The sequence below is a fragment of the Sphaeramia orbicularis genome, chromosome 11, assembly GCF_902148855.1.
Source record: "Sphaeramia orbicularis chromosome 11, fSphaOr1.1, whole genome shotgun sequence".
In the NCBI taxonomy this organism is placed as follows: domain Eukaryota; kingdom Metazoa; phylum Chordata; class Actinopteri; order Kurtiformes; family Apogonidae; genus Sphaeramia; species Sphaeramia orbicularis.
Genome location: NC_043967.1, coordinates 31,699,397 through 31,843,575, shown reverse-complemented (window position 1 = coordinate 31,843,575; position 144,179 = coordinate 31,699,397). Strand labels below are relative to the sequence as shown.

Here is a 144,179-nt window from a genome sequence, read left to right as displayed (position 1 = left end):
ATGTTAATTTTAGGATGACATTTAGGCCATATATTGCATATAATGCACCTTTTTGGTGTCTGCTTCATAGTTTCTTGTGGAAATGTGTTAGTGGGGCCAGGCAGGTGAAGAAATCTTTCCATTCTCTGTTCAGTTTGGTTTTCTAACTGCGACTGTGTCCAGGGTTGAAGCTTAGTAACACACATGGTCACATGATCAGGTCAATTAATATATGCCCTCTCAGATATTATATCCTGCATATTATGGGGGCTAAAGTAAAAAGACAGAAATATATGGGTGTCATCACGTCACAGACTTGGGTCTTCATCAGAGGCTGATCTATCTGAATGGAGTCCAAATGAAGAAGTCTCAGTCCCCTGAATAAAATACAATATTATGGTGAAAACTGTTGATTCCATTAATAATAAAATCACAATCCAATGACTTCTGTGATGGTTTTCCATGTCATATCCATATACTGAGAAATTGTGACACAACATGATAATATCTAACATCAATAAAATGATAATTTTGTGAGAAATGTGTTGTTTTGAGGTGTTATGAAGACCCATTTACTGCAATCATACAGTCTAACATTTCGGTGAGCCATAGACCAAACACATGCATTTTTACATCACTTTTCTTGTTTGTACACTTTTAACCCATAAGGACCCAGTGTGACTTTTGTGTCAGTTCCCAAATGATTTTTTTTCTCTCTATTTAACCTTTTCTAAGTGATTTATCACCATTTATTATAATATTGTTCTCTGGATTTTGCATTTTTTCCCAATGAAAATCATCTGTTTTCCTATGTTTAATTGACTGAGCATCTAGGTGTTCATAAAAGCTTAGTGTTAAGTCAAAGGTTATTATATTACTTTTTCAGTAAATTCTACCATTAACTGAACCTAAAAACAAGTGTCTCCATCCACTGTCATTGACCCAACTCCATGGGTTTTACTGGTGAATCAATGTTATAGAAGATGAGTGTTTCCACGCTCACTACGGAGCCTCTGAACATCCAAATGGGTCATATCTGATGACCATGAAAAGATGACAAACTGTATTTTACACCAATTATTTATATGTATTGATAGGATTAGTGAATCAACCATTTTATATTAGTAGATGCTTTTGATCGATGGTGGTGGACGGTCTTTATGGGTTAAACCAAAGAAAAAAAAAAATCCACTCTGCTATTTAATATTTAAAAGAATTGAACATAAGGATAATCCAGGTCAGATTGGAGTCTTAGTTCTTTAGTCCCAGTATCTTTGGTTTGTTGTTACTATTGTAGAGGAGCAGAACAAAGGCTATGATGAACTCTGGAGAGCATATGAGGATTTTCACAGATGAGGTCACCTGAGTCCTCTACAGACAAACCAGTCCACAGATTATTACCAGAGATTTAGGCAACCAAGACAGTCATTAACTTACAAATGGAATTCACTAACATCTCTGAAGAGTCTGCCAGCACAGAAGAGACTCATTAAGTTTTAATGTGAGCACACAGTCATGAATGAATCTCCTATAGTGCACATTTAAGCATGATTTCAGCCTGAGTCACACTAGACAATGAGGAACAGTGGTAAAAACAACTGCCATGATCTGAAGTTATCTCAAACTATAACTTCATGATTTGGCAAAATGCATATTATTCACCAGGCCTATTAGTAAAACAGTTAAAATAAAAAATACAAATAGGCTATTATGTCCAGTTTAATATGTCTTTAACCCATAAAGATTCTCTATAACCTCCTCAGAACCAGAAAAGTGAAGCTTTATTACATTAAACTATTCTCTTGATTGGAAACTTCAAAATGTAACAGTTTTTTCAGATACATTTTTAAAAAATATTTTTATCTATTTATTTATTTATTTTAATGGAATGTGCTTTGCAATGGACAGCATTTTTTAAATAAACTTTTGTCCCCTACAGAGGACAAAAATGCATTGCTGGGTCTCAGGAGGATGTTTAACTTTTCTTAAGTGATTTATTGCCATTTATGACATTATCTTCAGTATTTTGCATGTTTTTCAGGGAACATCAGGTATTTTGCTATATTTAATTTACTGATCATGTCTATGTTCATAAAAGCTCGGATTACAGCTGTATTAGTACAAATATGGCAGCCTGGGGGCAGAAAACAATCCAAACACACAATATTCTGCATTTGCTCTACAGTAGATTCGAGTTTGCAGAACAAATACAAAACTAAATCATGTGCTTTAAAAATCCTAAAATGCTTTGTATAGCATGTACAGCTGGATGCTAAAGCTCTGTGGGTTTGTCATCATGAATGACTCTTTCATTCAGCAAAAATACATTTAACACTTTTCTAAAGATCTTTCTCTGTGGTAAAAGCAGATGTTTTGTAAGGATATATTCACAGTAGTCACATAGACTTCTGCTTTGAAATGAGAAGCATCACTGCCAAGGTTAGTGTATTAACAAAATATTAGAAATAATCTCAATCCACACTCACATAAACTGGTCACAAAAGCTGTTAGAAGAAACAATAAAAATAAATTTAAAAAGAACCCAAAAACCTGTATTCAGCTCCATTTTTCTAAATTCTTATTGAAATATAGTTAACAGACATTTCAACATTCTGAGTTTTGTGAATCCTCAATTGCCAGAGTAGGTATTTTTGTGGACGTGGTTTAAGAATCAGACCTCACAGTGTTGTTTTCTTGTACATGACAAGGCTCTTTCTGGGCCATAATAAGCATTCAGTCTTTTTCACAGGTTATGTAATACCCCCCATGGATAGTAAACTGGCATGTAAGTACACAGTCAGTGGTTTGAAAGCCTGCATCAACAGTGAGACCCTTTAAAACATACCAGAGACATCAGAGGTGTCATGTTTCTGCTTTCTGGTGAACAAAACATCTTCTATATTGTAACTTCTCTCACTTTCATACCAACTTTATCACTCACTATCTCAGTCTCTCTTATGCACACACTTCTACACTCGTCCCATTCCCCAACGATTTCCCACAGGCCCTGGGAACTGAGAGTAAATCAAGGCAAAATTCCTCCAGTTCGACAATTCATTTGTCCACAGGCTTGTTAGGCAGGAAGAAGGAAGAGAGCGAGCGTGTGTCAATAAATCATCTGACGCCCAGCTATATTTATGCCCACAGCAATGAGTTTAACAAGGAGAGCAGTCCTTGAAGCAATATCCTAAGTGGCACTTCATCCCTGTCTCCTTCTACCACCACCCTCCCCACCCGGCCCCCCTTCCCTTCCCCTTCCCCCTTCTCCTTCCCCACCACATCCCTCAGGAGCTTTCTGATTGTGAAGTGGCAGAAGAAGACGCCTCAACAGCACAGACAGAGGACTAGAACAGGCCCAGACACCCGCTGCTGCCTACTCTCGGCTAAAATTATCCCATGAGCTAGAGATTTGGAGAACTTCATTTCCTTGTTCATAATTAAACTCCTCAACCTTAATCTGACCCAGTCATTCTCCTACTGGAGCCGAGCTGGGGCTTCCTGCGGTGCTTATTGAGCCCTACTTATTACAGGGATCAGAATCCATCCTCCACTTCAGCTGCCAAGTGTGGGTCACCCTATTCAATTATTTTTGCCATTCATAGCATAAGCGATGATAGATCCTAGAGATTGTGCAGTCTAGCTCTTTCACATTTCTGGTGAAGAGCGAACACCGGGTTCAGGAAATGTGACTGGAGAGGTGAGAGGATTAATTCTTAACAGTCTCCACCATGCACATTTTTTCAGCTCATTTAGTAATTACAGAAGCCATTAAACAAAGCACCTTGCATGTTTTTTCCCCCTTGCACTGTGCTTATATTTCCACTAGGTGGCAGTCATGAACTAGCCCTCTGCTACCCCTCTGTCTTTCCCACACTCTCCCACCCACCACCACCTCTACTGCTGCTACTGCTGCTGCTGCTTTAATTACTGGTATAAAAGGGGGAGCTGTTTGTCCTGTTTGCTCCTCACAGACAATCTCCATTCCTTAGATTGAGATAGGCGCTCTTGTTTGCCGTCAAAGCAGATTCCAAATCAAGAATAGCCCAGATAAATAATTAAAAGAGGAGCTTATTCCTGTTAAACAGCACTGAAAATAGCAGCTGCCCCTTTTCTTCTAACCTTCCTAGCCAATTATCATTTCTTTCAAAGATATCTTTTTACGAAGAATGAAAGAAAATGAGGAAAACCAAACATATCTCTGCTCATTTGAATACTTCCAAATATCTTCTCAACACTCCATCACCTCATTGGATTCATTAATTTTACAGTTAAAGCAAGGGTCTCATAATGTCAACTCCGAGTTGACCGCTGGCTGCTACACCTCATGACCTGTGCGAGACAACATCTGAGGCGAAGAGGGGCATGTAGGCACTTCTAACAGCTGTGACAGAGAGATAGCCCGGAAGTGTGGCTGACACTGTGGCAGTATTGGCAAATTTGTCAGTGTCAGCTCTGGTCCCTCAGCATCGCTTTAATATCACTGAGAAAGAGTGTGATCCGTTTAAGTTAACCCTACAACAGTGTGGGAAGGGAAACAATGGTAGAAACTAGAACTGCAGAAGATAGTTTCAGCAAGTCACATCCAAACCACATCAGAAAAATAGCAATACAGTTTGATTTTCATGATCATTTTGCAAACTCTCCTAGATGTATGAATGATTATATAGGATGACTTCATAAAAGATGGAATATGAGTTTGTTATATCAGCCCTTTATCACAATTTTTTTCCTAACCCTAACCATATTGCTTTGTGCCTCACCATTGTTTCAGTATAGATAAAATAAAACAAGTCAGAATTTCCAAGATTCTCATTAATAAATTCAACTGGAACGCCCCCTGAAGTCAGATTTCCAATATCATCAACCTTGTTCTGTGCATCAACAGTAGTGAAAGCTGTAGGACATTATTAATTAACATGTCTCTGCTTTCCCTTAAGTGTTATATAACATAAAATAGGAGTTCAACGAGATGAATTTGAGATTTTCTTTGTCTTCGCCCAACTTGTCCAACTGTAGGTTATTACAGTATCTTACAAAGACCTTGTAGTTTTCTGTTATTGCTAAAAATGGCTGACCTAGCTATAACTGGTGCTGTTGCTAGTTTTCTGATTTGTTTTTTCCATCTAAAATATCGGAATTCAGAGGTAAATACAAAGCAGGGGCCTAGGTTTGTTACTGTAACTTTAATAATTGGTTGATTTTCACATAACTTTGCTATTTGAGTCTTCACCGCAATGTTTTTCTAATCTGAGCCAAGTGTATCTTGTGCTGCATCAATTTTATGTTTGCAAAATTGTGCACATATGCCATTTAGGGATTGATTGTTTTGTATTAGGCATAAAAGAGTGTTGATTGCCTTGTCAGAGAAATTATGAGACTGAGCAATGAACTGCTGAAAAACACTGAAAATGTACAAATGGTTGCTAAACAAAAAGCAACGGTAAATGTGGACTAGGAACAGATTCTCTCTCTACAATACCTTCACAATGACCTAACTTCCTCTAAAATCATTTCAGAATAGTTCTCACATCATTCACCTGCCCTGGTATTTGGTGGATTAAAACCAATTCTGCCATTAAAGGACAGTTTGCACTTCAGCAACAAAATATACAGTTTGAGCATCAAAATGTCATTGAAAAAATGTGCCCTAAAAACATTGCAGTGACATGCATTATCAAGTAACACATATGCACTTCAACAAAAACTGGAAATATACAAGAAACAGAATGAGAAACATCCATCAAAAGGAAGATTTTGTTGTAAAAAGTAAAGTAACATCCACTGCGTAGGATTATTTTTGGCTAGTGAGAGGATGACATGACCAAAATCATGTACTTATTCCACAGTGCCTTCATGGTGTGTCAACCGGTGTAATTTCATCCGTCTAGTCTTGGCTGCTTTTGAGGGAGCTGCATGATATATATACACACATACACACGAAAAAAATCCAATTCAGTTTTAATTTTCTGTGACATATACAATGCTCTAAAATACCATTATCTTCATCAGAGGCTCAGATTGTAAGTAATGCTGAAGAATGGCAGTTCCTTTGAGTGCAAACCACCATGCTTTCTTGAAGTTTAATGCTACAACTGGTTTCAAGGCACCACTCACAAAAGCAGGTGAGTGGTGTGACTGCTGTTCTGAAGTGATTTTGGAGGGAACTACGGTTATTTAATGCACCGGTTTACTCACCATGAAGGCACAGTCACCAAGGCAGCAGTTTTTGTCAATATTACCTTTTCTATAGCCAAAATAACTCTTTACAGTTGATGTTGCTTTTTTTTTTTCCTTTCACAAACCAAATCTTGGAGAGATTTATGTTTAGGGAGATTTAGTCCACAATATGTAGAGCATAAAAGATATTCAAATGTCAGCTTTTCCACTATCATGCAGCCCTAGTTTCAACACACCAGACACAAAAGCAGGTGAATACTGTGAATGCTGTTCTGAATTGATTTTGGATGGAAATAAGGCTGTTTAATACACAGGTTGACTCACCATGAAGGCACTGTGGACAAAGAGCGTGATGTTATTCAACAAATAATTCCATACAGTTGACCTTTATTTATCTTCCATCTCTACTTTTGGTATTTTTTTTCTTTCGTTCCTCGCTTATTTTCCAGTCATGGGTTGAGTTTCTTTGCCTTATGTGGTATTGCAGATGATTACCTGTGCATTTGTGATCAAGAAAGGATGGTTTGCGGTCAAAAAAAGTCTTGAGATTAAAAAGTGTAACAAATGGATGACGATTCCAATGTTTTTCTGGTTTTTTTTTTTAACATCATAAGTTTCTTATAATACAAAACAGCATATTGAAATCAGCTTTTTTCCAGTTTTGTGCATCCCCAAAAGCAACAGCAGCCAGATGATCAGCTCTGTTCCCATTGTTGTGCTCCCTTTAGAAAGCTGATTTAGTGTGAGCCCAGAAGTGTGTCTTGTGCCGGGCTACATGATTTGAGCCAGGGTGGAGAATGGGATACAAGCTCAGCCCCATACAAAAGCCCCGTGCTAGGGGTCGCAGTGGTGAGCTTCTGACCTCTCCCTCTCAATGGGTTATTGTGTCGGCCCCGTGGATCGGAGGGTAAAACAATCCATATAGGTTTAACAGGCATGAAGCCGGACGGATAAAGCTGGGAGACGCTCCCAGAAGGGAAAGTTGTCGTCCAAGCCAAAAAGGCCTTGCCCTCAGCGCACCGAGAGGTCAAGGGCAACGGGGGGTCACGGACGTGCAGACAGGATATGGGTTGAAGCACCTGAAAGGGGAAGATTGTCACATGTAAAGTTTCTAACTGTAGTTCAATGAATTCTTTTGAATATATTCTGAAATTGATTTACTTTACTTGTTCTGAATATCCTATATGAATGGCACGGAATGGCCAGTGTTCAGCATGCAACAACCCAGAACAGAGGATTAGCATGCTATGACCTGCTTTATAGTCAACACAAACAATAGCCTCTCTTTGTTTTTCATTCGTCCTCTCTTCACTTGGTCATCTTTTATGTTTTATGCATCACCATACACGCATCCCTAGAGTATTCTCTCAACAAGTAAAATGAAGATGTTATAGTCAGTGTGTTTATGTCAATTTGGTCACTATGCTTTTTTTGTAACCCACTTTTTTTTTTTTTTTTAGTGACTGTGGTCTAAAAAAATCAATCTCCAGCTGAATTCTAGGATTAGGCCCTCGTCAAATTAATTCAGTTTTACCGGGGCTACCGAACAGATGGCTGTTTTATTCAGGACTCAGGCTAGTTTTGTTGCCTGGCAATCTCCAGCCAAACCAAATCAAAGACCATAAACTGTCACTTAGGGGGCAGTGGAATCTGGTTTTGCACACAATCTGACTGCAAACGCATCAGTCATATTTCAACCGCAACACTACTCAGGCAGAACCTGGATGGAAATTAATTGAGGGTTAAGATGCAGAGCTGATAAAGAGCTGCTTGTTTCTGAGTCACTGTCTGGGGAAAAAAAAATAAAGCAAAATAAAGGGTTGGACACAGGAAAACAAGCTATAATTCAAGCTATTGGAATGCTTTACTGGACTGAATAGACATACAGGCCTGAAGGGGTATGATTGGAATGTAATGGAGTATTTATTTTCATCTTAAATACTTTATTTACATTTCTATAAATGATGAATAGAATAGTTATATTTATATGCCAGCTGAAGGACATATTGGCTTTGAGATGGCACTTGAGATATGATTCATATTTATTTTCACGTATATTGCACAAATAGTCAAAATAAAAGTACATTAAGTGTGTAGATGAAAGTGTTTTTTTGTCGATGTAGTTGCACAGGAGCTGCTCATTGGTTCTCAGTTCACACTAATGCAGTGTGGATTGAAGTATCGGTTACGAGGGCATTGTCAAGTGAATTGATATTTCTCTATTCTAATATGTGTGAGTCATTATTTTATTATGTGATTACAGTGTTCATTATGGCCAGCAAACTTACTGTGCCCTATAATGGAACATGAACTCTAATGTGGGTGCTGTGGGCCTTGCTTGTTTTATAGGGCTTTTCCACTCTCTCTCCCCGTTCTAAGGCAGTGTCTCTCTACCTCTCTCGCTCATTGAGTCAAGGCGGGAGTTTACAGGAACAGCAGGCAGGCAAGGGCCTTGTCACACCGCGGAGCAACACTGGAATGTATTGTATGCGTTAGAAAGACAGGACAGCTGGGGCAAAATAGTACCCCAAGTTCCTTAAACCTAACCTGCGGGCGTCAAAAAGGCTTACATTTACTATCCCGTCACACAAACATCAGAACGAAATATGATGTTTTGATTTACGTGGCGTACCGGGCGAACACTTTGTCATTTGGTGCTGTAAAACAAGAGTCACATACACGCACACACAAGTGAACCGCGGAGGAATCTTTAAGGTTGCCAGTGAGTGCTTCGGCGTTGAAAGCACACACAGTAAATTGAGGCTCCGGTTCGTTGGAAAACCCGGACTGGATTTTGATTTTATCTAACGAAAAAACAGCTTTTAAAGGTCTGAAAATGAAATAAAAGAGTAAAACATCGTCCTGCAACGCCACAAAAATATGTTATACCGAAGCGTACGTGTGAAACAGTCGATAGTTGAGCAGTTTTTATGTAATGTGTGTGTGTGTGCTAATGAAGTGGCTGTGTGTTGGAGGGAACGGTTGCTGTACTATGACCTCTATCTAGACTTGACAATCTTTAGCTCAACAGCGTGAGCGCCAGACAGCAGCAACACAGGGAGTGAACTGGTTTTACTGGTGCCCACTTAACTGGGACATCCCTGAAACAAGAATAGCACTTAGAACGTCCACAAAGTAGAAAACAGATATAATACAGGTTGATGCTCTAATGGTAAATTTACCTTCAATCACACTGCAAGCTCTGCACCATTAAATAACCATGGCAGACATGTTGAAATTCTTTGATAAAGTTAGTAAAACAGTCACCATATGCTATTCTTTCTAATCTGAGGATATGTAAAACGTTTATTATTAATGTTTATAGAGGATGAGATCACAAAATGGCCCTACATTTTGCAGATTCTAATGAAACTTGCCTATTTCTGCACCATCAGCATACATGTTGAAATCCTTTGAAAACGTTACTAAAACAGTAAACCTATTAAATTCCTCCCAGTCCGACCATATGAATACATGTCAATATGAATGTTCAGAGAACTGATAGTTAGATTTTATAATGGTAAACATACCTGTTATCACACTGCTAGCTCTGCACCAGTAGCGCAAACATTCAAATCATTCGACAAAGTTAATAAACAAAACACTATATGAAATTCATCCCTGTCATGATGTAGATAATTGTCTTTATGAATGTACATAGAGAATTAGAACACAAAATGTCCACCAGAAACACTACGAGTTGATTTTCTAATGGTTAATTTGCCTGTTATGACACTACTAGCTTAGCATCAATAGCACACATTGAAATCCTTCGACAGTCAACATATAAAATTCCCCCCAGTCCTAATATATGAACTATTGTCAGTAAGAATATCCATAGAGGATTAGAGCACTACACGTTGACCAGAAATACAACAAAGTTGATTTTGTTTTGGCAAATTCACCTGTTATTGCACTGCTAGCTGTTATGACACTACTAGCTTAGCATCAATAGCACACATTGAAATCCTTCAACAAACAGTCAACATTTAAAATTCCCCCCAGTCCTAATATATTAATTATTATCATCCGTAAGAATATCCATAGAGGATTAGAGCACTACATGTTGACCAGAAATACTACAAAGTTGATTTTTTTTTTTTGGCATATTCATCCGTTATCACACTGCTAGCTCTGCACCAGTAGCACAAACATTCAAATCATTCAACAACTTAATAAAACAAACATTATATGAAATTTCTCCCTGTCCTGATGTAGATAATTGTCTTTATGAATATACATAGAGAATTAGAACACAAAATATCCACCAGAAACACTACGAGTTGATTTTCTAATGGTTAATTTGCCTGTTATGATACTACTAGCTTAGCATCAATAGCACACATAGAAATCCTTCGACAAACAGTCAACATATAAAATTCCCCCCAGTCCTAATATATGAATTATTGTCAGTAAGAATATCTATAGAGGATTAGAGCACTACATGTTGACCAGAAATACTACAAAGTTGATTTTGTTTTGGCAAATTCACCTGTTATCACACTGCTAGCTTAGCACCATTGGTACATGCATGTTGAAAATCCTTTGAAAAAGTTAATAAATTACCAAATGGAATTCCTCCGGTCCTTACAGATGTATCAAGGTTAACATTAATGTTGATAGAGAAGTAGATCACAAAAGTTTCAGTGGAAACATTTCTAGAGAATTACACAACCCTGACTTGTGGGACTGTCAGTTTTAATGTTAATAAATTGAACTTTGCCACAATTCTATAGTTTTACAAAGTGTGTTCACATTTGATTATATCATCCCCTCACAGATACCAGAATATATCTACATAACTATTACAGCCTATAACCTTTTCTATACTAAATGGTCCATATTGTGGCTTACTCAGTCACTTTATGTACAGTTATTTTTAGCCTAATTCTTTTATAACTTATTTTAATGTCTACTTTTCCTTTACTTTTTTTATGCATTTCTCTTTTTTCAGTAATTCTTTTCAGCTTTGCCTTTCAATTGGTTGTTATTTTGCTTGGGATTCTTATTAAATTTTCAACTTTAACCTCATCATGCACAAGCTGTTAGTCATTCTTTTGGATCATGTTATGAACAAGTTTATAAGGGCACTAAAGCTGCATCTCATGCTCAAGCACATAACAAACACAGCCAGTTTGGCTGAAGAGCATGTTGAAGGCCAGGTCTGTGTGACCACAGACATGTTTAGATCTACAGTATCAGGACGGCGGCCCTCGTCTTGTACAATCTCTGCAGTCTGTCTGCCCTGGAATGCCGCCACTGACAGCGATTCTTCTCTGAAACAACAGGGAATTATTTGGAAAGGGGTGGCAAAATCAACACACCGTCTGTCGATTATCCCCCCGCTATTCTGGGCCCTTTTGGCTGTGATGTGTGTTCAGAGCATCAAAGGCCTGCGAGATGTGTCGGCCTAAAGGGAGGCGATGCACAGTTTAATCAAGCATTTGGGTGCCTCTGTTTTTAGTGTCATGTGCCACTGATTCAAAGAAATGACATTAAGAAAAACATTCAGGAAAAATCACCCCCTTTGGAGTCAAGAGACTTGTGAATTCACATGTGCACGCTTTTTTAAACTACTATGTATGGAGGTGCATTTGGTAGAAATGCAACCAAGAATGTTTTTAGCGCACTTGAAAGACTTAGCTACATCAAATAGAAAAGACTTCTCACCCACAGAATACAAAATAGGAGAGATCATTTCTGTTACCTGAACCAGAAACTGACATTATATAGCAGACCTCTATTTTGGCAACCTCTTTCAGTGATATGTTTAACTGAATGAAAATATAAAAGGATATTGGTCAGGTGACATGGTTGAATAGGGAGAAATCTTAGAAAGGGACATGACATCCTGTCCAGTGTCAGAATGGAGGCACATATCACTTTTATTTTTGTAGGTCGCTTTGTATTTTACCCCTCATCATGACCTTGTCCTATGTCTAACCAAGTTTTCTTTTAATATTTAAACCTTACAGTAATTTTTATCACTGTAACCAATGATTTATGGTGGATTTATGATAGTTCTTAGCAATAGAGAGTATATAAGTAGTGGATAGAGGAACCATAATATGATCCATTTTGAAACTACTGCCATTTTGTAGCCAGTAGTTTGCAAACTTGCTTTCAACAAGTGGGGTTTTGGAGGTGAAAGTGTCCATATTTGGGCAATAAAAAGTAGAGCACTGCTATTCAAGTGGTCATAGTTTAGCTAATGCTTAATGCTAACTTACTGACTAAAGTTTTTAACATCATTAAAGATAACTAAATCATTTTTACCATCTTGTCAGTGGAACCTATTAACCACAACTACGTCAGAGCTGTCAGGAAAAAAGGTTTTATTATATGAAAAAGATATTTGAAAAGCTTGACTCAGCAGAGAAGTGAGTTATAATGGAGCAGTAATTTAGAGATCGACCACCAGATCCCTTAAAAGCTGGTACAAATAAAATGAATGAGACTGGAATGACTGCAGGAAAAAAATGAGTGATTCAGTATTTCTGGAGACATGTACATCTATGGGAGCCTTTTTTGTGCCAACCCCAGCAACCATCAGTGATATTACAAGTTTAAGATACTTTTGTATTGGCTTCATTTTAAGCTAAGGTCCTCGCCCCTTGGTTCTATCCAAGACGTAACAACTGTGACTTGAAAAGGAAGCCAGTGAGGAAGTTAAAATGTAATATTGGCTCATAGATGCTGGCTTCAAAAGTCCTGGCTCCATACTTCTTCCTGCAAATACTATGTTGATTTTTCCCAGGAATCATTGTGGCTTCATTTACTTTTTTGTACTGTGGTGTTATGTGGTCTTTGGTTGACGGTTGAGTTGGACTTACATAGCTTTTTTTTTTTCTTTTTAATGAATTAAATGTGTTTTTTTCCAATGATTTTGTTATGTAAATGTTTGAGAAGTTTACTGATTTCCAATGTCAGTGAGTTAGCATTTAGCATCAGCTGGTGCTTTCATAGCTCTGCCCTTTAAATAAAATCACACCTGCTTCCAAAAAAAAACCAAGTAAAACTCAAACAGCTGGATTTGAAATGGTTGGCATCACAGTGGCTCTGTCGTCTTTTATGTTTTACAATTTATAGTTTTTATTTTAGGCCTATATGTGACCTTTTCCCTAAGCTTAACCAAGGTGTTTGGTCCATTAGCTGTGTCATTATCAAAGCATGGAACAACAATGGAGTGTTCTTCAAAGTTGCGATTGCTGTATTGTGTTAGTAAATTTAGCTCTCTTTAGGATGTATTGTTTAAAGAAATAGCCTAGAGACAGAAAATTTCATTTATCAGTTTCTAGTCGGACTAGTATTAGCAATCAATGTCACTCTGATTCACTGTCTTGAATTTGATAAGAGATCTGTGTTGTGCCTGCTGTTTTGATCTGAACTCCATCACTCTGCTACAGGGCCTGTGTGTCTCTGCTTGGCCTGATAATACCCTTTCTCTACCCGGGTCCTTTTCTTGACTGTCACGTCTGGTTGACACAAAGTACTGCCACACGGATGGGGGTTCACCCCTCCTCCTTGAAAGCCCAGCTGTCAGTGGTTACATAATAGCAGAGCCTTGTTGGGCTCGCCGGATGGCTTTGTGCGCCTGTCACTGAATGTGATTGTGGGTAAGATTAAGCGGTGGGTGAGAAGCCACAGTTAAGGGGTTCCTACCTGGTCTCCAGCAGAGACGACAGAACAAACAGAATCAGAGGTTTGGAGAGCTCTTTAATGTGGCACTGCTAGAATCTTATCCCCCTTTCACACCACACATTGTGTTGATGAACAGTATTTCTTGCTTACATGCTTGATGTTTTATGTATTGCTTGAGTAAAGACCTCCAAGGGAGAATCTCAAACTGCATGGGCTGCCCAAAAACTGAGCATCCAGGGGTGACAACTGAACAAACAGAAAATACAATTGTTGCCATTGCACATTTCTGCAAATCTTAGATACATGTAATCTATATGAAGTGCTTGCATAAATGTTATAGTGTTTTATCCATCACAATTGCCACCTTCCTCAAAAGGCAGGAGGAGGTCAGGGTGGCATCATGGCTCCTATATGTTATTAAGTTTTGGCAATAGCAGTGCTTTGAATTAGAGGTATAGTCAGGGCAATATTGTGTTTTGGCTTAGAAGTTTATAAATACAATTTGAGTCATTTTATTGCAAGGAAACTTTATCTGTTTAACCAAACACTGGAATGTTTTCTAACCTTGACCAAATGCTGTCTGCATAAACCTATTGGCTTCTTGCATATGAACATAAATTTATCTCTTATAATAAAACTGACAAAATACTTTCACATCAATATAATTCCTGCCTAAACTTGACCATAAAAATGATAAAATATGTACATATCAATGCAATTTCCACCCTGACCTCACTAGAAACACCACATTACATGAATTTAAATCTGCAATACAATTCCTCTGCACACATTGAAAAACCAAAGGCTGTGTTAACTTTCTAGCCCATAGCTATAATCAATAACTGCTTATGACACATCATGTAATGAATTCACCCAAAAGCAAAAAATTTAAAATCACAACCAATACAGTCAGGACAAGGCCACGCACGTGATTCCAGTAAACATGATTTAATAATAACTGTGTTATTGAGCTTGAAACCATAAAAATCATGGAGAGTGGGTGTTCAGGGTATGGGGGGAGGAAGGGTGTTTCCCATTTATGGTAGAGAGACTTGATTTCCCCAGGGCTTGTGTTAATTCAGTGTATTATAGCGCTGTTTACCCAAAGAGGGGGCAGGAGCTGCTTCAATAGGGGGTCCTCCTGGAGAAGTTTGTTCCACAGTGATGGTCCACTCGGCCCAAGGCCAATGATTTCTGCAACTGGACTGATTCCCTTTCAAAGGCTTCACTGAACGGTCCATCTACAGACTAACAGGCATCCCCTTGGGCAGCTGGATGCCGTTTTCCATCTCCTTCCTCCTCTCCGTTCCCTTCCTCGTCTCCCTCTTCCTTGCCAGTCCAGACCAGCTTTTTCCTCTCTCCCCCTTGCTCATAACAGAGAGCCAAGCCTTACATTAAATCTGTGTTTCTGCATAACCGGCCTTGTATGTTTTCTTTTTTTTCCTCTCAGTCTGCTGGGCCCTCTCCTCTGTCTCTCTCTCTTCTTTCTCTTGCAGCGAAAATAGCGCAAGCCAAGCCTTGCTATGAGCGCCTTCTGCACAACTTGAATTCTTTCAACACAACAGCAAATAAACAGTGTTGCAAAAAAAGGGGAGACTGTAGAGCACAGCGGTGCCATTTAAAGCTGTGGCTATGGAAACCCCTCTGTCTTCCCTCTTAATATGTGTTTACGTTGCTGTGTTTGACTGACAGATAAAGGCACACATGGGGGAAGCGCCTCCTTTAAAATGCATTGTCCCGCTCCTCCTCCCTCTTTTTTATTTTCTCTTAAAATAGGCCCCTCATGCAGGTTCAAACAAGCCAGAATAAATTACTTTTTGCTATTTTTGCCCTTTTTCCCTACTGTCTTGATTTGCACAGTCGCAGGGCAGAAATTGCTCTCTTTGGTGCCTGAAATTAAACATTGCTATTGTCCCTGACTATGTTCCTAGAGCTCTTTTATTGTAACAGTCTCAGTGAGGATTGCGTATGTGGCGCCTGCTCCTATCAAACAAGGGATATCAAAACCTTATGGAGAGGTATCAGGCCAAATTCTCCAGTTAGGTTAATATTAAAGATACTGTCACATTAAAGTTTGTATTAGAGTACATGCTGTCTATTAAATTTTGAATTATTTGTGTCATTGTGTGGCAGGAAATACACAATATTTTAGGAACTCTATATGGGAAAATGTTGCAGTTATCTATTGATGTCTGATTATATTTAATGCATCAAAGCCAGTCACCAGACAAAAATATCAGAACTGTCATCTGTATATCAACGTTATGGTGTTTCTAACCAACCCAGTTTCCATAACTTTGTAGAATTTCTTCATGTATCACAGATTCACAAACTCCAGGACTCTGCCAGACCCCAGCGTAGGCAGGTTTTTGTTTAGGCAATAACACTGCTCTACAATTTATTAGAAAATATCTGCTTCAGACATTGACTGTGCTAAATCTTTCTTACTTTAATAAAATGAATCAGAAAACAAATTACAAAAGTGCTGGTGAACTCATGTTTTCACTATATTTGATGATGCATTATTACACATAAATGTTGGTTTATTTACATTTATGCAATGGATTCATAAATGTTCCACTAGAAAGAACCTGAAAAATGAATGTACTGCAATATGCAGACACTATTTTGAGGTAGATCTGGTAGCTCTGAGACAAACATTCCTTTTGAATAAAACCCGTTCTCTCATTAATTCTTAGAATTTCACATTTTGGCCCAAGACTGTATCTTAGAAACTACAACCAACTAGCACTTTTGACTTAATTTTTCTTTATTTGTGACTCAAATTTGGTAAAGTTTAACTACTTTTATTCTGGAAGCATTTTACTTTTAGACCAGTGTCATGGCACTTTGTTTGGGAATAGGGAAAGATTGTGGTTTGGTTTACTCAAATATAACCATAAAAATCATTTAGTTCTTGTAAATTAATGTAATATCTGCCTGAACCTAACCATAAACATCCTAAAGTACTTAAAATGGACTTTCTACAATTGGTAACCATAAATATTGTAAAATGCTAACTGTAATTTCTGTCTGACCATGAAATTGAAAAGTACAGCACAATTTCTCTAAATACCTGACCATAAAATACAAGAGTATCAATAGAATTTTTGATTTTGAAAAGTGTCATGAGTTGTTAAACTATATGTATTTTGTAAACCTTGACATTGTATATGTCTGTCCCTTATTTGCAGAAACAGCAGTAACAGGTGATTGCGCTGAAGGCATACAGAGGATAAAGAGGCTGTAGAATATCCTGTTATGTCCATAATATTTTGCACCTTATGTTTACCTCTTGATCCTCATTCTCACACCTCTTCTCACACCGAGACTGAAAGGTTTTTAATGAATCACTTTCAGTTCGTAATGCTTCTGTAACCTAATGCTAAGTTGTATTTGGGCCAGTTGTCTGGAGGAGACAAGCCATACTACAGAGACACATGCCAAACAAAACCCTTGGTTGGCACTATGATGTGGGCATCATGCCTTTGCCAGCCTTCACTCTGTAGGGCCGATGCCAACCTTTTATAAATGCCCTATTTGGCAAGAGCATGTGCCCAGCAGTGTCTCTTAAGGTTCTGGTTCAAATACCCTCTTCAAATGTGAACCTGATCCAAGTCCTAAATGATCCAAATGATGCGTTCCAAATTGTAAGCTCTCATATCATATTCAGAGGAAACCGTGGATTAGGCTATGTTTTATCAACTCGACTGGCAACAGATGGAGGAGAACTGGGAAGTCATATGCACAGCCTCGTTTGACTTTATTGTCAAACATTTTGTTTGTTAATCTCAGAAACCTCCTCCGTTACCAGGCATGGCAGCTGCAACACATCAGCGTTCATGGTTTATTTTCTTGGTATTCAGCAAGAGGTGTGTCACTAGAATTAAGGCAAATGGGCAATTACAGCTGAATGTCCTCTCTTTCATCTGCATTTCAATGCAAAGATTTGAGATCTGTCCCCGGGCCAGTGCTCCAGCCCTGTCTTTACCCTATAGTCCCACAGCCCTCAGGCCAATTATCAGCCTGGATTGAACACTTTCTGCCCCCTGAAAGCCTTGCAGTCCCCTATCTTGCAGACTCCCCACAGAGCCAAGATAAAGTTTTGTTTTCACAGTTGACTGGTGGGTGGTGCATGACTCAGTTACTCCCCACCCGCCATCCTAGCATGGATGCAAAAGGTCAAGCCTGAAGTGTACATGGGAGCAAGTCCCATGATAACAGAGGGGTCCCTTGATTGTCATCATGTATACAGGTGTCTTGACGTGGGATATCAGCTGGTCAGCCTTTCCATCAAACCATCTGTTTTGTTGGTAATTAGAATTTGTTTTCAGTAAAGTGGAAAAATTCTTGTGTCTCCACTGTAGAAATGATAGACGTGAGTGCAACCACTGTGACGTCACCAATTGGTTTTTGGTCTGTTGTTTTAAAGCCTGAATTTTGTTTGTTTGCCGGGGACATTTATTAAGTAAATGACAATAAAACAGGAAACCTCAGGAAACATTTTCAAGTTGTTAATGTACCTTATTAATCAGTACTACAATAGAGCTGTCTGGCAGGAAAATAAACAAAAACATTTTATTAAATAAGCACAAACTGCAACAGTCTGATTCAAGCTAAGACATTCATAACTCAAAGTCCAGATGGCAAGAATTTTATGATCAGAGAAATACTTTACAAAAGTACCACCTTTGCACATACCAGAGGAATCAGACCAGAATGACTACTGGAAAAAAAAGAGCTTTAAAGGTCTATGGAGCCTGGCTTTTTTGAGGTTGGTGTCTCGTGACTGTCAGTTAGATAATTCCACATTGGCCTCAATTTCTAGCTACGTAGTTTGGCTTTGGGTTTCCATTATTGAGCCATCTACCTAACCAACCCACGTTTCGACTAGTTTTGAGTAGGGCTATTGTAAATCATGGATGCCCCATCAATAGAGGGTGTTGTAAAACACCCAACGAATCATAATAACATTTAGAGAGCTTTTCTGTGTGTCTGTGGAATCTATAGTCCTTCAGGTTTGTTCTAGTTTCTCATTACTTCATCTTATGTTTGATTGGAACCAGCCTTGGTCATGTCTTTGAGTAGTTTGGCTTACAGCTTATTCAGGCTTGTTCTTTTCACCACTAAATCCACCAAATTGCCACAAAGCACTGGGTTTCATCAGCAGACCACTACAGTTTTTTTTCTGTCAGTCTTCTCCATCACTGTTGTCTTCCCCACCGTCTCTTTCCAACCACAATGGTTCACACTTAAGGTCAGGGGAAAACCCTCTTATTTTTGGTTCCAGCTGGAAACCAACCTATTGGGTTCTGAACCAATTTATTTTTGGTCAAAATGTTCCAACTCGTTCAAAATTAAGTAGCTGCATGAACCAGAACTCCATTCTATGTTGGTGGAGATAGGTTACTGTGGGAAGGTGGGATAAGGCCTGATGTAGCTGAAAACAAGATAAAAAGTATGGTGTACAAATAATCACACACCTGGAACTTGTCCATCTTCAAATAATTCCAACTGCATAGGGATGTGATGTGAATGAAAAACTGTAAGGACAACCCCCCTAAAATATAAAGTATGGTTTGCTAAGTTGTCCAAACTGGAAAACAGAGCTTGAATTCGGTACATCGTTCAATATCTTTAACATGGAGGAAGCAAGAAGTGTTATCTTTGATAGTCATGATGGTTTGGCCCATAACCTAAAAAAGGTATTTCAAAAATAGTCTGAAAAAATATCAGCAAAATCTGACAATTTTAGTCTGGAATATGGAGTTATGAAGTTAAATGGAACCCTGTGTTTAGCCCCGTTCACACAGTCTCTTGCTGTTTCAATACCAACTCTTCCATCTATCTCACATCAAACTACTATGCTAATGCATTCCCCTTTTTTTTCAATTTCACTTCATCGTTGCCCTTTGTAAGTTAAGGCACTCATGCTTGAAACAGCACAAACATCAGCCCCCATAAGAGGGAAGAGTTCAGGCACGACAGAAGGCGTATCTGTAAACAATAGGCTAAAAGAGTGGGACAAGAAAATGATTCAGTTGGTAACAGCTGAAATACATCCAATTTCAATATATGAGAAGATTGGTCTCTTGAGCATCTCAGGGCCCAGAGAGTGAATTACATCAGCCGTTTTTCAATATAATGCCTTGTATCAACACACTGATATTACACACAGAAAATGGTTTCTCCATAAAATGCTCCTTTGGTTTCTATTTTCTGCGCTGGATAAGTAAAGCTGCTTGCCATTCGTTTTTTTCACATCCATTCAGTCGCGTCCAATTCATCTTCTCAGTCTGCCACAGTTCATATTGATATATGCTCAGGGGCTGTTCTGTAACAGGTAACTTAATCACTCCGTCTTCAACATGTCAATTTCGTCATCTCTCTGCCAGCCCACTCTGTTGTTCATCATGTCTGCATTACATTCACCTCAATACTAATGCTGGTCCCCTGGCTGCCACCATTGATTGCAAACCTATGGCTTCACAGGCACTAATTCAAACATGCATATTTGGTTCAATTATAGTTTTAAATATTCATAGCCTAGCTCTATCTTTCTATCTTGAATGGACTGCATGAGTGGAATTTAAAGTTATCTAAACATAAAGAGGAGGCCACGACCAAAGACCAAAATGCATTTTCCTCCTCACCTAAAAAAATGAATTAATTATTTGATGAAAAGGGTTGTGAAGTAGAAAAAGTGAGTTGTATAAAGTTATGACTACATCTCTTTGAATTGCTTGTGAATACTGGGGATGAAATAAGTTGTCAGGGGATAAAAGTATAGACATGTTATTACAATCGCATTTTAAAATAGTCCAATACAGAATCACTACAATAATATGAAATGTTATACAGTACCACATGCAGGTCCTTTTAAAATACATGGAAAAATGTTTTCACCAGTCATGTGACTAGATGCCATCTCAGTAGCAAAGATCATAGCCAAGTCAACCAAAATAACATCCACCTGTATGTATTAACATTCATAAAGTTGGTGTCACAGCAATCTGCTCATTGTTTTCAGCAAATTATCAGCTTGATTAGGTTTTACCATAGACTATATATAATTAGTGGGTGGTCACCCACGAGTTTCTGAATTGATGTTTTGAAGCAAGTATTTTGCAACTTGACTGTCACAATGTTGCCTTTTTGGAATCAGAAGTGACTATATGTGGACAAAAGGGGCAGGACTGCAGGAGTACAAGAGGATTAGCTAATGCTAGGGCAAGCTAATGCTAACTGCTAATTTACTGGGGAAAAAAAAGCTCTGAAATTCCAACTCTGCAAGCAAGCTGTCGCATACACCTGTCAATAAAAGCCTGAGATCGCATCGAAAATACATATTACGGGTGCCAAATAAAATTAATGTCACTTGTGCAAAAAAAAATAATGACTTTTAGAGATGAATTCTGTCTGCGTTTACGTGACCCAACACCAGCAGCTATCAGTGGTATAATAACTTCAAGCTACTTCTTTAGCGTCATTTTGGAGCTGAGGTCCTTGCCCCTCAGTTTCTCTTCATTTTCACCAAATTATCCAAATGTGGTCACTTCTAGGTTCAAAGATGGCAAACGCCAGCCTTCAAAGCCTTAGCCTACAAACTAATGAGTAATGTAACAGAGGCTATGTCCTTATTGTTAGCATAGAGACGACCAGAGCCAGGGATAGCTTTCTAGCTGATGGTAACAAACACGATTTTCCGCAGTGAAAAGGCTGGTGAGAAGGGCTAGTTAGCAGGTCTTTATTCTATGGACTTGTCAGTTTACTTCCTGTTACTTGTGCTGTAAGTGGTGAAAAGTTCCTTTCTCATTTTTGGTTGGACCTCAGTGACTTTCATTTCTTTTAAACAGTCTATGGCATTTTATATTTTACAGTTAAAATGTCAACTGGTTTTTAATATGGAACCCTGGATACACACATACAGTATATAAATATTGTAAAATGTAGTGGAATGTTATATTTTTTGTTTTAAATCAGAAACTACATTTTGTTTTTGATGAGCCTTGGTTATGTGTTCCTCTGTATGATCCCAGTTTGGTGTTTTTCTCCACTTTATTTTTGCCCACTACACTCCCTTCACTTTATTTGCGGAGATGGGGCTGTTTGTCATTTGTGGAGAAGCACACATACCGAGCTCCGTGACCCACAATGGAGCAGTTCCCAGTATGCTCTCTGTGATGAGTTCCCTCACCACTGAGATGATCCCCCTCACGGTTTCTTTTCATCCCCACTGAGAGCAGAGTAAGTACTTCTCTGTCCTTGCGGGGTGGACACCGTAATTTTGAGTGCTCTTAACCTTGCCTGGCTTTGTTGGGATCAGGGTTCCTTCTTTCACTTCACTTGAACACACTGTGAGAAATGGAGTGTTTAGAATTCATCGTTTGGTGCAGGTGTGATTGTACGGACTTCATGAATTCAAAGACTTTCAGAGAAACGTTCAGGAAAATGGCCCCCTACCAAATTATCACCTCACAGAAAAAGCACAGATAAAAGTACTCCAGTGTAACCTGAATATGTCCTATCAGCTTTGATTTGAAAGCTTGTCATGGGGCAGTGGGTCCCCCAGTCTATTTGCACCTAAGGAGCTGAGAGGATTTCACTGCTTGGTAGAGAATAATACAAGGAGAGAGGAGCATCTGATTGAATGCCCTTTAGGCAGTGGGTGAGCCTCATAAAAAAGAGTTTGATCCCATTTGATCAAATCAGGTAAGAACAATGGCTGAAAGATTAATCTAAAGCAGCATCGCATAAGTAGGCAGAATAATTCCACAAATGCTTTTTAATATCCTCTCAGCCACCAAAGCTGTACATTTAGATTAAATGTATGCTGAGTATACTTGGAAACTAATATAGCTTTGCAAAAATACAACTCCTATGTTGAAGTTTAACAACAGTAAAGCTACTAATCTAGTTTGGTTGAATAAAACTGTTAAAGCTGCTGGTAAAAAGTAACAGCAGAATCAGCTTTATTGGCCAACTTTGTGCACAAAAACATCAGCAAGTTTGACTCTGGTTTATCCCTCACGCTCATGTGCTATAGAATAAACATAACTTCTCAATTGACTGTGCAAAAAAAGACAAACTCAGAAAAGTACACTGTTCCCCATATAGTTGGAAAAATTTTGTTGTCCTCTTTTTAGTCCTATTTCTACACATTATTAATCACCTTTGACCAGGTTTAGTGATTACATACTGAGACCCAGTTCCACTTTATCTATCAGGAATAAATCACATTGTCACAATCATTTCATGAGAAGAAGTAAAAAATATTTTACTGTAACTTTATGGGCAATAGTGTACATGTGACAAGTCCTGACCTTGCTGCTCAGTGTAACTGATTGCAAGCTAGTGTCGCTAGTGTTACTCATGTTTAGTTTTCCAAAAGAGATAAAAACCAGAGTCACATATGATTGCAACTAAAAACCCTAATCAACTAGAAGCACTCGGAGAGCGCAGACCTCCGCCAAGGCTGATCAGTGGACCCCCCCACCCAGGGTTTGTTTGTCTGCCTGTCTGTCTGTTTGTTTGTCTGTCCGTTAGTGTGCAACATAACTCAAAAAGTTATGGACAGATTTGGATGAAATTTTCAGGGTTTGTTGGAAATGGGATAAGGAAGAAATGATTAAATTTTGGTGGTGATCGGGGGGGGGGGGGCCCACGGGGGGGGGGCCACTGATCAGCCTTGGCGGAGGTCTGCGCTCTCCGAGTGCTTTGCAGACCTCCGCCAAGGCTGATCAGTGGCCCCCCCAGTGGGCCCCCCCACCCCCGATCACCACCAAAATTTAATCATTTCTTCCTTATCCCATTTCCAACAAACCCTGAAAATTTCATCCAAATCTGTCCATAACTTTTTGAGTTATGTTGCACACTAACGGACAGACAAACAAACAAACAAACAAACAAACTAACAAACAAACAAACCCTGGCAAAAACATAACCTCCTTGGCGGAGGTAACAATGGGGTGGTGTTTTTTTTTGTTTTTTTTTACTTTCAGAGCAGATCGACTTGTTTATATGAGCCGTAAGCAGTTTATTAAAGTTCTAATGTCACAGGTCTTTTTGTTTTGTCTCAAAATTCACTTACCATGGGTGTCGTTAGTCCTGGGCATTCGGGGCTTAAGCGCTAGATGTTTTAGCAGTAGCCCTGGGTGTCTGAGCACACCGTTTTGCTTTTTTTTAAGTATATGAGTAAATACATGTTCACTTCATCATTGGTGCCTGCAACCATTCATCCATACGGCCTGTACTGAGTGAAATTTGAGAGAGAGCAAGAGAGATGTATGGGACAGAGAACAGGATGAGGGGCGACTTCTCAAACCGTCTTAGCAACTTAATTTTTAAAAAGTGACTAGCGACAAATCTAGCGACTTTTTCTGTGCTACTGGTGGCTTTTATGGTGTTTTGGACTGTGACGTACTGTAACTGATCTCCATAATCCTAAAGCGGTGTCACAGTGCCCCCCCCCCCCCCCTTAAGTCCTCACGACGCCCCTGGTACTTACCATTGCTTTAAAGTTCACAAGCAGCATTTTTTTTCTTAAGTTTGTTAAACTGGATGAAGTCCATATATGTCATCTCACCTGTTCTTAGATTTGAATCCACAGTCTTTACAGGCTACATAACCTCAGTTTGCATAGCCCACATGTAATATGCCTGTTTGTGGAGGTTTTTTTTTGGAGATGATCACAAGTAAGGATGTAACAATTACCTATATAATGATAAACTGCAGTAAAATTGCCAACGGTTGGTATTACCATTTAAATTCTAATTATCATGATAACCGTGTTTGATTACCACACTTTTCCGGAGAAAACACCAATGTAAAGATCTGCTTTTATGTCAAATATTTGAGTATAGTTTTAATTTATTACAATTTTAATTTTATATACCTAATATTTGGAACCAATATTTACCTCCGCCAAGGAGGTTATGTTTTTGCCAGGGTTTGTTTGTTTGTCTGTTTGTTTGTTTGTTTGTTTGTTTGTCTGTTCGTTAGTGTGCAACATAACTCAAAAAGTTATGGACAGATTTGGATGAAATTTTCAGGGTTTGTTGGAAATGGGATAAGGAAGAAATGATTAAATTTTGGTGGTGATCGGGGGTGGGGGGGCCCACTGGGGGGGCCACTGATCAGCCTTGGCGGAGGTCTGCGCTCTCCGAGTGCTTCTAGTCACTTTTAAAGTCTTTGAAAAGGTTCGTTAAGCATCTGTGTTTTATTTATGCAATAAATTATATACATTTTTCAAATTCGATTTTATATATTTTTGTGTGTTTTCTGTCCTTTTGTGTTGATATAGTAGGTTAAATAGAAAAAATAATAGACAGATGATATAGATGAAGTTGTGCTGAAAAAAAAGATACCAAACATGGGTATAGTAAACATTAGTTTATATAGTATATAAAGGCAAAATCAAAAGTACTGAAAAAGGGCCAAAATAGGCTCGGACCACTAAGGGTTAATATTTGAATGTTTCTGCCAACAGAAGGTACATTGCGCCAATTATTTTATTATTTATGTTTTGTTTTAAATACAACTTGGTTAAAGTATTTCAGTGTGTATATAAGTAATTTTTGAACATTTTGATCGCCGTTTCAATAATACCATCATAATAATGATAACCGAGATAATTTTGGTCACAGTAACCATGATATGAAATTTTCGTATCGTTACATCCCTAATCACAAGTGGGTGACTCTTGTACCATGTGAGAACTCATGTAACACATATTAATGATGCATCATATAATTGGGAGGTCGCCCACTCTTTCATGTTCTCTGCACAATCAAAAGTACTTACTCATTCACATATCATTAGCATGATTTTTTTCATCTTGTTTGCTGACATTCTGAGCTTATGTTCATTGAATCTTGAGAGACAGGTTAGGGTTGTGTTTAAGGTCTGCCATGAAATTTACTTTACTATAAGTACTACATCAGCTGGTCAGGTCACTGGCTAATTAGTAGATTTGCACTGATTAATCGGCCATGTTCAGAAAATGGCCAATTTTCACGTGATCAGCCATGACCTGCAACTGGCCGGTCAGTCTGAAATTGAACGATTTTGAGCACAGGTTAAATTCCTGCTGTGCCACATAGCCAGACCTAGGGCCGATAATTATCGTATTTGTACAATAATTTTACCCTCTGTACGATGTATAATCAATAATTCCAAAAATCCCATAATGTATGATAATTTGACCCCTTCATTACACAACTAAATTAATTAATAGCCAAACACAAATAGGATACAGATCCTTGGTATAGTACTGCACTTGTTTTTATTCATCCTCTCACGTGCCTCTCTACTCATGAGGCAGGACCTTGATTCAGCCCAAAGCATGTAGAAGTTTGGAATTTATAAATTGGTGTTAATCTGGTCCATTCGGTGCAGGAGTTCATCCTGTCCTCCACATAGAGACGCTTGCTTTTTTCCAAGGTTCTGTTAGATTATTTAAAAGTAAAACTGGGTTGCACCATGTAATAAGTACGGTCTATGATAATGTGTTACTAAAGCAGATGGTCTGTGCCACGTCAGAATAAAAAAATTGGGTGTGTATGATAATTTTCCTTCAAATATGATAATTTTCAGCTGCTGGTACGATACAGCACTCACTAAAAACCAGACGTTTCAATCAATGCACCTGTTTTCATACAGAAAACCTGGCACCTTTCTGCACACTTTTCTTATATTTTCAAAATAAATGCTCTAATGGGAAAGTTATACTGCAATGTTTTGTGTGCTGTGTTTGGAAAAAATTTGATCGATATTGGCCGTCCAACCACCCTGCAAATCGAAAATCGGGATCGCCCCAAAAAATTGTAATCGGTGCAAGTCTACTAATTAGGCCAGAAAGTGCTAATGGGTGTTTTTTATACATTATGCAAAGATGATAAAACTATTATGAACAATCAATCAAAACAATTTGTCATCAATGTTCCAAAAGTAAGTAGTGCAAAAATGCAACATCCCAAAATAGCTCTGAGTCACCAGAGGGGTGTGGATGGGATGTGGTGGGGGGGGCCCTAAAACACCAGTTGGAAATTTGTTTTTTTCTCCAACCTTTCTTAGTAATGCTAGCATTAGCTTAGAGAATTTTTCCCTTTGCTTTTCCTCATCTCCACCCTCTTTGACATATATGGACACTTCTGTTTCCAAATTGCCATTGTTTAGGCATTAAAACAGCAATCCACAAAAACAACAGCTAAAAACAAAACAAACAAACAAACAAACAAACAAACAAAAAAACATTTATGGGTCCATAGTGGGGAAATAATAAAAAAAAAAAGTTACAAAATCATTTACTTCCTTTTAAATTTGTAATTTGTAAATTCAGTAACTAAATGCACAAAAATGCGAAAAACCACCAGTAACTATTACAATACGTAGATACATGACTAGTTCAATTCCATGTATTGCACTACACCCCAACAGTGACACTGAGGCCCAAACTGTGAACAGAAAGGACATTTTCTAAAAGCCAGTATGAGACAGATTGAACGCATTTGCTGTATTAGTTAAAGCCTACAGGACTTGTGCTGCACATGCCGTATTCCTGCACTGTTTACAAAGAGGTGGGTGTGTGTTTGTCAGGTGTAAGTTTACACTGTAGGTTCCAGCGCACACACAGTGTCTGGGAACAAGCCGGATGCCCATTGCACTTCGCAAAGTGGCACTTCCTTCCTCTACACACTCCAGACTATGCGTTGAACTGCTGCCTGGCAACCATCTGGACAGGACCCAAATGTTGTGATTGTGTGTGTATGTTGTATCAGTGTGTGTGTGTGTGTGTGTGTGTGGCCGGGACAACGTCAGTGGTGGGACTGCCGCTGATTTTTGGCACAAGTGAGCATTAATGACGGACTCTTGGTGGCCATAAATTGTCTGTGTGTACATTAGTGTCAGGTATGGGCAGTGTTTAGCTATTGTACACGTGAGTCGTGCATCTGTGTGTGTGTCTGAATTCAGCTCAGCTCTTGTTAGGAAATTCCACGCCACATTATTGGGTTGTCTTGGTGATTGTATGGCTCCATTCCCAGACTGGATCCCAAGGGATTAAAATAAAAGAAAAACTCCTGAATAATCAGTCATCAGTTAACTCGCTCAACAAGAGTGACACTTTTACTGTCCAAAGTGAGATTAATTGAAGAAAGTTACTACATTAAAAATGCATATTTAGGATTATCAAAGGCATGCATAAATTAGCAGAAATAGAACATTTTGGCTTAGTTAAATAAGTGAATTATTTATGGTCATAGCCTGTCCAGTGGAATATGTGTTTTGCATTCATAACTGCTATTATTTAATGACATGAATAATGAACTCAAGTCTTTGTATCTTTCCATCACAGCTTCACTTGTTACCTTCTTCTCAAATCAATCCTTGATAGCGCTTTAATAACCATTAAAAGACAAAAAGGCTCTTGGAGGAAGTCCAGGCTGCTGCCGTGGTGATGGCTGGGGAAGCCGCGGCATCAGGCCGAAGGTGATGCATCATGGTCATCCTCAGAGGGAGGCGATGGTGGGGTAACAGTAAACACTCCTAAATCATCATCCTGAGAGAGATGGGGGATGTTGCATGGGCTCCGCATGTTTGCTGTTGCTTCTACATATCAACCTGAGATGGAAAGGTTCCTGAGAGTGCACCACATTGATGCTTTAGCTGTGGACTAATATGTTTTTGTGTTTTGCATTATGATGTTTAATGTCCTGGACAACCTCTGTAGTATCTGTAGCCACGTTTTAACAAATGGTCTGTAAAATGCATAGAAAAACTTCAGAGTTCACAAGTATTTACTTATATTGTAGATAAAATATGAGAACGCCTCAAGCTTGTGTTAAATTTACCAAAAAATCTATTCACAAAACCCACTGATTTCATGCAAAACGTTAACTCAGTGCTAGTGCTAGCTAAAAGTGGACTGAACCCAAGAGTCTGAATGAACACTATCTGTACACAGCTATGAGCAAGCAGTAAGTACCATGTTCTGTCTGAAAGAGTGATGAAAAGACCATTTTCTTGGACTTTTTATTTTCTACAGCATGAAGTTACAGTGAAACGATGATGAAAATAAAACTGTGAATTTACAGTTCCATAGTACATTTTGTTTTCGCTGAAGTACATTTTGTTGCTTTCTCTGGTGCCATAAAATAAAAAAGGCACCAGAGTAGGCAGTTTGAACAGTCTGTTTTCACACAGTGTGACTTCAGTGAAAACGTAAGATAGAAATAACAATAAAGCAAATTGACTGTTCATTTGGACATGGAACTTTGTTTACCTATTGAAACTCCATCCTCTGTGTATGGTTTCAAGCATCCATACTGTAGACCATTATGTTAAAATGACCAATATTACAGCAGAAAAAAACATGTTTACAGCTTGGTACAAAAACAATGACAACTGGGAAGACTTTATAAGTATAAGTCACTTGTTTGAGTTACATTAAGGCTTAAAGAAACACATGAGAGAAACGGGTTTGTGTTTACCAGTGCTTTGTTGTTGGGTTAGCTACTAAAACAACCTAATAAAATGATTGGTTTATACATTACACGAGGCTTGCATTACCTTACCATACCACTTTTATATGTATTGCACATTTTACCAACACAAAGTCTCATAAGTGCTGTACAGAGTACAAAATAGGATAAATGAAAAATGAAAAAAGTAAATTGAATTAAATAAAAATATGTTCATAAGCATAAAATCAACAATATAATAAATATATAGAATAAAAGACAGTCAGAGGACCATTACAGAGCACACAAACTAATAAGTGACATTATGGTGACTGTATGCTGGTAGTTAATCTTATACAATGTTGCTGCTGTAGAGGAGCAGAAGAATTGTAGAACTCAGGAGTGACTGTACATATTTTTGCACAAAAAAACAATCTACCAACCTTAACCATGTCCTCCTCAAAGAAATGTGTGTACAGGCTGTTAACATGGTTACAGTCATTTGCTCCTAGTATAAAACATGTAATTGTGATATTTACATACTGAGCCTCTAAATTAGGTTCTTATTAGAAATGAATGATGATTTTTAAATGCTAAATAATGCACTATATGAAGTACTCACTTGAAGCAATGTATTTATTTTAAGAACATAATATTGTGATTATTGTTTATTTTGATTATTTCTGTAACTAAATACAGTTACTCATATTTTGCACTCTGAATACACATGCTAAATACATGTATTCCACTAGTTCCCAACACTGTCAGCAGCCCCCACACAGACAACATATGTGCAGAATGTGACTTAAGGTTCCTCTTGCTTTGAACAGTGCTGAATAAGACAAAAGACAGATACAGGGCACAGTTCTATGAGATCATGTGGGAAGTGTGAATCCTATTCCACATGAGCCAGACAGGATTATGACAGAGAATTACAGTGAGAAGTTTTCATGGTAGCACTTTTGTCAAGTCATTTATCATCTGTGGGTGGTAACAGTTATAGTACACTGGCTGCATATGAGCAGCAGTTGCGATACCAACCGTAAACTACACTGTTAGATGGCCTTTTTTCACTGGGTTTGAGCATTTTGAGTGTTGTGCAGTGAGAAGTCAGCATTCCTACTCATATCAACTTCAACAATTATGCCTTCCTTATTAATTCTGTGTTAAAGAGGTCATCTTACTAGATGTTCAGCTTGTATGGACATGCAACATGGCATTTCAGATAACACCATATTCTTGTAAAACAAGGATCACATAAATAAATGCATGACACTCTTAGCTGCACAGGAGGTCTTTAGCATCATGTTGTGGCTCTCCCACAGAGATTTAATATACCATATGATCTCAGTGCTTTAAAGTCACTTTGCAGCTGCACACAGAAGCACACAACTGAATGACAGATAAATATTTCTCAAGGTGAGCTCTGAAAATACAGCATATTTTTATAACCACTTCTAAAATAGACGGAGAAAACAGAGCATAGAAAGCAGATTGGAGTACTCTTTTATATGAGGTACAAAAATATGAAAGAGAGAAGAAGAGGAGACTGCACCCCTTAATAATAAACACCAAGTTTATGCTAAAAAGAAAAAGAAGCTCCCTACCCCCTCCTCCCTTACAGCCTTGTCTCTGCGCTTTCTGCTCAAACACACACACACACACTCCTCCCTTAGCCTATATAAGCAGACAGCAGCTGAGCTGACCCCCTCCACCCTGCACACTCTCCTTTATTAAACATACAAAAGCTGTTTTTACACCTCTAAAGTACATGTGGATATTTTTGTTGGTTTCTAAGTGAAACTTGAAGTAAAAGACGATCTCTTTTTCCACGGGCAGAGTGAGCAATGAGAGCAAGAAAGCCCCGCATTGTAGAGAGAAAGGGCTGAGCAGAGCAGGGTGCTGCTGCTTCCCATCCCCCACATTCACATAGCAAAGTTCTGCTGCTTTTGCAAGCGGTGATGCTGCCTTCACGCGCTCCAAGCGAGGCTCGTGAATACATGTTGCCACCGCATTCAAGTGCTTTCTGCTTAGAAATACTCAGCTCTGTGCTATCCAACATGCCATTTGTTACCTCAGATGTCAATTAATTTGTGTATTTGTCACTTTAATGAACAGAAGGGAAAATAAAGGCCTGATTAACTGATCTATAGGTTAAATAAACCAGATACATATTGCTCATGTATGTATTTTAACATAAACTAATAGACAATGTGTGCCACATTTGTGCATAAATGAACAAGCTTTAAACAGTATTAACTTGGTTCTTGATGTTGTGAGATGAATTGACTTCATTAAAGACAACATAAACCTGGTTGTATACATATATTCTATTTAAAACAGATTTGTTTTGTTAAACTGTCTAATATCACATCGGTTTTGCTGTAAAAACTAAAATAAATCATTCAGTTACTTATATGTCATAAAGGTACATAAATAGACCTGTTTGATACATGTAATTCATCCTAGTTGAGTAGTATCTTGATATGAAGTATAAACTGTGTTCTGTGTGTTACTTCTCTGGCACTGAAGTTGCAGATTGCGTCCAAATGAATACTCCACACTTTTGCATGAAAAAAACACAAAAATCTCTAGTTAAAGTTAGTGTTCTGGGCTTTTAGTTAAGGAGACAGTAACTCTGATCCACTCTCAAACACAGTTGTCGACAGTAAAACACCTCAATGCTGGAAAAGAAGATGAAGTCTGTTGGGAGCTACTGTAGAAACATGAGGATGTAACATGGAAGAGCCCATGAACAGCAACTCACTCCTGTATTCCAAGGTAATGAAAACACAATGACTCTCATTTTCATGTGATTATATCCTAATGAAAACATAATTATAAATATTATATTCAATTTCTGCAATTAGATTGCTTTAAATCTACATAAATTGTACACAGTGGACCTGAGTGTGTCCTCTTTACTCTTATCTGCTGGAAATATTTAAGTAATTTGTGCATTTATTAACATATAAATATCCATTTATTAGTCATGTAATTACTTTTTATGGCTTATGTCCACAAATTTGCAACAGATTATTGACAGATTCTTTTTCCACTTTTACTGTGTTTTTATGTGACTTTTTGGTTTACTTCCATGTATTTTAAAATTCAGTGTGTAATATTCAGTGGTATCTAATAAAGAAAAGTGCAACAACTAAGTACCCCTCTCCTCGTCCTCCTCTACAGCGGTCAACAGGAAAAAGTATGTGCTGTAATAACATATTTATAGAAAGCTCAAACTATATCTAGTGTTTTTTGTTCAAGAGGTTATTAGTTTTAGCTTGATTTGATGGTAATTTACCAGGATACACATACTAGATCCAGTTCTAGTGACATGGTGGCACAACATGGTGGACTGTTAAGAAACTCATTTTAGGGTAATGAAAACTCAGTGATTCTTATTTAATGTGGTTATACATTAATGAAAGCATAAGCCTCATATCTGTCTGCCTAAATCATACACTCTGACCGTTTAATAGTAATCTATACATCTAAGCAAGAAATAAGACTTTATTTTTTGTAAAGATAAAATTTTCATGATCCTATTTTTGGACTTGAAAGCCCTCCTGAAACCACAAATGCTACTTTTTCATCCATCTTATCCCATCATTTATATCACAGAGCTCAGATGCAGTGTCTGAAACACCATATCAAGGCCAGATGTTGTTGTAAATGTAAGAATTTCTTTCTACGGCTGGTTGTTTAGTATTTACTGTATGTTATCTGGAGGTTGATTATGAAAAATACAACAGCACTTGAAGGCCACACGAAGGCTGCTGCTGCTAGGAGAGCGCGAGGCAGGCAGGCAGAGAGCACGAAGAAAGGGGGTGGGGAGAGAGAGAGTGGTGGAGAGACATAGGGTGTCTGTTCTTGTTAATTGTATAGGGCGACTTCATGCCTTCTCCAAATATCTCCCTGTTTGAAGATGTGACTTTGTCAAACAGCCAGCATGTGACGTTACATTTCACTGGCCTGTACACTGACACTTTTCCAGCATCACTCTTTCTCTTTTTGTTTCACTTCCTGCTCTGTGACTGTCCATCCCCCATCCTTCTTTTTCTGTCCTCTCTCTCTCTCTCTCTCTCTCTCTCTCTCTCTGACACACACACACACACACACACACACACACACTCAAGCTGCACAGACATGCACAGGTTGTAATTTCATGCTTTCCTCTACTTTCCTCCACTCTACTCACTCCTCTCATTTGCTATTGTCGACACATGGAAGCAGTATGGAAGCAGTCACTTCTTCCCATTAGCCCTCTCTAACAGAAGATGACATTGTAGCCTATTTTGTTCCACTCCTTTAACGAGCTAATAAGATAAAGTGCAGAAATGAATGTAACAAACAGGAACACACAGCTCATGCATGAAGCAATTTTTGTAATCAGAATGGTTGAATAGTTATGGCTGACTTCAAGGCAGAAAATGTAGTAGTAGTATGGAAGGGAGGGGGGGGGGCTTTTTTAATTGTTCATTATAGCCTGTAGACATATAGACTATGGCATTTTGCTGTGTTAGCCTGTATAAAACCCTGTGGCTATTTAAAACATAATTAAATTGAAGTTAAAATATGTCAGACATTAAGCCATGTTGGAGCCTTTAACATAAATCAATGCCATTTTGTTTACTTCTATGGATAGTTTCTTAACATACCATAGTAAATAGTATTAGTATGATGCAGTGCTGTACAGACACAAGACACTAATGAACTACTAGTACTAAGATATTTTGTTGTGAACCTGTAAGTATATATATGTTCGAATTTAAAGACACCACATTCACTATATGAGACAAATTGGCCCACTGCAGTATTTCTTCATTTGCATAGGCTTTTCACCAATGTGCAACACTTCCTTATAGTCTGAGTAGGACGAGTGCTTTATGCTAACAGAAAAGGCTTTTCTTATACGACGACATTTTTATGTATGAGCTCAGTTTAAAACGCATTAGACCTACAATAATGGCTGTACTAAGGTATAAACAATGTTGTTATTAGAGAGTCAGCGCAGTCCGGATCCAGTTCTCTGTGCCGATTCCGTTCCGGGTCTTCATTTTCTCGCGACAAGTCGGTAAAATGGCTGTGTCTCGCGGAGCCTCGTGCTGGTTTGGTTGATATCTAGCTCGCGCTCTCGTTCTGTAACAGAAGCCCCCTCCAACACACACTCATACACTAGTGTCGGTGAAATTCATTTCCCCGGCTCTGTATTTATATGTTTTTTCTTTCACAAACTTTCCCCTCTCTGTTTTAACTTTAAACGGAGTCGCGGTGGATTACCGGATACCGGTCCGGACGGAGGGCAAAGGGGGGAATGAACCGGGACAACGGGTACGTTGTTATAAATATAATTGTATTTATATTCAATGGTTATTCGGAGTTTTATTGTGAGTGAGTCGCCTTGCTGAGTGAGAGAGGCAGAGAAAGAGTGGGGGAGAGAGAGAGGGATATCATGGCCGCTCAGGTCGCCAGCGTCGCCACTCTCAACACTAGCCCGCCATCCGAACTCAAAAAGCCGGATCGGGACCCACAGGAGGAGTCGGTACCGGGAGAGAAACAGCATGAAAATAAGGAACCGGGACCTGACGGCGGATCTCCTGGTCAGAAGGAGCTGCAGGACGGGACCGATGCTGGAAATGCTGGGGGAGGAGGGGATCCTGACATGAAGAACGGCAACGGGAATTTGCCCAGGGTAAATAATAATAGCAGTAATCAGAATGATTCAGGCGGGCCCGAAGGGAATAACCATCCCGGGATGGGACACCACCACCCGGGCCCCTTTCCTCCACCTCCTTACGGTTACAACCAGCACTACAGCCGGGCCCCTTTTCATCAACATGGCGGACAACAAAGCCCTGGCATGGCAGCTGCATCGGGGCCGGGCATGATGGACCCTTATCCCCCTAATTCACACGAACACGGCTACCCCAACCATTATAACAACTACAGCCCGTTCCCGAACAGGACTACTTATCAGGGCCAGGGGTACGCGGCCATGAATTCCCCGCGTAATAACCAGCCTCCGGCGGCTGGGGGGCAGCCAGGCAAGCAACAGCCAGCAGGAGGAACCACAGCTATGGCTGCCTCTTATAATAATCAGAGGTATAACATGGGAAACCAACAACCTACATCTACGCCAACTTTAAACCAGCTTCTGACATCTCCCAGCTCGAGGAGCTATCCGAATTTTCCCCAAGGAGACTATAACAATCAGGAAGGGGCCAACAAGGGACCAGGAGATATGGGCAGCAGTCAGTATGGTGGGGTCCATCCGGGTTGGCAACAAAGGGCCCATCATCCGCCTCCCATGAGCCCGGGAAACACTGGACAACCTCCAAACAGAAATCAGGTACACTTCACTTACTACACTGACACACTTTGACTGAGTTAAAGTCACTGAGCAGCTCAGAAAAAGCTATGCAGAGTTGCATTGGACCCAGCCATTGTCTATGTAGCAAGAGCTCTAAAATGGCTGCCTCTCTCTTTCTCCCAATACCACCCCCTGCAATAGTGTTTAGACTGAGAAAGAAGCCGCATATTGTGTTAAAAACAACTTTCCGAGTTGTAGGTGTTTGTGTGTGTCACTGCTTTGTACAGGGCAAGAGTTTGACTAAGTAGAGTACGAGTTTGTCAGGAGAAAGTATGTGTGTGCACAGGGAGATAAGGTGATATTTCTTCGCAGTGCTTCTTCAGCCTCATTGTAGATGAAAGTGCTGTTAACCGCTGTTATTTCTTAACGGAACCCGTGGTGAAAAGGCTTCTTTTTAAGTGTTGTGTTCCCACCAGTGCTATCAAAGTTGTGTCAGCGGGCTGTCAAGGCAGTAAACAAGATGCAAATGACAGCGATAGCCGTTAAATAACATTTGCATAATCATTAAGAAAAAGCTGTCGGTGGGAAAAGCCGCCGCACAGTGAAGTGTAGATGGCTCTCACAGTCCAGTGAATGGCAACAATTAACACGGCTAAGTGTTTACTCGGATCAAAGTGTGATTGTGACCGCGAATTGATTCATTTCGACGGAGGGTTTCATTCATTGTGGCTCGGTTCGACGCCGCTTCGCTTTCGCTTCGTTGTGCTCTGCCCATCCATGTGCCGCCGTGTAAACACACGGCCCCGCTGGGTTGGAGTTGGCAAAGTGCAGATTGCCTTTGCTTTGGGATTTGAATTATGGAGGTAAAATCCTGCTGTCAGAGCCAGGAGACAGTTGGTCTTAGGTTGACATGCGAGCCGAGATCTGATTGGCTCCCCATCCCTCTGCTCTCGGCCATTTATAATTGCATCTAATGGAAGGCTGCAGAAAAACAGCCCCCTCTGCCCAGATATGTGTTCATCCACCGTTTGAAGACAACATAGTCCCTCTTCTTTTTCTATTTATTATCATTTTAAGCACTGCTAAACGTCTTTCTGTAGCCCTACTGTATGGATTATCATTCGTTTTATTAATATGTCTTAATTTTCTCATAAGTTGGTAAATAAAATGCAGTTAATTTCATAATAACCAATCCATTGATTACACTGATTTAAATCATTCTCATAAAAGCCCTTGGATTATTCTATTGCAGCCAGCCTAATCTAGAGACAAACACAAATAATTACCTTTAATTAGAAAGCACATTGTGTCTCATAACCAAAATAATATGTTGTGGATTTAGACTGATTTTTGAGTCACAAAGTTATTATTGTTACGTGTCAGGAGGAGTATGTCTTGCTGTCCCCATAATCTAGCTCGTAAATATTCAAGAAAAAGCAATGAATATGCATAGAAATTTGTATGATTTGATAGATAATTAGCACATGTAATTGTTTCAAACAGTATATGAAAGATATTTGAAGAGAAAACTTTGTCCTTACATGTATTTTTCATTACTGTGGTAAAGTATAATGCTTTAGCACAAAATTTGAATTAATTTGCTACATTGCTGCATGCTACATTAAAATATTTATCTCACATTCATTTTGGATGATACCCTGTACTACCTTTCAGCATGCTGAAGTGTTTTCCATCAAATAATGTTCTAAAATGACTTTTGCGGTTTCATATTTCTAAGTATGTTATGGTAATGAATGTACTTTCTCCCTGTGTTTCCAAACATATATGAAAATGCATTCAATATTATAAGAATTTAAAACTGAACCATGAGACTACATTTTATTTAATATAAAGGGAAACGTGTGCAGTAGTCTGATATTTGCACATAGTTGTACCACATACACAAGAATTTCTCTTATATTTATTTCCTCCCACTGCAGTAATTTGCATTATGACTATTCACACATTTCTATGTTTTTAATTACTCCATTAAGTCTTAGGTTTGCTGAGTCACATCTTAACTGTTATGTTTAGCCGTTGATGTGCACTTGTAAGTTTCTCTCTGTCGGGGTACACTGTGTGTGCACTACTCGGCTGACTCTGGTACAGCAGATAGAGTAGGTGTGGTCATGTAGCCCCGTTGTACTACTGTGTTTTCCACTGTTTCCAGATCAGGAGTTGTGCTCCTGAACACCTTGCCATCGTGGCCATGTGAGTGAGCAGGATTGGCTGCAGTCAGTCAGTTTGTGTTTACAAGCAATCGAGGTGTCAGCCAAGTGTCACTGCTTTTTTTTCTCCAGCAGGTTTACAATAGTCTAATTTACTTGCACATGCTGAGTGTAACCATGTCAACAGTGCTTACCTACATCCCTGCCTTTAGTGATAACAGCTGTAGTGTTTTTACTCTCCTGTTATGTCACATTTCACAGGCGCGAAGGTGGATTCTCTGGGTTAATTTCCATTTAAAGAGTAATTTTCAGACAGACTGCCTGATTAGTTATATAGCAAATCCACGCAGTAGTGCATGAAGGATATCTTTTACCAGTGAATACATACAGCATCCTCTCAACCATGTTTTTATTACAAGAGCATGTGATTCCTTTAAGGAAACAAATGTGCTTTTCATTTCTTTTCTTATACCCTGACTGACTGAGCTCAAAGAACTGCAGTGTCTTTAATGATAACATTATTTACATGTTATTTTGCATCTTCCACAGCTAGTCTAACTTAAAATGCTCTTGCTTTTTAAGGGAAATCGTGCAGGTGGCATCTTCTTGCATGATGCATTACTGATGTATGCTGTGCTAAGTGAATGTGCACTAGTTAATATTCACAAGAAAGTATTTCCAGGAAAAGTGTACTCATTTAGGGCAAACTGTTAATCCAAAGAGGTGTCACCTTTACTTGATGCTTTGGTTTAAAATTAATCAGCAAGCTTGTCACTCATTTTGACTACCTCCTGTTGTATCACAGCAAGGTAAATCAGACATGCTTGTTTTGTATTATGGTTTAACCTTTGTGTCCGCTAAATCTTGTTGTACAGAAGCATAGCAAGTATGACAAGAGATGGCATGCTGCTTCCTCTGCAAAGTGTGCTGCTCTGTGCTGTTTATCAGTTTGGATTTCCCTCTTCAGTTTCATTTTGTCACTTCCTTTGTGTCGATACCTGAGGCCAGCATAAAGTGTCAGCAAACAGGGTGAATGCAAGCATCACAGTAAATGTTTACAGCATGCGCTTGACTATATTTCTTTATTGCAATGTTTATTTCAGCATTAAACAATAATGTTTGCTTTAGTTTTGAAGTGGGCTTATATCAACATTACATAATTAATAACTGGCCTGTGCAATATGATGATGTATAACTATGAATCTTTATGCCCTATGGTTTATTTCATTTCATTGTTTCAATTCACACTCTTCATGGCACTATCTTTCATCATGTGGATGATGCTTTGCATTGTTGCTCACAGCTCAAATATAGGCAGTGCTTTGTTTATTTGTTATATTTTATATATTCATGTTGTGAGCAAGGGCTGGGCAATATGGATGAGTAATATTGTCCCGATATTTTTTAGATTATTTTTCAGCATTATAAACAGTTAATTGTTGTAAATGATTTTATTTCTCTGTGTACAGGACATGATTCAGAAGTAGCCTAGTTTCTTTTGTCAGATCTAGATAGTGTATATGAGCAGTAAGATCACCAGCAACAAAAAGCAGCACTCATCATGCACTGTTTCGTAAAAAATTAAAAAGACTTTATAATAAATAAAAAAAGCATCACTGGTAGACTGTGCTTAGAGAAACATTAACTTTGAATATATTGCAACGAATGAACAGGTTGCATTTTGAAGTTTTGTTTAGCAAGGAACATCTCTAGAGGAAACTCATCTCGAATTTTAATCGATTAAAAAGCCAAAACTCTGTCAGTCAAATTAATTACATTTACTGTCCAGCCATGTTGTTAGCCTTATTTCAATGTTGTAGTTCAAAGTCTAAAGTGTTTCATGGTTATATTTGGTATTTCATAAACCAATGTGTAAATTAGGCCAGTATTTTTTTTTTTTTTTTGGCAGCTCTTTTTCATATCTTGAACATATTGTGTTGTTACATGCTTACTTACAATTTTCCTAAAGGGTTCTAAATTAATTGGCTAGAGTTCGTCAAATGTGAGCAAGCATAGGATTGAAAAAATTGGGCTTTTCATGTGGTAATATTATAGATTCTTTGAATATACACAAGATCCACCGTTTAGTGATATGTGTTGTCATCTGAAGTGAAAGCTTTGTCACAGCCTTAACTGCATTGATAGCAATATTTTGACCTCGTTACTTTTTTTTTAATGTCAGTTCTGTTAGTTGTGTATACAGTGCTGTTATTTTTTGTGGCTGTTGGAGTAATGCTTCCTCTATTGAATCAGAGAATCTACTTTAGTTTGAAGCATTGTGCTGTTGATTTTGACAACCTTAACACTGAGACTTTGTAGTCCAGGGCTCAAATTAGACCATGGAGCAGGTGGAAAAACAAGAAGGAATGTGCTGTTGTTTTCATTGTAATATCTAAATGTGTGTAAGTACAGTGTGTAATGAAATGTCTTGTTACTTGTCTCATGTTTACGGACAAAACAAACAGAGTAAGTTATGATGAAAATGGCACTTTGCATCACTAGATTTCCATCAGCGTAGGTTTTCAGTGAAGGCTAAATGTGTTTTCATGAGGTTAAGAAGCAGTTCTTCACTGAAGAAGTGTCAGCTTAGTTATATTGTTTGAGTGGAGGAAGAGTGTCTTTTAATTGGACATTTTATTTTTGTAAAGGACACTTGAAAGTAAAAGAAACTAGTTCTGCACAAGGTTAGCAGCCTGTTAGAGTAGCATAACCGACTCTGAACTCTGTAGAATCCACGTTGCAGTAGTTTGAAGCTTTTCTGGAGTTTGTTTTAGGTTTCAGTGGTAAACACATTAACGTAATAGACACCAGATTTAGGTTAAGTGGACAGAGAGGTGACGGCTCAGACGAGTCACACGAGGCCAACTGTACAAGCACATTGTGTTCAGGCAGATGACTTGTTGTGTGTTTGATATTTGACTGCTGAGCTGTGTGCGTTGCAGCCCCCTGACCAAAGTTCAGCCTGTAAGTTCGCTTTCCCTCTGTAGAGCAGATATCCACAACAAGAGCTGCTGGCTGTATTTTAACCGACTTTATTAAATACTTCAAACTGTGCGTTCGTTAACAGCAGCCATTTAATTGTCCAAGATAATCGCCGGTAATGATTCAATGGATGGTTTTTATTATGGAGGCCCTCACCTGCCTTGGGCCACCTGCTGCAGATGAATTAATGTGTTAATTGAGTGGTGGGTGAGGGCTAATATTATGGGTTTTCCATCATGCCTTGCACACAAACAAACACGGTGAAGTGGATTGTAGTGGTGTTGTTTTGGATGCTATAATGCCAGGTGTTCCTCCCCCCCACCCACTCTTCTAACACAAGAGACTGAGCCATCAGGGATGCCCCTGAGCTGCAACACTGACTTCCCAAATTGAGTTTGAATTAAATCATAATCGAAGACACATAGTAAATATTTCGTTCAGACAGTCCCACAGTTGAAAACATAATGAAAAACACCAAACCAAGGGCGGTACTTATTAAATTGACTGCCGCTAATAGACACTAACAGACTTCTGCTGCTGCTGCACAAGGAAAGCCCCGCTGCAAATTGGGAAGTAGCTTTCAAATCAACAGTTTGATGACAGTTTTATTTTGTCACACATTCTCTAAGGAAAGATGATGGAATATATTGAATATTTAACAAAGCAAGCATCTTTCCTGGCACTAAATGTACTCAAGAGTAAATAAGGAGTAACACATACCAGTGTGCTCTTATTTTGAACAGTGGCGATGTGTTGAGGAGGTTGGTTAAAAGTCAATTAATTGATTTGTTGATAAATATGGAGTCAAATTAAAGACATTGTTAGAATCAATTAATCACTGACATCATTACCTTTTCAAAAGTGAACATGAGGTTGTTTTCTCTGTTTGGCTTCAGTTGAATTTCTTTCTTTTTTTATCTAGGCCTGGGCATCATTCAGAAGTTTTTAATATAATTTAATACTGATACTGTAGATTCAATACTGGAGGGTGTGTTAATAATCAATAAAAATGTTAAAAAGCCGTTTGTAGGCTATGTGCTGCACTGACATTGACAAAGTATTGAAGTTCTGTACCAATCCTAGTTTTAGCAACCCATTTAAGCAAAATGAAATAATATAATACCATTCATATAAGAAAGTTGCCTTAGCTGCTGGTTTTTGTTTGAGAGGCTTGTGTTGAATGTCAGAATGTGTTTTCAGCAGTATCAGATGTTTCACTGATAGATGTATATCAGATATTACAAAGGAAATATAGCAAATTTCATGAATAGTTCTGAAATATGAGAAATAAGTAAAGCACTGCATGTGCAGTTGCTCTGAACTGAATATTGTTGTCATATTTCTCTACTTATTTCTGATATTTCAGAACTATCATTACAAAACTGTGTTATTGCCTTTGGAATATCTGATGACTTAGTTGCTATGATCTCATACGGTCTCAGACATCTTTATATTAAAGGAAACAACATATTACATCTTAGTTTTTATAAATTCATGGTGAGCAAATAACCTTCAGAATTCTGAGAAGGTATATATCTGTAATAACGTGGATAGATTTCAGCATTTGTTAGCTCTTTCTTGCTTTTTAGTTCACATCCAACATCTTGATTGTTACGTTTTCATCTTTGAACATGTGAAAAATAAACCAGCCCTCTCCTGAACTTTGACGGTATCTTGCTGTTGGACATGTGGTTTCAGTATGTGCACCATTTCATAGTTTTAGCTGTTATGAATTGCAAAAGAATGTTTTAAATTGTCATATGTCTGGATATGATATGGTTTCACATCACACAACCATATTGCATTATATTTATTTGCGAGTTGAGGATGAATGGGAGTTGTGTATCTGGTCAGTACTGTAAAAGTTCACACAATCACTAGAGAGTATCTCTGTTCTTGGACAGCTGGCCTAACACTATCCGAGTTGTTCCCATACACTAAACACACACATTTCCAAGAAAACATACCGAACAGCTTCCAGCTCCTGTTTGGCCTCGGTTTGTGGGGGTTGGTTGTTGGTGCTGCGCAGAAGAAGAGGAAGAGCAAGCATTAAAAGAAGGAAGTTCACTGTGGGCTCTTTAGTGTACACTGCTGAGTAATGATTCTCCACAGGCCACATGGACAGCACGCTGCCTCCCAGCTCTGTGGGTGTGTGTGTGTGTGTGTGTGTGTGTGAGCGTATGAGGGAGAAACGGTGTCAGTGATACCCAGGGGAGGGAGACAAGAGGAGGGGGGGGGGGGTGTTTTGTGAATGATCTTCGTCTGCCCCTGACAGCTGTGTGTATTTGTGTATAAAGTGCGGTGGTTACTTGGTGGTCGTTGAGTGTGTATGTGTGTGTGTCCTCGCTGCCTCAGGAGCCTCTCTGACCTGCTCTTACTCCACGTGTCACCAGCCATCCGTCTTTCTTTAGTAACATCAGCCCTTTTCATCCCACTGACAGACACAGACACTGTTGTGTTTTCCAGCTCAGGCTTTTTCCACATCTAGCTTTTTTTTTTACTCACTAGAATCATCCTCAAGACCTCTTAGTTTTCTTTAGCTGCTACCAACTCCAGTTTATGTTAGTCATATCCGATTTACCTGGTCAACTCAAAGATTCTATACTATTAGTTCCTCTTCGTGATGATTTAGATAAGACAATTTTGAACATTTTGGTCATACTCAAGGGTTTGCCACATTTTATGAAGGCTTTAGGTTATATAATGGCTGCAGAAGATGTGTATTTTTTTTGTATAATTTTGGGTTATTTTATTACAGTCTTTAGAGGACATCAACAGATAATTCCAATTTTATGAGCCTTCACTTGATAAAAGCTTATGTCCAGATATTAAACGCTGTCTGTTGAGGTGTTTTTGTGTGTCTAGTTTCAGGAAGTACAATGTCACGCAAGACAAATTAACCCAAACATGTCATTTCAGAACGTTTTTTTGTAGTTTGATACAAAAGGAAAACTCACACGGTTCTCATTTTACATGTAATCAACATGAGAAGTAATGAAACACAATTTGCTCTGATTTTGTGGGTACTTGATCAGTTTAGCAAATAACCAAAGCAAGCCGAGTTTCTGCCGGTTGTCAGCCACAATTAAAATGCTTGAATGAGGAACAGCAGAAATACACAGGAAAAAGAAGCCGAAAACAAATGTCAGCTGTTGGAATTGTTTCTGCAGAGAAGATGATGTTGGACAAACTGATTTGGTTGATGGTGCCTTCAGTTGCGGAGTATGAATTTCCAAATATGACTTCACTCAGAGTCTTCAGTATAAAAATAATTACAGTTTTATTTTCTTTGCAAATGCACTTCTATTATATTTTAGCTTGAGATCAGTGAAGTGCAAGGATATATATATATGATCAGAAATAAGCATAGGCAAATAAGAAAGAAGTCCCGTTTTTTACATAATAGTCACGACTACCATATATTCATTCATTCATTCATTTTCTGAACCTGCTTTGTCCTCACTAGGTTCACAGGGGTCACTGGAGCCTATTCCAGCTACTTATGGGCGAAGGCGGGGTCCACCTTGGACATGTTGCCAGTTCATCCCAGGGCTGACATATACAGACAAACAACCAATTACTCACATTCACACCTATGGGCAATTTAGATTTCTACTATATATAATTGTTGTAACAGACTGTCCATATTCACCTAAAGGTAGGAATCTTCATTAGCATCACAATTACTGTAAATTTAGGTTCATTTTCCAAAGACTTGCTGCATCTGAGGGTATCACATTCTTACTTGTCTACTGGTTATTTAGCTACTTTTTCACCAAAGAAAACAGCCAGGTAGACCTTAACTGCTTTTTATTTCTAAAATCAAACTCCCTGAATCTATAATGTGAAAATTAACTTCTTCAGAGCTTGTTTTAGACAGACTAGTCAGCTCACATGATCCTCTAGTTCAGTCTTATCATTTTCATCCTCTTATACTACCTTTAAGTTTTTAATCGGAACTGCAAATATCACAACCTTTTAATTTTTCTTACGAATTGTCCGTACAGAATTATACACTTGCACATGGTTTTGCATGACGTATCTGGCCAGAAAGTTGCTGAAAGTTAATGTGAATGGTTGTGAAACACTTTGAAAACCCACTGTGTTCCTCCACGCACAAATGTCAGACTTAGGCTGTTGCATCGGGCCACGCCGCAATGCAAAGGTAATTCATTTCTTTTGACATTTAGCTTCTACAATGCTCCACATTAGCATAGTAATATCCCTGTGTGGGCCTGTATAAGAGCGCAGACTTCATTTACATGACGTATGGCGTGTGTGTGTTTTATGAAATAAAGTGGTTAACCTTTAAATGGGTGCAGTTGTTGATAGTAGAAGGTGGAGAATGATGCTTCCTCTCAGCTCTTATGCCGCACTCACCTTTGCTCCCTGTAATAGCTCACATATAAAGACGAAAAGGGAACTTAAGCACACAACTAACCGTCAGAATTCTCTCTTGGTGTCTTTGGTCATGACATCTGTGGTTGTCAAGTGTGTACAGTCTGTTTTCTGTGTCAAATATGGTGTGCAAGATTTGGTCAACAAAACTGAAGTTATGCACTAAATGTGAGTAGCTAACAATAATATTAAAAAATCAATAATGGAGCAATATTCGACTTACAGAAATTTATAATGGTAAAAGAGGAGTAAAATTACATTTGCTTGTTTAATCTTTTGGATTTTATATGACTTTTAAAGTGAAGGAGAACTAAAAACCATCATGAAGTTCAGCACTAATTTAAGGCTGCAGATAATGATTTCTTTCTTTATAGATTAATGAGGTAATTATTTTAAGCTATTTAGCAAAATGAGTCTGTTCTGTTTTATTCTGTGTATTTGTATCTAGTCTGAGCCCTGCAAATATTTTGTGCTGTCTGAAATTATGTAACATTTCTGCAATCCACATTTCCCGCTTATTCCAAATCTGATTAAAATAGGGATGCAACTAAATCTCACACTTACTACATGTTTTTGATATTATATTGATGCTCAAAAACATTTATTTTTCAATAGTATACATAGAAAAATGTTGATTCTTTTGTTCAGTGAATAAAAAATATAGCTGTATTTTATCCACATTTTATCTATACCGTTGTGTGTATTTCGTAGAAAGATTTAATAAACTTTTAATTACAAAACACTACAGTTCAGAGCCTTGTTTTACAGTATCACATTACACAGCAATATACTGAGTCATATCCTCTGTATAATGAGGCATCTACTGCCAGATTCTTGCCATGATTCTGCTCTACCCTATTTTTGATTTAAGAATAAAAATAATCGACTTTCTTTGAAATAATACATACATGCATAGCAGCATATATAATATTGATTAATAACTACTTCTTTTAACACTGAAGTTTGTGATCTGCTGAAGTTGATCAAAGTTTAGTCTGGGAAATTCTGACTGCTGGAGCAGATGTGACACAATCTGCTGATGGTTTTACTCAAGAATTACGGAAACTCCCAGTGCATTTCAATTGTACAACACAATGCTGCTTTTATCTATGAACCTACAGATCAGTCTCTTCTTCAAGAAAGTCCGGATGTTTATACATCTTAAGACCTGTCACTGAACCTAATACTGTCTTTTACTTGACACTTGAATTTGCACCTTTTAACAAAATGCAGATGAACTTATAGGACCACATATACCCTGCTTATCTTATCAGCAGTACTTAAAATGAAAATGGGGATTTGTTGTAACCTCAGTCTTGATTGTAGGTTTTGTCTTCACAGAGCATGAGAAACAACGGCAAAGTTCACATCGGTCTGTTATCGAGCTAAATCCTATGATATCCATATAGCCACTTTAATATGTTGTGAATATTTGGTTGGACAAAGCTTGACTGGATTCTATAATGAACCCCTTAGCTTTTAGTAACAAAAGACAGAAAATGCATATGTGCCCAGGCTTATTTTTAATTGACCTAAATAATTAATGGACAGCTCCCATAGAAATAGGCCAGTGTTTACACAAGTTTGGAGACAGCCAGTTCATGTACAGCAGAAAGTGTACCATGGGCCAGTTATCTGCCTGTTTGATGTGGTGCCACTGTTGTTCTGAGTCCATTGGCTCATGGATAAAAAAAAAAAAGAGTTGCCAGTGGTCGGCAATGACAAAGTTTTGCAGACAAACACAACAGCAGAAAACCTGTTTTCTGTTATTCTTTCTGCTGTGTTGACACATGATGGTAATTTATGTATCAGAGATAGATTTGACTTGTACCTGTTTACAGGTTCATGCTTATTCTGGACAGCTCTGAAACTTGAAGATTCTGACTGTAGATGAAGTAGAGGTATTATCACAACACAAATATTCATCACTCTTTATCAGTGATTATGACTGTCATTATTTCCTTAAAGTTTAAAGGTTCTTTCTGGTCTTGAGAGACAGGTGAAGAAATCAGACTGTTATTGAGGATTTACGTTGGTCATAAAATAGACAAAATGATGAAAAATACTTATGTGATGCTGATTTTTGTTTTAAAACTATTCTTTGTGGTCAAAATATTTCAGAAATCTCAAAGTATGTGAATCATAGAAACAGAAGAATATATTCTGATAATTATTGTTTTATTAGTCACATCTAGCTAAAGTACTAACTGTTTATCTGAGTTTTCTTCTTGATTCAATAATTTGCATGGATGTTTGTAGCTGTTCATCACTCAACAATCTCACCAGTCTGCTCCCTCATTTGTTTTTATGCAAGGTCAGAACAGCCGGCTACTACTCGTTCTTTTGAATTACTATTCTGTGAATCAGATTATGACCCAGCATGTTTTTTTCCTGACTGACTGACTCTGTGTGTGTGTGTGTGTGTGTGTGTGTGTGCATGTGTGTGTGTGTTTGTGACGTCAGCGTGACTGTGTGAGTGTAACCATGAGGCAGCAGCCAGTGACCCAGCAGCCAGGTCCTTAAGTGGCTTCTCCTCATTCACCAGCCAACAGGATATTTTTGGCGTGGCAGTGAGTGACACACTTATCATAACAGGTCGTCCAGGGTGCCAATGGTCAGCCAGAACAAGCATCCTTCTTCTTCTTCTCCTCCTCCTCCTCTTTTCTTTAATGCAAGTCGAGCTGAGCCTCGGCAAACGTGGTGTAACCGATGGTTGTCTCGCCTCCAAATGTTGATGGAGGAGTCGGCAGCTGAGGATATGTCAAGTGGCTCATCTGTGAGCAGACAGAGGAGCAGGGAGGGTTTTACTGCTCTGAGCAGGACCTGGTCCAGTGCACAGGTGATTTGATGCAGTAGTCACACTGTGGATTGAATAAGCTTACACCACTATGCAAACTGCTTTTCCAAAAACACACTTTGCTATGATCTACTAAGCTCTGTGGTTTTGGCACAATTACCTGAACTCACCACAGGCATTTTGCATAATTGTGATAATCATCTCCATTCACCTGTATAAAAACAGCTGGATCAAACAAATATATGTCATGACTGTTTCCACCTCGTTTTCCACAAATTGAGATTTAACTGGTGCTTCTTCAACAAGAGAGACTGTATTTAAATCATTCCTTCTATCACATCTGCTTTAATTAGTTTTGGTTTGTTTTGTGTTCAGTGCCAGAAAATGCCCTACTTTTGTTAATTGCCTTTCATTGTGTCTTATTTGGATGACTTTTGACATTATTTTCCCAAATGCACCTGTCCAGAATTAGCTAAAATTGATATTGAGACAGGATGCAACTTGTATGTTTTTAGAACCTGGTGTGATCGTTGTGCACACTCCCTTGTAGGCCTGGGTGTGACATGAGCGTGTTTTACAAGATCATTTCATTGGAAAGTTTGTGATTGGCTTAAATGCACTATAGTGACATTTTTGAAGTCATGTTTCATGCGTTGAGGAAGGGCTGTATGTATTAAGCTTTGGGTCACATCCGAGTCCACAGATAGGAGTGTATAAACACTGAATCTCAGACTCTTAATGGAGAACATAACGGTATGAATACAACAGAGTCTGCAGATTTTTTGGTATATTTTGAAATCTTAGGGCTGTGCAGTATTGCCCAAAACCAGTACCATGGTATTTAATCTTGTATCACAATAATGGTATTTATCACAATACACTAATTCTGTGTTTAGCAGTTTATTTATAAATAACTGGACTGTACATCGCATTTAAATTTTTCTCATGTTGCATTCTTTCCTTATGTTTGTTTCTGTTGCTGTCTACAAATTGTCTATCCACATGGAATTTGTCCAAATAAGATATGAACAATCTAGGTATTGTATATTGTGGCTGCTCTTGAGAGTGCTGTGGAATTTGTCCTACTTGTAAATGGCCTGAGTAAAACATCAAGTGTATTGTATTACTGTATTCTATACAAAGTGTTGCATTATAGGCTGTGTGATTAATATTGGTAGACAGTTGAGGCTAAGTTTGTGTGCAGTCCATTTTCACCTGAAGAGTTTGTGTAATGTTTTGCTTCTCCTGTAGAATTGATAACTTAATTGATTACATTTGGATAAAGCTGCATAAAGCACTTCCATTTCGTATCCAGAATCTTTTTACTCACAGACTATCAGCTCTAAAATTCCAGCTCTACCTGTCACCAGTGCCAAACTAAATACGTGTGTGGGTCTGTAACCAGCATTCATTTTTGTCATGTTATCTTTTTCTTCTCACTCCTAAAAAGTCTGTATTTTTGGTGATTCACTTTGACCGCAGAATGTTCGGTGTTTGTGTGTTGGTGCAGTGGACATGACTTTGTGTCCGGGCTGGTGGAGCTGACTTGTTAAATGACAAACATGTGGTTTGTCATGTCCGTTTACACCACATCATGCAGTGCACCCACAGTCCTGCTCTCAGCCGGTCTGAGCTCCTGGTCCACAGCGTCCTCCTCCTCGTCTCACTCGTGGGAATCAGCGGCTGTCACCTGCAAATATAAGTTTGTCCTGACAGGTTGACAGGCGGCAGTCAGGGCCAATGTTCACTCTGTTGTACTTCTTACGTTAACATCACAGCGACAGGCCAGGCAGCAGCAGCAGCAGCCAGTGCTTTACAATCACAAAAACTGGACAGTATTAATACATTTTCTAAAGTACTCCACTGCTCTGTAGGGGTGTGTATTAGCAAGAATCTGGTGATACGATACAAATCACAGTACTAGGATGACAATATGATATATCACAATACTATTAACAAGGCGATTTTATTGTTTTGTTTCATTTTTTTTTTTTTAAAGATTATGTCCTAGAAAAATTGAATTACACCAGAAGTATTTTCAAATACTAAACAATTTTTTATTTGATCAGAACAGGATCTAATGCTATATCCCAAAACCTTCCTCTGTAAAATCTTAAAGTACAGGATTTGGATAAATAAAGTTTTAACATCTGACTTTACCAGTACAAACACACACACAAAAAAAAAAGGTTTTACAGACATTACAGTGTAAGATCCTGCTCAAATGTTCATATTCTGTTAGTTGTGTAAAGAATACATAGTGGACAGTCCCTGAATCATCCAACATCAGAACATTATTTTTCTACAATCCCAACAAAGGAACTAACATCTGCCTCTTTCAGATGTAAAAATCGCTTTTAGGATGCGTGAAATTCTCAAAAAAACATGTATGACATGCAGTATTACAATAGTATCATTTTAGTACAAACAACAGCAAAATACCCATGTGAATATAGAAATAAGAGTTTGTAGGATTCACAAAAAATAAAAAATAAAACCAAAAAATCAAAAATGAAGCTCCGCCATGTCTGTATTTAAATAAATACAAATATCGATACTGTACTTGTTAATATCGATACAGTATTTGGAAATGAAATATCAAGATATATCACGGAAGCAATATTTTATTACACCCCTACTGCTCTGAGGTTTTTTTATTCCTTGAACATAGTTGGTCAGTTTGTCCATTGTTTTAAAATACCACCCACATCCTGAAAATGACGTTAGGGTGGAAGTATCTTTAAATACTAAGTTGGTAGTGTTTGTGGTCAACCACTATCATTTTGTAAATTCCTCTGTTAGTAATTGAATGCAATGATGCTATATAGGCTCACACAGCATTTTGGAGCTTCTGTTTATTTGAATAAAACAGTTTTTCATGATGGATCTACTGTACTTGTGGTTGATAAATTAAACAAGATAATAGGAAGTTCTCTGAAATGCACCAGCACGTATTTACAGTACTTGGCCTGTAGCATATCTTAGCTACAAGAGATAATATGAATATGAAGTGTCCCGTAGTCTGCAGTTTATTATGTTTATGCAGTATTTTACAATTACTGCTATCAAACTGCATGTGTTAATATTAAGTTAGTAGGTGAAATTACTTATGTTTAATGTAACAATCCCAAGTGAGTTGACGTCTGTTATAAAAGCTTTCAGTTGGTGAGTTTCACCCATGACTTCTTGCTTTTCCCTAGCCTTCCTGTTTTGTCCAAATACGGTCATGTCTGGCTCCAGAAACTCAAGATGGCAAACTAAAGCCAAATTTCCAAACTCATGGCTATATTTTCTTCTGTTCAACACCCACTATTATTTGTAAATCACAGCCACAGTTACCTGAGTTCAATCTAGGAGACTTTGTTACACTTGAATTCAGGTAAAAGTGGACTGTTTTTACCTTTGTTTCACAATTCATTGTTAGGTTATAACAAGTTCTGCATTAGGGGCTTCTTTAAAAGCTATGCAGGTCTTAAAATTATATTATACCTCCTTTGCACATCTCTGTACAATAGTTTGATGTAATTGCTTGGTTTCTCTAATTTGTTGTTTTTCCAAGGACTCAAAAGGTCCTGCTGCCGTGAACACACTTTCAAGAATAAGAAGTGTGAATGTAAGTGTAGTGTTCTTTTTGACCTCTGAAACGGTGCATTAACAATAAATAGAGGTCCAGCTTTTTCTGAAGCAGGCTGCTATTAGATGAAATAGTATCCTCATTCAGACTCAGTTTAATTGTCCTTAGAGTTTGTTTAAAAAGGCAGGCGAAGCTCCAGCTGCTGTTTTGGATCTTTCCTCTTTAACTTCATACAGGTGCATGGTGGTGTGTTTGAGTAGCTCGTAGTGTCCTTATTAACCTCAGCTCTCTGTGGTGAAAGGCTGCGTTTCTTCCCTCCTCTCTCAGATGTAAAAGTAGATTTGTCATGCGAGTGCGAGCCCCCTTTCTTGCTCTCCTCCCTGAACATCTTTTGAATTCCTGAGAACAGCTGGGTGAACATCTGGGTGAGTAGGGTGGCGGTGTTCGGTGTGGATGAGAGCAGCAGCAGGCGCTTGTTGCCCCCCCCTCCCCTCCCCTCCCCTCCCCTCCACACACACACACACACACACACACACACACACACACACTTCTACCCAACTCCCCGCCCAACCAAGCTCCTCCTCGGCTTTCATCCAGAGTCATGCAGCGGTCAGCACCAGGGGAAGGTAGACTAATTGCTTAATTGGAAACATAGCCTTTTGGGTTGTTTTTGTTTGGTTACACTTAAGCTTTTCTTCAGACCTATTTTTACCAAGTAGTTTAGGTAGTTTTTTTTGTTTGTAGTAAGGCTGCTTCTCTGTTGACCCTGTTGTGTTCTGTGTGGTTTGGTGCGGTCATTATTTATGAAAAGGGGAAATACTCACACAGCATGCAACTCCTTCCTTCCAGAAAGAAAACAAACACAGAACACACCAGTGAGAATGTTTCACTCAATTTTTTTGAGTACAAATAGATATGTGCAGACCGTAAAATGTGTTGAGGAGCATGTTTGAATAACAAGTATTGCAAAATTCAGCTCAAGCAGCTGCTATTTTTCCCAACATAAAGGTTCAAATACACAATAATGATGATGTTTTAACCAATTTCGCCCCATTTAAGAGGTAATGTAATAATAAAAACAATGATAGATGTCTTTTTTCCCCTGTATCACATTTAGAAGTAAGCTGGTCAGAGATTAATTACAAACTTGCTTTTGGCAGAATGTGGCTCTGACAGTATCCAATGGGTCTCAAGTGGAGTTGGTGAATGTAAAGGTAAATAATCTATCAAATCTTTAACTAAACATTAATACGATTACTTGTAGTTTGATGTGAATTGATCCAGATTATTTCAGTGTTTATTGTTCTTCCTTAGTTATACCAGTTATTTCCAATAATGTCAATAGGGTAATACCAGTCAAATAATCAGCTATTTGCTTTTATGTGCTGCAGTCTAAAATCGTATCAGCCTTTAAAAACCCACCATCAGTCAACTTTCAAGGAAATGCAAACCATCAGGGGCAGCATCTTCCAGCTCACTTGAACTCAATGTCCATATTAATTTTAGGACAACAGAGTAGAACATAAAACGTACAATAATTAAGGAGGTCAAGTCATTAAAGACAAAACTGATCTGTAAAATAAATCTCAACTTAAACAAATATCTGTCAATGTATATAATGTTGAAAATGTGACAAAAAACCAAAAAATAATAAAGCTTAAGTCAGAAGTCATAGAAACTTAGCATCATTTTTGTTGTCAACTAAGTAAAATTGAAGTATGTGGCTGTTGTGAATTTCTGGACAAATACCAATGTTAAGATGCTTTTTGTTTTAGTTAATCTCCCCCTTTTGTGAAATCATTAAAAATAAACAAAAAAACCCCAACTGAACTCTTCAAGTCTTTCAACCCTTGAATTTTAGTGAATCACTAGATACTGAAGGCAGTCGACAAAAGCAGTATCATTTGATACATATTGATGGATCCTCAATTAATGATTTTGTCTCCCTGGATACCTTTATTCTCACACAATCTTGGATTTATTTTTTAAGTGATTGAAAATGATTAGTTTAAGGGTTTTTTTTAGGAAAAAAATATACCTGTAAGTCCCTGCACGTAAAGTTAAGAGAAGCCCCTGGTTAGTTTACTTTTCTTTAGTCTAGAGGTTTTCCCAGCATGACTCCTCTCTGACCCCATGTGACTGGAGAAAGTGAATGAGGAAGATGCTCTCCTGCCATGCTGTGTCTGCTTAACCCTTTGTTTCTGCTTTTAAGGCGTTGCATTGTTCCTGTGAATGTGTATGACAGCCTGAATTTGAAGCAAGCTGTTCATAGTGCACTGATTGATTAGAAACAATCCCAGGCCCTCAGATAGTCATCTGCAGTAAGGACCAGGATATCCTGTCCCTGTCGGTCATGTGATCCTCCCGGCTCTGCTGCGGCGGCCGTACGTTCGAGGGCGGCCTCAGTCAGCCAGCGTGTGCGTTGCGTGTCGGAGGGCTTTAAAGCAGAACAATGGTGTGTGTGGCGAGCCGGGGCCATGCAGCCGTGTGGCGGATTAAATTAGCAGCAGTTGTTTATCGTCTGCCCCCTCTTCCCCCTCCCCTCCACTTCGCCACCCCCGGTCCATCTGCTCCGCTCGGCCCTGGATACTCCAGCTCTGCTCTCAGGCGCTGCTCCAGAGACCCCCACCCCCCCTCCCCCACACTCCTACAAATCCCTGCACCCGTCTCCACGTCACACAAACACACGCGGTTTTGAATAGTTGCAATATCTGCCACCAGCCCAGTCATGACACAATATACTCAGTGCAACCTCTTCTGCCAAGAGTGCTCTGGCTTTCCTCTATGCAGATTAGCCATGTGCTAATTGTGCTTATTTATTTATTTTTTTATGGAAGAGAGAGAAAAAAAAGGCAGGGGAGGAGTCTGCTCCAGAAATTGATTAGATGACTGAGCAAAAAAATAAAAAGACAGTGCAGTGTTGATGCTTTAGTACCATGTTTTTTCTTTTTCTTTATTGCAAACGAAAAGAATCAGCTCTCTTTATTCTAGATGGTTTTCTTTTTCTCAAAAAATCTAATATTAAAGACCAGTTTGTCCAATCATTGCTTATGAACATGATCAGTGCTACACTCCTTTCTGAGTTGTTTAAGATCAGATGACCACAGTTTAACTAGATATTAAAATCTAAAGTCTTTAGGAAGCACCACAGTAAAGTTATGTTTATAATTAGTCAAATTTTCCAAGCATGACCCAGATATTCTGTAACCCTAATAAGGTTTTTATACATACCATTGACCTCACTTTTTCACAGATGTGTGGGCTGAAACAAAGCCTTTTCCTTTGCGTACTTAAGATCTTCATGCATCAGGGAATCTCCCTCCCTTTTCCTAAGTAAATGCACAAAAGAAAAAGTATGATGTACACAGTAAAACAGGGGTGGGCTCTTTGTTTCAATACATTACTTCATTTGTTTATGGAATGAGCACATCAATAAACTTTTGTAAAAGACTAAAAAAGGATGTAAACATAGACAGACCTGCAAAAAAATAAAAATTCAACATCTGTAATCTGTGTGCAGCTAACAAAAAACAAACTACTGTAAGTTACAATATAGAAATGCATGGTAAAACTGGTTAAAATGGTCTTTATAATGTACTTTGATTAGATATTTGCATCCTCCATTTGTCAGTTTGGATGGAACTGAGGAAATGTCACACTCAAGTGATGTTTTCCCCTCCTCTTTAAAGATGGTTGTGATAAGTAAGAGTTTTTTTTTATTAATTGATTTGGTGAAAAACAAAGGAATGGATGAATTTTATAATAGATGAAACTATTTCAGCCTGCTTTTAGGGGAAAAAACCTTTTTTATTCTAACTACCTGATTTCAAATATTTTCTGGTTCTTGCCTGCTTTTCGGCATGCAACGGCAAGAAAAAGAATATCTTTGGGTCGTGAGGATCCCATCTTTGGCTTTAGAAAAGTTGCGTTCTTATTAATCAACAATTTATTTTCCTTTAAAATGAACACCTTCCTTGACCATCACGGTTGCCTGTATCCATGTAAAAGTGTGCGCACTGATGTCTTTGTAGAGGCTATTGGTGGAATGTTCTGTAATAATTTGAAGGGTGATGTTAAGATGTTGATGATGTTGATGTACCTCTCTTCTGCTCCTCTATAACAGTCTACCACTAGCTTAGAAATAGTTACACAACTTTGTGTAAGCACACAAGGACAAATGTTACGTATTTTACCTTGTTAATGTTTTTCCTTTTGAGGGGGAAAATATTATATTGCTCAGCTAGTTCACTTTCAGTATAAATATTCTCCTAAAAAGATACTTGATACACTGTTTTGCTGTTATACATTTTCATACAGTATACATTAGTCTGTGTTCAGTCCTACCACTACAGCTCAGGAATGGCTATCATCTAAAACCACTGGACTTTAATTTCAGCTGTATCTGAACTCAGTGTAGTCTAGATGCCACATAAGCAGTGATTATATAATAATTAAAAGATTTTAAAAACAATATCGACCAAAGCTGTATTACCATTACTAAGGAAACGCTGAGAACATGACATCCACTGTCAGTTTTTATTTTCTCTTAGCTTGCAGGTTTTGGATCCAACCCTAAATTTTACCAGTGTGTGCTTGTTGTCATTTGTGTGTCAGCACAAGAACCCACTCAGCGGGTTGCATGCCTTATCGTCTTTCCACTGTGTCTATCTTGAACTCAGTGCCACTGACATTTTCCTGAGATACACCAGAAACAAATCACTTTCCATCCTACACACTTCTGCCTCCCATTTCATTAAAGATTGAACCAACAGGAAATTAAATATACCTTTATAGGTAATGTAAAGTATTTACCTGCTTAAATACATTTACCCTTTAATTGTAGCAGAAAATATTCTAAAATATTTTGCTCCACAACATCCCTCTTGGCAATGTTTTGAGTGCTTTATACCTGGAAATTTGAATGTTGTGCTTCTTTTTAATCCTAGTTTTATTGGTTGATTAAACTCAGTCCTGGTAATAAAAAGGATAGAATCGCATTGAGATGCTCAAGGTCTTTACTGAACAGCAGCAACACTCCAGCCTTGACGTCTTTCTAGAAAGAGGACACTCATCCTATAACTGAGAGAAATAGGAACAGAAGCTTCAGAAGTAGACCCTGACCTCCAAACATCAGATACAGCACAGGGTGTTTTGTGTGCTTAAAGCGCACACACACATCCAGTATAAAGATCTCAGCTAAACCTCTGTGGGATTTTTGGGGGATGTGTAACAGTGTGTCAGATATGAACAACTTAAGCAACACAAGGGAAATGCTGGTAAACAGATCAATGAGGGCTGAGCAGTGGACTGTTTACAGCCAGTATCTGTGTTAAGGTGAATGCAAGAGGAGGTAAAGGCTTTAAAAGAAGAGGTCACAAATAGGTTGAACATCATCAAGGTTTCATAAGGCTCTGTTCATCACATAACACCATGTTAAGAATTTTAGTCAGAAATGGGCAAAGACATATGGTGTTTGCACTTATTAGACTAGATGTTAACCAATGTTTTTTTTTAATGCAGGTGTTTGGAGCAGCATAAAAGTTTCAATATAAATAATCATTTACTTTATTAGAAGTCAAAGTAATACATACCTAATTCAAAAAAATACATCAAGAGCTGAATATTAAACAAATTGCAAAAAATATATGCAATAGGACTGTGCCACATTAATTTAATTAAGTGAATTGTAGGTTTGCTGTCTGGAAATGGTGAAAAATGTCTAAAAAAGTAGATTTTTAATTTCTCAACAAAAATTCAAAAAATATAATCTGTTTATTTTTTGTAATACATTAATTGTGAATGTGTTTCTGCAGTTGTATGTATATGGCATGCAGTTATAGTAAAGAGTATTTTTAAGTCATGTTTTGTCTTCAGTTCCTATAGATGGAAAACTAAATCATCTGAACATTAAAGTTTTTGGCCACATCACTCAGCTCTACTACACGGGAGCTGTTTTTATCCTTTAAGCCATTATTTTTTTGATGAAGTCGAATATTAGCCCTCAGCCACTATCAGAACCAAAACATCGTGGCTTCCTAAGCTCTCCATTTTTATTGTCTGCACAGATGCACACAAACTGGAGTTCACTTAAACCTCCTAAGATGCTGCTGCCTTGTAGACAAGAGGCTGAAACGTAGAGAAAAATGTTTTGCAAAATATTTGTATCAGTGTGGACAAGGCATCAATATCTGTATTTCCCAGATAAAACTGGCAGGAGTCATCATTGCAACCATGCACACTCATACACAAAAAAATATGTTGTAGTCTTCTTCTTAGATTTTAAACTTTAATCGTCTCCTCTTGAGATATTTGGGATTCAAGGGGCGCTATGGTATAGGGGTGAATCTGCAGCAAGCATCAGGTACTTAAAAAATTTCGGCTGAAATTGCAGAGTATTATTTTTAATTACAGTCGATTAGTTGTTGTAGGCCTTTACAGTTAAGTGGCATGAAATAGCCACTTGAGTGAATATTGGTGCAAATGGGAGATGATCAGCAGCTTTAGTCTGAAAATCTCTGTAATAGGTATAAAGTACTAACAGGTTTTACACTTGTATGCGCAGTGCATGCTTATCTGTGCCATGTGATCACCTGGTTAAAAGACGACTATCTCCATGGGTGGAGTGGCGGTTTGATGAGGATGCGAGTGAGAGATGAGTGGCTGTTTGGGGAGCATCAGCACTGATTCTCCACGTGGCTCTGGGAGCTGGAGTAGAGCTGTTCTTTCCAGCTCTGGGCCTGCTGAGAGAGGCCTGAGCTGTCAGGCAGTTTAATGGAAAAGTGGGTACATATACAGACAGGCTAGTGTGGAAATGTTGCTTACTGCCGGCAAAGTATTGATTGAAATTGGTGGGAGAAAAAGGTTGATTGTTTGATAGCCCTGGAAGAATAAGTGGAAATGAGGAATGAATTTTACCTTTAGTGTTGTCGTTAAGAGTTTGTTAACATGGAAGTAATTTTTAATGTGGATTGGACATTAGTGGGAGATTCAAGCCTCAGTGGCACCTTTACTGATGACACAGGAGGCTCTGTCTAACTGCTAAACCAGCTCATTAGGAAAGAGCTATAGCTTCTCTATCCAGTTTGGCTACACTAAAATGAGCTGGGGTTTTTTTAGGACGGGGAAGAGGACATTTGTTTGTTTTTTCGTTGCCATAATTGGACAAATACGTCTGTCTGAAACACACTGCAAAATTCATAGCTGATCTGTTTGTGAAAATTGTTGAACCTGAGTAGAAATAAATGAATGATAGCTGACCCTTTGCTCCAGCTCCACCATGTTACAACTGCTACACCTATCAAACTTTCATACCCACCATGCCATGCTATGGAATATCTCTGTGATATAGTCGTAAACATCCAAAGAGGGCTGGGCCATCATACGAGAATCACAATCCTCAATCTCACAAGTTACACTGATCTCACTGTTTTTTTTTCCCCCATGGTTTCCTGGAAGTCTTTGTGGGTGGTGTTTTTACTCCGAGCTGAACTAATATTTGCATAATTTTGGGCCAGTATTTTTGCAACATTTTGATTCTGTTCATAAACATCAGAAAACAACCCTTATTGTTCACTTAAATACAGCTCCATGTTTTTGTAACTTAAACATATGTGTGTCTGTGACAGGCAGTGTTTCCCAATAATTAATTAGACTGAATCCTGCTGTAATTTTATAATTAGCCAAAAATATTTGAACACTTAATTTATGTTGTGCTGCATCTGTGTAAATTAGGTTTACTGCATATCAGCATTCAGAAGCCGGACCAGCAGTTCAGAGTTAATGTAATTCTAATTTTGTCCATCATTATTAAAACACAAAGTGGACTAACAAAACACTCATAAGAATATTTATTTGCTAAATAAAGTTACTAGTAGTGACTTAAGTGCTAATGGTGATGTTATCTAATGATGTCATATGAAAAGGCAGATCATACAAATCAAGATTGCTGAAGATTTCCAGGTTGCACAGTGTAGTGTGTTGTGTTGTGGTGACTCCCGTCACGGTGTGGTGGTTTCAAACAGGGGTTAAAAGTGCGTTAGAGGTCACAGGAGAGAGAGTGTACCGGGGCCTGTTACCTATCCTCCCCACGGTGTGGTCGGTAATGACCCCAGGGAACGTAGTAACACTCCCTCCTTCTTTTCCTACGCACACAAAACATAACACAACATAACACACATGCACATCCTCTCTTGAACCTGGAGGAGCTCAGGAGAGTGGCCTGGGGGAGGCAGCAGGCAAAACATGGACTGGAATCTGTTATCTGGGATAATGGATTAATGGTTGACCACTCTGACAGCCTGTTGATCAACACCCCCCACACCCCCCCTCCTGCCCCCTACACCTACATCCCACTTGAACACACATACAGCAGCCTCCTGCCGAGCAGCCCCCCTTCCCCTCCTCCACATGACCTCCCCTGTCTCACTGCAGCGCTGTCATTCATAGAGTGCCAAAGCCTGCTGCTTTATTAAAGCCCAGGAAGAGCAAGGCCTGGCCCAGGTTCAAACAGCAGTGCAGCTGGGACCTGTTACATTTTCGGCAGACTGCCCTCTCCGTCTCGGTGGCTATAAATAGCCCCGGCGGTTGTCTCCCTTAACCAAGGAAAAGAGGTTTTTGGGGGAGGAAAAAAACACACACACACACAGATTAATAACCGTGGGAAGCAATGAAAGCTTTGTGTCTGCTGCCCGAGGTCAGCGGGCCAGGAGGTGTTGCTACTTCAAAGCCCCTATTGTGGCTCATACATTCAGATGCCGCTGCGGTGGGTTTGATGAGAGTAGAGGGGCTGCCAGCAGCAGCATGGCATCACATCATGCCAAACAAGCAGATACCCATCAATCCCAGCAGTGCTGTCAACTCATCCCTTTTTTTGTTACTGTAAATTTTTTTTGCAAGGCCTACGTGACATGAGTAAAAATGCAGAGGATATTTCTTGCAATATACAAACAAATGTTGAAATGTGCGTATTATGCTGGTCCATGTATTTGTTTTAGCCTACACTGCAAGTCATTGCTATTCAACATGTTTTGTGTGTTTGAAACACATTGTCTCTCCTCATAAAGAGCAGTTGTGTTGTTCTGTTTCACTACAATGTCAACTGCATTTCATCAGTCCTCTCCCCCTTCTCAACCATTGTGCTACCTAAATCTTGCAGTTACCACAAAATTGACACATTAATTTGAGGGTGCTTGATGACTAGTTGTGGCTTCATCTGATTGGTTAAATGGTGAAACTGCATGGCTCATACATACATATATGTACTGTGTAAAACATGCCAGAAGAAAGAGACTGATGATTTATATAAGGGTGCAGGATAAATTACACTTGTAAATTTTACACACAGTTGCTACACTGTCAAGTCAGGCCAAGCTTACCTTTATAGTGAGTAAATAGTAAATCACGTTGTTCATACGTGTACATACATGGAAACTGAACAGAAGTAAACAATGCTAGCTAAAATAATCTTGTTTTATTAAAGATAATGTTCTGTTTAGTTCATTAGGTATTTATGAGCAGTTTGTTCACTCACATTTTAGTATTTGTTAGTATAAGTTTCACCATCATTGCAGCATTTCTAATGCAGTGTGTTTCCAGAAGATATTTTTTTGCTTTTCAGTGTTGCATTTATTAGCAAAGTGGTTAAGGAAATAAAAAATAACTTCATTTAATTTGGTAAAACTTGCTTGAGGTAGTGTTTTGACCAAGAGTTGATGCATTTAGTGGGAAATTGACCAATGAAGAACACATTTTGTACATTATGAACATTAAGTCACATGACTGATAAGTGGCTTCCACAAAATGAAAACATGGCTGCTATAGCAACAGGTAGTGTGGACTAATGAGGAGACATTACATTGTATTTTTAAGTGGGCTTGTCCATGACAGAGTATCACAGCCACTTATAGAAACATGGTTGACATTGTAGAAAATGGCAAACATTCCTCATATCATCCAGAACTAGGTTTTATTCATATATTCATCACACCAGTGTTGGATTGTTGTGCTTGGTTGGGTTCACTAAGCTCATTTTCTGACCGTGGCTCCAGCTGTTGATAGTAGCCGCTCCGTCATCACCCCCCACCCCCCCTTCTCTTCTTCCTCTGGGTCTCGAGCCAGACTCGCCGCGTGGCCTGGCCCAGTAACACTGCCTCACCCAGGTCATGTGGATCCCTTTAGTCCAAGCTGGCCAAGGTCAGCCCCCCAACCTCCGGGGCCACCCTGACGTAGCTCCAGCTGAGGGGGTGGGCCCTGCTCCAGATACCGCAGACACTTCCACTTCCTTGAGCTTATTTTCACAGAAACCCTCCCTGACGTCTCGGCCGTAACAGTATCCACCCACTGGCACAATGATCTCCTGGGCAGGGAAACGCTCCTGGCGGATATAGTGGGCTCATTCATTCATTCATGGCCAATTTTTTCCCTTTCTAGTAGGAAAGTAAATCCACTACTGTTTTGCTCCCTCCCCCTCCTCGCTTTTTGTTCTGTATTTGCTTGATTATGCTGTGACTGTTTTTAGAAGATGATGGAGGTGTCATCATTTGTGCTCATTGCAGAGTAATGTTTTTTTTTTCCTCCAAGGAAAGGCTCAGTAAAAGGTTCTGTCAAGTTGCTAAATTCTGAGGAAAAAAAAGACTGGCAGTTGCATCATTAGCTTGTTAGAGTGTGTAGCAGTAAATGCACCATAACCATCAACCCCTAGCCATTTTTAAGAGTGCTTTTGCTACTATTTCCATCTACTTGTATACTCAATTTCCCTCCGTTTGTCCTCTAGCCTCCAAGCCCCATGGACCAGGTTGGGAAGATGCGTGGGCAGCCATATGGAGGTCCCAACCCTTACTCCCAGCAGCAGCAGCAGCAGGGGCCTCCCACAGGGCCTGGACCCCAGCAGGGAGGCTCTTACCCAGGTCAAGCCTACGGACCTCCGGGACCCCAGAGATATCCAATGGGGATGCAGAGCCGGACACCTGGAGGAATTGGTGGCATGCAGTATGGACAACAGGTCAGTGAAGATGAACATCCATGATTTGTGTTAAACTTGCTGATTTTCTTAAGCTCTCATGTACTTAAGTTGGTTTTTAATCAGAGGGTTTTGATGTGAAAATCCTGTAAGTAGCTTGACTGTCAAGGAAAGAAAGAAAGAAAGGCTGCTTATTGGTTTTGGGAAGGTAGAATAGCAAACGCTCGATGTTTTGTTTTTACCTGTTGCTTCGCCTGTGTTAATCCTCTACTTTACATTATGTCTCCATCCTAAAAAGGACCTCACACACTGTAAAAAGCAACTCCTCTGATAGAAAATTCCAATGCACTATTTTATACATCAATCTAATATGCTATCATGCATTTACTAAATTGTTTATGATTGGTTGCTGTCATTTGCATACAAAACCACCAGGATTTATCCCAGTATGTCTGATGGGCTATTGCTACCAGATGCTGCTGAAAACAAAGGAAAATACATTAAAGGCAGAACGATTAACTTATAATTCAGATAATTTTACTATCATGACCCATCTCTAAAATGAGCTTGAGAAAAAACGCTGAGAGAAAACAATCCTTCAATTTTCAATATTTCTCCGTCTGTTTTATTTTCATTCTTTCAGGCAGAACTCTAAATTCATGTTGTGTGTACGGGCACAGTGGGCAGCGTCTTTCTGACAGCGGCATCCAATGGAAAACAGGAAACATCCAGTTTGCCGTAGCTACTTACTCAGAGCTCGGAATAAGGCCCTAGTTGAACTCTGAGCCAGGCAGTCGGTCTTCACAGAGAAGCACACGCAGAGCATCCTGTCGGGTGAAGCCTTTTTCTTCTGCGACCACTGTCTGTGGTCTTGTGCCCATTGTGTGCTGTGATTATCTCATACTGGCTTGCCTGGTGTCTGACCATGGACTCGATAAGTGCCCTGCAGAGAAGAAAACAGCTTCCATCCCTTTGTTACGCACATACAATACAGCCACTTCATGTTGTTTTAAAGGCAGTTCTTTACCATCTCTTATTTTCTTTTGAATTCTCAAGTAGCTGAGAAGTCTCCCAAAACAACACGTGGCTTTTTTTTTTCTCTTTTTTTTTTTTTTTTTTTGACTGCGTTTCCTCACAAGGTCAGTGCATTCTCCTTCTGCGCTCCTTGAGGGTAATGAAACGAAAACGCCGTATTGAAAGGCTTTCCGCGCACAAGGATCGGGTAGAATATGAAAAGGCTCATACTGAAGTTCAAGGAGATGAAGTCGAAACTCAATTTTTATTTTCATGGCTGTAATTTAAAGTGATATGCCGCTGAATTTCAACACTTAGATGTTTTTTTTTTTTCTTCGTGTGCTCTGACTGATCAGTTTACAGCGAGGAACACTCTCCCTTCTCTCTCAACCACGGAGAGAACACTTGTCTTTCTCTTTTAATCTGTGAGGAAGATGAAGAGATGCTCTGATTACTCCACTGAGAATGAATAGTAGAAGGGAAAAAAAATCAAAGAGGTGACTTTGGATATGGAGTTATTTTTATGTTTCTATTGCTTTAGAAAGGATTCTGTCGCTGCACTTGATGTATTCAGGTAGTCACTGTTTTTATTCCTCGGGAGAGAAAACTTGGAGTAAATCTTTATTTTTACTGAACAAAGCTGGAGGCAGTCCAGTGCCACTGACATATAGGGCTGTTGCAATGAAATTTTACTTTGATTTATCGTCATATAAATAATTGTGATTAACGGTTTGATGTTTTGTCTTTTTCTGTTTGTTTGCTAGTCTTAAAGTATAAGCCTAAAAATGGCTTAACTATGTACATGCAGTACAACTCTTGAAGAAGAGGAGCTACTGGAACACACATAAAAATTTGAATTCTTACAGTTGGATTTTTGGCCTTGTAAATAAAATTGCACACGGCAGATTTGATGTAAAAATAGTAAAAATTAAACACAAGTCAGTATTTATAGATCCTTTTGTTAAAATGACCAACTTCACAGCCGAAACAAACATGAACAACCTGTTACAAAAATGTTTTGGTCTCTTTAGCCTATATCCCTGTTCATAGCGAGTGTATGATGGGATTTTGTATTGTAACTCATCCTTTACATTGCCTAAACATATGTATTATTAAAAGTGTGACTTTGAATGTCTAATATGGTCACCTGACTCTCAGAAGATGGCAATCGCCAAATTTCAAACATGAGACTTCACAATAATAGTTTATGGCAATGAAGAGAGCACCTGTCAAAAATCAAACAAAATGAAATGATGTAAAAATAGTGATGAAATATGGCTCATCTGTAGATTCTTCCAGCTTTTTTGTACTGGTAAATGTTGATTATGATGATAATGTAAAATAAATGTGGGTAACTCATAATGTGGTGACAGGTCTTGTGACATATTGATCGTCTAGTGTTGATGATTCTAACCTTCCTGTTTCTGTGCCTAGATGTCAGCCTATGGACAACAGGGGCCCGCTGGCTACGGTCAGCAGAGTCAAGGCTACTATGGTCAGCATGCCCCCCCTTCCCACCCTGGGCAGCAGCAGCAGCAGCAGCAGCAGCAGCCATACCCCAGTCAGCCCCAAGGCAGTTCCGGTCCTCCCTACGCCCAGCAGGGCCATCCTTCTCAGCCCCCTGGCCAACACGGGCAACCGGGTGCCCCTTACCAACAGTCCCAAGGTCCCCACGGTGCTCCACAAGGTCAACCTCCTTATAGCCAGCCCCAGCAGTCCCAGCCAGGGCAGCCACCCTACGGCGCTCCCCAACAGCAGCAGCAGCCTCAGCAGCAGCAGCAGCAGCAGGGTCCAGGCTCTCAGAGCCAACAGGGCCCTCAAGGTCAGCCTGGCTACCCACAACCCACTGGGCCAGGGCAACCACCCCAGCAACAACAAACACCGCAGCAACAGCAGCAACAAGGGCCTCCACAGCAACAGCAACAACCAGGAGGCCCCCCTCCTCAGGCTCAGCAGCCTCCAGGGCACGGGCAGCAGGGTCAGCCGTCGCCATACTCCCAGACTCCCCCACTGCAACAGCAGCAGCAACAACAACCACAACCACAGCAACAGCAACAGTCATCATATCAGAGGTTCCCGCCTCCTCCACAGGTAACCGTGTACTGCTGAAGTGGACCAGGGCTCACATAGATTGGACATTTTCCTTTATATTTAGTCCATTTGTTTGTAATTTTTAGCTAATTATACACACACACACACACACACACACACATAACTGGCTAAAAATTACGGTTAATCTTGATAATTGGTTAATTAATTTTCTTACGTTTTTATTTTAAGCCAGGTTGAATCAAAATTGTCAGGTACATCACTTAGTTTCAGGGTACATAGGATTATGTGTCTGGCTTGAAAAACAGACCAAGAAAATGAAGAAAAACAATAATAGTAAAAACAGCAATTGCAGAAGAAATAATTATACAATAGCTGCTGAATTCTACAAGTGCTACTTAAGTATGCTTTACTCAAAGAGATTAAAATATTTATCATATGTTGACATCATAAATTTGCAAATATTTGTGATTTCATCTAGTGAATATGGTTGGACTGGACTTCGACATCAGTTCAGTTTCCTGTGCATAAGTTAAAAAAATCAAGGGGGGGTTTACTTGCAGCTATTACCAGTATTTAGTTTTCATATTTTACTTTAGTTAAAAAATATTTTTCACTACTAATTTTTGTCTTATTTTTCAGGATGTGTAATTACCCTGCTTTGTACATATGACAGCAAAACTGAGTTTTGCTTTTACGTAATAATAAAGGCCATTTGTCTCAAGTAATATGAATTAACGCGCTAAATTGTCTGTAGCTGTTTTACTTTGAATGCTATTCACAAGGTCCATCAGTTGATTTTACAGAACTATTATTATATATAACGTCCAGAAATGATTTGATAAAGAGAGCTTTGGATGAACTGCCAAGGTAGTCAACTGAGGGCTGATTTGCTGCTTAATTAAAGTCGCTCTAAATTTGTGTTTGGACATTTTTCATCATCCTGTCAGCAGAAGAGTTGGAAACACTGCACCGGGAGGAGGAACCGCTCTTTCAAAATGAATGTGGAAATAGTGAGGCTCCTGTTTTTAAATAAATGAACTGCAAGGACTCACCAGTGTCTACATATCAGAGTGAAGCTTGGCTCTTGTGATTTGGTTGTTGGTGCAACAGTATAAAACAGACTTTTCCAAAGTGTTTCATCTTGAATATTGGTGTTAGGACCCAAACTTATAAAAATACTGAAATTGTCATCTGTATTTTTTTTTTTTTTATTATCTACTCTTTCTCCGTCACAGCACATGTTGAATAATTCACGGGATGGGACTGAATGTTGGAATACCAATCAGTTAAAAAGATAATGTCAGTTATAACGACACAAATAATGTTGATGAGGAAGCAACACACTTAAACACAGAATATTATCCCTACACATACAAGTTCAACCTGATCCATGTATGCATAATTCATATCACATGTTAAAATAATGCTATAAATTCTTTTAAAACTTTTGTTTGACAGAAGAATGATCATAAGTGACGTTAAAAAACTATATGTGAAATACTATGTATTCAGGTTGTAAGGTACGGATCACATTCACATTATTGTTATACATTCTACTCTAACCCAGTAAAAATGGGTCCATGCCCCATTTTGTGTTCTGACCCAAATTTTTGGAAAGGTGCTAATAAATGATAAAAAGAGCAGTGGTGTAATGATTCCCCAAATCCACCTTTTGGTTCAGACTTCAATTAACCCCCCAAAAAAGGGAATAAACAGTGAATTTTTTTTTTTTTTTTTTTTTAAATCTGCAGCAAATTAGAAAATCAAAAATAATCTAAAGGGACATTATCATTTAAAATTTACTTTGCATAAATTAAGACAAGAAAACATACAAATAAACTTAACTGAGTAGTTGAGTCACATCTCAAGTGTTGTGTTTTCGGTCAGTTTCACAACTCTTAACCCCTGTAAAAACCCTGGTGCATCCTGTAGGTGATTGGAGTATGAACCGATGTCTATACTGGTACCATCATGCAACACAATAATAAAAACACTTGCTTTTTGTGATGATGAACATCATGATGCGGCTTTCCTTTACTAGTATCCTATTTACCAATCAGATATATAGATTTCATCCATTATCATTAGTTATTGCAGAAATGACCATTAACAGTCACAAAATATGCATAATATTAGCTGTGTTAATGTCATCTAAAAACTGTAAACATGAATACATTAGTAAATGATTGGTAAACACCTTGGTTACTGATGGAGTTTTATGTTGAATATAGAAGCATACAATCTAGGACTATATATACACAATGCACATATTTTGGTTATGACTCTTGAATGATAATTTTCCTCAAAATCAGATTATTTTAAGTCTGTCTTAGAATGTTCCATCTGTTACTGCTGGTTGGAGATCTGCTACATGTATCTGTCTCCTCGTTTAAAAAAAAAAAAAAAAACAACAACTCTCAGGCTTAGCGACACATGGACGTCACTGTATCATCTTCTTTTTCCTTTACTCTGATCAGGAACTCTCCCAGGATTCCTTTAGCTCACAGTCCAGTGCTCCTCCTTCCAACCAGCCCATGGCTTCCAACAAGAGCAGTCAAGAAGACAGCATGCAGGCCCGGCCTTCCAGTCTGCCGGTGAGTGCTCCATCTCTTCATTCAACTTATTTACAGGCATCCATAGCTTTATTTTTAAGCATGAAGGCCTGGGGGGGGGGGGGGGGGGGGTTTGCTTGTTAATATGCATCAGGGGTGTCAAACATAAGGCCCGCAGGACAAAAGTGGCTGCCAAATGGCCCAATCTGGCCCACAGGATGAATTTCAGAAGTGCAGAAATTACAATTAAAATATTAACAGTCAAGGGTGTTCCGGAGCTAAATACTCAATGTGATATCAACTGAAACAACCCATAAATAATGACAATTCTCCTTGATTTAATGTGAAAAAGGTAAAATTACATTGTGAGAATATTTACATTTCACAGTAAAATGCAATTACCCTGAACAAATATGAGAAACCTGAAATTAAGAACAATAAATGCAATCTTAACAATATCATGCCTGATAATAAATATTTTCTGAATTTGTAGATCCACTGTGATCTGTAAATTTTGTTAATAATAAGACATAATATTGTTGAAATTGCATTGATAAAAAATAAATTTAAAAAAAAGATAGTTCAGGGTGTACATGATTGTTTGGTTATTCCCATTTTTATAATGTTATTGGATTGTTATTTATAGGTCATTATTTTACAGGTTCGACCCACTTGAGATCACATTGGGCTGAATGTGGCCCCTAAACTAAAATGAGTTTGACACCAATGATACTCATTTAGACAAAGATTAGTAAGTATTCAGCGGCACTAACTTTGGGACTCTTACATAGTTCACAGACTGGCATCGGTGTTTGTTCCATAATGCAAACATGACACTAGCTCACATCCAGAGAAATGTGGGCTAAGTATTGGGCTTGCTGTGAAACATTTGGATTTAGCTGCAGTGTATTTAAAGAAATGCGGTGGACATTTTGTGCTGTTTTCAGAGCAGTAAGTCATGTGTGGTTTGTTCTGTTGTAGCTTTAATATTCAGTACTTTGGACTGCAGACACACTGGTGGTTCTCAGTTTTGTTTACTGTTTTTTGTGTTTGTTTATTTGTTTGTTTGCTTGTCTACTGAAATACTGACGAGGACTGGGAGTCGGTGAAGCCTGTGCAAAGTCTCAGCATTTTCTAAAAATCTTTCCCCAACTGATGCACATGGCTCATAATGTTTCTAGGAAGAATTTAGATGCATAGCTGAACTCGGCGGGCACTAGCAGGAAGCAAAGTGAAAGGCTTTTGTATGTTTTTTAATAGAAGTGAAGGGGCACTGGCTCTTTTGTGAAGTGCAAGGTGGTCCCGGTAACTTTAAAGGATATTAAAATGACACAAAATTGAGACAGTAATGACTTACATTTTGGGACAAACCATTTGTTGAATGTCAATCAAAGACTTAATAAAACTCTTGAGCTCTGTTGCTGTCTTTAAGGTAAACTGCAGCCTGGTCTGTTCTTGCTCCAGCATGTATTAAGTCAGAGGTGGTCAAAGTACACACATTCCCTAGTCCAGCAAAAATAAGGGAGATATTTATGCAAGAAAATAACACAAGACTGGTTAAAGTTGCACTGATTCATCATCTTTACTGCTGTAAAAAGTGAAAGTGCAGTTTCATGTATGTACTCAAAGTGTAAAACCATTACGTATAGTTTTTCTTTGCAAAGTTAACTGAACCTCAGGACGTATCAGTATAATATGAGGACTATTGCACTATTCTGAAAATAATGGACATAAGCTTCTCTCGAAACCGCAAATCTATTTTCAATGATAGAAGCTGAACTTGCAGGAACATATGAGACTTTTTCTCTGCGATGCAACCTTCCTTTCTAGTTGATTTCTGCTTTGTTGTTGTTGTTTTTTTTTTTTTTTACATTTGTTATGTTGTTTCCATCTTGTTGCATCTCGTGCATTGTTTTCCTATTATTACCTGTGTCATAGGTGATGTTCATTTTTTGTGTTATCCCATTCTTTTAATGTTGAAATTGCTTAAATGCTGGGAAGACACACTGATGTAAAATCAGAGTAATTTGCAATGCCTTTAATTAATGGTAAATAAGATGTATTTGTGGATTTATGTTAGATATCCAATATCCAGCTCTATTTGGTTTCGGTACAAGCAGATTTACTCCTCAGGTATAAATTTGGTACGGAACGTCAAGGCACTTTTCGGTGATATCTAAGCATTTTGGTAATATTGACGTGTCAAAGAGAGATTTATTGGTTATACAGATCTCCAGCTCCATTTCTGTCTCTAAAGTACTCCCTCTGACTTTAGCTGACATTCAAATACATAATAAATAGCTCACATTGGGAGCGGGCAAAGCATGTTCATGCTGTACAGGTTGCAACTGACGTGTTTTGAAGGGGGAAAAAAACAAATTCTGCCAGTGGAAGTCAAGTAAATCTGGTGGTTGATAGCCCTCTGGCTCAAATAAAGGTGAGAACCCCCTTCCCTCCCCGTTCCCCTCCTCGCCATCCTCCCTGTTAAAGAGGCGTCTCGCTGTAACACGTTGCAGTTTCCATGGCAGTATTTATAGGTCAGACTGCGGAGCTAACCTCATTCTGAGCCTCAGGGAAGGAGAGTGAGAAATGAGATCATTAATGAGAGAGAATGAAAGTGAGAGAGGGGAGTGGAGGTGGGGGGGGGGGGACTGAGGGAGTGCAAGCAAATAACTTGAAATAGTGTGAGTGATTGGTTAAAGTGTGGGATGCAGAGAGGGAGGGGGGATGAGAGGCAGCGCTGTGTCTGCCAGTAGGGGATGCCCTCAGGATGTGTTTCCCTCCTCTTTTATTTATTTCTCTTATTTATTTATACATCTCTCTACGGGCCCAGCCATTGGCCGAGCAGGCCAGACCTTGGCTATTTTTATTTATTTATTTATTATTTTCTTGTCCGACTTATCGGGGATTCCCTACCTGTGCTCTGTGATTGGCTGTGAAGAGACCGTAATCATTCTACGGTCAGGATGAACTGCTCCCCCTCCTCCTCCACTACCTCCTCTTCTTCCCACAGCACCATGAGGAGCCTCATGATACTGCGTTCACATTAGTAGAACTCTGACGGATCAGTTGAATCCTACAGGTGTTACGAATAAACTATGCACCACTGATAATTGTAGCACCTGGAAATCAAGCTATTTTCCCATCCAAACTTAAATGGCACCAGCTTTGACTCTGCAAAACAGGCTGCAGATGTCTCCAAAATGAAAAGTGCAGTATTCTGAATATACCGTTTATGGTAATGCAATATTGCGTAGAAGACGATCCGTGAAAGGTTTATGATGAAGGGCTGAAACACTTTAAAACAATGTTGTTATTTATTTTTTTAAATAGTAAGTATATATTTGTTACTCTGGAAAAAGAGTATGAATAAAGACAACATCAACCTGAAAGGCATTCGTATATGGACCAACTGTTGGCCAAATTATGACAGATGTTCAAAGTAAGTCTATCACATCAGTAACATGTCGAAATATTGAACAAATTTAACAAGGCTGGTTGCTGGATACATTTGTCAAATAAACGTACTGTACAAGCATCTAATGGAATCGTTTTCTTTCATATCCATTATACATTTTTCCAGTATGGATATGACAAAGGTTCTAAATTGTATTCCTAATGGTCTTTAAGTCTTGAATTACATGTTGTAGCCTGTTTATGGTTTAAAGAATAATCATCAATCCTAATCCATATATTAGATGTTGGTGTAATTTAGGTGCTTAAAGTTGCTGTGTTTTTTGTTTGTTTGTTTTGTTTGTTTGTTTTTACTTGGTACAAATGGTAGCGAGAAAGTACATGTAAGAAAGTCTGAAATCTGCACAAAGCGTCCTAATGTCAAGATCTCTGCCTATCAGACCTGAATTCTTTGTTCAGCTGACTTCTAGCAGACGCTGTGTAGCTTTATTGTTTGGTCAGATGGCGCACAGATTATCACCACATTGTAGTTAGTTTGTGATTAAACTGTGCCCACATCATCCAAAACATTTTAATCCGCACCTGGTACCTTGTCGTATCAAAAAGTTTCATACATTAAAAGTTGGCCTTGAAAGCATCGCACATTCTTAACCAAAAATCACAGACGCTCTAAGAAAGCATGAGAAATGTGTGATGTAAACAACTGTGCATTGAGATTACACTTCAGTAAGCAGGCCTGTGGGGAAACTGGGTGCCTAAAAAAGATCTTTATTGAAGTGTGTGATGCATGTCTCTTTGAGTCATGTGGACTGTTTATTCATTAATAGAAACGGCAACAAACACTAACCTGTCTGGTATGAAATCCCCTTAAGGCTTATTCATTGTTGGGTTCAATCTTTAATCAGTTAAGTGACAATTGAGCCCATTTTTTACTGTATTTACTTTAGGTGAAAACCTGGCCTAAATAAATTTTGATACCAGGTTTAGATCTACAAGAAAGAACTTAAATTTGGAGGGGGAAAGGTGTTTATTTTGTAAGATTCTGCAGTGATTTGTACAGACGCATTTGTTTTAATCTGCCTCAGAATGTGTTTGAGTCCCAGTCCAACACTGGCTGAGGGTAAATGCCATTTAGCTACTTTAGTAGCATTTGCAAAGAGCCAACCAGACATCACCTCATCCAGAGCACAGATGGGTCTGTTTGAGCCAGGTGCTAAAAACCCGGCGTCTGTTAGCCCGCCGCTGAGGTGGGAATAAAGGAGTACAGGAGGCTCAGCGCCTGCTGGAAGACGCAGGTAGAAAAGCAACAGTCAGCTCGAGAAAAGAGCTCTGGATAAAAGCTGCAGGAGGAGGAGGGAGGGTGGCTTTAAAAAAAGAGAAAGACAGCCATAGTGAAACTAGCTGAGCAGGTTGAGCTGGTTCCTGGTTTGTTTTCAGCCTGGCTCCAAGATGTACAGACAATGTTTAACTGTTGAGTGTTTACCACAGTGTCTCTGCAACTGTTTTCCACATGGAAATGTCTTTACATTGAACTTTATTGTTTTGTTTCCTGCCAAGCTTACTATGAGGAAAGCACAATTGGCAACAGAACCTTAAAGCACTAATATATGTGGTTGAAAAAAATCCCTTCAACCTCCGAATCATGTCCTTTCTAGGAAAGGAAGTAGATTAGGATCTAAGAGGTGGCTGAGAAAGAAAGACTGTCTTTGTGTGGTTCTCTATTAAATCCATCCTATTATTGATGTAGTCTGTAATGAATAACTGTTCTTGAAAGATAAACCAGCTATTAACTTAAGTGCTCCTCAGGTATTTTGGTCTGATATGATGAAGAACATTTCCAATGTGCTTCATGTCTTATACCAATATAGTCCAACAGTTATGAGGTTACCATTATGGCACAAGTGTATGAGTATGAAACTGGGGAAAATGGCACTGCAGGAGAAAGCAGAGCTGAAAAATGAAGCCAGTGTGGCAGTGTCAAAACCTGCAATTCCCAACCACTAGCCATTTCAAGCTGGCTCTGGAAAATAAATTCAATCCCCAAGTTATAAATCTTCAACTTTAAGCCAAAACTAAACATGTTTATATCCTGGGGTTTTTTTGTGTGTGTGTTTTTTAACCAAATTTCTCCATTCCATTCACAAGTTAAAATTGTATTGAAATGAATTAAATTCCAGTGAAATTACTAGATGATGTTATTTGCTCTAATCTGATAGGTCAACTTCACCAGTGGAACAACTATCCATAACAGTCTCTTTGTCCTCTGTACCAGTAGATACCTGATTGGATGTAAAATTGGTATATAATTGGTACAAATACCAAAGAGTGCAGGATGACATTGTGACATTTTTTAAATCATTTTATAATAAATGACAGATATTGGAAATGCCTACAAAATTACTTTTTCACTACAGTTGGACCAGATGCAAAACATAAGACATGTAGCACAAGACCTGAAAATAAAAATACTTCACTCTCATACAAAACTACAGTTGATTTAAACTGTATCTGCTGCTTTAGATTGAGAGCTTTTTTACCAAATAAAAAGTATTTTTTTTCCTGACAGACAATACTACTGTACTTGTGGTCAAGGTGCACTATATATACATATAATATAGTATAAATCAAATAAAATTTTATTTGTGTAGCTCCAAATCCTAACAAAAGTTATCTCATGACACTCTACATATAGAGCTGATCGAAACCACACTCTCAAGCCAATTTACAGAATCCAACAGAATCCTCCAGGAGCAAACACTTGTGACTGGTGACAGTGGCAAGGAAAAACCTCCTTTTAAGAGGCAGAAACCTTGAGCAGACCCTGACTCCTGGCGGATGGTGGTCTGCCTAAACATTGATGATTTGTCTGTTTATTGATACTTAATTACATTGTCTGAATTTAGCTACACAAGCCAATTGTACTGTTAATTCAGTGTTGAATTAAACTATCTGTTATACTGTTAATGAGGACAACTAACACCAAGTAGGTGCACACTGGTGTGTTTATTTCACGACCAAGGCCAAAAAAAATATTTGTTGAAAAGAAAATGATACAAAATTATAAGTCGTGGCAATCAATATCTGGTATGACCACCATTAGCCTGGACACAGGATGTAGAATGCCTTCTCATGGAGCCAAGCAGGTGTCTCATATTGTCCTGGGGGATGTTCTGCCACTCCTGCAAGGCTCTCACCAACTCCTGGCGATTTGATGGACTAGGAGTGCATCTGGATACACGTCATCCTAACTGATCCCAGAGATGCTCAATGGGTGACCGATCAGGCCAAAAGGCTTGACCGTGGCAGAAAATTAATGTTGTTTTGCTCCAGGAAGGCTGTAGTTACCTGAACAGTGTGCACTAGCCTGTAGCAGGATCTAGATTTCTGGGTGGTCATTGTGGACCCAAGGCACTGTGATGCTGATTCTCGGATAATCTTGGCAGGCCGTCATTCTTGAGGTCTGGTTATTCTTCACTTTTGGGGGCATTTTATAGACAATACCAGTCCCAGGATTGGTACTGACCACTGAGGAAAATCACCTTTTCCATTTTACAGCCAATCACACGGCAGCATATAGAGGAGGTCAAAAATGGTAACAATTCAGTGGTCATCAACATGCCTTGAGCTGTTACAATTAAGTCAGCCAGAAATCCTTGCTCAAATAAGTATTTATAAAAAACAAAAAAAAATTTAATTGGTGCTGAGTATATATCGGTGCTAGCTGGTGTAGTGTTTGGCGTTTCATTACGTTGGTGTCGCACTGCATTCTTTCAGAGGTTCTCCACCCTCTCATCCAACAATGGTTTCAAAAGATCAAAATGGTGACCAGTAAATACCAAAACCAACGCTTCAGAACAGCAGTCCGTAGACCAGTGCATGACTGGCCTGTTTCTTTTACACGGCCAGTGTTCAGTAGCTAATCTCAAACCTCCACATGACTGTCAGCGCGCGGCGTGAAAGCACAGTCCTGGATGTGAAGGAGGCCGGTGCCGCTGTCACCGTCAGGCTCTCAAACATCCTGGAAGTGACACTTCCTCTCTATGTCAGCCCATGGGAATGGAAATGCCTCCTAGACCACCACTACTCTCCCTCCCACCTTACTTCTCGCTAACTCCTTTTTTAAATCTCCTCCTTGTCCTCTCTTAGGTCTTTTGTGCACCCTTTCTCCACTGTGGGTCTAATCCCACTCAGGCCCGCCCACTGGTTGGGTGCTTCTCTTTCTGATGTGCTCCAGACATGAGAGGAAGGTCACATGTTGGTCACACACTCACACTTTTGCTTTGTTTTTTTTTTTCTTCTGGTACTCCATCCTCCTGTTCCCCTTGTTCTTCTTATTTGTCAAATAAGAGGCTTGATGTGGAGTGGATCTCTCTTCAGTAAAGGTCCGAGGGTTTGGGTGGTTTACTTTATTTGTATTTGAGATGTATCATGTAAGAGAGTAATGAAATAAATTCAGTGCATTTTACATATTTTGAAGCCTCTGGAAATTTGGCTTGAAATAGTAAAAATGTTTATATGACGCCACATTCTGTTGATATCTGAAGATCATGTAGGCGTATTAGCAAAAGGCTAAAGTTGCATGACCTTAAGTATAAGCTAATAATATGCTAATAAGCCAGTCTCATACTTCCAGAGGCTTTAAGCATTTTAAATTCCTTAATTTTTTTTTTTTACTTGAAAATGAGTGAAGGGTTATAGTTTTCAAACCTTTTAATTTCTGTCTCCATCACTGCTTGTTAGGACCCCACCCTTAAAGGAACTTACTGTTAACCAGTGTAAAGCCTAGGGACCACCCATCTAATAACAACAACAGACACTGCCCCCTCCTTTCCTCCCAAATGACCTTAATATATGTGCCAAGACTCTTGATGTGCAACCATGGGATCTTCCAGTCTTGGAGCTGATCAACTCGTTCTGAGAGCCCCCCTCCCCACCCGCGCTCACCCTCCTGTTCCCTGCTCAGCCCAGCCCAGCTCTGCTCTCCTGCGGCAGCTAAGCTTGTTTTTGCGACATAGCTCTGGAGCAATCAGCCTGACAAGGCCGGCCCACTTTTTTTTTTCCTCTCCTCTCCTACCCAGCCCAACCCCCTCCAAGCCTTTTTCAATATTACACTCAGTTTTTGCTGCATTTCTCTTCCTTTAAAAAATCCCTCTCTCTGTGCCTCTCTCTCGTTCCTCTTTCAGTCTAAATTTTCTCATTCCCTCGCCTCCTCCCCTCCTCCTCCTCCTCCTCCTCCTTTTTCCCTTCCTCGTTCTCTCCCTTCTCTCTGTAAATCAGCTTTCATAACGCCGTGCAGCGCAGCCTTGTTTTGCGAGGCTCTGACGCTGACAGTATTCAGAGTCCGGGGCCGGCTTCCTGTTGCTATTCTGGGGCCCTTGCTTCCTGTGAGGACATGTCTTATTCAGGTTCCCGGGTACCGCTGCTGCTGCTGCTGCCTGCCTGCTCGCTCTCACTCACTAACTCCCCCTCCCTCACTCCCTCCCACCCTCCTCGTCCTCCCAGCTCGTCTGTTTCTCTCCCCTCCTCCCTCACCCTTTTTTCCTCTCTGTATGTGATTTTTAATTAATGTACTTGAGAAAATTCAATCTGCTGACAAAGTGTGTTGTTTTGCATTTCAGTGGATTGTTTCTCAGCTAAAACCCAAGCCCTGTTTTTGCTCTTGAGCTCGCTTTTTCTCTCTCCCTCTCTCTCACACATACACACACACACACACTCTCTCACTCACTCTCGCACTCCAGTCTTCCCTCTCCCTTTTTGCTCTCCCTCACACACTCTCACACTCTCCCATTGCCCCTCCCCTCTGCCTCCATTTCTGCTGGGCTGAGCTAGTTTTGCAGCACAAAGACTGTGGCTGACTGCAGCACTGTCTGTCCTCTTGCTTTTCCCCCCCTTGCTCTCACTGGAACAAGCTGCTGAGTCTGGATGGATGAAAGCAGCCTCACAATGAAATTACCTCTCCCTCTATGAAATAACCCCTATATTACTATTTTTCCCTTTCTCCCTCCCCCAGTTTAATTCACTGGAGTTGCTTCGGTAGGTAGCGCCCTCTACACACATGAGGGGAGGGGCGTTGCTGCTGCTGCTGCTGCTTCTACTGCTGCTGAACTGGAAAGCAGGCAGACTGGCTCACCCCCTCAGGCCCCCTGTATATCCCAGCACCCCTCACCTCGGGCTGGGCAGCTGCCTCTGCCTCACTCAGGGGGCATCTGTGCGTTGCCCTGGGACTCCCTGCTACTATTGTGATGGCTACAAAAGGCCCCCCATGCACACACCATCTCCCTATTATTCACAGCAATCAGCCCGCCTGTCTCTGCCCCCCCCCCTCCTCCTATTCCACCACCTCACCTCCCTCCATCTCCTCTTTAAGGCTGCTGCAGTCTTTGCCCCCTTTTTTTGTCCCCCTCCCCAACAGAGCACCTCAATTAGGCAAATGTGCAACGTTAAAAAAAGAACTACCTTTTTATCGATTGAGATTCATAGTTGGCCTTTATTTTTGAGGTTATTGACGAATTTAAAAGCCCTTGCTCACCACAGTTTGTTGTTGGATGTTTGTGTTGGATGGTGTGCCATGTCTAAAAGACTCAAATATTTGCGTGTTCTGGAGGTCATCCAATACTGGTTTTTAAAAGTCAGATATACTACTATTACTACTAATAACTATTTGTTGGATCAGATCTTTGATTTAATAAAAATTGACTTACTTTTGAACTGCACATCTAGAACAAAGTAGTAACTACCTAAATAAAAACAGAAAGAAATCTGAATAATTAAACATCAAACTTGTATCAATTAATGCATGTAGAATGTTACTCCAAACTAATAATTAAAATCGTCGATGATTCCATAAGCAGTTTATATTTTTTGAGCTATTTTTGAATAATCACTGTTACTGCTTTGCTCTCATTTCTAAATCTATTTTAGGGCTGCTTCGTTGATATCTTCAAATATACATCCACCAGCAAACTACAGACCGTTGCAGTCTTCAGTCCCAGTATTTATTCTTACCATCTGTACCAAAGTCATTCAGATTTGCCTCTCCTTCTGCTTGAAATAAACCACAAAAAGGCCTACAACGTAGGGAGATGGTCGCCTTAAACACATTCAGTGATTTTTAAATGGCTTGGTTGTCTGATTGATTTATATGCTGATATTGATGATTATTGAGAATACTTGCTTGCACAGATTTACAGTTGCGACCCTCTCTGTCTAAACTTTAATTGTGCGGCTGTGTGTCCTAGCCAAACCGCTCTTGTAAAATAAATTTTTAATCTCAATGAATCCTTCTTGGTTAAACAAAGGTTAAATGAATGATTGTCCCTGTAGCACACAGGAATGTTAAAGACTATTGATTATCGTCACATGGACGGTGGCTTATAATTTTGCTGCTTCACCCTTTCATCTCTCTTCTTTTTTGTTGGCCTTGTTATGATCCTTCCCACGTGGCTGCTGGTGATAAAGCAGCAGTGTAATTGTGATCTCTGGGGAGCTGGTGCTAGCTTGCCTGTAGAGGTGGTAGACATTGTGTCTGTGGCACTGATACTCCAGACATGATATGTAACCCCAGCAGGGTGCTCCCAGGCTCTGAGCTCCATCCCTGTCACCCTTCTGCTGTCGTCTATTTTCATGTTTACTTTCATCTTAGAGGAATTAACTGAGATCTGTCTGTATTTGAGCCAGTGACAAGTTTTTGGATCATCCTACGTTTGGGTTTAGAAAATGTCTGTTCTTTGTTTCTCATGAAATCATTTCTTGTCTGTAGTTGCCATAAGGAATATAACACAATTTACAAAACAGTACATCATACAAGAGGGCCACTACAGGTCATCAAACCACATATTGTGAGTTGTGGTGTTTAATCAGTTTAATCAGTTTCTATTTTGTGCAATTCCCTCAGAATAAAGTAGCCCGCGCAAATAAAAGCTTCGTGTGAAATCATGAGGTAATTGAAGATTTCTGGTAACTAGAAAGATACAGTGGACTTATGAACACATCTTTGTCTCTAGAGCTTCAGGAAATACATAAAAGACTGTCAAGGGATATTTTTTATTTATTTGACATTTGTCAATGTAATTTTTTTAATCATATGTAAAAGTTAAGCAATTATACATACATTGTTGACATTGAAATGACAGAAAAGATGAGTGTTTAACCTCTAAACAGCATTTAATCTCTGTACCATATATGACTGTAGGGATGCATAGTTTTTATATTTATATTTAATTAAAAACTAATACTAAGAAATTTGTGGCTAAATGACATGTAAGTATTCAAATAACATACTGTCTTATTTAGAAATATAGATAAATTATACCTCTAAAATCAGGTTGAAATGTGATGTTACTGTAAAGGCTGGTGACTGGAAAATGGACTTCTCCACAGAATGATCCTTTTGAGCCAGCTATGATGATCTTGTGTCTGTTTCATGAGTGAACCAGATAAGGGTTCGATGGTACCTCTTTGGGGTGCTCAGACGGTGTACATGCTGTATGTGAAAGCCTGTAATGGCTGCTGCTGCTGCTGTAGTATAAGACTGGGGCCTGCCTCGCTTCTCCTCCTTTCTCCAGTTCTTCCCTCACAGTGGGATGGGAGTGCCCCCTTATGGTTGAGCTCAGCCCTGCAAAGCTTGAGCTGGGGCTGATGCTGTGTTTCTCCATGCCTTCACTGGACTTCCCAACAGCTCTTCACTGCCCATCCCGGCTCCTGGATTCAAGTAGAACCCATGGGCCAGGCAGTCGAACCATCTGCATCACCGCTTTGTCTGTTACGTTCATCACCTGGGCAGTATCAGCAGTCGGACACGTCCTGCTGCTACCCAAACATAAAGTGATTACAGGTGGTGTCACGCTCTCTGACTGGGTAGATTTTATTTTGTCTGAGCGCCTACATCCTGTCTGTCATCTGTGTGTGATGACGTGGAGTTAATATGATTCTAGGCAAAGTTAAGACAGCACATTTATAGCTGGGAGAAAGATAAGAGAAACTACTTTTGTGGAAAAAAAATTCACTTGAGCATCAAATGCAGGCCTGACTTTTCTCATGACCCCGTTTGGATATCAAAAGCCCACTTTGCCCTGAACAAGTGACGGAGTCTTTTCACTCATAAACATAAACATCAGGGACTGAAGAAAAGGCAGTGGAAAAGTTCAAGGTTCTGCCGTGTTGCGTTTGTCCACTCCTCTCTGAGTGTGTGTCTCCCAGGCTTCCTCAGCGCAAAATGGCCTGGAGGCTGAGTGTGTAATTAAAGCATTGCTGGCGGAGCAGGAGCTTGCAGTGTGTGTCTGCATTTCCTGCAACAATGACGGGCTTCTTCTTTTGTAGTAGCTGACTGCACCGTGACCCTGGCAGGCACGCTGGGAGGCCACAGAGAGAGAGAGAGAGACAGACATGGGGAGGGGGGTCTATGAGCAGCAGGGGGGAGGAAGGGAGGGAGGGACTGCATCGGCTCTACTGTGACAACCACGTGGATCACAGTAACCATGGCAGCCCCTGAGATGCAGCCAGCTCCACATACCCCCCCAACCCCCCCCTTACTCAGTCTTCCTCAGAGGATGTGTGAGCATGTGTGCAAGCAAGACTGGTATGAGTGAGTTTGCATGTATCCATGGTCCAAATTTGCAGAGCTAAACCTGGACTTAGGCCTAGATCCACCTGCTCGTTAGATAGATGTCTAAATATATGTGTTGCAGAAGGCTCTTTAATTCTTGACTTGTATGAAGGAGGTGTAATTTGCTGTCATTTCTGGGTGAATTTTAAAAAAAAAAGGAAACTAAAAAAAAAAATGGTTGAATGCACCAGCTTGGCTCAGATTTTTACTTTCAGTAGGACTTCAAGATATTTTACTGGTAAAATTCAGGTGAAGTTTTAAAAAAATATTCTTAAAAAATCACTACCACCTCTCCCTGCAGTTACCTGTGACTGAATAGCTGACAGTTCCATCATCATCATCATCAATTTAGGCTGAGCATCAGAAGTGTCAAATGGGGGCTCATCTGGGATTTTACTGCAGGTTCTCCTCTGTTTTTGCTTCTTGTTATTTACCTTCTTTTTGTTGCTTGGTGGTGGTCGGGTTAGTGCAATTGATGGTTGCCATGGTAACAATGGGCTTAACCATACGCAGTTTAGAAGAAGTGGACAGAGCCACCATGACATCACCTGTTGTTTTTTTCAGGTGTTGACATTAAATCAAGGAAAAAGAAATGATTTGATTCAATAAACAGAAGCTCAAGCAAATTGTCAATCAAAGCCCAAAATGGATGGGTGTAATATAACAAAGACGGATGAATGAGACTAGAATCCTGGAAGAACATACTGACTTGGCATTTTAACACTTTGTTTCCATTAGTGATATTACACTTGAAGATACTCTCGCATTGGCTTCACTTAAAAATGACTGTTTAACTTGCTCTGAGACTAATATAACAAGACAGAGGCTGATTGAACACTATAGACCAGCGAGAAAGAGGTCTGTGAAACCTGTCCAGGCATGCAGCACTCAACAATAAGCCTTACTCAATAGATTTCTGATCCAGACGTCCAAATGGACAAGCAAAGAAACATTAATGCTGAACTCTGGCATGTGGAAGCCTAAGAACAAGGAAGCCTGAAGTCTGAGAGCGACAGAAGTCTGGGTCAGGGAGAGTGTGTGACTGATGGATGAACCCTTCACCTCCTCCCTCCTCACTACCACCACCGACAGATCTAGTTACACTACCAGCCAGGGTCACACATTCCAGATAAGTTTCATTATCTCAGGGCCAGTACGCTGTGCTGCTCTTCCCGCACTTTCTGTTTCTTGAGAGAGAAAAAAAAAAAAAAGTAAGAAAATCGGCTGGCTTGGCAGACTAATGGCTCTGGTCGGGCTTGATTGATTCAGTGAAGTAATCTGCAAATGGAATACATTAAGGACGGCGGAGAGGAGAGCCGAGCAAATGACTAAGAGGCAGCAAACGCACACTGAGAGGAGAGGAGCAGTGGAGGAGATGGGAATAGTGGGAATAGTAAATGCTGCTTGTACTTTTCCACATTCCTGAAAGATAAAAAAAAATTAAATTCAGTAGTTTTTTACGAATTTTCACTGCTCATAATTGTTTAAATCTGTCTTTTTGCCACCCTTTTTCTGCAGCTCTCAGCTCTGAAGTTCCATGTTAGGCATTGCTGGGAACACACAAAATGGCTGCCATAGATAGAGGAAAGCTTGCAGCTCTGTGCTCCTCTTCTATAACACAGCTTTCCCCCGTCTCTGCCTGTAGGAACCAGACTCACGTGCATTTTTTTGTGCTCACTAACGTTATCAGCTGTTTGATTTGTCACAGATAACGGTGCTGTAACCTTCCCCCGAACATCCTCCTCCTTGCTTTTAACCCCCCCTTCCACACCCTAACTTATCCACCCCAGCGTCCCTCACCTCTTCCTCCCGCCTCATCCACGTCCTCTCCATCATTTGCCTCCTAATGTTGAGTGTTGAATAGCAGAGCCACAGCAACATCAGTATCACCAACACCACCCCTCCTCCCATCCCCCTCCTCACCCTCCCCCCTCTCTTCTCTGGCTGTCCGGCTTGTGCAGTCAGCAGAACAGACTGGTGCTGTGCAGTATTGAGCCGGGAAAAATCAATGACTGCAGAGTGGGAGTAGGTAGGAGCTTGTGTGTTTGAATGTGTGTGTGTACAATGATTGTGCCTATCTGGGCTGAAGGATCAGAGCTGTCAGCTGTCAGATATTTACAGAACGTTCAAGAGCTCGTCCTGTATGCTGCATACGGACTAGTATAGCAGGTGAATGTATAATATGGTTTCCCAGTTTGACTTTTATTCGATACCGTACTCTATAAGCTATAAACCTTTATTTATTTAGTGCGAAGAAATACCATAGTTTTGTTACTAGTGTAAATAATACCTGAATGATGACTTAAAAATGATACCCTTTGTGATATGTTCCATGGAGTAATATAAACTTCATTCTTTGTGCACTGTAACAGCAGTTCTTGGCCTATGCCCACCAGACCAAAATAAATCCAAGAATAATCAGACATCCGAGTACAAAGTACAAAACAGCTTCATCTACAGTGTACCCACAGGAACACATAAAGCAAGACGGGGGGGGGGGGGGGGGGGGGGGTCTGTTCTTCCTGGTTAGAGGAGATAGTTGGCATCCAGCCATTATATACCACACTAGAAAAAGCAGGAATATATGCAATTGTAGTTGCGTAACTCATTGGCGTTTGATTTTGAGGAGGTCAAGATGATGTAGCTCCTTGATTTAATTGTAGTTTGCTACAGGGGTGTTTCAATCAAAGCAATGCTAAGAGATGTAGTACTAGTAGTAGCAGCCTGGCCAAAAAAATAAAAAGGCCCACACTCTGTCTTAATGAGCATTTAGGTTTGATTTATGGTGTGCATTCACAGTGGCATCATTTCAATAAGATGAAGCAAAATCACAACATTGATTTGTGTCATTTTTTTGGACCCCAGATCATAACACTGCCCCCACAGGCTTATACTGTTGGCGCTAGGCATGATGGGTAATTTTGCCACCCTGATGCGCCCATCAGTCTAAAACAAGGTCAATCTGGACTCATTAGATCACATGGCATTTTGCCATTGAAACACAGCCCAATGTTTGATTGTTGTTCAAGAGATGAGAAGCTCCTCACTGCATCAGTCAATACAATAAAGCCTATTTTCTGTTCTATTCTTAAAGAACTTGGTGCAGCTAAAACATTAATAATTGTTGTTACTATCCAATGGGAGGCTCATACCTATTTACTTAGGCATCACATACTACTGTTATGTATTTTTTTTCTAATTAAATGACAGCAAGTGACGTTAATGAAACATGCCAGTACATTGAAATTGACCATTGTTGGAGCCATTGTAAGTCTCCAATTCAAACCTTGCTGCTTTTAGATATGTTATTGCAAAAATGGTGGAATGCATTAATTTTAAGCCAGTTGTACAAGTTATAAACATTAATACAAAAGCAGCCATACAAGATTAAATGAGAGAAAATTGTTTTGAATGAAATCCAAAATTAGCTAATCAGTCTGTTATTCCTAAACCTCATGCAGCCTTATAGAATTCATTCACATAAAGTGTTGCATTATGCTGCACAGGGTCAAACTGGCACAAGTACCAGAGCTGAATAATAAGGACAATTACAGTATTAACCAAATTACAGGAGTGACTATTCCTTGCCAGAGGTAAATGAAAGGGAGAACCTTGGTTGGTGCAGACCCAAGCAAAAACTGTATTTTCTCTGGCAAAAATGAAATGAAAAAATTGATGTTCCCATTAAAGTCATGACTCATAATGACAGTATCTGTAGAAATATTCAGTGTGATTTTCATAATTTTTTTCCCGACTGAATTTCTACTTCACTGTAGTGTCATCAAGAGCTAATGTGACCCCAGAATCCCACTTTTAAGCCAGTTCCTCTTTGACAGCATGGGTCCTTCCTTGTTATTTCTTCCTTGCTCCCTCTGTGTGTCACATGCCTTAAACGTCCACAGTAACCTCCTGCCAAAGTGTGACCCCCAGGCAGATCTCCAGGAATCGACCTCTGACCCTTTTGGCCTGTGGTCCGGGGGTGGTTCAAGTAGATGTTTTTTGTGACGGGGCCATGACTTTGTGCAGTGATCTCTGAGGCTAACAGCGAGGTGGTCGTTGTGACGGCCGACACAGGGCCTTAACGTGGAGCCCTCTGTCAGATGACCGGTCTTGTGATGTCTGAGTGGAGGTGGTTTTGAAAAAAGGGGGGATGTAGGTCAGCTGACGGTGCCGGTTGTTGGAAAAGGGATCCCGCCATGGTTGTTTAAGAAAGGAATGTCATGCTGTTTGATCTCTGCTCTCTACCCCAGAGCATTAAGATCTCAGCGCTCCGTTCATCTCACACAGCATGGCTCTGCCTTGTCCTGACCTGTTTCTACATTTGTGAACATTAATTGGATACTAACTGATGAAACACTCACTCCCATATAAAGCCCTCCTGCTGCAGTCCATTGTCTTGTATCTGCTACAGAGGTGGCAAAAGTCCATACTTACTTCAATCCAATACAAGTGCAGATACTTATGTCAGGAAAGGCTCTTGTAAAAGTAGAAGCACTGATTCAACTTCTTTACCGCACTCAAAATGACAAAGTACAGGCTCTGAAAGAAGTATAAAAGCAGCCTTTGAAGGACATTTTTACTGTTTCTGTGAAAAGCTAACTGAACCTCATGTCATACTAATATAATCTGAAGACTATTAAACCATTCTAACTTCAAATAAAATAAAATAAAAAATGTACGGAAAATAATGAATATTATTTTCAATTAGTGGTGCAGATTTCAATGTCAGAAATAGAGCTTTTATCCACAGTCCGGTCTCAATTTTTGTTCTGTTTTATGTCATTTTTGTCTTTATATGCTCTCTATTTTTCTCACTTTTGTTTAAGTTTGTTTTAGCATGTTGGAATTAAAGATGGCTTTTGCAGTATTAAATCAAAATGTACAAAATTAACACTAGATCATGGGTGAATTTGCATTTCAGGATTTTTGCTACAAGTTTAGCTTTTCTTGCATCGTTTTAGACGCATCAATAGGAAAATGAATCCATCTTTTTATATATATATATATATATATATATATATAATTTATTTTCATTTTTGTCTTGTCATTTTTGTCTTTTTCATCTTCTTGTTTGCGTAATTTTGATGTTATGTTTGCTGTGCTGGATGTCCACCTAGAGATGATCTTCTCTGCATTATCGTCCCATCCATTAAGAGTGAATTCAGTCTTTATGTTTGGAAGGCTCGCAGCATTGCATTTGTTTCTTGACAATACTCCTCATGCATTACACCAACAGTAACAAGTCTGGTTTTGAAAATATAAGGAGTATAAGTTGCAAATACGTGTTTTAATATTTAGGAAGCAAAAATAAAACTTGTCAGAAAAATAAAGGCTTCATGAAAGTACAGAGACCTGAAAGTTCTACTCTACTGCTCAAATAAAGGTTTCGCGCTTTGTTGCTTCCCACCTCTGCTGCCACATCTCCTGTGCAGGTCAGAAAAGCCTGGCTTTGTGCAGTCACGTAAGCGAGGGAGCAAAAAAAAGAGAGGAAGAGATGGAAAGAGGGCAGAGGGAACAGGGTGGGGGCGGATTGGAGGGGGGTGGGTGGATTCTGAATCAGCGTTCTCCTCCTGTCACTCCCTCTGGGGTTCCTCCATCAGGTCATGTCCCAAAAATAGCAACGGGCGCTGTTTCAAGTGCAAAACCGCCGGCTTCGGGGCTGCAGCCAGCCTGCGAGTGTGAGATTTCTATGGGAATAGTTGGCCACCTTCCAGTCAGTGCTCCCCCACCCACCCCCCACCCTCCTCCCCTCTCATTTTTTTTCCCTCCTCCGATGTGACTGGCAGATGAGCTTGCATTTCTGAGCAAGCACATGGGCTCCACGTGAGCGGCCAGTGTGTAAACATTCACCTTCCCACAAACATAATCATCGCCGGCTGCCTTCCTACCTTCCTGCCTGCTTGGCTGTCTTTGTGTCACAGCCAACACGGCTCAATAACAACACCACATGGCACCAGAGTCTGTGCCCAGCACCAATTATTTCAACTGCCTCCCGAGATGACTTGCTTCAAATATTTTTTTTTTCACCCATTTTGTCCTTACAAGCCACACAAACTGAGTTATATTTGCCGTCGGATCATTATCAGTATTTTGGGAGTTTTTCCTTTTTAAATAAATAAAGAAAAAAGGTAGAAGAAGATTTTGCTGTATCTGAATGTGTTTCCTCGATAATAGGCCTGGCAGTTTTATGTGAGAATAACACCCCGATGAAGGTGAAGATTGCTGTAATGCATTTGTGGCTGTTTGGATTTCCACACAGATAATTTGACTTCTCTTTGACTTTGATATGAAATGCACATCTTAGAGACATGTGGGGAAAGTGCATATATGTATGATGCATAGTCCTCCAGTTGTAGTGGCATTTTCTTGGAATGTTTTCGGATGTTTGATTTGAAGCCAAAGAAACCCTATTTCCATACCTGCCTCCAGACACAGATGTGATTTACCTTGGATTTCAGTTTTTGCTCTACATTTCTAATCCAGCTCATCCTAAACTGGTGAAAGGCAATATGTTTTTGGTTGGTTTTAAGTCTAGAAATTCAATATCTAGTACTTTTTATATCTGGTTCCAGGCAAGTTTATTCGAGACCAAAAGAAGATATTAAGATACTACACACTGGTGATTGTTTTCTGGGAACCGTCATGGTTACTGTTCCCAGGCTACTCTAGCGGCACTTTAATGAAGATACATTAAGAGAGTTTACAATCTGTAGTGGATAACTAACAAAGTATCTGGTACCAAAAGCAGATAGAGCCAAGCTGACCCGCTACAATGCAATATGTGGATCAATTAAAATCACGCATCAGGCTGGTAAATCTACAATCCCAGTTCCTGTTTGACCATGAGGTAAAAAATCAAAAAAAGTTAAACATTTTTTCTTCCACATCTGATTTGAAAGTAGCTAAGAAAGAATATCAGGAAGTAAAGATGCTCGTAACCTAAAGTGCATGCTAGCACACTAAAGAGTTTAGCTGGTACTGATGGAGAATTAGGGAAAATCTTTGCTGCAAGGTGAATGTTTTTCAAAGACATAGCAACATGTTCAAAGTATTGCTGGATGGCCTAACAAAGTTATCAGTTTTGGGCAGGTAAAAAAATTGACATTAAAGAAATATGTTTCTGACCTACTTGCCAACTCAAAACATTAACCTTTAATCCTTAAAAGCCTTCAGTATCAAATAAATATTGACCTTATTTACAGCTTCATGTTTCTGGTTGAGATCCAGACAGCGATGGTAACCATTCGTCGTTCCTCTTGTTTCAGGATCTATCTGGCTCCATCGATGACCTGCCCACCGGTACCGAGGGGGCCTTGAGCCCGGGCGTCAGCACCTCTGGGGTGTCCAGCAGTCAGGGCGAGCAGAGCAATCCCGCCCAGTCGCCCTTCTCACCACACACTTCGCCCCACCTGCCGGGCATACGAGGGCCTTCTCCGTCACCTGTGGGTTCCCCCGCCAGCGTCACCCCCTCCCGCACCGGCCCTCTGTCACCTGCTGCTGTGCCAGGTATAGTAATATTCTGAAATGTCTCACTTTTTGTAATGCAATAGAACAGATATATTTGCTGGACTTTGTTGGAATAAACCTACCATTGCTTCCACTACATGAAACAACACCACCACACCAAAAATAGCAATTTTAGATGACATGTATCATTCAGTAAGGAGAACTCTCTTTATTCTTTATACTGTTTACTTCAGGAGGGAATTTGTCATTTTAATGCCAGGGCTCACCTTAGTAAATTTGAGTAAATTTTCCACACACCAAGGTAGTGAAACTCTTGGCATCTTCGGTTTAACGCTGTTTTGATCCGCTTAAACAAATACAAACAAGCCAGAGAGTTCTCCTCCATTCCAGAATAATAACGGGCTCAGCCTGACATTTCTCCAGCTATGGCTCAGCACTAAAACAAAGTGTGGAGATCTGGATATGCGAGAGTAAGCACAGTTTAGTTTTATACGCCTAAACCACATTTTTTTCAGTCACTTGTTTGTTTGAATTGGTCTCACAATTTAACTGACATGAAAACAGATGGTCTTATATTCATAGCACTGCCATCCAGGAAGCCAGTGCTTTCTTATTTTGGAGAAATGAAGATGAATTTTCAAGCACAAACTTACAGCTTGTTGTGGTCTGAAAGTGTGATTTATAGCAGTTTTGGGTGTGCAGAAATTGATGGGAACAAGTGTTGAAATTCAGGAGAGCACACCAAAGAAATACAAGAAGAAAACCATGAATTCAATAACATTGACTCACCTGACAATTTCTGCTAAATATATACATAACTAGCTGTAATAATGTGTTTTTGGTCGAGGTGTCACCTCAGCTGTGCTCAGTGTGTGCAGTCAGAGGCTGTGTGAAGCACTCACTAAGCAAGCAGGACAGATTTAGAGATTTAATTCAAAACTTTCTCACCCACAAATATAACAGATCACATTTGTAATTCATGAAGCAGCGTGCCAGATGGGAACATTAAGTTTCTCCAAACATGATACTCATAAACCAACCAGACAGCTGAGAAAGTTACAGTGCTGCCAACAAGTCATTGTGGAACAAGGCTCAAATAGGACATAGCCTTGGCGTTTTTTCGTTGTTGTTTCTTTTATTTCTCACCTCTCATGCTCCTGCTGTCCTGCAGGTAATCAGATGCCTCCCCGGCCACCCAGCGTCCAGTCCGACAGCATCATGCACTCTTCCATGAACCAGTCAGCCATGGGCCAGGACAGGGGTGAGTGTGAGCTTTGTGGAAGATATTTTTGCTTCAGTAGAAAGTTTGTCTTAAGGGTTTTGTGATAGAAAGCCTTTTCTGGCAGTGAAGTTACAGGACGTCAGGTGAGGCAGTATTAAAAAAAAACAAACAAACAAAAAAAAAAAACAATTATACACAGAATTGTCACAGGATTTTTAGTTGATTTATTTTTCACTTTGATCAGGTTTAGACACCAAAACTGATTACATCATTTCAGGCAAAATAAAAATCATGTTCAGGAGGTCTGTTCAGCAAAAATAGTTATTTATGCACCAAAAATAGCCTGAATAGTTTTAGGAAATGATGGTGGTTTGAGTCAGAATAGACCCTTTTTCAATGGCACAATGAAAGCCTCTTTTTTCAGAGAGACCTGAGGGTGAACTCCCATGTGCAGTATTTTCAAGTTGCACATTTGGTGGCCATTAAACAAAGCAGCTAACCACAGTGCAGGGCTATGTGCCATGGCCTCAGCTGCTCTTATGTGTAAATGTTTGCATTTGTGTGCATTCGTCCCTTCTGTAAACACTCCCCGAGGCTGTATCTTTAAATAAGAATGTGCTTGTAGTCTACTTTCTAGGTCAGATGAGGGCAACTGTAGACAGATAGTTGTAGGGAAGTTAAATTACTTGTCCACACTGGTCCATAATCTGTTATGCAACTGCTGTTTAACCTGATCCAGAGTGTGTTTTCAGCGAGGTCTTACCACTGAGGTGTATATCTAACAATATTAAAATCCAAATCCTTTCCAGTGTACATGCGTAACCCCCAGATGCCTCCTTACGGGTCCCCTGGACAACCTGGCTCCGCCTTATCTCCACGCCAGTCTTCAGGAGGCCAGATGCACAGTGGGATGGGGCCGTATCCACAGAACAACTCAATGGGAAACTACGGTCCTCAAGGGGGCCAGTATGGGCCGCAAGGTGAGGCCTCAGGGCAGTAAACATTATGAATGAATCTACAATTGTCATCGTGTCATCATCAGAGTTTTTTTCAGTGATAGCCAAGATTTTAAAAAGCTTTGAAGTTTCCTCTCATTTCTTATATTCATGAAATTATATCACTTCACTTTGAAGTCTCAGATGGTTTCTGTGGGCTTTGAAGAAGTTGTGCTATGAGTCATAGCAGTGAACAGCGATGGCCAGATAAAGCCTGCTTCATCAGACTGCTTGTCAGAACAGGCAGCACCGAGGTAAATTTAGAGCTGGACTACATCAGGTCTGTACCTCATCAGGGAGAAATGAGATTCCGTTTTAACAGAGATTTCTCAGGTTTAGACTGTGATAGAATTTATATACACGTAGGGGAAAAACCACAGCTTGAAATTGAAGCCAATACAGAAATATCTTTAAACCATCAAGGTCCACCAGATGCTGTCTCCAAAATGGACTTTGATTAAAAAGGAAACGGGTTCACTTTAGAAATATGAAGCCAATAAATTTCTTCCAGGAGTCAGTCTAGTGTCTTTGGCTATATTCAGGTCCTGTAAACACTTGTATCAGTCGTCCTGTTACAGGTGGGGTTACATGCATTTTCCATCTTTTTTTGACAAACACACAATGCTGTTTTTTCTGTCATTGTTTTTTGATATTGCATAATGTACTTTATATATTTTGATAAGCAAAATGTTTTGAATCATGTTTTGTCTTGTAAGTTGATTTAGGTAAAAAGGTGGTAATTTGTATGTATATTTGTTATGTAAAGTTAATATTGCTTTCAAGAAACACAATTATATGCATTAACTTTTAGCTAGAATGGGAAACTACTTTGACATTAGCGGTGTTATTGGTCAGTAAGCGCCACTTGTCCAAATACAGTCACTTCTGGCAACAACCAGATGTCAACAGCCAAGATGTCAGTGTGAAGGTTTAAACAGTATTCACAACAGTAGTCTGTTAGGACATCACAATATATTGTTTAAGGATTATCACTGCAATGGACACAGGAGCTGTAAGTCAATGTTTAGTTTTATTTATTTATTTATTTTTGCTGGATGTGTAACGTCAAGAACATCAAATTATTCTAACATGTCATACTGCAGCTTTTTGCTGCTTGATACACTAAAGAAAAAATCCACTAATCCAGGAGGCTGTCATGAGTCACCTTCAGACATGACATATTAGAAATCTAAGTGTCTGTCCTTGTCCTTCTTCTGCAGGTTATCCCAGGCAGCCTGGCTACACAGGGATGCCCAACGCCAACTACCCCAGCGGCCCCGGCATGGCTGGTTCCATGAACCCCATGCCTGGTCAGGGCAGCGGTGCTCCATACGGAGGCATGCCCCCAGGCAGAATAGGCCCAGGGCAAATGGTGCTCGACCCTATGGTCCTGGTATGGGCACAAACATGGCTGGCATGCCACCCCAGGTGGGTTCTGGGATGTGCCCACCTCCAGGCATGAACAGGAAGGATGGCGGTCCTGCCATGCACCATGGACCCACAAACTCTATACACAACAGGTAAGTGGTTACAGTTACAATGTCACATGAGGGTGCATTCAAGTGCTGAGGGTCAGCACAGCTCACTGTTACGACTCTTGTGCCTGGAGAGGTGTTTTAATCTTAAAGCGGAATCTATTGTGTGTCACTGTGTGTCCTTGCTTGTATGGTTGTGTGACCGTGAAAAATGAGTGGCTCTTCCCACGTGCCAGCCAGTCTGTTGTGTGTTGTGGTGCCTGAGTGCACTGCAAAGTAGATGGCAAGAGACCAAACACTTATGTATGAGAGAAAAGGAGAAATGGAGAAAATGAGAGCAGGAGATTGACTCTGAGATCAGTGAATCATATCCTTTCCCAGTGAGAATGCCAGCTCAGCCTACAGAGAGCCACTCGTGGGCTTAGCAAACACTTACATTGTGTGACGTAAATTGATGTTTCCTACAGAAACGGCTGAATTCTGTGAATACAAGGAAAAGCGTAGATTTATCACTGTCTTGCTCACAAAGACGAGTCTTAAATGTTGATTTGAACAAACTTCCTTTACTTACAGAGTTTCTGCAATTCCTTAAAAGCCAAAATATTAAAATTTTAACACCCAACAGATCACCAGCATCTTGTTTAAAGGTTAGAGTTACATATGAGCCATGTTTGATCTGATATAGAACCTAGAACATGTTCCTTGTCAAATGACGTCTTAACACAGATACTTTAGCCTCATAGTTTCTCTGTTATAAGTCTAACTAGGCCTGTGCAACTTATCACACCACCAATGCAATTATATAAAAAGAAGTGAATTGTAGTATTATCAACAGTAATTACAGTGTGCCTTTTACCAAATTATACAGCCATAACCCTAGTCAGAAGTTCCAAGAAGTTTCACTTGACGTTAAGATTCCATGAAAAGGTTTAATTTCAAAAGGTCAAAAACTGATTGGATTATGAAGTTAATGTTAGGTTTATAGCAGTGCATTAATGTCAGTCTCACTTTTATGTGTTTTCAGGGAAAGATTATTGATCACACTATAACAAAACTACAAAATAAAACCAAAATGGAGCCAATAAGCACTAATGCAAACTGGGCAACCTGTGATCAGTGCAGGGAGCAGCAATATGTTAAGTTGTTCCTTCTACTTTCATCTAATATAGGTAAACACAAGTTCATTATGATCTTGCTTGTTAATTTAAAGCCAAAAAACACAAACAGAGGGGATTGTCATTCATTAGACTCCTGTATCCCGTCATGTCTCTCATAGTTTTTGCAAAAATGGACATGAAATGGATTTTAAATTGCATCTATAATGGACTAAAACAGTTCAACATTTTAAAATCTGCAGAAACCCTGATCACACTGTTGCTCACGAAGATAAAAAGTTGATTTGTCATATACTTGTCGTGTCTGTAGTACCATTGTTCTCAAGAAGCAATCTCTTCTCTAGGCCACCCGGCTACCCTAACATGTCCCAGGGTATGATGGGAACAGGTTCTCCATACGGCCCTGGTATGAACAGCATGCATGGCATGATGAACCAGGGAGGGCCGGGGCCATACCCAATGGGAGGCAACATGGCCAACAACACCCCTGGTGAGTAAGAGCAATACTGCAGCTCCAGAACCTTTCTCCATAAAATGGGTTTATAGACTGATGTTTTATTTATATACTCACCTTATTATCCCCTAACAACCAGGAATGGCTCCCAGTTCAGAGTTTGGCATGGACAAAATGAACCCTGCCCAGAAGATGAACAACAAAGTGGAAGGGACTCCGAAGCCAGAATCCAAAAAGGTAAAGGTTCTAAAGCTGAATGGCATTTCTTTCAGGCTCCTCTGAGTCACTTAAGTCTTAACAAGTCTTATATTTACTATGAATTAGTTGGTATTTAGGTGGATATTAAATTTGCAAAGTGTCTTAAAGTGATAGTTAAAATCATAGTCAATAAGATAAATTTAGCAAAATACTTTAATAAACTTATTACAGTTTTATGCCACGTTTGGCATTGTTTATTATGATACATTTTTATTTTATCATGTGGTCATATGGGCCAAAACACAAGAAAGCACTAATATAATTGCATGAAAACCAACTGCAAATGACATAAAACTGTAGTCTTCCAAGTTGGTAAGGAACTCTATTTTTTAGTCGCGGAAAAGTGTAAAAAGTAGTTTATTGGCATATTTACCCGTTGATCTCCTTCTCAGGGTGAGTAATGTAAGTAGTAGGTCTTTGTTACTGAATATCTGTATACCCAATATATCCCAAATTTTAATATAAAAATCACTATAAGGAAAAGGTAAATTCATCATTTTCCATCCAGTTCTACAATGGGAGTTTGAGAAGTTGGTTCACAGAGATGAACAATAGGATAGTAGCAATATTTTAAGTGGCCAATTGAGGGAAAAGGCTGGGAATAAGACTGAAACAATAATTAATACTTACCAGGCTATTGTCCTTTAATGTCTGACTTCTACATAATGTAGCATTAATTAAGGTTAAGTCGTTTCACTATCTTTGTAGGGAAATTCAGTCTCTGCATTTTACCTATCCTAATACAAACAGTACCTAGCATTAGCCGTTAGCATTAGCACATAGCACACATGAGTAGTGAGCTGCCATTGAAGGAAATAAAGTTATTGCGTCATGTTTTAAGTTTAAATGGACAGCAACTTAAGCTACAACTGAAGATTTTAACTGAACAGCTATGACTTTCAGTCATTTTGTCTAAAACTGTGTTGTTTTCCATTAAATTTGCATTTGTTTCGGGTATTAATTCAAGAACGGTTTCAATCCCCTCATTCACACAACATATAAACATTGCTTAAATATAGTGATAATATATTTGCTAAAACTGTTTTCATTGCACTTTCACCTTTCATTTATACACCAAGGTTTTTTTTTTTTGTTTTTTTTGTTAGAGATTTTTGGCATTTCCTCTCATGCATTAAAATAGCTACGTGGAAATAGACTTATTGTTTGTGTTTTTTTATTTATTTAGGTATTTCAAGGCATTGATTAGGTTCTTTTAAATTGTGCAGGAAATTGGTTATTACTGCGGAGATTTATTGAAATAGATGAGTTTTAATACATATACATGTTTCTCGCAGAAGTCAAGCTCTTCCACCATCACCAACGAGAAGATCACTCGTCTGTACGAGCTTGGCCCAGAGCCAGAGAGGAAGATGTGGGTGGATCGGTACCTGGCTTTCGCTGAGGAGAAGGCTATGGGCATGAACAACCTACCCGCTGTCGGACGCAAACCTCTCGACCTCTTCAGACTCTACGTGTCTGTCAAAGAGATCGGTGGTCTCACACAGGTAGAACTCTGACGCTTTATTCCACATTTCAGCGAGCAGCATTGTTATGGCTGAGGCTGCTGAGTGGAGCTTTTCTAAGCCTCCTCCTTTCCTTCTGTCGCCCACCAGGTGAACAAGAACAAGAAGTGGAGGGAGCTGGCCACCAACCTGAACGTGGGCACGTCGAGCAGCGCCGCCAGTTCGCTAAAGAAACAGTACATCCAGTGTTTGTACGCCTTCGAGTGCAAAATTGAGCGCGGCGAGGACCCGCCTCCGGACTTTTTCAACACGGATAACAAAAAGAACCAGCCCAAGATCCAGCCTCCCAGCCCAGGTGAGTGCTGACGTCCTCCTACACCTTAACACCAGCCGTCTCACCCTCTTGAATGAACAATGCCTTGTTTCATATTTCCCTTTCTCCCTCGGGTGCAGTGTGGCTCCCATACAATCCATCACATCCTCCTTGCTCTATTTGCCACCCATCATCTGCCAATAAACTAGTAGGTTTTATTGTATCCTATTAATTGCAGTTAAAAGCTGATCTAAGACCACCGTTTGTCATATTCAAGGCTACTATCCTCAATAACTCACTGCTCTTTTGGCGAGTATTGGCAGAGTTGTAAATGACAACGATGTAGCTGTAAGTCACAGCAACCCAGTCTCATAGAATTTACATTCCTATATAAGTAAATTACAAATCCAGTTATGTCATGCTGTAAAGATAATGCTGCCACCACTATGTTTCATCATAGACATGATCAGTGCCTTGATTTTGTTGCAGCGAAACATCATATGTCTTTGTCATTGTTCTGCAAACCTAGGAGGTAGTGGATGGAGATCACTAGTCCATGGTTAGGGTTAGGAAAAGTTATTTTGGTTTATATATAAGTAATTATATTATTAATTGATTATCAATTTGGGAGTCAAGTTACACTTGACCAAAATCATTCCCTTACCGAGTAGTTACTGAATCTCCAGTGGCTTTGGTTGTCTGCTGAATAGTGAATGTCTCTGAAGAGTGTTTGGACACTAAATTGTAATTAATTCTTGTAAACTGTGAGTTTAGCTTCATAGCAGTCGGTTCACTAGTGGTTAGGGACAAAATAGGATAAAAACAAATTAAGCAAACAAATATAAAAACACTGATATCATCCAAAATGTTATTTTAAGCTCAGTTCAGGTCAAAGATGAACAAAATGAGCTGAAAATTTGAAACAATTTGTAATATGCCATTCTGCAATGTTCTTAAAATCATCACACTAATACAAGTAAATGAGGAAATGTATTGTTTGGAATCCTAACAATTCTCTTAACTGTTGGATATAAGTGGTAGCATCTTGCACACACAAACACACCACTGTAAAACAGTGGGCTCTAATACTAGCCGTTGAAGGTTTTACCAGCTGAATCAGTGGTAATACCATCATTTGGCTTGAGTTGACCTGCCAGTTCACATATATTTCAGTGAAATATCCTAATCTTGTCACAAATCTTTGGTCTGAACTGGGCTTTAAACCCCGAAAGTCAGGATCAAAACGTCACTAAATGAAACATTCACCTTCAGGATCAAGATTTTGGAAGTTGCGTGAATTGACAACATTGAATTAAATGTTGAAACAAGACAAAATTTATATAGGATTACATTTATATGAGCATAATTTCTGAGCGACAGAGCTCTTCTTCCTCTGGACACTTCCACATTTCTTGGAGGAATCCTGTGCGACATTTGCACAGGACACGACCAGAGACTCCCCTTGATTCCTGTAGCATGTAAAATCTTTGAATGAACTCTGTGTGTAAACTGCCAGTGTCATATCAGAGGTGTGTAGGGGGGGGTGGAGCTGTGACTCGGGGATCACGTTGTCGCCTGGAAGCCGTTTGTTTTGGAGGGAATCCTGTTGGAGCTGCCAGGAGCAAACCACCACACCAGGAGCGACCACGTGCTGCTGCTGCTTCAGTGTCTGGCCCAGACCCAGTGCTGTCAGACACAGGGCACTGAGTCAGCGCCGGGGTGTTGTTACAGGAGACATCAGGGTGCTTGTCAGCTGGCATCAGCCCTCTAGTTAGTAGGAAGGAAAAGCCGGCGAAAGGGGGGGGGGGGGGGGTCGGAGGGGGGAGGAGGGTGATTTGGCGATAGCGATGCCCCGTCAGTGGCGTGTCCTCCTCCCTGCCTGGTGCCTGGCCCTGGGCTACAGAGGCAAGGCAACACTCCCTGGAGATTAGTACTGAGCCAGAAATGATGAATGGAGGGAAGAGGCTGGTGTGTGTATGTGAGTGTGCGTGTGTCTGCTTGTGTGTGTGTGTGTGTAAAAGTCACACGATTCTCTCTGACTCTGTTTCTACCACGCTATTTTTTTCCGTCCTCACGAGATCCCCCCTCCCCTTTTCCTCCCTTCATCTTTAGTAGAGAGAGGGAAATCCCTGCCCAGCGGGAGGAGGGGTGAAGGGGGGAGGGGAGTCAGTTAATGTGTATGTGTACGTGTGAGAGCTACAGAGGCGAGAGGGTGATGTGAGAAAATGTGAATAAATGTGACCTGCCACTGACCCCGGTGTTGTGTGTGGATGTGTATGTGTGTGTGCCAGTTTAATGAATGGGAACCTGTGAGTCATCAGACTGGCGTGCTAATAGTGAGAAGTCCTAGGCTGAAGTTAAGGATGAGCGCCGCTGTGTCACACATACACACACACACACACACACACAACACAAACAAACTATCACTCACTCTTGTGCATGTACACACACCTCTCGCTGCCTCCTGTCTCTACAGGCTCGGCGGTAATCTGTCAGAGTCAGGCTTCAGATCATTGTTTCCTGGTGACTCCAAGAGCCTGCCGGTGGTTGAGGGGAGTGATGGAGGGTGGTGAGGGGGATTGGCATGCTGTGATGAGCTGGAGGATTCAACATTTTTGCTGGCTGTGCACTCAAAAGCCAGTCAGCTTGACACAAACTGCGCTCCTCTGTGCAGCACTCAGGAATTTCTTAATGGGATTTAGGATTGCCAAAAGCAGCAAGTGTTCTTAAAAGCCCCCCAGCAGTGCTTAGCTGATCTATTCCCGCTTCGCTATCAAACGTCAGCTCTCACCCATCGTTGCTGGCGCGAATTCAAAAAAATGGATGTTCTCTGAATTTGTGGGAATCTTTAAATTCTTGAATTTGAAAAACCTGCAGTCACAGCTTCCTTGTTGTTGTCCGTCATACAGTTTGTATATCGTTGTTTTGCAGCTGGTTCTGGATCCCTGCAAGGCCCCCAGACTCCTCAGTCCACCAGTAGTTCCATGGCAGAAGGAGGAGACCTGAAACCACCGACTCCAGCCTCAACCCCACATTCACAAATGCCCCCCATGCCTGGTGTCAGGTACAGTCGAAACCACAATATCATCTTAAAATACTCTGATAACAAACCAAAATCGACACTTCCAGTTGTGTGTATCCCTTCCGATTTATATCAGTTCCCTGGTTCTATTCCTAAATGTTAAAAGATATGTTTAGATAACAGAAATATCTTTATTGTAAGCATTAGCTGAACATTATTTGTTTACTGTATAAATAGTATTTACTTTGCATTCACTGCTATTTACTAAATGCATACAATAAAACACAGGATCCTCTACATGCAACTTAAACTAAAACTAGTTGTTTTAAAAGTGTATATGGACCAGTTCAGGACTGTGAGGAACAACCAAACAAAAAAATCTGGTCTGAATTCAGCATTTAGACCATCCAGTAACTAGAAAGTAACGTCATCAACAAAAAACCCCTCAGTAACAGGTTAGTTTAAGGGTCAAAACAAGCCAATCTGAATGGTTTCTTCTGTCAGATTTTTTCCATCTTTTACATCGCTGTGACGTTAAGCATCTATGCTAACTTGTATCTAAAATGGACGTGTTATATCTGAAGCAATATCTGAAGCAAAAGAAGCTTCTTATTTTACTAATTATTATTATACACTCTCCTACAGGAGTAGTGTTAATCTGCAGGACCCCTTCGCTGATGGTGGAGACCCTGCATTCCCCAGAAGGAATGCTATGACCCCCAACTCTCAGGGCTACCAGCCTGGGATGGGTGGTCCGGAGATGATGGGTCGGATGGCTCCCTATGAGTCCAGCAAGGACCCCTTTGGTGGCATGAGGAAAGGTGGGTGTAAAACTAATCTCACTTACTTTTACCTGCTATAGGATCTCTGTCAAGTGCTGAGAGTAAAAATGTCGTGTTTTTTTACTTGTTCAGCTGGTGAGCAGTTCATGCAGCCCGGACCCAACAGTGGAATGGGAGAGCAGTACAACAGAGGCCCCCCAGGCCCTATGGGTAACATGCAGATGAGCCAGAGGCAACAGTATCCTTATGGATACGACCGAAGGTAAATATATTGCGTTAGATCCAACTGCTTATCAGGATGGAAAAGAAGTCTAGCACATCGTCCTTTTGGTAAAACTCAGATGGACTAATGGAAGTGTTTTTGATTCTACAGACAGGAACCAGGCATGGGCCCTGACGGCAGCATGGGACCAGGAGCTCCACAGCCCAACATGATGCCTTCTGGAGCCGACACAGGGATGTACTCACCAAGCCGCCCTCCACCACAGCAACGGTCAGTGCTCATCACTACGAACAGTGGGATTTTTGTAGATGGTTGTTAAAAGGCTGTTTCATATTTGTGATCATTTTCAGAGAGTTGGATGATATCCTTTTCATACTTAGACCGTCTTAAACAGTACTGAAAATTAGACATGAATCAGTGTGAACTCCTCTCTTTTGTTATTGTTTTCAGGCATGACTCCTATGCCAACCAGTACCCTGGCCAGGGAGCTCCCCCTGGTGGCCCATATTCAAATCAACAACCAGGAATGTATCCACAGCAGCAACCGGTGAGAACATTTTGTTCAGTGTTTTCAGAGTTGCTCTTGCAGTCTGATTCTCCCTGACTTCAACATTTTTTAAAGATACATTTATATGACTCATACATTTCTGACACTCTTTATATTCACCGGTTTTCCATTAACCAGATTCAAGCATGAAATTTAGATGTTCACCAATTACATATAATTATGATTGTTATCTTTTGACAGAACTACAAGCGCCCTGTAGATGGAGGTTATGGCCCACCTGCTAAGCGCCATGAGGGTGAAATGTACAACGTCCCCTACAGTGGTCAGCAGCAGCCAGGACCCCAATCCTCAGGACCACAGGGTCAACAGGACATGTATAACCAGTATAATGCATACCCAGGAGGGGACCGCAGACCACCAGGCCCACAGAACCAGTTCCCCTTCCCCTTTGGCCGGGACAGAGGGCCATCATCTGCAGGCCCCAACTCCCAGTCACCAATGCCTTCCCAGATGATGGTAAGCCCCATGCCTTCAGGTCCTGATGGACCCCAGGGTCCAATGTGGCAGGGCCGCAATGAAATGGGCTATCCCAACTATCCCAACCGGCAGGGTCCTCCTGTACCCGGCCAGGGACCCGGATACCACGGCATGAACCGCTCTGAGGAGATGATGTCCTCAGACCAACGCATGAACCACGAGGGTCAATGGCCCGGCCACGTCAACCAGCGGCAGCCACCGTTCGGCCCTGGAGGCTCTGGACCACCCATGACAAGACCCCTGCCATCCACCTACCAGACTTCCCAGAACCACATTCCTCAGGTGTCGAGCCCAGCACCCATGCAGCGGCCCTTGGACAGCAGGACGTCGCCCAGCAAGTCCACTTACATGCATCCGGGCATCAAAGTGCAGAAAGCTGGACCCCCAGTGCCCGCCTCTCACATTGGCCAGGCCCCTGTGCAGCAACCAATGATCAGGAGAGATGTGGCCTTCCCTCCTGGCTCTGTGGAGGCCTCCCAACCCCACCTTAAGCCCCGCAAGAGGCTCACCATGAAAGACATCGGTATGTGACTTTGACTTAATCCCTCAGTCAATACTTGACCTGATCATGAGAACCGATAATTTGTAGTACAAAGAAAAGAAATACTGTCAAAATCAATTACTATATTGCTGTATTATTACTGTATTATGTAAACAAGAAAAACACATTACATTTTATTTCAGTGTTGAATTATTGTATGTTCTGATCTTATGAATGAGTTGATCTTTGGCCACTGTATTGACTGATCACAGTTTCTCATCCACATTCTGTTTTTTTTAGGTACTCCTGAGGCTTGGAGAGTAATGATGTCACTGAAGTCAGGCTTGCTTGCTGAAAGCACCTGGGCCTTGGACACCATTAATATTTTATTGTATGATGACAGTAGCATTACTACTTTTAACTTATGCCAGGTGAGTTCCGCAATGTTACATTTGTCTTAGCGTTTCTGTGGGTTCAGAATGCAGTTATTTCAACTCAAAGCCTTAAAAGTCTGATTATGACACTTAAGTTAGAAGTCTCTCAAGTTGAGGAAACCGACTAAAACCATTTAAGTTGCATTTAAGTCAGATAGTGAGCTGAGCTGCCTTACTTCCTTCTTGTCTCATTTGAGAGCTGCACATGCGTAGCATTAACCCAGCACTTCTAAGAAAATGACACTGAGGAAAGGTGCTTATGAACTATAGGACAAGGCTTCTGTAAAAAGTCACTGAAGAACTGACGGCATCTCGCTGTTATTCAATCTGCAAATAAATCAAGCATTTTGTATATTTTCTGACCCACCCACTGATGGGCATGTGAACAAAAACAGTTTTGCTCATCATGATGGAACATGAAATAAGCCTTAAAAAGACTTAAATTGAAACTCCTAGAAACATTGTTTGATGTAAATTCTTTATAGCGTGTCCTTGTAGGACTGTTTTGGTGACTTGACTTCTTCTGTTCCTCAGCTGCCTGGATTCCTGGAGCTGGTGGTGGAGTACTTCAGACGCTGCCTCATCGAGATCTTTGGCATCCTAAAGGAGTACGAAGTAGGAGACCCGGGCCAGCGCACCCTCATAGACCCCAACGCTGCTGATGACGACTCTGATGATGAGATTCCAATGCCTGAGGGAGGGGACATGGACACAGATGAAGAAGACGAGGATGAGGAGGAGGTAGAGGAAAAGGCCAATCCTGACAACTCGTCACTGGTCCAGGTGAAACAGGAGGAGGAGGACTCCCTGAGAGACAAGTCTTCAGAGGATGAGGAAGAGGAGAAGGAAAGGGAGTCTTCTGTCAAGGAACCCATTACCTCTACCTCAGGGTCCTCCCAGGACCCCAGCATCCACTCGGAAAAGCCCAAGCAGGCCAGCAAGTTCGATAAACTCCCCATCAAGGTGGTCCGTAAGAAGAACCCCTTCCTGGTGAACCACTCATCCAAGCTTGGGCAGCGGCAGAGCTTCGACAGTGGCCTGATACACTGGAGCATTGGCGGCGGGGACACTACGGAACACATCCAGACCCACTTTGAGAGCAGGATGGACCTGCTCAAACAGCGGAAACGCACACCAACAGCCACTGAGAGCCGCAAGAAGGTCCAGGTCCAGGTCCAGGTCCCTCCAGCCGTGACAGAGACCTCTGACACATCCAAGTCCAGTGGAGAGGACAAGCCCCGGCAGCAACAGCAGCCCCAGTCCTCGGAACCTCAGAAGTCTTCAGCAGAGAAGACCAGTTCTCCTGCTCTTCCCATCGGCGCGCCGGTCACTGCCACCATCGATGACGTGCTATCAGCCCGCCCAGGGTCGGTTACAGAAGAAGTGGTTCGTGGAGGAGCTGAGGAGCAGAAGGAGAACGGCAAGTACCTGTTCAGCATTAACCCCGACCTCCAGAGCCGCCGCAACGTGAAGATCCTGGAAGATGAGCCTCACAGCAAAGATGAAACGCCGCTCAGCACTCTGTCGGACTGGCAGGACTCGCTAGCGCGGCGGTGCATCTGTGTGTCCAACATTGTGCGCAGCCTCTCCTTTGTCCCAGGGAACGACCTGGAGATGTCCAAACACCCGGGCCTGCTGCTGCTGCTGGGCCGCCTGGTGCTGCTCCACCACAGGCACCCCGAACGGAAACAAGCACCCGTCACTTACGAGAAGGAGGAGGAGGAGGACGAAGGCGTGAGCTGCGAGAGAGACGAGTGGTGGTGGGACTGTCTGGAGGTGTTGCGGGAGAACTGCCTGGTCACTCTGGCCAACATCTCAGGCCAGCTGGACCTTTCTATCTACCCAGAGAGCATATGCCTGCCACTACTGGATGGCCTGCTCCACTGGGCCGTGTGCCCCTCAGCCGAGGCACTGGACCCCTTCCCCACGCTGGGGCCCCATGGCTCACTTTCCCCCCAGAGACTGGTCCTAGAGACCCTCAGCAAGCTCAGCATCCAGGACAACAACGTCGACCTCATTCTGGCAACGCCGCCGTTCAGCCGCTTGGAGAAGCTCTATGGCTCGCTGGTGCGCTTGGTCGGGGAGCGCAAGGTGGCCGTGTGCCGGGAAATGGCGGTCGTCCTGTTGGCTAACTTGGCTCAGGGCGACAGCTTGGCGGCACGGGCCATCGCCGTACAGAAAGGCAGCGTGGGGAACCTGCTGGGCTTCCTGGAGGACAGCTTAGCGGCGACCCAGTACCAGCAGAGCCAGAGCTCCCTGTTACAAATGCAGGGCGGACCCCATTTCGAACCCACCAGTGTGGACATGATGCGGCGGGCGGCCCGGGCCCTGCACGCTCTCGCTAAAGTAGAGGAAAACCACTCAGAGTTCACTTTGTACGAGTCGCGGCTACTGGACATCTCGGTGTCCCCACTTATGAACTCTATGGTGTCCCAAGTGATCTGTGATGTACTGTTTCTGATCGGCCAGTCATGACAGCCGTGGGGAGGTGTCAGCTCCGCCTCTTTCCGTTCCCCCTCACCCCCGTTCTTTTTTTGTGTGCGTGTGTCTGTTGCGTGTGAGTGAAGAGCAAAAACTGACTGTCCTATTTTTTTTTTTTTTTTTTTTTAATTTATGCAAAATCACCTCGGATTCCACTGTCTTTCTTACCCCTGCTTCTCACTAAAGGAAGGAATATCATGAAGTAGCTGTGGAGTTGAAACAAAATGGAAAGACGGCGGCGGAGAAGAGCAGATCGGGACCCAGGCATAGGACAGAGTGCACTGCCCTGCGGAAAGGACTTGTTTTTTAATGAAAAGAAAAATCTCAAGAAAAAAAAAGAAAAAAACTGTAACCAAAGTTGCTGTCTCGTTTACAGTGAGTTTGGGGGATACATGTGCTCGCTTTCTCCCTTCGGGGGTCGGCAGGGGGGAAGAGGGGGCACGGACTAAACAATATTATGGTTCATGTTCGGAGGCTACATAGACTCACAGACTGTGGTGTGGTATAATTGCTGTAACTTTGGATGCTATATACTCAGCCCCACAGGAACCACATTATTGGCTGTGAACAGACATGTGTCATGGGAGGCCTGTGCAGTAGATTGTAGGACTTTTTTCTGTACTGTACACCTTAAAAACTGTAAACATACTGTAATAATACTGTTTCACACTGAGATACGCTGGCTTGGCAGCAAACTGTAGTTTTTAAAAACAGTTTTAGTTAATGTTGAGAGAGAAAAACGGCTTTCCCCCCAAAGTATGGTGAACCTACAACACCCTGACCTCTTTGTCCCTTGATTGTATGACTTGACCCTTATATTAAAAAGTCACCTCTTTAGGACTGGTCCTCAGCTCTAGATGCAGTCCAAGCTGCAGTGTATATATGATGTTGTACATTACACTTCTCTCTCTTCTTTCTCAACTTCTGTTGCTCTTCACCATTTTTAATCTTTGACAAAAGTTCCCCTTGCATCAAGTACGCCATGTAACTTACTTGACGCCCACCCGCTCCCGTTGCCTCGGCGCTTCGCCCCGGTGGCTCCGGCGGTGGCGGGGGTGGGAGTGGGGTGTTTAGCTGCTGTCCAACCAACGCCACCCCCAACAAACAAACACAACTTCAGTTTTCAGTTCGGTCTGGGTGTAGAGAATATAACAACAAAATCATGTCTGCGGTTCCATTTGAGCTCCTTCATAAATGACAAACTAGACCTTGATGAAGAAACCATTTTACTTTTGTTTATTTTGTTTTTTGTTTTTTTTTTTCCAGTGATGCGGATTCTGCATATTTGTATTTCAGATGATGTAGCTAAAAACTTGATGTAAATTCCTCTTTTTTCCTTTTTTTTGGCTTAATGAATATCATTTATTCAGTATGAAATCTTTATACTATATGTTCCACGTGTTAAGAATAAATGTACATTAAATCTTCGTAAGACGTTTGCTGTGGATTTATTTTTTCTCCCACTCGTACAGCAGTAAATAAAGCCCTGGATTTTTCCATTTGGCCCACACTTCACTTCAGAGACTCTTTAATACCAGGAAAGCTGCGGCGCTGGGTTTTGCTGACCGTTGGATGCAGACGCTCGTCGCACACTTCGCTCTTGACGAGTCTGTCGCTGATCAAATGCACAGCCATGTTTTCCATCTGTGTACCGTCTGACATCTCACCTCTGTTGCGTGACTGTCCTTGTCGCTGAAATGCACATGCGGAGATGATATTTACATCTATATTTACATTAGCAGCCTCCGTCTGCTCCACACATACAGATAAGAACCGAGACAAACCCTGTTATTCCACTGTAATGTTTAACTGGATTTAACTCATTCGGTTTTAAGTCCCCTTTTTAAAGACCTTCTGATACCAAATGTACCCATCAAAAACAAACTGTCTATTCTTATGACGAGTATAATTATCAAGAGTATAAATTACTGTCTGCAAAAACCAGAGTGAGCTAAATGTGGCATCAGTGCTGTTTTCAGACTCGACCGCCACCTCTTTAGTCTTGATGTGGTTTTTATGTTGTTTTATTTATTCAGGAAGTCTCATTGATCTTGAGATGTTTTCTTTTTCTTTTTTTCAAAGGATGTGAAAACAGAGTAATCTACAGTAAAGACCTCACTTCCTTTTCACAACATTGACTTTAGGGGAGTCTGACTTGAACTGCATTAAGCACCAGGATCTCCTAAAATAAACCTGAGTGGGTTGGATGGATACACTCAGAACTCTCAGACTAATTATTAACAGTGACGACATGAAACTTTGATGCTTAACCCTTTAACCCCTCAGACATTTTTGCAGGTAAACGTGCTGCTATGAATTAGCGTCAGTTTCAGTTTCATAAAAGCTGCTGTGAGTATGTGTTTGTTCCTTTTCTTCAGTGGTTTTGTTTTACTGTGTGTTTTAGGGTCAGAACTGGGTAGAATAACAGAAAAAGACAAACAGGAATTGGAAGTTTTACAGGTTTTTTTTACCAAGAAAGGCACTCAGAATGTACATTAAGAAGAGATTTCGGATGTTGAACGTGAACTGGAATGCAATTTTGGCCCATTTGTTTTAGTTTTGGGGCTTTTTTTGTTTTTTTTTTCTAAATCAGTCCAGCTACTTTCTGGTTGAACTCCAAAAAGCAGTTACACAGTAAAAGCACAGTAAAAAAATCATAACGTAAATGGTAAAAACAAGAAACCTGATATTACAGTATTTTATTTTTTATTGAACTGTCTTCTCTCTGTAGCACTTTGAGATTCTGCTGAATGAGAAGTGCTTTACAAATGCAATTTATTATTATTATCACAAGGAACACTGTTTAAAAAAAAAAAGCCCAAACTGTCTTTTTTTTTTTTTTTTTCTTTTTTATAGCGAGTCAGTTTCCATTCCATTCCGCAGATGGCAGGGGGTGTACTGAGCATGCTCAGATGTCTGGAAACCACAAGGTCTGTTCTCTTAGCATGTTTTGAAAATTTTCCTATTGAGCAAACAGTTGAATTTTTATGAATATTGGAAACAAATCATACATCCAGGATGTTCACCACAGACACGTCAGGGGTTAAAGGGTTAAAATGTTTAAAGGGACAATCTGGGGCTTTAGTGCAGAGGTTTACACACACACCAGAGGCAAAACAAGCACCAACATGACTGCCTTTAACTGAGGAGACTAAAACTAATTATTATAAATTAAAGGCGGTCGATCTTCACGGTGATTTTAACTTTAAAAAAAAAGTCTTTGCTAACTTTTTTCAGCTATGTACTTTAAAATAATTTTCACAAAATACCTTCATACATGGACATTTTGACAAGTTTGAAGTAAAAAAATGAGGCTAAATTTAAGTGGATCAGTTAAAATATCATTAACATGTCATCATTTGCCCTCCCACCAAACTGAAACACTAATGCTTAAAAAAAAAAATTTTTTTTTCAACACTTTGTAGACTTGACTCAAGTCATTTATTTACATAGTTGGGTATTTATAGAAACAGATGTTTCTCCACCTCAGTTTTCAGTAACATTTTTGACACAAACCTGCTTAATCACACCACAGAGCACTATCATTATAAATCTAAATGTCATATATCCTAAAACTCCATTTCCACCTGTACACGCACAAGCAACAAAACAGTTTTCAGGCGTAGTTTTCAGAAATAATCATTTTCAGTGACCTAAACTGGAGTTTTCATGTCAATGAAAGGCAAAAACCCATGAAAGAGTTATTAGTTTTTCTAAATACCTGTCGACATATATATATGGTATCAGTGTAACACCTACACTGAACAAAAATATTAATGCCACACTTGTTTTTGCTCCCATTTTTCATGAGCTGAACTCAAAGATCTAAAACTTTTTCTGTGTACACACAAGGTTTATTTCTCTCAAATATTGTTCACAAATCTGTTTAAATTTGTGTTAGTGAACACTTCTCCTTTGCTGAGATAATCCATCCACCTCACAGGTGTGGCATATCCAGATGCTGATTAGACAGCATGATTATTGCACAGGTGTGCCTTAGGCTGGCCACAATAAAAGGCCACTCTAAAATGTGCAGTTTTATCACACAGCACAATACCACAGATGTCACAAGTTTTGAGGGAATATGAAATTGGCATGTGACTTCAGGAATCTCCACCAGAGCTTTTGCCTGTGAATTGAATGTTCATTTCTCTACCACAAGCCATCTCCAAAGGTGTTTCAGAGAATTCATGAAGAAGACTGCGTGAGGAAAATGGTGGTCACACCAAATACTGACTGGTTTTCTGACCCCCCTGGACCACCCAATACAGTAAAAGTGCACATTTTAGAGTGGCCTTTTATTGTGGCCAGCCTAAGGCACACCTGTGCAATAATCCTGCTGTCTAATCAGCATCTTGATATGCCACACCTGTGAGGTGGATGGATTATCTCAGCAAAGGACAAAGGAGAAGTGCTCACTAACACAGATTTAGACAAATTTATGAACAGTATTTGAGAGAAATAGGCCTTTTGTGTTCATAGAAAAAGTTTTAGATTGTTGAGTTCAGCTCATGAAAAATGGGAGCAAAAAGCAAAAGTGTGGCATTTATATTTTTGTTCAGTGTACTTAAGTCAACCAAATTTTGCCTAGATTGGTAAAAGTCACCAGAAGCAGTGGTCTGTAGGGGGCGCTGCTGAGTGAGTTTTTGTTGTACATATCCAAATCAAACCCAGATTTTGGCAAATTGTGATATCTGCAAATTATACTTTTTGTTAATGATCAGACCCTCAGAAATGGATGTGAATCAGAAAAAACAAACAAAAAAGCAATAGTGTAGATGCAATAGTTATATAATATTTAACATAAACATCTGCAGCAGAAACAGTGCCGTAAATATTCGTTTCGTGTCATGGAAATCTCCTCCCACCTCAGGACTCTTAAGGGTCAAAACACGGTAATCGAAATTTCTCTGACGGGACATTTTAGAGACAATTTGACAGACTAGTGTTGCTAAATGACCCACATTTTTACTTTTAAATTCATTTTTGCTTTAGTCTGACCATAAGGGATTATCTGAAACAAGGAGCTACTTTATATTGAATAAATTTTGAATGGCAATCAATTAAAGTTCGCTCTCTGACGGGACATTTCTGTGTTTAGACCCTCAAAACTTCATGACGTCTGCTCAGAGTTGCTGATAAACTCGCTCGTTGCGTGTTGCCCTGTCAAGCTCATGCTGAATTTTTTTCATCAGCCACCAAGCACAGAAATGTCTGAACCTCCTCGACCGACCACAGTGTAGTTTTGTGGGCTGTCATCATACCGCTATATTTACTGTAAACGTCCAAATCTGTTTTTTTAAAAATGGTGTGTCACACATTGATGATGCAATGACACAGACACTTCTCTGACCAATCAGTGGTCTGCAGTGTTTATAGGTCACATTTTAATCTTTACCCATTTTGGAACCTCTGCCAAGCAAGTACTAAAAAATTTGTACCGGGAACCAGATTCCAGGTTTTTTTACATAATGAAAACGCAAAAAGGCCAAGTCGACACAAACTGGTACCATGTAGTGCAGGGGTGTCAAACTCATTTTCTTCCGGGGCCACATTCAGCCCAATTTAATTTGAAGTGGGCCGGAACCAGTACAATAATTGCATGATAGCCAATAAATAATGACAACTTGAAATTGTTTTAGTGCAAAAGATAACATTCAATTATGCCAATATTTACATTTACAAACTATCCAAACAAAAAGGATGTGAATAACCTGAAAAATGAAATTTGTTAAGAAATGTAAGTACAATTTTTATCAATATTATGCTTTGACTTATCATTTATAGGCTACATGTGCATTACAGATCAGATCTACAAAGGCACAAAACATTTAGTTACAGGCAAAATATTGTTAAAATTGCACTTAATTTTCTTTAGACATTTCAGGTTGTTCATATTTGTTCAGGTTATTCACATTTTATTGTTAAAGGATAGTTTCTTAATGTAAATATTTTCATAATTTAATGTTTTTTGCACTAAGTCAAAGAGAAAAAAAATGGTGTTGTCATTATTTATAGGTTATTATATTATTTTTGAGTTCAATGCCCTAACTTGCACTTTGCAAATTCATCCCACGGGCCTGACTGGAAACTGTGGCGGGAGAGTTTTGGCCCCTGGGCCGCATGTTTGACACCTGTGACATAGTGGAAACGCGGCATTATGCTGCGTTCCAGGCAAGTTTTTGAGCCCGTAAGTCACGACTTCAAACCACAGCTCACGACTTTGTAGCACTCTAGGCAAGTCACGCCAAACTGCTTGAGCGCAAGGAATTGTGGTAGTTAGATGGAAACAAACCATCATGGTGGACCGTACAGAGCTTATGCTCATTTACAGTCATTTCTATCCCAGAGGTGTTTGCTCTTTGCTTATTTAGGGGAAACAGAGGAAGAAAAATGACACATAAGGCAAGAGGAGCTGTTATACCTGTGATGTTATGTTATTTGTATATTTGGATACGCATTTGGTATTAATTTTTTCTTGTCCTACTGCTACAGTAGCTGCTGATTATGCAGAGCATTTGCAGATAAATAACATTAGAGCAATACATTGTTTTAATAAACAGTCTGCATAAACACCACATCCATGGGGGTTGCCATTGTTGATTCACAGGGTATGTGACATCAGTGCTCAGAACTGGGAGTACATCAATCTAGTATAAGTTCATGGGTGGGAAGTCACAGCTTTGACTGACGTTTCAGTGCATTTTCACCAGTAGAAGTTTGGAAAAACATGGGTTACAGGTTGCCTTGAACGCAGCATTAGTAACCGGCAGAATATTGGTAAAATTCCACTTATTTTTCTTCATTTTCAGGTTGTTTATCATTGTTTTCATTATTCACATTTCATGTAAAGGGATAGTTTGTAAATGTAAACATTGTCAATGTGCAATTTTACCTTTTCACACTAAAATAAAAAAAAAAAAAAAAAAAAAGAAAATTTGGAATTGTCATTTATAGTTGTTTATAGGTTGTGTTATTATTTTGTGATCATTTTGGTCTGAATGTGGTCCTTGAACCAAAATGACACCCTTGACTGTTAATAACATCACAAATTCATCCCGTTGGCCGGCCGGTTTTGGCCCACGGGCCTCATGTTTGACACCTCTGATTTAGGTTTTTAGTTGGAGTTTTAGGCACATGTCTTATTCATTGTCTGACCAATCCCGCCCTCTAGGGGTCATTCTGTGGTAGTGACATAATAGTACAGGCCATTATAGAGGTCAGTTCAAGTGGGCCTTTTTTTGTCAAGATACACTGTAAAAAAAAAACTGTACTATTCTGGGAGCAGGGGTGCCAAAAAATATTGTTAAATAACGGAAAATAACCATCTCATAGAAATACGGTAATTTTCCATAATTAAAATACAGTTTTTTGCCCTAACTTTACATGAGATTTTGCATTGTTTTTTTTTGTTTTTTTTTACTTTTTAATGTTTAGTAAAGAATATTTACATGCATTAAAACAATCAAATTACCTATAAATATATATATAAATAATTTTCAATTAGACTAAGCTGTACAATCCACTGATAAAAACTGTATTTGGACAGTTTATCAGTGTTTATACATGTTATACATTCACAAAAATACATTTTTTCAACATTTTGTTATGAAACCTCCCATAATTATGCAAGATATTTGTCAATTAACAAACAAGTCTTGTTAAACTTACAGAACAAATACTTCTTTTACGGTTAATAGTCTGTAATTTTATCTCATTTTATCATTTTATTTTACAGTATTAAACTTTAAATTAACAGTTTAATCTCATAAGTAGAAAAGAAATATTTGTGAAATTATGATACATTTGCAAACGTATTTCAACAGTATTTTTCTGTGAAGAAAGAAAAAAATTCTTTTAAAAAATGGAAATTTTATGGTTATTCACAGTTAGTTTTTTTGTTATTTTACATTTGACATGTAAAATCACAGTCTATTTTTGCCATTTCACTGATATTTTCCTGTATCTTAAAAATACAGGAATAATCTAAAATAAACAGTGAAAATTCCGTTAAATTACAGATTTTTTTTTTTACAGTGTACAGTTTGTTAAATCAGTAATCGAAGACAAAAATAAATCTGACTTGTAATATTAGTGTTTGACATGAACACATACAGTCTGCCTTGTTAAATATGATTCAGTTTGTGCAGCAGCTCTGTGGTTCTACCTGTCTACAAATAGAAGATTACAGGTCATGAGAGCACAGATCTGAACCTTCTGCTTCTATTATTTGTCTGTTCATTTAGTGAGAGCTTCATATCACAAGAACCTGAAGCCCACTGAGGCCTGAACGCATCTGCCACGGACAGTGAACGCACCGTGGCAGTAAACACACACTGCTGAAGACTTTCCGTGTCTCTAAAGACATTCAGCAGCCGTTATAACCACATCAGCAGAGCCCCCAACCAATCTCCTCGACCCCGTCCACAGCTCCACTCAAGGAGAAACGGCCCGCATCGATTCCACAGGAGGTGGAATACGACGCTCATTGGAACATTGTCAACACCCATATGCTGCTTTATTGATTTCTGCATAAATCACTAAGATTTCACTTAATAATAGTTTTGTAGAATGAGCCCTGCATCGCTGCACGCTGTCAATATCGACAGAACGAAGTTTCACATGAGGTCAAAGACACAGATATTAAAATCACATTCATTTCAACAACACTTGGACATATTTACAGTTGTGTTTAAAGATGAGGACATGAACTTTCCTCAGCAAAACACACACTTATTAGTTTAAATATACCAGATGAATGTTCAACTACTTTTATACATTGTGATTTGTTCAGATTTTGCTTGAGGTCTGGAGAAATGTACAGTATGGAATTATAAGTCTTTCCTTATAGTTTTAGACTGATCTTGGAGTTTAACTCTTTCATACATAGTGGTCACTACAGTGGACAGTTCTTCTACAGCTGTTCTCTTGTATATTCATGTGTTTGGTTGTTTTAGTTTCATATCAGCCAACACAGTGGACGCGTATACATTATTCCATACACTGACATTCCTTTAACTTTCCTGTTCTTTTATCTAAATCAATTACTAATTGTTATTAAACTGTAATTAACAGAGATTTTTTTGTTTTTTAACAAAAAAGTTATTTTTTTGCATATTATCTGAGTGAGTAATAACTAATATTATAGTCTGTTAAAATATGAGAAAACATCAGATTAGCAGCATAAACCTCCTGATACCCAGGAAAATGAAAATTTTAGCTTTTTTCCGTGAAACAATTGTCTTGATTGGAAACCACATAATGCAACAGTTTTTGTATATTTGTTTTTTCAGATGCTTTTTTTTTTATTTTTTATTTTTATTTATTTTTTTAATGGAATGTTCTTTGCAATGGACAGCAAGTAAAACTGTCAAACTTTTGTCCCCTACAGAGGGTGAAAATGCATTGCTGGGTCTCAGGAGGGTAAAAAATGTTTTTATTTTGTAGTTTTCACACAGTATGTCAGTAAATGCATGTTTCTGAGCTTGAAAAATTAAACACATGGTGTTTAGCTGAGTGGACATTTTTGTAACTCAGTGAAAAATAGGTTCATAAAAAAATTAAAAAAAGTAAAAAAAAATCACATTGTTTTTTTCATGCCTGAAGAGGAATAAAAACACTCAGGAAAAAAATCTTGATCAAGGTTCTCATAATTCATGCATGAAAGGGTTAAGGCTATTCCAGTCTTAGTGAAAGACTTTCTTTCTTTCTTTCTTATAAATTAAGGCAAAAACAAAATAACATTTAAATGAACAGAATCTTTCTTCAAGCACATACAAGTCTGAATTTTGCATGGTCGAAAAGGAGTAGGAAGAAGTATAAACTTATTTAATCCTACCCCTCAGTGCTTTTACACCTTTATCACTAACTTAATGCAATAATCAAACAATACTATTTTCTTAATTTTGGCATTGAACAACAACAAATACTTAATGCAGTAATTGAATTATACACAACAAAATATTCGTGGCAGTACAGTCATGCAAACAGACAATTTTCTTCAATAATCACAGCATATTTATCAATACAACATTATCCATAAACAAACAGGCCTCATTGTCATTATTAAATACTGGACCTCTCAAGAATCAATTCTTTATATCTTTTTTTAAACTGAATTATATTAGATATTTGTTTTATCTCCACACAATTTGTTCCACAGTTTAAAAGCCTATTGAATACAAACTACAAAGGCAACTCAATACAGGTGTGAATTTAGATGCAGACATTTTTGAACTCAAACCTAAATTGAGTGAATACATGTTTTTAAAAGAAATTCTCATGCACCTCCAACTAACTAAAAAATTCCTCTTTACTTTGCACATTTCTGTTTGTACAGATTTTCTACCAGTTCCTTTAATACTTCTAACTTATTTGGTGTGTGTTTGCTGTTGTATTCCATTTTTACCCCTCAGCCAATGTCTGACTAAAGGGGTACTGGAATCATTTTGTCATCTGTCCATTCAATGACGTAATCACATTATCTGAAGAATGCATTGACATATCTGCACCACCTTTATTCTGTGGATGCATCTTGGCATGGAGCAGAAGCCAAGGTTAAATGAAGACATGACCCCTTTGTTGGGGTGATGTTTGTTTCAGCCTTGTGCAGTTATGAGTACTTTCAAATATAAATATGTAATAAGTTTTACACAAAGACCAGCTGCTCCAAGGTCCAGACTGAAGCACAGGACACAGTGGGCCTTTTCTGTACTTTCTCTTAAACTATGGAACAGCCCACTTCTCCATATCAGGACTTCACCGACAGTTGATACTTTTGAAACCCAATTTAACCTCCCAAGATCCAGCTGTGGGTTTTCTGTCATATTTGTGGATAAGACTTTCATGACTTTATACAAAAAAAAAGAAGACTGTCCACCACAAAGGACATTCCATAAAAATTTTAGAAAGTGCATCTAAAAAAAAACAAAACTGTTGCATCATGTTTCCAATATAGACATTTAATTTAAAAAAAAAAAAAAAAAAAAAAAAAAAAAAAAAAATTGTACTTTGCTGACATTTCCTGGGTCTTAGGAGGTTAAAAAAACATTTATATTGTTTGACTTTTAAACTGGACTGAGAATTGACATTTTGGCATTTTATTTAACTTGTGTAGATTGCTTAATTTCTATTCCCACTTTGAATCTGTATAGCACTTTGGTCAGCATTTGTTTTTAATGTGCTTCATAAATAAAATTGACTCTGCATTCCAATCTAAATCACAGGGCAGTACCTGTCAACAGGATCTCCCACTATATTTGGCTGAGGGGTATTAAAGCACATTATGTTCACCATTTGTCACGCCGCACTACAATTTCCCAGTTTGGGATCAGTCCAAAAAGGTCCTAAAATGCTAACAAAACCCCTGGATACACATTTACCAACAGCTAGAGTGTTATATAGAGTGTTATATATATAGTGTCTCATCCAGCGGGATGGACCCCCCATGTGTCCACCCTACTGCATCCTTGTAGACTAGAACTACATCTGCAAATGGACGTCCATCAGTCCTGGTGCATCTATAGCCTGTCCGTCCATGGGAGTGGATCTCTCCTTCACTGTGGTTCTCCCCGAGGTTTCTCCCTTTTCCCACTGGGTTTTGAGTTTTTCCTTGCCGAGAAGGAGGGTCTAAGGACGGGGGATGCCCTGGACACTACTCATTTTCTTGCTGTTCATTTGACTGTTGTTTACTCTAACTGACTCTGTAAAGCCCTTTGAGATAACCTTGTTGTGATATTGGGCTATACAAATAAAGTTGAATTGAATTGAATATAAAGAAATAGCAAAAGCTTTTTTTTTTTTTTTTTTTCAGTTCAAGAGCCAGATTTCTAGTTTTAAGTCTTCCATAACAGGACAGTTTCAGGTTTGGATGAAACTCTTGCACAGACACATCTTTGACACTAGATGGCACCAAATCCTTCCTGTCACCTTATACCAACAGTTCAGACACAAAGCCAATAAATTTCAAGTTAATTTATTTCAAACACGTTACATTCTAATACTCAAACACTTGCTGCACCTTTAACCAGAACTGCACAATATAATCTGAAATACATCAGTCCAAGGGTGTCATATTTGACTTTGGTTTGATCTTCCTCCATACGCTCTTGGGAACCTCCTGACCTTGACTGTGGTGAAACGCCGTCTGAGTCTCCAGCGGCCTCACCTCTTCACTGTGGTCCTTGTTCTTCAGCCGTACGATCAAAGATCCTCCGTATTTATCGGCAACGCGGTAGGTCACAGTTGAAGACGACGCATCTTGGTCGTTTGGAGTCATTTGGTTGAAGTTGGACTGCGGTCGACTCCAGCTGTAGCCGTTGTACGACTGTGGGTTGGACAGTTGATGATACTGGTTTACCTGGACGGGGTTATACGGGAATCCTTTCTGGTTATAGGTGCGTTTTTTAGAGGCACGTACCAGTTTCCCACGGACAGTAGCCGACGTCTGAACTGTGTTTTTAAGGTCGACTGGGGTCATGTGAGGCTTCCTGAAGGCGTAGTTCTCCCTTGAACTCTGTAAAGCACTACCACCGGACATGTGTCCCCTATGACCCCATGAACCCTGAACAGGTGAATGTCTGACAGCAGTGAAGTCAGTCTTTTCAGGAGAACCGTACTTACTCGCAGAACTCGCACTAGCAATCTCAGACCCCCGTGGAGGCCACTTTTGCAACATGTCTCCCTTTGGCTCTTGGGGAATTGGGTGACGCTTCACGTACTGGACTCTAGAACGGCCATTTTGTGTCAACTCTGAAGCAGCGTCTGAGTAGCTGCTACCAGAAAGTCCCTGGTCGAGACTTTGGTCGAACCCTGAAGAAAACGAGGCCTGTCTGAGTCCATTCTGGGTGAAGGGGTCATATGTGTTGGCATTTTGTTTCTTGAAGCTTTTACCTGTAAAATAAACCATAAATAAGTCAATCCACTGCTTTTGAGCCACATCTGGGTTACATAGGACAAGGCTGAAAGTTTGAGTATCATTATTGGGAAAAAAAAAAAATATTGTGGAATAAGTGTACATCTTTCATGCAGTGTCTTGTGTTGAATTTGTTGGAAAAATTGTGTCGTTTCAGAATATAAGAAAAAAAAAAAGTGTATCACTTGTCCTTGTGTGACTTTTTGCATGATTTTTGCTGTAAAGTGGGCAAAAATTATCCTTTTTCAGTGACAAATAATTTGAAAACCCATATTAATGCTGTTGCTGCTTGCAAATCTTCATTGAAAGTGCTTCCTTTTAAACTTAGGAGAAGAGCTTATGGTCTGGCCTTCTGAATGAGGAGCAGTTTCAGTGATTTCCATTCAAAGTCAGTGACATCATATCAGCCAGTTCCTCAGAAGACATCCTGTGACTATTTGGTTTGGATTTTTTGGCTTCCAGGTAAGAATTGGACTTATAATTATTCACGTAGAGTTGATATTATCATGAATCTGTATGCATTATACACCATTCTCTTTCTTATTTTGTTGTGAATAAAGCATTACCCAACAATGAAGTATATTCTAATATTAGATAAGTAAAATTGTTACTTTTACTAACCTACCCCCATCAGTTTTTAGTTTGTGGAGAAAAAAAAAAAAAAAAAAAAAAAAAAAAAACTTGCATTCATTCATTTTTCAATATCTAGCCTCCAAAATGTATTCAGTTATGCCCACCTACATGGGCTACAATTAGTTTATATTATATAGGTCCATTTACTTTCCTAAAGTGAGATCAAGTTCTCTTTATAAAAAAAAAAAAAAGTTCATATGTTTTTGAAACTACCCACCAATTTGTTAGATTTGGACTTGCTCTTTCAATAATGAAGCCAATTTAATCAGCCAGAATCACTTTAGGAAGGCTTCTATAGATCAATATATAGTTAAACTAATAAAACAACTCTGACACATGTCATGGAGTAATGCCAAGTTTTTGTTTGTTTTTTTTAAATTTCAGACTGACTGAACAGAGCTAAGATGTCAAGACCAAACCCATCCAGGGGTGGAGGAAGGAAGGCCTCCTGGGGAGTATTCAAAGCTCACAGATGAAGAGAAGAAAGTATGTTATGCTTGATTTTTGACAAATAGTTAAATCAAGTAGTGCATAGGCCAAATTTCATGTTTGTTTTTTTTTGTTTTGTTTTGTTTCAACCTTGTGTCAAAGGCTCAGTGATTTGAAAACCACAAAAGCTTCTGCATAAATGATTTCCGATTCAGATTCCTGAGAAAGTTTGATCCTAAACTGGTATATTTTCAGTCCATAATCAAGAACTTGAATTTTTGCCCTTAATGTCACTAAAATGCAACTCAAACCTTGAACCTCACCATAGATCCATGTTCTCACCTTGTGTTTCCCATAAGCAGCGAACATACTCCACTTGAACTACACAAACCACCAAGATCCTTCAACATAATAAAAACAGCAAAGTCAAGGAGACTGACAATGAATCACATTTTAATATACATAAATAGCAGCTTGAACTCACCCCAAATTGACTCCACAAACCATTATTTGTGCCAAAGCGTGCAGCCGGGTCCAACAGCCTGTAGCCCCACTGCCCTGAAGCCACCTGCTGCCTGTGGGCTGCAGAGCTGGGCTTTAGTACAGCCTGGGTGGGATCACTGACTAATGAGCTGATTGTCCACAAGTGTGTGTGTGGAGTCCGCCTCACACACTTTGCACCAGTTACACCTCCACCTTATACTTAACAAACAGTAGTGGACTTTATTTATTTATTTATTTAGGAACTGTTTATGTATTTTTCACAGGTAAAGCACATTTGCAGGTGTACAAATGTGGATGTGAGTCATGTTGAGTTAGTTCAAGTGTAAGAAACAGTCAAGATTTAAAAATAAATGCAGAAAATATTAAAAAATTCTGTGTGTGTGGGTGAGGAGGGGGTGTTAGGGCTCTGCTGTTGCTTGTGTTATTAATTTCCATTTTGTCTCAAATTGTTCTACTTTCGGTGGTACTTTTGCTGTGATTTTTTTTTTTTCATAATATACCATACCAATTTTATTTTAAAGCACTTCAACCTGCTAAGACCCAGGAAATGTCAGCAAAGTACAAGCTTTTTTTGTTTTTTATTAAATAAGTGCCTATATCAGAAACATTATGATGCAACAGTTTTTTCAGATGCAGTTTTTAAATTTTTTATGGAATGTCCTTTGTGGTGGACAGTTTTTTATTTTTATTTTTTTTGTATAAAGTTGTGAAACTCTTGTCCATAAATGTGGACAGTGGGTGTTAGGAGGTTAAGAACTTTACAGCTGGACAAAGTGCTGTACACAACTCATAAAACAAGGGAATAAATAAGTAAATAAAAACAGTGATAACACAGGGTGCAAAGTGGGCTAAGAACAACAAAATATAACCATCATAAAAACAAAGACAAATTAAAATCTGGTACAAACAACATAGGAAATCTAAAAAAAACATCTCACTCATTGATAATATACACTTTACTTTTTACTATGTCCCATTGTATTAAACTGGGGGGTATGACTTCAACCATTGTGTTGTTAGGTCTTCAGGTAGTTTTCCCAGTATGTACAGACGTGTCCCTCTTCCAGTACACCTGACAGTTGGTATCAGGCTGCTGCAGAGGTTGATGATCATTTGAATCAGGTGTGTTGGAAGAAGGACACATCTAAAACATGCAGGATAGTAGACCTCCAGGACCAGGATTTGCGACCCCTGATGAACAGGGTCAGTTCAGGGGGTATTTCAAAGTTTAGAATTTCCTTTACTTCCTTCTTGTACCCCTCTCCAGAAATCTGAGTTCTTAGGGCAATCCCAAAATATTTGGGTAAAATCACCAACCATCCCACAATTTGTCCAATAATGGTTTGACATGTTACTACATTTTGAGGTAATAGAAGCGGTGTTAAAATAATGAATCCTTGTCTTCCAGTCAAACTCTCTCCATGCATTACGTTGCTTTGTACTTGTGACATATGCAATGACAATAAAGTTGAATGTAATCTACACTAATCTAATATCAGGCTATTAGTTAAAGTAATGGATTTTAAAGTGTCTCACATCTAAAAACAGGAGGTTTATTTAAAGTCATGATACCAGAGAAGAAAGTTAAAAAAAAAAAAAAAAATTTAAAATGGACATATTAAAAGGTATTAAACCTCCAGAAATCCAGGAAATGTTAGGAAAGTACAAGTTTTGGCTTTTTTAATTAAATAATTGCCTGTACTGGAAATATCATGATGCTACAGTTTTTTTAAGATGCATCGTTTTTTTTTTATTTTTATAGAATGTCCTTTGCTGTGGCTTTTTTTTTTTTTTTGTATAAAGCAATGAAACTCTTGTCCACAAACAGAAAACCCAAAGCTGGCTGTCTTTGGAGGTAAAGTGACAGGACAGTGTGGCCTCTAGGGGTCACTAAAGCTCCTGTAATGTAATATAACATAAGTCTGCAAACTGGATTCAACCTACAGGGGTTGGACAAAATAATGGAAACACCTTAAAAAATCAACAAAATATAATTTGATATGGTGTAGGTCCGCCTTTTGTGGCAATTACAGCCTCAATTCTCCAAGGTATTGATTCATACAACTTGTGAATTGTTTCCAAAGGAATTTTAAGCCATTCTTCAGTTAGAATACCCTCCAACTCTTTTAGAGACGATGGCGGTGGAAATCGACGTCTTACTTGAATCTCTAAAACTGACCATAAATGCTCAATAATGTTGAGGTCTGGGGACTGTGCCGGCCATACGAGATGCTCAACTTCATTAGAATGTTCCTCATGCCATTCTTTAACAGTTCTAGCTGTATGGATTGGGGCATTATCATCTTGAGGTGAAGGTGTTTCCATTATTTTGTCCAACCGCTGTAAGTGAACATGCATGAATGCTGCATGGTTTTAGTTATAATATGTGACCACATCACCACCTAATCTACATCAGTTCAGACATGGCTTTAATATAATCCAACCCTGGGGACTACTGATGTTCTGCTTTATGCTTCAGGATTCTTAAATTTCCAAACTGCAGCCACATATTTCCTTTTTAAAGATGTGCATCTCACTTCAAATACTTATTTTAATCTGCTTACAGCCCCTCTGTGTTCATTCACACTTACCCCTAACAGAGCAAAAATGGGACAAATGTGAAAGATGCTGCAGGGATTCAGATATGACTATTCAGACTGAGGTCATATAGCATTAAAAAGAAAAGAAAAGACAAGACAAGTCAAAAATGAATCACATTTTCTTTTGTATTGTCCTCTATATGATGAACTGAGAGCCCCTTCGTTTGATGATATGTGTATCTGAAATCCTGATCTGTTCTGGAGCACTGATGATGACAAGATGAAATGGTTGTTTAGTTCTAATGTATATAAATTAGCATTATTTGTTTGTAAAGCCTGGAAAAAGCGACAGATGTGTTTGTTTAAATAGGTCAGTATTTTGTTTTGTTCATATCTGTTGTGCCTATTGTCCGGTGTTTGATTTTTGGTTTGTATTTTTGGTGTCTTATAAGCCCATGTAAGGGCTGGGCATGTTTTTTTATGCAAGACACAATAATAAAAACATTCATTCATTCAGACAAGAAAAGAAAAGAAAAAAAAAAAAGAGAAAAGACAAGAGAAAAGACAAGACATCCTCCACTGTCATTCTGGAATAGAAAAAAAACATTCTAGGTATTTTGGCAGCTTTAAGTGTCTTTAAAGTTTCTCTGTTGTATTGTTATTCCAAACTCTCACCAGCAGGGGGAAGTCACGCACCAAAACACACTTAAGACCACCAAAACCACCAATGAAGAAAACTTGATACCATAAAACAGATGTGTGTTAACAATGAGATTTATTCTTTATTCGGTGAGTGATACAGTCTGTGGATACAAAATACTGATTCACAGGTTTTTGCTCCTGGTAGTTTTTGGGTTTTTTTTTTTAGTCATCAGTGTGTGTATGGGAGAGTTTGGAATATCAATACCACATAAAACCCCTTTAAAGGACTGTAACATATAACTATAATGACTGTGAAATGTAGGCTTTGTGTGTTTAATAGTAAATGATCTGAGTTTACTGGCAGTGTAGTTCTATTCTGCATCCGCTCTCTTTTTTTTTTTTAGTATTTAGTTTTGATTTAATTTTAATACCACCACAGACGGGAATGTAGACGTAGAGGCTATTTTTAAGATAATTATTTTTGAATAAATGCTCATGTGGCTTAAATCAGCTTCTCAATATGGAGCGATTAAAGCAGCAGCACGCTAGTAAAAGAACTGGCAAATTGATTTTTTTTTTTTAATTGAAATGAATTTACTAGTCATATTTTTGTTGATATTTTTTAACTGAAGTAACATTTCCACTCTAATAATATACCTGTGCCAACTTAATGTTTGCAAGAAAAAAGCACATGGATGATTAGTGACAGTTTCAGTATTATTACCTCCGCCAAGGAGGTTATGTTTTTGCCAGGGTTTGTCTGTCTGTTTGTTTGTTTGTCTGTCCGTTAGTGTGCAACATAACTCAAAAAGTTATGGACAGATTTGGATGAAATTTTCAGGGTTTGTTGGAAATGGGATAAGGAAGAAATGATTAAATTTTGGTGGTGATCGGGGGTGGGGGGGCCCACAGGGGGGGCCACTGATCAGCCTTGGCGGAGGTCTGCGCTCTCCGAGTGCTTCTAGTTTTACACTTCCTTTCATTAAATTATTGTAGTTTAATGTCATTCCACCTAACATTTCTATTTACTTCATCTTTCCATCATCCAGATAAATCTTATTCTCCTTCACAGAAACATTTTTGGACTTCTTGTTCTAACACCTTTGTCCTGTTTTGTTGCTCTGAGATTTCTCCTCCTGTTTCCATCCTGACCCTGAAAGACCACGTTGGTCTTGATGGCCTTGTTAATATTATTAATGGCGCCTCCTGTTCCTCCTGATGCTGAGAAGACCCAGGCGGCGTGCAGCACTAATGATGCACCTGACCCTAACATGACAAAAAACACTTCCAGATCCTCGTCTTTTCACCTTCTGGTTGCTGAATATCAGCCACAGCTCACACAGACTATTAGAACACTTAAAGAATACTGTTATTACTGATTTACATTCTCATTAATTTTTTTTTGTGTGTGTTCATGTTGCTGTTTTTTTTTTTTTTTTGTCATACCAATAAACTATTCTTACTCTCACATACACTCAATTTAAAGAATTTGGTGGAAATTAAAACAGCACAAATATTATACAAAGCAACCAATAAATTACTTCCAAATAACAGAAATAATTCACAGATAGAGATGGTGGTTATGACAATAGAGAGAAACTAAATATGAAACAAGTGGTTCCAGGCACAACAAACCCCGCCCCTCACATGTATTGTAGCTTATTTTGGCATCGATCCAGCTGATGTCATCATGTCTATGCATGTGCTGATTGCAACATATCAATTGATGTTTTTATAGACATTTGATATTTCGCATAAAAATATCAAAATAATATCGTGTAAAATACAGTTTGTCGTCTTTTCATGGTCATCAGATATGACCCATTTGGACGTTCAGAGGCTCCATAGTGAACGTGGAAACACCGTCATCTTCTACAACATTGATTCACCAGTAAAACCCATGGAGTTGGATCAATGACAGTGGATAGAAACACTTAGTTTTACATTTAGTTATTGATATTTTTCTTCAATTTTCTCTCTTTCTGTTATAATAACCTTCAACTTCAATCTGAGCTTTTAAGAAAATTTGCATGATCAGTGAATTGAATATTGGAAAAATACCTGATTTTCACAGAAAAAATGCAAAATACAGAGGATGATATTATTACAAGTAGTGGCAAGCACAACAAACCTCAACCCTTGCACGTATTGTAGCTGATTTTGGCATCGATCCAGCTGATGCCATTATAAGTAAATGGGGGAAGAAAAAAGATTTTCAAAATTAAAATTTTTTTTTACCTTTGACCCACTTTTCCCAAAATGTAATCACATCTATTTTGGGTCACTGGCAATCTATAAACCCAATTTGGGATGAATTCAACCAATAGTTTTGCTGCTACAGAGTTAACAAACAAACAAACAAACTAGCACTCAGAGAGCGCAGACCTCCGAAAAGGCAGATCAGTGCCCCCCCCATCCCACCCCAATCACCACCAAAATTTAATCATTTGTTCCTTGTGCCAGTATCAACATTTTCTGAAATTTTCATCCAAATCCGTCCATAACTTCTTGAGTTATCTTGCAGACGGACAGACGGACAGACGGACAGACAGACAGACAAACCAGCGCTGGCAAAAACATAACCTCCTTGGCGGAGGTAGCAAACAAACAAACTGAACCAAAAACAATACCCCTTGCCTCCTCTTCAGGGGGCAGGGTAACAACATTTCTCTACAACAAATCTTAGAAAGAAGTGCATTGGAGTGGTTTGGTGGAACTAAATATCAAACATCACAAAATTTTAAAAGATGTAGAAAAACCTTATTTTCCACAGATATAGTAATAATGAATGGACGTACAACAATAGTTACTGATGGGATGTAATCTGATCTCTTTTTTTTTGTAACTTAATGACTGATCTATTCTTTATTTTGTTAGTTTTGTTTATATCAGTAGATGGTTTTGGTCGATGGTGGATGTTTGGGTTAACCCTTTCATGCATAGTGGTCACTACAGTGGACAGTTATTCAAAGCTGTTCTTTTGTATATTCATGGATTTTATTGTTTTAGCTCCATATCAGCCAACACAGTGGATCATCTCATACACAGACACTCATACCATTACTGTAACTTTACTGTTCTTGACAAACCTCATCTTCACTAACATGTTTTAGTGTAAATTAATTGCTTGTTATTATTATTAGACTGTTTTTAACAGGGTTTTTTTTTTAACTAAAAGTTGTTTTTTGCGTATTATCTCCATAAAGTGATTAATAACTAGTATTAGAGTATGTTAAAATGTGACATCCAAAAACATCAGATTAGCAGCATTTAAAAAAAAAAAAAAATCGTTCATAGTTTGCACACAGTATGCCAATAAATACATGTTTCTTTGCTTCAAAAAATTAAACGTGTGGTGTCCAGTTGAGTGGACATTTTTGCAACTCCATGAAAAATAGGTTCATAACAAAATGTTCAATCGCATTGTTTTTTTCATGCCTAAAGAGGAATAAAAACACTCAGGAAAAAAACCTTGATCAGGTTCTCATAATTCATGCATGAAAGGGTTAAAATTGAATAGTAATCTGAGTATTGGTGTGCGTGTAAACAGGTTCAGTCTGTAGTAGTTTTGGTATTTCTATGTTGGTTCAACTTTCAGGTTTCATTTGTCATCATATAAAGAGGAGGTGTAGAGTAAATCTGTATTGAAGTTTTCTATTTGCCAGTTAAAAATAAAAAAAATGTAACCAATCAGAGCTCAGGACATAAAAACACTGATCCTTAAACCCAACTTGAGCCAAACCCATGATGTCATGATCATCAGTAAGCCGCTTCCTGTGTCCGTCTGACTGATCCGGGACCAGGTGGGACACGCCACATGAATCCGACCCCGTACCCTGACATCACAGGTAAAGGACAGGCACGCCGCGAGCCTGGCATCCGTGGGTTTTCATTCCAGTCTGAGCTGCTCGGTCAATACAGCTCATTAACGCCAGTTTCCTGCTGCTGGAGGAAGAGCGGTGCAACTCCACGACAAATGCACGACAAATGACGCTGTCACTCTGTCCTACTTTCCCCTCAACATGCCTTCATGAGCTTCAGTCCTTAAACCTAGATTTATTAAAGCGAATGATCAGCATTTCCAGGGGCATTTATCACCAGCCAGAGCGCTGAGAGCAAATTTCCTCCTCTGCTCTGTGGGAAGGAGTGACACCTCACATGCAGTGACCAGATGAGCGCTGGCTTAGATGAAAGACACAATTTCCTGACAAAGGAAATGTTTTTTTTTTTCAGGAACACTCTCTTCTTTCCTCCTTTACTGAATTCTTTCCGTCTTAACATTCATAAGCAAAGCGAGTAAAAGTCCTTCAGTGGAATCAGCAGAAACAGAAACACTGACTGGAAATGGGATCTATTCACTAGAGGAGGTGACTCCTTTCTCCTTGTGGGGTATCTCTGTCTGTTTCCTATCTAATCTCTGCACATTTTCTGCTTTAAAGCTCCTATCCACAGGCACAGTCCTGCTTTAACAGAACGTCTATTCAATCTACTCTGACCTCTGACCCCTCAAACACTCATTTAAGGATCCTTTCTGTTGGAAAGGTTAACTGTGCTCTAAAGCTTCACTGAAATACACCGATATCTGTGTATTCAGCTACAGTAACAGGCTGATAGAGGAGGCACGCGCAGCATAGTAGTGTAATTCAGGACATTTATAGGAAGAGAGAGGAGCACCAAATGGGAAAATATGTCTGTTTGTGTTGGTTTTGTATTCGATGTTTTACAGCTGATGCATTTATTTAGCCCATAATGACTCGAACAGCAACTGGTGATCAAAACCATCCACTGATCTAAACTGTTTAATACCTGTTGATCCACCAGTTCTATCAATACATGTAAATAATTAGTGTAAAATACAGTTTGTCATCTTTTCATGGTCATCACATATGACCCATTTGGACGTTCAGTGGCTTTGTAGTGAACGTGGAAACACCGTCATCTTCTACAACATTAATTCACCAGTAAAACCCATGGAGTTGGATCAATGACAGTGGATGGACACACTTAGTTTTACAGAGTTATTGATATTTTTGCTAAAAAAAAAAAAAAAAAAAAGACTTTTTCTACAGTTTTCTCTTTTTCTGATATAGTAACCTTTCAACCTGGCTGAAGTTGTATTTAAGGATCAGTGTTTTTATGTCCTGAGCTCTGATTGGTTGCATTTTATTACTTTTAACTGTCAAATAGAAAACCACAATGTTGATTTCCTCTTGACATGATGACAAATGGAAACCTGGAAGCTGAACCAACATAGAAATACCAAAACTACTACAGATTGAACCTATTTACATACACACCAATACTCAGATTATTAATCAATTTTAACCCATATATACCCAAGCACTCAAAAACCATTTACTGATACAAACTGTTTAATACCTGTTGATCCACTAATCCTATCAATCCATGTAATAATTGGTGTAAAATGCAGTTTGTCGTCTTTTCATGGTCATCAGATATGACCCATTTGGACGTTCAGAGGCTCCATAGTGAACGTGGAAACACCGTCATCTTCTACAACATTGATTCACCAGTAAAACCCATGGAGTTGGATCAATGACAGTGGATGGACACACTTAGTTTTACATTTAGTTATTGATATTTTTCTTCAATTTTCTCTCTTTCTGATATAATAACCTTCAACTTCAATCTGAGCTTTTAAGAAAATTTGCATGATCAGTGAATTAAATATCGAAAAATACCTGATTTTCACTGAAAAAATGCGAAATACAGATGATAATATTAATACAAGTGGTTCCAGGCACAACAAACCCCGCCCCTCACATGTATTGTAGCTGATTTTGGCATCGATCCAGCTGATGTCATCATGTCTATGTATGTGCTGATGTCAGCATATCAATTGCCTCTATATATGTGTCAAGTCTAGAGTAAATTGAAACAAAATTGATGTTTTTATAGACATTTGAACTTCCTCCCATTATAAGTAAATGGGAGAAGAAAAAAGATTTTAAAAATTCATAAAAAATTACATCTTTGACCTACATTTCCCAAAATTTTTATTTTATTTTCATTTAACCTTTATTTAATCACATCTATTCTGAATCACTGGCAATCTATAAACCCAATTTGTTATGAATTCAATGCTTTTGCTGCTACAAACATTTGAAATTTCACCCATATCAAGTAAATAAAAAAAAAAAAGATTTTAAAAATTCATAAAACATTTGAACATTGAACTACTTTTCCCAAAATGTAATCAGATCTATTCTGGGTCACTGGTAATCTATAAACCCAGTTTGGTATGAATTCAACCAATAGTTTTGCTGCTAAAATGTTAACAAGAAACAAAGAAACAAACTGAACCAAAAAAAAAAAAACTATACCCCTTGCCTCTCCTTTGGGGAGTGGGATAACAAATGGTGATAAATAGCTTAAGGAAGGTTAAATATGGAGAAAAATTCATTTGGGAGCAGGTGCAAAAGTCACACTGGGTCTTCATGGGTTAATGTGGAAACGCCTTTTATTTTCAATGATAATATACAAAATTTAGGGAATACAATAGCAGTACATAAAACACAAATGATGACACAAATACAGATAAAAAAAACAATATGAGAAAGAGTTACACTGCCTGATAGTTTTTTAGTGTCACTGGGCAAAAAAAAATCTGTGATTACCAATCAGTATATTTTAATCCAATCAGTCTCAGAGGACATGAAAGTTGATGAAACTGCATATATATATATATATGTATATATATATATATATATATATATATATATATATATATATATATATATATATATATATATATATATTTTTTTTTTTTTTTTTTTTTTTTTTTACAGTTTTTTTTTTACAGTTTTTTTTTTTTTTTACAGTTTTTTTTTTCAGACTGAGTAAAATCTACCCCATGATACCCTGCTTTTCTCTAATCAAAGGTGTTTTCAGACATGACATCAAGCTAAATATATGATTGACAGGTGTAATCACAAATCGCAAAAATAAAAATCAAAAATAAACACATGCAATAAAACAACTGTTAGAAGGTCGTAAACTGACAAAAGTCACTCATATTCACTATTTACAACTTCAAAATGTCTATAAAATCTCTCTGAATCACTGTATAATGTTATTAAAACCAACATGTTTCAAGACCACACCGAGGCACGGGATTGGCCCCATATTCAATGTTTGAGGAAATGATCAAAAATTGTCACTTGCCTGATGAAGGGTTAATAGAGTACATTTTATACAGATTTTTAAGACAAATTTCATGTATCTCATTTATGATACAATATTCAATCCAAGTCCATCTCCATTTGTCTCTGATTGTAACCGAGACTCTTTCATTTCTTCAAACAGTCTTGAAAAACTCATCTTTTGCATCTGTCAGGTCAAATAAACCTGTTGATATTGTCTTCTAAACAGTAGATGAGATGTGGACTTTTATTTGGAGTGTGCATCTCTACCAAAGAGGATCTTTGACTGGGCTCCATCTGTAAACAGGAGCCATGTGTCGCAACCTACGAAAAAAGTACTTCCATATGCAATGTGTGCACGTCCAAGAAATGCCTATAAAACCAGAAAAATATCAGCATATCCCATATGTCTCAACTGGAAAATGGTACATTTGGAAAAAAAAAAAAACCTAATGCAGAAAATCCTGACTCATTATGTGATTTATATCAGTGTTTCTTAACCACTTTAACCTCCAGAAAAAATTATTAGACCACCCTTGTTTTCTTCAGGTTCTTGTTCATTTTAATGCCTGGTACAACTAAAGGTACATTTAACAAATATACAAATATAATGATAACAACAATAATGGCTCAGAAGAGTTTAATTTCAGAGCTGATATCTAGACATTTTCCATGTTTTCTTGATAATAACCAAAATCACTTCAGTTCTTACATCACACTGTAAAAAAAACCAAAAAAAACCCCAAAACAACAGTATTATTCCGGCAGCAGGGGTGCCGGAATAATACTGTAAAATAACAGAAAATAACCATCTCATAAAAAAATACGGTAATTTTCCATAATTAAAATACAGTTTTTGCCCTAACTTTACATGAAATTTTGCTTTTTTTTTTTTTTTTTGGACTTTTTAATGTTTAAAAAAGAATATTTTCATGAATTAAAACAATCAAATTACCTATAAATATATATAAATAATTTTCAATGAGACTAAATTGTACAATCCACTGATAAAAACTGTATTTGGACAGTTTATCAGTGCTTATACATGTTATACATTCACAAAAATACATTTATTCAACATTTTTGTTGTGAAACCTCCCGTAATTACACAAAATATTTGTCAATTAACAAACAAGTCTTGTTAAACTTACAGAACAAATACTTCTTTTTACGGTTAATTGTCAGTAATTTTATCTCGTTTAATGATTGTTTTTTTTTTTTACAGTATTAAACTTTAAATTAACAGTTTAATTTCATAAATAGAAAAGAAATATTTGTGAAATTATGATACATTTGCAAATGTATTTTAACTGTATTTTTCCGTGAAAAAGAAAATAAAAATTTCTTTTAAAAAATTAAAATTTTTGGGTTATTCACAGTTACGGTTATTTTATGTGACGTGTAAAATCACAGTCTATTTTTGTAATTTCATTGATATTTTCCTGTATCTTAAAAATACAGGAAAAAATCTGTAAAATAAACAGTGAAAATTCTGTTAAATTACAGATTTTTTTTTTTTTCACAGTGCAATATCTATGGCATTGGACTGACAAAAACAGTGCTTTTAGGCATTCCATGTTTTCTTTTCTGTCTGTTTTGGTCACATGATACACACAGGAGTTTATACTTGTTTGCATAACCATTGTTTTTGATGACTTTTGATGGTCTAATAATTTTTTCTGCAACTGTATGGCCATTAAACCACAACATACTCTTATAGAAGTTAAAACAAGCAAATATAAATCCCCAAAACAGGCTGAGAAATACTGGGAAAAAATAAAAACCCTGGTCTACTAAAAAAAAAAAAAAAAAAAAAAAAGTTATCTGATTCAGACATAAAATGTGTTAAATCTTATATACTTTGATATAACAAATTGGAAAGCAAATGAAAAAAGTGATTGTTGACATTGTTTCATTCCATATATTCATAGCTTTATGTCTATTTATTTAATATATTTATAAATCTTACAGTTGAGGGAATGTATTGTAACGTGCAGACGGTGTTTTGACCAGAACTAGAGGCTTAGAGACAAACATTTCTCAGAATTAAAACTCATTCTGTCACTAATTATTGACCTAATACTGTACCTTGAAAACTACATCCAACAAGCACTTTATTTTTCTGTATTACTGTCCAAAATTTGGTAAAGTTTCACAACTGAAACTGAAATCATTTGGCTTAATCAGATCAGCTGCTTGCACTCTTTCATCCGTGCTTTCAGAACACAGCATGTAACAATACAAACAAAATAAGTAATGTCTAGTGTCCCTCTGAAAAATGTTTTGGTTGAACAAATTTCAGTTTTGACTTCTCACACACCCTCCCTTTTTGTCAGCGGTGTATTTAACCCTTTCATGCATACTGGTCACTACAGTGGACAGTTATTCTACAGCTGTTCTGTTGTATATTCACGGGTTTTGTTGTTTTAGTTCCATATCAGCCAACACAGTGGACGCCTATGCATCATCCCATACACTGACATTCAGACCATTACTGTCACTTTGCTGTTTTTGATAAACCTGATCTGCACTAACATGTTTGAGTGTAAACCATTTGTTTTTGTTAGACACAAAGGCTTTTTTGCATATTATCTCCATGAAATGAGTAATAACTAGCATTAGAATATGTTAAAATGTGAGAAAACATCAGATTAGCCGCATTAAAAATGTTTTTATTTCATTGTTTTCATATCACTTTCTTACGGAAGAGGATTAGGGCCACTGGAAAATAAAAAAGGTGTAATATACATATATATATATATATATATATATATATATATATATATATATATATATATATATATATATATATATATATATATATATATATGTTTTTTTGTTTTGTTTTTTTTATTCTGAGAAAAAAGTCAGAATTCTGACTTAAAACTCCGAATTCTGAGTTTTTTGTTGTTGTTTTGTTTTGTTTTTTCCAGAACTCTGACTTTAATCTCAGAATTCTGACTTTTTTTTTATCATCATCATCATCATCATCATCATCATCATCATCATCATCATCATCATCATAATAATAATAATAATAATAAATACTTATTGGACCCTAGTTTATTGTATTTTTTTTCCAGTGACCCTAATTCTCTTCTGTACTTTATGATATTGGGTTTTAAACACGTTTCTTTACTTCAAAAATTAAATGCATGGACATTTTTGTAACTCCCTGTAAAAAAAAAATCAATTGTTTTTTTCATGCCTAAGGGGGAATAAAAACACTCAAGAAAAAAAAAATCTTGCCTAAGGTTCTCATAAGTCATGCATGAAAGGGTTAAATCCATATTTTGCACTAAAATGTGAATCTGTCACATTTGTGGCCTGCATGTCTGTCAGAATGAAACTCCAGCATTAGTGTTAGGGAACTGTGTGACCCACTCAGAACTAATCCACGACCCACTTTTGGATCGAAACCCCCCAGTTGAGAAAGTGGGGCTTGCATGACACCTGTGTGTATGTAAATGTATTTAACCCATAAAGACCCAGCACTACTTTTGTGGCACTTCCCAAATGATTTTTCTCAGTGTTTCACCTTTCTTAAGTGATTTAACACCATTTATTGTAATATTAGCTTCCTTATTTTGTGTTTTATCACTGAAAATCATATATTTTCTTGTATTTAATTCTCTGATCATGTTGATGTTTATTAAAGCTTAGATTAAAGTTGAGGGTTATTATATCAGAAACAGAGAAAACTGAAGAAAAAAGTGACTTCTTCAGCAAAATATATCATTAACTGAACATAAACCAAATGTCTCCATCCACTGTCATTAATCCAACTCCATGGGTTTTACTGGTGAATCAGTGTTGTAGAAGATGACGGTGTTTCCATGGTAACTAGGGAGCCTCTGAACGTCCAAATGGGTCATATCTGATGACCATGAAAATATGATAAACTGCATTTTACACCAATTGTTTACATGTTTTGATAGAATTAGTGGATCAACAGGTATTAAACATTTTAGATCAGTAGAAAGTTTTGGTTGCCAGTCGTTGTTTGGGTCTTTATGGGTTAAAGCAACTTTACAGAACAGAGGAATAACCTGTATCATTTGAACTGAAGTACAAAAGAAACAAGCTGATAATGCAGTATTTTAAAATGTGCATACTGTGATTACTTGTCAGTCTTTTCATTCAAGAGTTAATCACTTTATTATTATTTGTCTACATTTTGAAAAATAAACATGCATACTGTGTTTACTGATGTAAAAATAGGAGGTAGGTAGGTCTTCCAGACTGGTGTTGAACTAGATACAGCACAGAGAATATAAGACTTTAAAACTGTATAACCCTGTGTCAGCATATCCTCATCTGAAGTCTCCTCAAAGTCCTTCCTGCAGCAACATGACGTCAAGTCGGACAGAGACAGTCAGCAGATGGCGTCTCCTCTCTGGAAGAATCTACCCTTTGGCCTCCGAACTGTTCTCCTCCCTCTGACCAATCAGGCGCCTTAGATCCCTGTTGGGTGCCCTGGGCCCCCTCCCGCTCCGGCATCTGGTCCAACATTTGAAATAATGAAGGTAATAATAACGGACTTAAGTCTCCTCCTCCAGTAAGCCAAGAGGTCAAACTACCTACGGAGAGTTCACACCCAGCACATTCCTCAAGAAACTCAGCGAGGATGCATCATCATCTTCATCATCATTATCATCATCATCTTCATCATCATTATCATCATCATCTTCATCATCATCATCACTGTTCCCTTTCTGTTCTGTTTTGAAAAAAAAATATTGGTAATGTTGCATATGTTTTAATCAGAATATTTCCAACAATAAACAGTACAGCATATACAGTATATACATACGTGTATATGTATATGTAGAGTATATACAGTATATACATATGCTTATGTGTATATGTATATATACAGTATTTACATATATGTACAGGATGGGGAAGCAAAATTTACAATATTTTGAGGCAGGGATTGAAAGACAGTGTATGACCAATTAGTTTATTGAAAGTCATGAGAATTTATTTGCCACAAGAAAATTGACATAATAGAAAATGTTTGTATTCTATGTGTCCTCCTTCTTTCTCAATAACTGCCTTCACACGCTTCCTGAAACTTGTGCAAGTGTTCCTCAAATATTGGGGTGACAACTTCTCCCATTCTTCTTTAATAGTATCTTCCAGACTTTCTCGTAATAGTTTTGCTCATAGTCATTCTCTTCTTTCCATTATAAACAGTCTTTATGGACACTCCAACTATTTTTGAAATCTCCTTTGGTGTGACGAGTGCATTCAGCAAATCACACACTCTTTGACGTTTGCTTTCCTGATTACTCATATGGGCAAAAGTTTCTGAAAAGGTATGGATAATAGTGTTAGGTATGATTATGACATCAATATATGTTTGGTTTCAAAACAATTGACGTAGTGCCTGCTGAGAAAAAACAACTAAATGTTCATTGTAAATTTTGCTTCCCCACCCTGTATACAATATTTATATATTGGTAATAATATGGGTATATGTATATGTACAGTACATACAGTATTTATGTATGGATATATTTACAGTATATACTACATATGCGTATATGTATATGTACGGTATATACAGTATTTATGCATGGATATATTAACAGTATATACAGTATATACAACACATGCGTATATGTATATGTACAGTACTGTATATACAGTGGTCCACACAATATGACTACAAGCTGTTGCAGCTACTTTGACAAACTGTTGCCTGTTAACATCTATAAGTATAAGTAAACATCTACAATGACATTAAGCAGTATTTTCATTTTCTCTGATTCTGGTGCTCTTATATATTCTGCGTATGTAAAATACTTTTCTTTCCGCTCTGTTTGGGTCTCCACCAACTTCATTCAGGATGTCTACTAAACTAGCCAAGCTTACACCCATTATCTTGACTTGATGTTAATTGATTTGCTTTTAGAACTCGTTTCCCAACATAAGTCATGGATAACAGACCAAAAAAATGCTGTGTAGTGTCATCAGTTGACACTATAGTTTATGTTGCACATGGCTGTATTATGAGTAAAAGAAGTAGAGTATACTTCTTAGTTACTTTGAAATGTAGGGATAATTTGAACTCCTGATAAATTCATGTTTTCACACTTGATGGGAATATGCAGAAATGAAGGTGCCCTATTGTCAGCAGGCCTGTTAGTCAGAACAGAGTTAGGGTTAGGGTTGAATTATCAACTAAATCCAAACTAATTTTCTAATCAACGGGCCTTCTTATAATAAGGTGGGCACCATGCAGAAACACAATGGATACAGTTCAGTTCCTCTCTTCTACTGCAACAATAGTATCAACAAATGACTCATTAGCTAATTGGCTCATTAGCTGTCCTATTGGCTAACAGTAGCTAGTGTTGTACAATGCTGCTGCTGTAGAGAAGCAGAAGGGAGGAAGTCAAGAAGAACTCAAGAATGTGGATTTCTGCAAAAGTACTACGATGGAAATCTTGGAATGTGATTTTTTTTAGCTTAAGAAGGTAACTTCCTCTTCTTCTGCAACAGGTCATCCATTTTTAACATTTGTTTTTGTTGTTTTTTTTTTCACCTTTGCCCTTCTAGATCTCAATGACAGGGTCATGTTTTCCATCATGAATAGCCCTTTAACCATATCCATCCATGGCCTGAGGCTGGGAGCTTCAGCGTTACGCCAAATCATGTTCTTCCAAGCAATAAAAGAGATTTTCCACAAATGCCAGTGTTTTCTAGAGAGCAGATACATGAGCTGAACATCATGGGCAATTCTATGTCTCAGGGTCTTTTAAAAGTCGTCATATTTGCATCCAGAACGTTTGTCAGAAACATATGGGAATGATAGGCGTCCATGTGTCCACATTGTTCCAGCACTGTTGTGTTTGAATGTGTTTATTTTTAATTTGGAGTGCAATAAAGAACCAAATCCAATTATCTGAGCCAAATTCATCTGTGAATTGGTGAATGATCGCTGTAATTTGCCAATCCTCCCCTGTTATCTCAGTGTGTAGTTCTTTTCCGATTTTATTTTAATGTATTGAGTGTTAATTGTTTTCTGTTTCTGGACAGCCTAAAATAAGTTTCTTGTTGTTTTTTATGATCTGCAGTAAAAATATCTGTTACATCATTGCTTCCTTCAGATATTTCTGGTTTTATCTGTTTTTCATGCTGACCACAATCTAAAAAAAACCCCTCCGTTTTTACCTCCTTTGTCAGTTCTTTACATCTTTTAAACATTTTCCCATTCATTAGTATGTACATATTGCTGTTATACCTTTATTGTTCTATTGTCTAAATCCAATAACATTGGTTCCTGGTTTTAACCCTTTCATGCATGAATTATCAGAACCTTAGTCAATATTTTTTTCTTAAGTGCTTTTCATTCCTCTTTAGGCATGAAAAAAACAATGCAAATTAATTTTTTTTATGAATCTGTTTTTCATGGAGTCACAAAAATGTCCACTCAGCTGGACACCATGCATTTAATTTTTGAAGCAACAAAACATGTATTTAAAACTCATCATCAGAAAGTGATACACTGTGTGAAAACTATGAAATAAAAACATTTTTAATGCCACTAATTGCTACATCGCTAACGTTTTCTCACATTTTATGATACTCTAATATTAGTTATTACTCATTTCATTGAGATAATAACCTCCTGAGACCCAGGAAGTTGACAGTTTTAGCTTTTTTACATTAAAAAAAAATGTCTTGGTTGGAAACTGCATAATGCAACAGTTTTTTCAGATACATTTTTAAAATAATTTTTATTTACTGATTGATTTTTTAATGGAATGTCCTTTGTAATGCACAGCATTTTTTAAGTTAAACTGTCAAACTTTTGTCCCCTACAGAGAACAAAATGTATCGCTGGGTCTCAGGAAGATATGCAAAAACAAAACAAAAACAAACAAAAAAAAAACTTTTTGTTTCAGAAAACTGTTAATTACAGTCTAATAACAATTAGCAACTGATTTACACTAAAACATGTTACTGCAGATCAGGTTTATCATGAGCAGCAAAATTACAATAATTGTATGAATTGCAGTGTTTGGGATGGTGCATAAGTGTTCACTGTGTTGGCTGATATGGAACTAAAACAACAAAATCCATGAATATACAAGAGAACAGCGGTGGAATATCTGTCCACTGTAGTGACCACTATGCATGAAAGGGTTAATTTTGGATCCAGCACCGGCCAAATTAACCCTTTCATGCACGAATTATGAGAACCTTAATTAAGATTTTTTCCCTGAGTGTTTTCATTTCTCTTTAAACATGAAAAAAACAATGTGATTGAAAAAATTCTGATAAAAAAATAAATAAATAAACAGATAATATAAATAAAAAGTTTAAAAAAAAAAAAAAACATTAAAAAATAAAAAAGTAAAAATGTATTTACTGATAAATTGTGTGAAAACTATGGGGGGGGGGCTTGTGATTCTGGGGGTTTATGCTCAGGGGAGATCTACACAAGGTTACCAATTCATGTCAGAAAAGATATGTAGTGTCTTAAAACTTTAATAAAGATATGTGTAAAAAAAAAAAAAAAATTAAAAAATCCATGAATACACAAGAGAACAGCTGTAGAATAGCCGTCCACTGTAATGACCAGTATGCATGAAAGGGTTAATATTTAGTACCCCTCTCCATATTATAAAGGGTGGGGAAGCAAAATTTACAATATTTTGAGGCAGGGATTGAAAGACAGTGTATGACCAATTAGTTTATTGAAAGTCATGAGAATTTATTTGCCTCAAGAAAATGTACATAATAGAAAATGTTTTTATTCTATGTGTCCTCCTTCTTTCTCAATAACTGCCTTCACACGCTTCCTGAAACTTGCGCAAGTGTTCCTCAAATATTGGGGTGACAACTTCTCCCATTCTTCTTTAATAGTATCTTCCAGACTTTCTCGTAATAGTTTTGCTCATAGTCATTCTCTTCTTTACATTATAAACAGTCTTTATGGACACTCCAACTATTTTTGAAATCTCCTTTGGTGTGACGAGTGCATTCAGCAAATCACACACTCTTTGACGTTTGCTTTCCTGATTACTCATATGGGCAAAAGTTTCTGAAAAGGTATGGATAATAGTGTTAGGTATGATTATGACATCAATATATGTTTGGTTTCAAAACAATTGACGTAGTGCCTGCTGAGAAAAAACAACTAAATGTTCATTGTAAATTTTGCTTCCCCACCCTGTATTATACCACAATGTTACTTCAAATACTCCAAATCCCAAATTATTGCCCCAATTTGCCATAATTTGTTCCCTTTATCTTTTAACATTGAAGGGATTTTGTAATTTTCTGTATTATTTTCTATACATTTCCATCTGGCCTGGTATAACGGGCAACATACACTCACACATGAGAAAAAGGAGGCAATACATTTTAACAAATATTATACTTTTAACTCTTTTTAATCTTTTTTTGTTTGTTTCTTTAGAAATGTGCAGTTTCCTCAGCCTTTTGTTATGCATTTTGTGATAGTATAGAGAGCTTGAGTTTCTCACATCTTTATCGGCGTTGCAGGCCATGAAATTAAACAATGAGGTGAAAGATCCCTATATGCTCTTTAGAACTGGAGGAAAATGCAAGGCTAGGTGATAATTCTTACTGGGTTTGCATACTGTGACTGTAACAAAACCGTAGAAACCATAGCCAGCAATAAATTGAGTCTTGGCCTATGAATCATTGTGGGTCTACTGAGTAGGGAGTTTGGTCCCAGGCCCTTTCAAATGACTCCTGTTTCCAGTAGGATTATTGTATTTGCGCAGCTCAATTCCAGCCCGACCCATTGATGCATGAAGCAAAAGTAGTGCAGGAGTTGTGAGTATCTTCATGTCCTTTCTTTAAAACAGGTCAAGGCCATTTATAATCAACCAGTTACACAGGCCTCATTCCATTTCTCAGAGAAGACCAGAGGAAAGATTCTTTAATGAATCACAGTACAATTTTCCTCTGCCATACCTAATCAATCGAAAGCCTTGATTACATTTTGTCACCATTGGAACGATTCATCTTTATAATGTATTGTCCTCCCTTGAGGGTCTCTATAAAACTGCAAAGAGGAGAGGAAAAGTGGAACCTTTTCTCTAAATTTCAACACATGGTGAAAGCTTGGGCTTAAGGAGCTCATACGACGAGGCTGCAGAGAAAGAGGCAGGAAAGGACATAAAGGGATTTACTGTATGTCAGTCTAATTGAAAACTCCCTAACCTCATCCTCCAATAAACAACCACAGCAACAACAAAACAAAACTTCTGACAAGCCACATGGATTTTGAGTCTGTTTCATGGCCAACTGGAGGACAGCGGTGCCCACAACAAGGCTTCAGGATCCAGTTTGCTGTGAGTGCATAGGCCCCGAGGAGTAGACAGCATGGGGGTAGTGGGTGGGTGGTTGGGTGGGGGGTGTTTCGATGTCCTGGCAGAGCCGTGCCGTTGCTTCGTTTACAGTTGTAGTCAATTCAGAGATCAATCAAGACGCGGTCATGAGGACTTCAGAGAGGAGCTGCATTGTTGCGGAGGAGTGTTTTACATGAGCCTTTCTTTTATATGAGACAGGACTTTTCGGCGAGCATTTGTTTCTCATTTTCCGTGGGTCTAGGGATTCATTGCGGTCGAACACCAAAAGGTTCTTGTTTAAATTTCTAGAGAATACACAATATCATTACGAAATGAGGACACATACTGTACTTGTTGTACAAAAGCTGTGGTAAACATACATAAATGGGTATAGTAACGGCCATCAGTGACTGTCAAAACTCCCACAGCATCGGTTAGCACTTGAACCAACGCTGTGTATGTGACCTCATGATATGTAGTGGGGAAAAACGTGGGCACTTTGTGGAAAAGATGACCCAAACTGCTTCCCACTGTACAACAATAATGGTTAAACATTTCAGTTATGGGAAATGCCACGTCGTTTCTATGTGGGGAGCAGGACATCCTCTTGTTTCCTGCCTTATATATTTATACAATAGTGGACTTTTGCAGCTGTGTGGAGGCCAATGTGAAAGTATTTTAACATGCAATACCACTGACAGCCACTAGATGATCCAATAGGCCTGACTGACTCCCACTGAAAAAATGTCAACTCGTGTCTGGAAATACTAAGTTAACCCTTTCATGTATAGTGGTCACTACAGTGTGCAGCTATTCTACAGCTGTTCTTTTGTATATTCATTAATTTTACTGTTTTAGTTCCCTATCAGCCAACACAGTGGACACTTATGCATCATCCTATACACTGTAATTCATACCGTTATTGTAAATTTGCTGTTCTTTATAAACCTAATCTGCTGTGATATGTTTAAGTGTAAAAAATTGCTTGATATAGTTTCGTTATTAGACTGTAATTAACAGTTTGTTTGTTTGTTTAACAAAAAGGTGTTTTGTTTTTGTTTTTTTAACTTTTATTGAAGAAAACAAAATAAAACAAAACAAAACAAAAACAACAACAACAATGTACAGAGTAACAACGTTTGTCCTGAGATTGGCTCCAAGATTACAATATAAAATATTTGGTTACAATGAAGAAAAGGAGAGAAGAAGAAGAAGAAAAAAACAATCCAGGCTTAAATATCCATTCCAATAAGACTGAATACTGGTCTCCATCTTCTTTCAAAGGTTGGAGTCTTCAGCTGTGTGTTGTTTTTTTTTTTTTTTTTTTTTTTTTTTGCATATTATCTCCATGAAGTGAGTAATAACTAGTATTAGAGTATGTTAAAATGTGACAAAACATCAGATTAGCAGCATTAAAACTGTTTTCACACAGTATATCAGTAAATACTTGTTTATTTGCTTCAAAAATTAAATGTACAGTGTCCAGCTGAGTGGACATTTTTGCAACTCCATAAAAAAAAGGTTCATAAATGTTTTTTTTTTTCCAATTGCATTGTTTTTTAATGCCTAAAGAGGAATAAAAACACTCAGGAAAAAAAAAATCTTGATTAAAGTTCTCATAATTCATGCATAAAAGGGTTAATAAAATTCATCCTACAGTCATGGACATCATTTCACAAATTCTTGCTCCATTAATATTAATTCAGGGCTTTTTTTTCCCCAACAAAGAACTCTGCTGTAGTCAGGAAGTTGAATTAATTAAACCATTGTGCAGTGATTCACAATGTTTACTGGTATATAATTAGGATATAATACCAGACCTGTTATCAGTATGTAGATTTTACACAAGTTGGCCATGTTAGTAATTGATTAGCTTGCTAATTGATGTGCATAAAGCAGGGGGAAAACACCTTGGTTCAATAGAAGGATTTCCACTGAAGAAGGGAGTAGAACTGATCACAATGTAATCAGTTTTGATCATCACATAATCGTTGTGCAGCAATGCAGGTTTTAAAATTTGTGTTGGTTTTGGCGCTCTCTGATGATGTCATTTCCCCATTTGAGTGTGCCCAATCATCACCAAGTAAACATCAAGCTCCACCCAGGAGTTTTTGGGGCGTCTCAGAGTACCTACGCCAATTCAGGGACTTACTTAGCTCCATAAAATCGCTGGGAGAGTGTCCCCTGGGGCCACATCCTATTGTTGCTGTGGAGACATGCCCTGTAAAATCACCCTGAGGCTCAGACTAAGGCTCTGTCCATATAAAGACAGTTTCAGTCATATTCGCAAAAGTTTTGGCCTTTCATCCAAACAAAATCAGCGTTTTCAGTCACTGACACCATAACTCTCTGAGTCGATAAATTTGAAAACGACAAAGAAAAAGATCGGATAGGAAAAGATGCTGTTTCGTGTGGACGTGGCCTAAGAATGAAGCCAAAGAGGAAGAACTGGAGTTGTAATATAGCTGAAATTCTGAAATTTTCTCTAAAACCACTAGCTCGTTCAAAATCTGTAAAAACTGGTCCTGTGATCAAGGCTCAAATTTTTCCTCCATTAATGAGATTTCACCTTAAACAGAAGGATTTAACATCTGCATGACCAACCTGTCAATAAAAATGACTTTGTTACGTGCTGCTTGATGAAGTTTATTGTTTTGTTTTACTGAGTCACTCATCTAGTGTTTAGCATTTGCTCCCCATTGACCTCTCATAATCCGTGGTAGCACCCCTTTTATCCATATATGGTCACTTCCAGCTTCATGTGCTACATCGTCAGTTATGTTAGTTATATTTGTGTTCCTAGTTAAGTTAGTTCATTGTTTCGGTCCAATCCCTGTTTTAGTTTGGCGAAGGGGTTCGTCTTCCTGTTGTGTCTGCACTAAGGTTATTATCGTTAACGAAAACGAACGAAATGACGAAAACTAAAATTGAAAAAACACTTTTGTTAATTGAAATAAATAAAAACTGTAATTAAAAGAAAAAAACGATAACTAACTGAAACTGTATTGTGTGTTTACAAAACTAACTAAAAAATAAAAATAATGGATAAAAATTATGGATAAAATTCCCTTTGTTTTCGTCAATATTGATATAGGATAGAACATGTGAAGATTCCGTGTAAGATCCGCGGTATAAGAGAGGTATAGAAGTCAGGAGGCCAACGGTGAAAGTATGGAAAGTTTCAGTTTCATTTTCACGTAAGTGACGTTGTGTATGGATCGCACCCCACCTACATTACCCCCTCCAACCTGCTATAGGGAATTTATCCATGGTACTGTACATGTGTTTGTGTTTGTGCTCAGTCAGAGCCGCACTAACCTCACCCCTAAATAAAGTGTCCAGGGTAACCTCACTTTCATCTTTGAATAGGATGGTGAAAAATATGAAAAAACTGAAACTAATACTAAAACTAAACTAAACTAAACTAAAACTAAGCATTCAGAAAAAATGACAACTAATAAAAACTAGCAAACCTGCCTTAAAAACTAATTAAAACTAACTGAATTAGAGAAAAAAAAAGTCAAAAGTAATTAAAACTAAACTATAATTAAAAATCCAAAACTATTATAACCTTGGTCTGCACTCTGTCTGACTAGTCTGGGTCTTCTCTAATTCCCTCATGGTCTACACCTGGTGTCCTCCTGTTGATCATCCACACTTGACTGATCCCTGCTCACCCCATACATTCTCCTCTCCCCTTTGTCTGTTGTCAGTGTGTCATTCATGTCAAGCCCTTGTCTTCATGCCGGTTTGTTAGTCTTTATGTCAAGTCTAGCTTAGATTTTTTTTGTTTATGTCATTGTTAGTGAAGTTTTCTGTTAAGGAGGGCCGCGGAGCTCCATTTTTGTTCTGCCTTAGCTAGCCTTTGGAAAATAAAGAACTTCAAACTCATTAAAGCTGGTCTCAACCTCCTGCATTTGGGACTGTGCCTAGTATGTTGCCTAACACTTCAACAGCAGGTAAGAAACTAACGGGTGACCTCAGAGGTCGCGTTAACCAAAAATATTCCGTCATTGATGGATTTAAAAAAAAAAAAAAAAAAAAAGACAGAAAATTCTGAAGGCCATCCGCCATTTTTACAGATTAAAAAACTGAGGGTCATCTACTGTTAACCTTTCCTGCTCGGCTCGTCCGACCGTAGTCAGCGAGCACAGGGCAGATTTCCTCCAGGGCCGATGTCGGGGTTAACGCCCTTGTCAGTGGTGGAAGACAGCAGCTTTTATTTTATGCACAGTATATCCATGTTTGTACACTTTTTCCGTCTGTCCCTCTTACACACTCATATTCAAAACTGCCGCTCCCTCACTTTGCTCGACCACTCACATCATATGCACGCGCCACACACCGCTCTCGCACTTACAGGAACACACACACACCAGTCTCATAACACTACAGAAGAAAGTTTTCACACAACACTGTGAACAGAACCTGCTGCAGAATCGCTGGTCTGTCTGTGAACAAGTCATCAAACAGTCCATAACAGCCTCCTACCTGCACAGAACCAACAGCACCACTGTTCACAACTACACTGAATACAACAGCTGTACTGCAGTCACATGACTCACCGTTAGTCCACCTGTAGTAGACCCCCTGTCCAGTTAGTCCACCTGTAGTAGACCCCCTGTCCAGTTAGTCCACCTGTAGTAGACCCCCTGTCCAGTTGATGGTGAGTGTGCAAATTAATCAGTCAGTGTCCAGTCTTGTGTCG

The 144,179-nt window shown here is 39.0% G+C and overlaps 1 protein-coding gene across 1 annotated transcript; it reads left to right on the top strand.

Annotated features, from left to right (window-relative positions):
• The first annotated feature begins 34,318 nt into the window (after nucleotides 1-34,318).
• arid1ab (AT-rich interactive domain 1Ab) lies at nucleotides 34,319-105,737 on the top strand. The gene is given in 22 exon segments (XM_030146745.1): nucleotides 34,319-35,607; nucleotides 52,648-52,701; nucleotides 62,259-62,486; nucleotides 64,893-65,549; nucleotides 67,988-68,104; nucleotides 88,346-88,586; nucleotides 89,719-89,808; nucleotides 90,579-90,749; nucleotides 91,985-92,131; nucleotides 92,134-92,284; nucleotides 93,699-93,844; nucleotides 93,948-94,045; nucleotides 95,362-95,571; nucleotides 95,680-95,884; nucleotides 98,774-98,906; nucleotides 99,510-99,685; nucleotides 99,779-99,908; nucleotides 100,020-100,139; nucleotides 100,320-100,416; nucleotides 100,618-101,437; nucleotides 101,696-101,826; nucleotides 102,364-105,737. Coding segments are annotated over 22 exon segments (6,960 nt in total). The 5' UTR covers nucleotides 34,319-34,710; the 3' UTR covers nucleotides 104,305-105,737.
• Nucleotides 105,738-144,179: the final 38,442 nt, after the last annotated feature.